Below are 140,462 nucleotides of genomic sequence, written 5' to 3'. Positions count from 1 at the left end.
CCCTGGGTCGGGAAGATCCTCTGGAGAAGGAATTGGCAACCCACTCCAGTATTCTTGTCTGGGAAATGCCATGGACAGAGGAGCTTGGTGGGCTACAGTCCATGGGATTGCACAGAGTCAGACATGACTGAAGCAACTTAGCCCGCATGGACATGCAAAAATCTAAAATACAGAGCCATGTGTTGTCAGATATGACTACCTGGAATCAGTTCAGTTCAGTTGCTCAGTTGTGTCCGACTCTTTTGTGACCCCATGGACTACATGACTACCTGGAACAGGTAACATTCACCCAACTGCAGCTTGAAATCCATGCCTTTGTATTGGTGGGTGAAAACAAGTAAGCGGCCACCTTGAAGAATTATGCTCTCAGAAGTCTTGCTTCTGTCGCGCGCACCATGAGTTATGCTGGCTCAGTGCTGGCACACAGTGGCACCTTAGGAACATTCACTGAACAGAATTGTAGAAAAATTCACATTTGTGATATTGACCAGGAGCCCTCTTGGCTGCAGTTTCTGGCTTCTAATATCTGACCACCAGGGGGCACACCTCTGTCCTTGGTGCACCCTCTTTCTCCCGAAGCCATTTCCCTGGGGAAGAAAGCAGTCTGCAGGAAAACCCTGAATTTTGAAAAAAGATACAAGAGAATTGGGTTTTTCCAGGTGTGATCCAAGTACCACCAAATCATAATCACCTACCGTGTGTGGCTAAAATGCAGGCTCCTTCTTGTTCACATGAGACCTATGGAATCAGACTTTCCAGGGGTGGAATCTAAGAATTGTACCTTAAGCAAGATCATCAGGTAATTTTTTTTTTTTTTATGCCCATGGCTCTGTATTCAGACTGCTGCTGCTGCTGCTGCTAAGTCGCTTCAGTCATGTCCAACTCTGTGCGACCCCATAGACGGCAGCCCACCAGGCTCCTCCATCCCTGGGATTTCTCTGGGCAAGAATACTGCAGTGGGTTGCCTTTTCCTTCTCCAGTATTCAGACTACCCGTGTTCAAATATTGACTTTTTCACATGTTAACTGGTGACTTTGAGCAAGTCAATTAACCTGAGACTTGATATTATCATAAAAGAAGATCTTAAAAACAGACTTAACTCTTTTTTTTTTTTTTCCAGACTTAATTCTTAAGAGATGCTGTGAGTAATAAATGAGACAGTCCATGTGGAGAGCTCAGCATGGTGCTGGGCAGTATGTTCGCATTTATAAAGCTCAGGATATCATTATTATTGACTGATCTTAGGAAGGAGTGCGATGAAGGGGCAAGAGCACAGTGGATGTGACCCTAAGAAGTCCAGGACATTCCAGTGTAGGCTCTGCTACTCTCACCAGCTGTGTGTCCTTGGGCAGGTCACTTGACTTCCCTGGGACTCAGTTTCTGCACAAATAAAATGAGAGAGTGGAACTAATTGGTCTGGGAGATCCTTTCCAGTGCTAATGTTTCATGAACTCTTCACACAGTTTGAGGATTATCATAAACACACAACACGTACACACACACGCATACCACCTCTACAGCCCCTGTGTGGTTCCTATGTGGTTCCTATTAACCCTTGTGTGATTGTATCACATCAGATTACATTGCTAATTCTCTTCTCTGCTTTTTGTGAGAAGAGCAGGGCCCATGTCTTCTTCATTCCAGGGACTCAGAGCCTGGCACATTGCCTGCCACATAACTACTGTGCCACAAATATCACGTATACTGAGAAAGTAGAAATACACAGAGTGACACGAATGTGAAGAATTAGGATAACTGTTGTTCTTGTTGGTCTTAAGAAAACACCTGTTGGGGTAGAGAAGAGGGTGAGGCCAAGAACAGCTGAAGGAGTCTGGAGGCTAAGGTGGGACTCAGGTGTGACTATTGGGTAGACAGAGAACTGGGTGCAGGGACTGGAAAAAAGGAAAAACAGGAGGGATGCAGGGAGTTACAGTGGGTTATCTACCAGCCTCCTTCTGAAGGTGACTTTCTTTTTGTTGTTGTTGTCCGTCTGGTTTTTGTGAGGAGCAGGAATAGGGTCAGTGTCTAGCGTGATAACCTTCAAGTCATAGACCTTCAAATATTTCACTAAGAATCATGGCACAGAAGGGCTGGAAGGAAGAGAAAAGTCAGAGGTGATCCTCTCATTTTTACAACAAAGCAGAAAACTATGTGCCAGGAAGAAAGAACCCCTTGCTCAAGACGACACATCACAGGTTGTAGTGGAGACGGGCATACGGGTCTGCCAACTTCCATCCCAGGGCTCTGCCCTGGACCCGGCTTCCTCCGACACTTTTAATGAACAATGAATGGACGCAAGTGGGAACGTTTTGGAATGTGTGCACATATCTTTACCGGTCTTCGAGTCTGTCCAACTGTGTGTCTAGCTGCCTCCTGCATCACTCCACCTGGGTGGCCCCCAGGTATTTAAAATGCAGATAGCCCAAACCGAGCTCATGACCTTCTTCCCAAGTCTTCTACTTCCCTTTTCTGTTTTCTTTCTCAACAAATGATGCCACTGTTTATTATTCTGTTACTCAGATAAGAAACCTGGGTACCACTCTTTTTTTCAGCTGCACTGTGCAACTTGTCGGATCTCATTTCCGCAACCAGGAATTGAACCCAGGCCCTCAGTAGTGAAAGGCTGGAATTCTACCCACTAGGTAGTTAGGATTCCTGTAGGTACACTCTTGACTCTTGCTTCTCCCTCACCCATCATCACCAAGGCCTGGCAGTCCCACCTTCTACTCTCTTCATTTCATCCCCCTGAAGCTGCTGGGGGCTTTTTCAGGGACCCTGCAGAGTCCTAACCAGCGTCACTTCTCTCCACTCAATCTCCAGATCCCAGCAGTCTGAAGCATCTGTTGCTGTCTGGTTGTAAAATATGAACCTGTGAAAATATTTATTGAGGTTCTGTGCTAGGTGATAAGTGAATGATGATGAACAAGACAGGGATGGTCCGTGAGATAAGCAGAACGAGGATGATATGGACAAGTAAATGGGTAATTACAGTGGATCATGGTAAGTGTTTAATGGGGGAAGTATGGAGTATGGAAGTATAAGAGCTTTGTGGAGAGACAGCTACTGAGCTTGGTTTGTTGAATGAGTAAACGAGAGTAAATGAATAGTTCTAATCCTGTGAGATTTCACTATCTGCTCACCCTCCCCAACCCCCATGTCTTGTGGGCTGTATGTGCACTGCATTTTGTGAATATGTCTGGTTTAAACAAGATAGAATTTTCTTTGTTCTCTGACTTCAAGTCCAGACTTAGTGGGCCAGGGCTGGTATGCTTTTAAAATAAGGTTGCAAATTCTTTGACACTGCTCCCATTGAGAAGTATAGGTTTGTGACCCTTCTCCTCAACTCCAGGTGAGCTTGTGACTGCTTTAACCAATAGCATAAGTGGAAATGATGTCAGGTGATTTCCAAGGCTCAGTTGTAAAAGGCCATGGAGTGTCTGTCTGGATCCTTGGAAGCCTTGCTCTTGGAGCCCTGAGCTGCCATGTAAGAAGTCCAGCTCTCCCGAGGTTATCATGCCGGTCACACAGGGGTGCTCTAAAAGACTGTACCACAGGAACCTTCCCCTAAAAGCTGCCCCTGCCAAGATGCTAGACATGTGAGTGATGCTGACTTGGACATTCCAAGCCAACTCGTGCACCAACTGAACACCCCCAGGTGACCTCAGTCAGTAGTACAAAACCACCTAACTGAGCTCTACCTGGAAGTTGCACTTGCACTTAATGTACACCCATTGACCAGAATATAGTCATATGGCCACCCTCTCTGAAAAGAAGACTGGAAAACGAGGTCTTTATTCTGGGTAGATATTGCCTAGCTATTAATAAAAAATTCTATCACTATAGAAGAAAAGGAATCTCATATTAGGAGATTAGCAATCTCTGTCACTCTGTGTGTGTGTGTGTGTGTGTGTGTGTGTGTGTGTGTGTGTGTGTGTGTATGTGTATGCCCAGGAAGCAGCTGGACCTGGAATGTGCAGCTTTGGTTGAGGTTGACCCCTCACTTCCCAGGACCAGACTGCTCACACTTGCTTCATCTGACACCACTTTCTGGTACCCACATTCCAGATGGATGAAGAGATTCTGAATTAGGGCAGTGATTTCCCAGCGTTCTGCAGAAGAGAGAGAAGACAGGCTGGTGTTGGGTCCAGCCTGGAATCCCAGCAATGCTTCTGAGTCAGGCCTGGGGACTCCAATGTCAGGTGGGCCAAGGACCTACAGTCTGGTCTTTCAGTCCTTGGGAGTAACCTCTCTCCTAGCCAACTTCCTGCTTCTGCAGGTGAAACCAGTTCTCATCAACATTCCATTACATCCTCGCCTGGGAAGGTGCCTGACTTGCTCGTATACAATATTTCTTGATGCTGGTGAGTGAGCAGCCTGAATGATACTGGTCAGCTAACTCCCGAGGCTTTATGGTGCCTCTGGACAGTGTGGCCCAGTGGTTGCTGCACAACCTCTGGAGTCAGAAAACTGAGAGCCAGACTCCTCACATACATGTTGTGAGATCTAGGGGCACAGCTCTCAGTCTCCTCTTGTGTAAAATGGAGATAATAACAACTGTCTCATAGGATTTTTATGAGGATTAAATGAAATAATACAAATATGGCACTTATCATAGTGCACCTCAACATATATTAAGCCATTGTTATTATTCCTGCTACTGCTAGTACTAAGCCCTGCAAGGCTATCTCTTCCTCTAAGGAAAAGAGAATTGGAAGAAGAATAGTAAGTTTGTATAAGATTGTTGATGTAATTTTTTTTTAGATCTTACACATTTTTGCCCTTACTGTTGATATTTTTGACAGCTCATCCCCACCACTGCCCCCTTTTCAAGGAGCTGGGTAATTATCTTGTGCTCATTGCCTCAGAGGATGATGCCTCAGATATAAAGTTGCTTTTTGGCCTTGATGGCTCAGACAGTAAAGAATCTGCCTGAAACAGGGGACGCAGTTTAGATCCCTGGGTGGGGAAGATCCCCTGGAGAAGGAAATGGCAACCTACTCTAGGATTGCCTAGAAAATTCCATAGACAGAGGAGCCTGGTGGGTCCCAGTCCGTGGGGTCACACAGAGTCAGACATGACTGAGTGACTAACACTCCAGAAACCTAGTCTTCACCAGAATAGAGAGGCCTCTGAGTAGAGACTGAATATTTGAGGGCAACATCATAAGTGAAAGCCAGATGAGGTGTTTGAGGGCAGTGGGGCTCCCTTCAGAAACTGGAGAGGCTTCCTCCAGGCTGAGAGGCAAAGAGACGGAGGGGAAGGGATGACTCTGTAGGTGGTTATGAGTCCTAGTAAGAGGGATCCTGTGGTGTATTGGGTCTGAGAAAAGAGAATGGCAGAGGTGGGGCAGATGGGAACTTGGCTCCCAAGAACCCTGGACCATCAAGCCTGGCATGGACATTAACAAAGAAAGCCAGCAGACAAGAAATAAAGGACATCTCCACAGTAACCCACTGCTGGACCACGAGTGGCCCAGTTCCACCAATCACCTGGCACAGAGGCGGATGACATGGAGGGCTGGATATCTGCACACTTGCCTTGGGACACTTTGACACAGTCCTGATGCAGAGGGAGAGGGGATCCTCAAATGGCCTGGGGTTAAACTAAAACGTGTAGCCAGTAAAAAATCTGCCTGCAATGCAGGAGGCTTGGGTTCGATCCCTAGGTTGGGAAGATCCCCTGGAAAAGGAAGTGGCAACCCACTCCAGTATTCTTGCCTGGGAAGTCCCATGGACAGAGGAGCCTGGCGGGCTGCCGTCCATGGGGTCGCAAGAGCCAGACGTGACTTAGTGACTAAACCACCCCCACCACAATACAGATATAAATTTCACATCTATTTGCTATATACTCTGTAGTAGAGGACAGAGTTATTCCTGCTATGCTGTGTCAAGTACTATAATTTTTAGAATATATTTAAAAACACTTATTTATTTATTTGGCTGTACCAGGTCTTAGTTGTGGCATGTGAAGTCTTTTAGCTGCAGCATCTGGGATCTAGTTCCTTGGCCAGGGATCAAACCCACACTCCTGCACTGGCAGCATGGAGTCAGCCAGTGGAAAACAAGGAAAGTCCTTCAAGTACTTTATAGTTATAAAGGGAATCTGTGGAGTTGGAGTCGCCTAGACCTGGGTTGAATTTCAGATGAGTGATCCCAGCTAAGTTACTTAACCTCTCTGGTCTTCTGTCCATCTTGCTACAATGTAGGGATACTAATACCAACCCCATGGGGTTGCAGAGAGGATATGAAAGAGTCAAGGAATGTACAGTTCCAGCATCTGGCCCTGGGAAGCCATACAGTATTTGCTTTGCTTCTATTACATAAATGAGTATCAGAGAGGTGGCGTGTGTGTGCCCCACGCCACACTGGAAGTGATAGAGCCTGATTTCAGAATCAGATGCTGGAGACATCAGGACTGCCAGACACACTGGGAAGTCTTTCTGAAGAAGAGGGCTTTCTCCCAGGGAGACACTTCTAAACGTCATCCCCAAACTTCCCCAGGCCCCTCTACCAAGCAGGGAGAAAGGATTTTCACCAGTAAGAACTTCCACTTTGGGGATGGAACAGCCCCAGCTCCTGACTCATTCCTGGTCTTGGCGGCCAAGCTCTTCTGGGGGCCAGGTGGTTTCCAAGCCAGGCCTCACTGATGCCTCGGTGTGGGAAACTTGTCAGGGTGTCTGTACCTGGAAATTGCTCGAAGGGAATTTCCCAAACCTGGAAGGCCCTGGCCACAGCTTGGTCCAGAACATGGAGGGTGGGAGTATACTTGTAGTTTCTGTTGGGATGAGTGTGTAGGGTTCTAAACATGAAGAATGCCCGTTGTGTGTCTCAGCTTTTTTTTTTTTAATCTTCATTTTATTTATTTGTCTGAACTGGGTCTTCGTTGCAGTGCTTGGGCTTCTCTTGTTTCCGTTCATGGGCTCTAGAGTGTGTGGGCTCAGTAGTTGTGCTGCTTGGGCTTAGTTGCCCTGTGGTATGTGGGATCTTTGTTCCCCCACCAGGGATTGAACCCATGTCCTCTGCACTGGAAATCAGACTCTTAACCGCTGGACCACCAGGGAAGTCCTGTCTCAGTTTTGGCTCCACTCTTTTCTGAGTTTCCCTCCTTCAGGGCCCCCCCAACCTTGGGGATAAAGAGTCCCTGTTCTTCATGTTACCAGTTCTGCAGCATCCCAGAGCAGGCAGCAGATTTATTTCAGCCTCCAGTTCTCAGCGACAACTACTCCCTGTTAGGGAGGAAAGTGGTAGGCCTGACTCTGGGGGTCTCCAGAATCCTGAGCCAACATAAAAAGTATTTAGAATAGGCTGAAAGATTACCTTGCTGATGGGAAGGAGGAGAAGGAAGGCTCCAGAGCAGTCCTTGTCTATGGCTCAGGTTCAATGACATTTTTTCAAAACTGGGATCAGAGAGATGTCTAGGTATTTCTCCCGTACCCTATGGGTATCATGTTTGTCTCTTGCTTGGGAGGCTGCGTCATAGAAAGAGCACAAGCTTTGGAGGCAGCAGACCTAGACTTAAATCCTGGCTCTGCTACTCAGTTTTCTCATCTGTGAAGTGGGGATAATCATGTCCATCTCAACTAGCTGTTGGGAAAACTTCAAATAGTGCACATGTGAATAGCCTGGCATGAGGTAGGTGGTTTCTGCAAAGAAAGCGAATTCAGAGACATTTTCTGTTGGCCAAGGGGCTCCAGTGTTGCCCACCTGGGGTCATGTGAAACAAGGAATTGGGAAGAAAATGAAAGAGCAAGAAACCATCTTCTTAACCAAGAAACTTTGGAGTAAGAGTGGCAAAGAGATGCCAACGTGGGTGTGCTGGTAAATGTTTAAAAATTGGCTCCCTGGAAAGATGTGTACAAACACATAGGTTATTAAAATGTTTTATTTGTATAAAGAATGTGTAGCACACAATTTAGAAATAATAACAAATATACCACACTCTTGTCAATTCCATTTGGCCAATTCATTCCCACAAAATGCTTTCATTGATTTTTGACAGCCGCTTGTATCAGTAATCAACCTTAAGTTATACATGATAAATAGGTGTTTTTGTTTTTAATTTTCTTGGTTGCAATGCATGGCATGTGGGATCTTAGTTCCCCAACCAGGAGTCTAACCCACTCCCCTTGCATTGGAAGTGTTGAGTTTCAACCACTGAACCGCCAGGGAAGTCCCAAATAGGTGTAGTTTTGACATGAATGTTGGTTGATATTTTTGTTTAAGACATAAGATGAAAGTGCGACAGTCATGATTTTTTTCTTGTCTGAACTTGACTTGTTGGTTAACAACTGAGTAACTTCCTTGCTGAATTGCATAGTAGTTTTCAAATACTGGAAGGCTAGTTCCTCAAATTTTTGTGCTATTCACAATACAATGGCTATAGATGTGACGCACTAAGTTTACTCTACATTATTAATATTTCTCCACCAATACCTTAAGTCTAGGGAATTTCCTGGTGGTCCAGTGGTTAGAACTCAGTGATTTCACAGTTGGTGATCTGGGGTTTGATCCCTAGTCCAGGACTAAGATCTGCAAGTCACATGGCACAGCCAAAAAAAAAAAAAAAGCCCCAAAAATAGCAACTCAAGCCTAGACAATCAGCTACACAATGAACAAGCCCTGTTTTGTGGTGTTTGCCAATTTCCATGTTGTAACTACTCCTACTGCGGCCAGTTTCATGCCCCCAACGTGACAAAACTGAACACAGTGTTGGGAAGAGATGCAGTAATACACCAATATATGATATTTCCACCATACAGGAGTAATAGGTATAAATAACCTCAAGAGCATAGATAATAGTAAAATGGTAAAATAATATAGTAAAAACTTGGAAGGACTGATGCTGAAGCTGAAGCTCCAATACTCTGACCATTTGAGAAGAGCCAACTCCTTGGAAAAGACCCTGATACTGGGAAACGTTAAAGGCAGGAGGAGAAGGAGGTAACAGAGGATGAGACGGTTAGATGGCATCACCAACTCAATGGACATGAGTTTGAGCAAAATCTGGGAGATAGTGATGGACAGGGAAGCCTGGCGTCCTGAAGTCCATGGGGTCGGAAAGAGTTGGACACGACTGAGCGACTGAACAGCAATAGTAAAATAGTAGAAGTAGTAATTAGGAAGTTGAATTTTGTTTTCAATTTAATGTACTTAATTGTAAGTTTATATAATTTAATTTAAAAACTGATTTTATTGAAGTATAATTGATTTGCAGTGTTGTGCCATGTAGATTTCTTAATATTTATTTATTTTTATTTATTTATTTGGCTGTGCCAGGTCTTAGTTGCTGCACGAGGGATTTTTAGTTGAGGCATGTGAATTTTTAGCTGTGGCACATGGGATCTATTTCCCTGACCAGGGATCAAACCCAGGCCCCTTGCATTGGGAGCAGGAAGTCTTAGCCACGGGCCACCAGGGAGCTCCCCTAATTTAATTTTTTTATGATGAGTGTGCTCAACAACTGACTCTAGAAATTTGACTGTTGACTCTATTAAGCAGTTATAAACCAGCTCTGGCACAGAAAATCAGATGGGTCTTATAAGTGAGATAAGCTGGGGGAGTGTGTCTGAGGGAAGTTGGACAGCGCCTCCTACCTTAAGATTCCCTGGTAGCTTAGCTGGTAAAGAATCCGCCTGCAATACAGGAGACCCCAGTTCAATTCCTGGGTCAGGAAGATCTGTTGGAAAAGAGATAGGTTACCCAACCCACACCAGTATTCTCGGGCTTCCCTGGTGGCTCAGCTGGTAAAGAATCCACCTTCAATGTGGGAGACCTGGGTTTGATCCCTGAGTTGGAAAGAGCCCCTGGAGAAGGGAGAGGCTACCCACTCCAGTATTCTGGCCTGGAGAATTACATGGACTGAATAGTCCATGGAGTTGTGAAGAGTCGGACACGACCTAGTGACTTTCACTTTCACTTTTTTCCTACCCTAAGCCAAAAACCACTAACCAGGTCCTGTCAGCCACTGTCTATGGTATGTAGTGTATCTAGATCACCCAACATTTCAAAAGAAGCCAGAAATGTGGATTTTTATGTGATTTTCTTGACTTTAAAAAGATTGGCAACAAATCAAGACATTTTTGAAAACACAGTGCTAGCCAGTCAAAACACATTTATGTGCAGAATTCAGCCCACGGGTTTCCATTTGTGACCTCAGCGTTCGCTTGTGCCTTTCAGACTGACCTGTTGGGGACCCAGTGAGCCGGGCTGGGGTGAGAGTGAGGTGAGGGAGGCAGTAGCCTCAGGCACAAAATTGAAGGAATGCCAAAAACTCACTAATCAAGATAAAAAATATTTTATTGGAATATTTTCAAAAATTTAAATGAATGCAAAAAAAAAATTCATATTGAACACAATAATGTTCTCTATACAGACAGGATCAGTGACAGTATTGTGCCAGGCCACACTGGGGCCTGAGGCAAAAGGAAAAATTTGTACTACTGATCTGGAACTAGAGGAGCTTGAGAACATTTCCAAGCACTGCCACTCTCTGGCCCTGTGTCCTAGGGTTTGGGGGAAGGGCAGTCATCCTCTAAGACATGGCCTGGAAGTCTTCCCAGGCCTCGGGTCTTCTTATAAGCTTCTATGATCATGGCTCCAAGGAAAGCCCAGAGAAGTCTGTCCAGCAGCCTCCCCCAACCCCGGAAGGTCTGAGTTCAGAGGAGGCATTGGACCCACAGAGGTGAGACTGAGAACCTAGGGACTCACTGCTCCTGACTGCAGGGTTCTTGCTATGTGCCCTTGGCCAGTTGATTGGAGATTCACAGTTTTTCTGTGATGTGGGGTTTTGCTCTGCTCCCTGACTTCTAGCCAGTCACAGCATCTTGATTACCTCCCTTGCAGTTTTTCATTTTGGATCTTAGAATCTGCAGGTCAGCTCTATCATCCCCTGCTCCAAGCAGGAAAACAGTTTGCTTAGCCTAGACCAGTGGTTCTCAGTTTTGTTCCCCAGAGGCTATTTGGCAATGAAGGTTTCAAATATATGTATTTATTTATTTGTCTGTGTCAGGTCTTAGTTGCAGGATTCAAACTCTTAGTTGTGGCGTGCAGGATCTAGTTCCCTGACCAGGGATCGAACCCGGGCCCCACACATTAGGAGTATGGAGTCTTAGCTACTGAACCACCAGGGAAATCCCAGCGGGAACACTTGATTGCCACGACTGGATGGCTGCTGCTGCTGCTGCTGCTGCTGCTAAGTCGCATCAGTCGTGTCCAACTCTGTGCGACCCCATAGAAGGCAGCCCATCAGGCTCCCCCGTCCCCGGGATTCTCAAGGCAAGAACAGTGCAGTGGGTTGCCATTTCCTTTTCCAATGTATGGAAATGAAAAGTGAAAGTGAAGTTGGTCAGTTGTGTCCAACTCCTCGCAACCCCTGGACTGCAGCCCGCCAGGCTCCTCGGTCCATGGGATTCTCCAGGCAAGAGTACCAGAGTGGGTTGCCATTGCCTTCTCCGACTGGAGATGGAGTCAGGTGCTATTGGCATCTAGTGAATAGAGGCCAGAGACGCTGCTAAACCTCCTCCAATGCAGAAGCCAGTCCCCTATAAAGGAGAATTATCAGGTCCAAAATGTCAATGTGCTGAGGTTGAAGCTGGGGTTGAGAAACCCGGGCTGGGCACAGATAGATCTCTGCCCCATTTTCAAAGTTCTCCTGAGAGATTGTGTTCTCATCCATTGTCTAAAAGCCCTGGTAACCAGAAACATCAACACTTGTTCACTCATGTTGAAAACTTGACTTCTTGAAAGTTAAGGAGAAGGACTTCCCTGATGGCCCAGAAGCTAAGACTCCACGTTCCCAATGTGGGGGGCTGGAGTTTGAACTAGATCACGCATGCTGCAACTAGGAGTTTACATGTCAAACCTAGAAGATCTAGAGTGCCGCAACTAAGATCTGGCACAATCAAATAAATAAATAAAAATAAATAAATATTTTTTTAAAGAAAGAAAGTTAAGGGGGATAGAAAGGTCCTAGGGACAGCTCCAGGATCCTGTTTAGGAGACAAGGGGAGGGAGGGCAATGAAGTCAGTGGTGAAGGCTGAAGTCCTATCTAGCCCCTGAGTTTGCACAATAAGCCAAGCTGCTGGTCTATTTAGATTGTGCATTTGGGAGCCTGAAAGATGGAGTTGATGGTCATAACGGGTGTCAATGTTGTTATGTTTAGTCACTAAGTCATGTTGACTCTTGCAACTTCGTGGACTGTAACCCACCAGGCTCCTCTGTCCATGGGATTTCCCAGGAATGAATACTGGATTGGGTTGCAGTTTTTTTCTCCAGGGAAATCTTCCTGACCCAGGGACTGCCCCTGCGTCTCCTGCATTGGCAGGCAGTTTCTTTACCACTGAGCCACCAGGGAAGCCAAGGGATGTCATTGCCCACCCCCCAAACTATTCTTGGAAATATTTTCAGTACTTCCCAGGATGAGAAGCTACAGACATGTAAAGTCAGATAAGATTTTTACAATGTGAGGCCTTAAAGAGGGTCCACCTGGCAAGAATGGGGGCTGTCAGACCTGTCTCTTCCAAATCCTGCCATGGGGACTAAAGTTATATATGACCCTGGAACCTGAGGAAAAACCATCTAAGTTGTGAATAGTCTGCTGTGGCCTCTTGGGAAAAACATGCCTGGTGCTATGTAAGTCTGAAAAAAAAGTGCCCAGGACAGCTGGAAGGTTCAAAATCTCATCAGTCAGGAGCATTTCTGCGGAAGCCTAATTGTAGCATTTAAGCATGTAGACTGTCTTGGTTAATTCGGGGTTGTGTTGGGGAGAAACTTGGAGAGTTGCTGCGTCCATCCTTTCCTCCTCAGTGTCCTTTTCTCTGCCAGTTTGTTCTTCTTGTCCTTGTCAGGCAGCAAGTGGCTCGCCTGGGCGTCAGGCACAGATGGAACTGGAGCTCTTGCTGCGGGCCAGAAATAGTTATGCAAATATCTGGCTGCTGGGGCTTTATATTCTCCCCGCTCCCTTCCTTTTCCTTCCCCTTACATCAATTCTTTCCTTAAAGCTTGCGATTTCAGGGACCCAGACTGGAGCTCCTGGGGTCTTCTCACTTCCTAGAGGCACAGCTTCTGGTGGGAGAGAGAATTCTCCCCCAGTGCCTGGAGGCTGCAGCCCAGGACCCCAACCTAAGATCACACAGGCCCTTGGCCATCTACCTCACCCACCTGGTGCTGGGGGCCTTTATGGGGTTGGTCCTCCTGCCGGGACAATACCCTCTGTCTGGGGTGGATGTTCCATGCTTGTTTCACGGCCGCTCCTACCCCACCCCCTTGTACTAAAAAAGATGATCCTCCTGAATTGGGGGTGAGGGTGGGCTGCTTCCTCCTGAACCTGGTGGAGCTGTAGTTCTTCCCCTGCCAGCACCTCCTTGCAGCCTGCATCAGGTGCTCCTACTTCTGGGCCAGCCTGCTCATCCTCCCCTGCTCCCTTCTAACAAGACAGCCCTGGGTTCCAGGAGCCCTCCTGCATGGAGGTGTAGCTGGGGAAGTGCAAACCCCCGCACAGTGTGCCTCAGGCTCACTGCCTGATGGTGAGAAGCAACCAGCTCAACGAAGCAGCGGAGACCTGAGGTCTGACTGGGCAAGAAACCCTGCGCTGGCCACCACTCTCCTGCCTGATCCTTGAGGTTGGGGAATGTGGTGTGGGAGTGGGGAACCCTGCTTCCTCCCAAAAGCATTACCTTAAGAGATGTAAGATAGCAAAATGATTAAGAGCAAAGTTTCTGGGTCCAGACAGCCTGAGTTCAAATCCCAGCTCTGCCAGGTACCAGCTGGATAGCTTTGGGCAAGTTGCTTAACCTCTCTGTGCCTCAGTTCTTTCACCTGAAAAAAAAGGGAAATGGGGATAAAAATGAACCCTACCTCCTAAGAACACTGTGAAGATGAGTTTATAAATGTAAAGTACTTGCCAATAGTAGCTGATTGCAATAAACATTAGCCACTGTATTTTTTTTTTCTTTTAATATTTATTTGTTTATTTAGCTGCACTGGGTTTTAGTTGCAGCTTGCAGGATCTTTGATTTTCACTGGGGCATGTGAGATCTCGTTCCCTGACCAGGGATTGAACCTGGGCCCGCTGTTTTGGGAGCTCGGAGTGTTAGCCACTGGACCAGCAGGGAAGTCCCTAGCCATTGTGTTAACCTTAGCTCTCTGGAGAATTGCTTTTGCCTTGCTGTCTGATGCACCCAGAACTGTGAAATCAATTACTAATTCCTCCCTCACTTGCTCCTATGGCTATTGTTAGCCAAGTCCGCACACAGATCCTCCTTTCCAGTCTCTCCTATGCTGTCCCCCTCCTTCCAGTCCCCCATCACCTCCGTGGCTCAGACCTGCCTTCACTGCCATTGCTGAACCTGCCCAGCACCTTCCTGCCTGGACAGTCCCCTCCCTCCCTTCCAACCAGCACTTGCCTCCTGGTCAGCGCTCCAGCTGAATTAACCACTTGAAGCTCCTCAACCTGGCATCCAGCGTCTTCTATGAGTCAGCCCCAACCTCACTCGCTATCCACTCTTTCCCATTCCAGCCACGCTAGGGGCCGTGCCTGGATTTTCTTCCCACCCTTTGCTCCAGTCCCTCCTGGGGGAGCTCTGCCCTGGTCAGCTTCAGGACCGAACTAACTAGGTTCCAGCCCTGCTTTGCCACTCACTGGCTGTGTGATCTAGGACAAGCAGCTAGGGCTTTGGGGACTCAGTTTCCATCTGTATAAAAAGAGACTAACAGGGACTTCCCCAGTGGTCCGGAGGTTAAGGCTTCACCTTCCAATGCAGGGGGTGTGGGTTTGATCCCTGGTCGGGGAGCTAAGATCCTACATGCCTCTTGGCCAAAAAAACAAAGCATAGAACAGAAACAATAGTGTAACAAATTCAATAAAGACTTTAAAAAGAGGTCCACATCACACACACAAAAAAATCTTAAAAGAAAGAGAGACTAATAATACCCACTTCACAGGGTTGTTGTGAGGATTAAACAAGATAATGTAAATAAAGTGCCAGGTGCACAATGTTCCTTAGCAGTACTCTTACCATCTAAATTCTACTATTACAGGCTCAGATCCTAGCCTCTGTCTGTGAGGCCTTCCTTGACTCCTCCTCTGCTCTGTTCCTCCTCTGAACCTCCATGACGATTCCGCTTGCCAATTAGTTACACACTGCTGTGACTCCCCTTGACCGTGGCCTTCAGTGGTTATTTCCATCCATCCTGCTGTGTGACTTGGCTCGTATCTCTGATGTCTTTGCATCTCAGTCGCAGGAGGGGGAGAGGTGCTGTGCTTTGTGGAAAGAGGACACACAGTCCTGCTCTTAACAGGGCTTTGCATGGAATAGCAGCTTGATGCATCTATCCTGATATCGTTAGGCCAGAATTAGGAGTGGCCAATCAGGGCTTCGTCTGAAGCATGTCAGAAAACCATAGGAGATGGTATTTCTCTGTCTCCTTCCACAACTTGGGGCAATTTTTAACAATCATTTAACAGCTAAGAAAATTCTTCCCAAGGTCTCATTAGAGTCCTGCTTGCTGCAGTGGAAGCTATTCTCCTTGGGCCTAGGCAGTTGGTGTCTAGGTCTGAGTAGCAGTGAGCTAGCGCTTTTTGTTGTTCAGTTGCTCAGTTGTGTCTGACTCTTTGTGACCCCATGGACTGCAGCATGCCAGGCTTCCCTGTCCTTCACTATCTTCTGGAGTTTGCTCAAACTCATGTCCGTTGAGTTGATGATGCCATCCAACCATCTCATCCTCTGTTGCCCCCTTCTCCTCCTGCCTTCAATCTTTCCCAGCATCAGGGTATTTTCCAATGAGTCAGTTCTTTGCATCAGGTAGCAAAATATTGGAGCTTCAGCTTCAGCATCAGTCCTTCCAGTGAATATTCAGGATTGATTTCCTTTTGGATTTACTGATTTGATCTCCTTGCTGACCAAGGGATTCTCAAGAGTATTCTCCAGTACCAAAATTCAAAAGCATCAATTTTTTGGCGCTCAGCCTTCTTCATGGTCCAACTCTCATATCCGCACATGACTGCTGGAAAAACCGTAGCTTTGACTAGATGGATCTTTGTTGGCAAAGTGAGGTCTCTGATTTTTGGACCGCCATGAACAATGTGAAAAGGCAAAAAGTGCCTTTGGGTTATGTTAATAAGCTTGGACACTATTCTTTAGGCCATGGGTTAGCAAACTGTAGTCCTTGGGCCAAATCTGGTGCACATCTGTTTTTTTTGGCTGTGCTGGATCTTCACTGCTGTACTCGGGTTTTCTCTAGTTGTGGCAAGCAGGGGCTGCTCTCTAGTTGTGGTGCACAGGCTTCACATTGCAGTGGCTTCTCTTGTTGCAGAGCATGGGGTCTAGGGCACGCAGACTTCAGTAGCTGCGGCTCACAGGCTCTAAAGTTTGGGCTCAATAGTTGTGGTACAAGGACTTAGTTGCCCACGGCATGTGGAATTTTCCCAGACCAGGGATCGAACCAATGTCCCCTGCATTAGCAGAAGGATTCGTAACCATTGGACCACCACGGAAGTCCCCACCATCTGTTTTTATAAATAAACTGTTTTTGGGACACAGCCATGATCATTGGTTTCTATATTGTCTACAGCTGCTTCTGTGCTGCAGTCATAGAAATGACTAGTTGAGACATGTGAAAAGCCTAAAATATTTACTATCAGACACTTTACAAAAAAGTTTGCTGATCCCTGTTCTAGGCCATCTGAAGCCTTTGAAGAATTCCAAGCCAGGGAGTGACATGATCGAGTTGGTATTTTAGGAACATCACTGGAAGATGTGTCAGAGGGGATGAGAAGGGAGCAGGTGACTGTGAGGAGATTGTTGCAACTGTTTGGTCAAGAACTGATGAGGCCTGAACTGAGGTAGTGCGGTGGGGAAGGATAAACAATGCAGGCTGGAGAGATATTTAAGGAGAAGAACCAATAGGACATGAGGTCTGAGAAGGAGGGGTTGGAGGGAGAGGGACGAGGCAGGGAGAGTGGATTTCTGGCTTTACTGGCCGAGGGTTAGAGTCATCAGCCGAAAGGAAGAAGTCAGCGAGGAAGGCTTGCACACTTAGCTTTGGAGACAGTTTACCTGGGGTATTTGCAAGAGATGGGGAAAGTACATAGCCCTCTAGTGTGATGTCTGCCATGGAGATTTGCAAGTTATCCATGGCTTGGGAGGTATTTGGGGGTCCTGGGAATGAACAAGATCTCCTAAGGAGGGGGTGCAAGATTGAAAGAACAGAACACAAGGAAGAAATCCTAGGAAGCACCAACACTGAAAGGCAAACAGAAGTGTGTCCAGCAAAGAGATTCAGAAGAAGAGATTCTAGAGGCCAAGTTGAGAAGAAAAGGCAGGTCAAATAGGCAGTAGTGAGTAAGCCTGAGAGGCAGTCCCTAGATTAGCAATTGGTAGGTCATGGTTTGGGTGACTAACTTGTCCCATTTTGCCTGGAAGTTTCTGTTTTGACACTGAAAAATCTCATATCTCCAGGGAACCCTCAGTGTTGGCATTAACAATTTGTTGCTCTACTACTGACATTACCAAGAATGATGTCAAGAAAAGTTTAGCTTGCAAAGTACCCCACCAGGACTTCCTTAGTGGTTCAGTGGTTAAGACTCCACACTCCCAATGTAGGTGGTCTGGGTTCGATCCCTGGTCAGGGAACTAGATCCCACATGTTGAAACTAAAAGGTCCCACATGCTACAGTGAAGATCTAAGATCCAACATGCTGCAGATAACACCTGGTGCAGCCAAATGAATAAATTTTTAAAATATTTTTAAAAAGTAACTAACTTCCGGAGACATTATTTTCCCATTGAGCTGATAAACCTATATCCTAGTTGGATCCTCTTTGAGTCACTGATAGCATAATAACAACATGAAGCCCTCTCTTGGTATAGCACTTGACCATTACACAACTTTATTCCATCCTTACAACAACCCTGTGAGGTAGGAGTTCATAGCCCTAATTTTATTGGAATGGAAGCTGAAAAGTTAAGCTCTCATGCAAAATAGGCTCAATTTCAAGCCTCATAATTCCAGAAGCCCATGTCCTGGCTGCCTCCACGGCTCTGCTTGTAGACATCTATAATCTAGGATGCTGGGCTGGAGGCTGGTGGGACTGTGGATCCCCTGCTTGTTGCAGAGTTAGGCAAAGGCCACGAAATTCTTGGGAGCAGGGAATGAACCCTATAACTATATGCAGATCAATACAGAAGGAGTAAGGCTACAGGTTCAAACAAAAGTAGGCATATAAACTGAGGCCATCAAAGTTGTGTAAGAAGGCCCATATTCTATTCAATAGCTGGGTTACTTTTTCTTTTTTTTTACTGTGATTGAATGGCTTGTAGGGTCTTAGTTCAACCACCAGGGTTTGAACCCAGGCCCCAGCAGTGAAAGCTCCAAGTCCTAACCATTGTACTGCCCAGGGAACTCCCAATAGCTTGGCTCTTTTAAATATTGTTTTATTGCAGTAAAATATGCATAATAGGGCTTTTCTGATAGCTTAGTTGGTAAAGAATCCACCTGCAATGTGGGAGACCTGGGTTCAATCCCTGGGTTGGGACGATCCGCTGGAGAAGGGATAGGCTACCCACTCCAGTATTCTTCAGCTCCCCTTGTGGCTCAGCTGGTAAAGAATCCACCTGCAAGGTGGAAGACCTGGATTTGAGCCCTGGGTTGGGAAGATCCCCTGGAGAAGGGAAAGGCTACCCACTCCAGTATTCTGGCATGGAGGATTCCATGGACTGTATAGTCCATGGGGTCACAAAGAGTTGGACTTGACTTTCACTCGCTCATGCATAACATAACATTTACCATTTTTACCATGAGTGTATAATTTAGCATCATTATTTTCACAATGTTGTACAACCATCACTGCTATTCATTTCCATTACTTATTCATCAGCCCCAACAGAAACTCTGTACCCATTAAACAATGACTCGCCATTTCCTCCTCCCCTAGACTCTAGTAACCTCTATTCTACTTTCTGCCTCTATGAATTTGCATATGCTAGGCACCTCATGTAAGTGGACTCACATAGCGTTTGTACTTCTGTATACGGCTTCTTTCATTTAGCATAATGTCCTTAAGGCTCAATAATGTTGCAGCCTGTGTCAGAATTTTTCCTTCTTTTTTATGGCTGAGGGATAGTCCATTGTATAAATGCCACATTTTGTTTATACATACATCTGTTGAGGGTTGAGCTCTTTTCATATTCTTATACTTCTAATAAAGTTAATAAAATATTTCTAATGTTTTTAAGTGTCATTTGAGAGACAAGCATACTATATGTCTCCTAAAAAAAGAAGACCATGCCACCTATGAAGTATTTGTCCCCTCAAAATAAAACTCAAATCTGTTCAAGCCTCTAGATTTGCCAATGTACAGGAAATACAGAGGCCTGAGTATCATATTAAACTACACTATGGGGATGCCATCAACAAAATCCAGACAGGAAAATCTGTAGGATAAATGACCTAGTTTCTTCTACAGATAATTTGCAAGGGGAAAAAAATATAGAGATAGAAGAGATAAAAAAGATATAAAAGATACTTAACAGTCTTGTCCTGTGAATATTCTTGCTCTTCTAATTTTGTAATAATTAGGGCAGACTAAACATTTGCTACACTGAGACCATGTTTGTGTCTCCAGACCTAGTTCTTTCCTTAGTTCTGGTTGTATAAATGCTGGTAGTAAATCAAGACTGACTTACATAATGCATCTTATGTGGGAAATGTCTGTGACTCCAGGTATCTGACCAAACGTGAGAAATTACAGCATAACTAGTATAATAATGGGCTTTCCAGGTGGCTTAGTAGTAAAGAATCCGCCGGCCAGTGCAGAAGATGCAGGAGATGTGGGTTCAATCCTTGGGTTGGAAGATCCCCTGGAGGAGGAAAGGGCAATCCATTTCAGTATTCTTGCGGAAATCATCCCATGGACAGAAAAGCCTGGTTGCAAAGAGTCAGACACGACTGAGCGGCTGAGCACACACACAGCATTAACACTTGAAGATAACCATTGCTGATTTGATGACTAACTGTTGTCATTAAATGAATTGGGCTTCCCTGGTGCCTCAGACAGTAAAGAATCTGCCTGCAACGTGGGAGATCTGGGTTCAATCCCTGGATTGGGAAGATCCCCTGGAGGAGGGCACGGCAACCCACTCCAGCATTCTTGCCTGGAGAATCCCATGCTAAGAGTAACCTGGCAGGCTACAGCCCATGGGGTAGCAAAGAGTCAGACACGACTGAGAGCCACTAACACTTTCTTCACTTTCATTAAGTGAATTATATATTTTTTTTAAAAAGTCAATTAACTGCAACATGTGAATCTTGATTGAATCAAACAAGTAGTTTTTAAAAAAAATGTTATGGAGATAATCAGAAATTTGAACATTGATTATCTGATGATATTAGCGAATTATTGTTAAAAAATTTTAAGTGTGACAATAGTATGTGGTTTTGTTTTTTTAAAAAAAGTCCTTATCTTTTAGACACATACACTAAAATGTTTTCAGATGAAGTGATAATGACACCTGGAATTTGTTTTAAGGTTATGGGAGAGAGTAGAGTTGAAATAAGATTTCCATGAGTTCATAACTATTGAAACTTTGTGATGGATAATCAGGGGTTTGTTGTCTTATCTTGTTTGCTTTTGTCTGTGTTTGAACTTTCTCAAAATAAAACTTTTTTTTTCCTTTTCTCTACACAGGCTCTTCATTGCAGTGCACGGGCTTCCCTAGTTGTGGGGCACAGGCTTAGTTGTCCCTGGGAATGTGGGATCTTAGTTCCCCAACAGGGACTGAACCCCCATCCCCTGCATTGGAAGGTGGATTCTTAACCAGTGGAGCACCAGGGAAGTCCTCCCAAATAAAACTTTTTAGTGTCATTTCAGAGATACACTCCTTTATTTTGGGCTGACCTTCGGCAGGTGCTCTCTTCCAAGAATTTAGCTTCAAGTTCCCTAAAGAGCATTCTCCACCCACATTCCAAGTGTCTATGCAAAATAATAAAGGATCTTATGCTAATAAATACATTTTAAGGAACAGTATTCAATATGCGTTATTGTCATCTGAACGTTACTTGTTATCAGGCAGCTATGCGATTCTGTGGGCTTGAAATAGGAGCTTGCCTAGGGATTTTCCTGGTGGTCCAGGGGTTAAGACTTCCCCTTCCAGTGCTGAGGGTATAGGTTCAATCCCTGGTAGGGGATCTAAGACCCCACATGTCTCACAGCCAAAACATAAAACAGAAGCAATATTATAACAAATTCAGTAAAGACTTTTTAAAAATATGGTCCACATTAAGTATATATATATGTATATATATTTTTAAAAATGACTTCCCTACCCGCAGTCCTCTCTGGAGGGTCATGTTGTGGTAGCTTACTACGTGACAGTATCATCTACATGCTCTACATTTGCTATTTCTCCTAAGCCTCACAGTACCTCTATGACTTACACGTTATTACCAGCCTCCACTTTACAGATGGGGAGAGTCAGAGAGATTAACAAGGGTGGACATCTGTTAACCATTTATGATCTGTCAAGTACTGGGCTAATTGCTTTAAATGAATTTGCTTGTTTTATCCTTACACGCTTATGAGGTAGGCACTATAATTATCCCCATTTTATAGATGAGGCAATTGAGGCTTAGAGAGGCCAAGGAACTTGCCAACAGCTGCTAGACCAAGTGTTCCATTCTGCCCTGGACACAGACAGCCAGTCGCATGATTCAGAGCAAGCATTCTGGGCTCCGCTATTTATTAGCTGGGTGGCCTTGGGTAAATTATTTCATCTTCCTCAGCCTGGTTTCTAATGTGCAAAATGGGGATAAGAACATCACCTCCCTGGTGGGATGGTGGGGTAGGGTGTGTAGGGGGTGATGGGAGGGAGGCTTAAGAGGAAGGGAATATAAGTAGGCATACAGCTGATTCACGTGGTTGTATGGCAGAAACTATCACAACACTGTAAAGCAATTATACTCCAGTGAAAAAAATAATTTAAAAAAATATAAAAAAGAACATCACCTCTGTAATAGGGTGAGATTGAGCACTACATGAGACAACTCCAGCCTGGTTAGCATGATGTTGACCTACAGTGAGGGTTCAATTGTTGTAATCAATTTTTATTATCACCGGGCTTCTTGCTCAGGGCGCTTTTCCACTCAAGTCAGATTGCTTCCGGAGCTTAGGAATTTTCTGGAAAAACCGGCCCTTCTGTGGTCATCTGAGCTATTTTATGTGGACACTGCTGTGCCGTTTTTCTGTGAGGGGTGGACGGGGCTCCACTTTTACTTAGAGCCGGGGCAGGGGTTATTCTGATTTTTGAGAAGTGAAAGGTTAAAAACAAGTGAGCTTGAGGCAAAGTCATTGTGGGTGTTGCCCTGGTGTTTCGTTCTTGCCGGGTCTCTGAAATCAGTTCCTGATTCAAGCTAGAGGAGCTCTTAGGAACATCATGTACTGCTCCAAGTGCCCTGATGTGGACACACATAAATAAAACAGATGTTAATATCTCCGTTTATTCACTGCCATGATATAGGGGAAAAAACATGGGCTTTGAGCCTTGGGAACCTCAATCCGAATCCCGACGCTGCCACTTGTAGGCTATTTCCTTAGCTGAGAGTTGGGAAGTTTATGACAATAAAGCTAAATGTTACAGAATGCTTCCTATATGCTGGGCCCTTTTTACTCATTAACTCACTGAATTATTTAAAAAGTTGGTAAACTTTATTTTTTAAAGCCATTTTACTTTTTATTTTTTTGACTGTGCCACATACCATGTAGGATCTTAGTTCCCCTACCAGGATCGAACCTATGTTCCCTGCAATGGAAGTGTGGTGTCCTAACCACTAGACTGCCAGGGAATTCCCTTTAAAGCAATAGCGAAACTGAGCTCAAAGTACAGTGTTCCCATAATACCCTCTTCACCTCACCACACACAGCCTCCCCACTGTCAACACCCTGCACCAGAGTGGGACAGTTGTTAAATCTGATAAACCTACACAGCACATCATCATCACTTAGTCTATAGTCTACTTTAGGGTCCACTCCCGGTATTGTACATTCTGTGGGTTTGGATAAATGTATCAGGACATGCATCCATCATTGTAGTATCAAATAGAGTAGTTTCACTGCCCTAAAAATCCTCTGTGCCCTGCCTATTCATCCCTCCGTTATCACAACCCTGACAACACCTGATCTTTTATTTATTGTCTCCACAGTTTTACCACAGAGTTGGAATCATATAGCCTTGTCACATTGATTTCTCTTGCTTAATAATATGCATGTTCCACCATGTCTTTTCATGGCTTAATAGTTTATTTCTGAATAAGAATACATTATCTGGATGTATCTCTGTTTAACCATTCAGCTACTGAAGGATATCTCGGCTGCTTGTTCAGTGTTGGCAATTATATATAAAGCTGTTGTAAACATCCGTGTGCAAGTGTCTGTATGGATACGTTCTCAAGTCCATTAGGTAAAGAACAAGGAGGACAATTGCTGGGTCATATGGAAAGAGTGTGTTTAGCTTTATAAGAAACTGCCAAACTGTCTTCCAAAGAGGCTGTACCATTTTGCATTCCCATCAGCAATGAATGAGAGTTCCTGTTGCCCCACATTCCCTCTAGCATTGGGCGTTGTCTGTGTTCCAGTTATTGGCCTTTCTAACAGATGTGTAATGGTATCTTGTTGTTTTAATTTGCAATCCTCTATGACACGAGTACCTTGGACAGCAAGGAGATCAAACCAGACAATCCTAAAGGAAATCAACCCTGAGTATTCATTGAAAGGACTGATGCAGAAGCCGAAGCTCCAACACTTTGGGCACCTGATGCGAAAAGCCAACTCACTGGGAAAGTGCTTGATGCTGCGAAAGATTGAGAGCAGGTGGAGAAGGGGGTGACAGAGGATGAGGTAGTTAGATTCCATCACCGACTCAATGGACATGAGTTTGAGCAAACTCCTAGAGATAGTTAAGGACAGGGAAGCCTAGCGTGCTGCAGTCCATGGGGTTGCAAAGAATCAGACTTAGTGACTGAACAACAACATGACGTGTGATGAAGAACATATTTTCAAATGCTTACTTGCCATCTGTATATCTTCTTTGGTGAAGTGTATATTCAGGTTTTGGGTACATTTTTAAATCGGATCATTTGTTTTCTTATTGAATTTTAAGAGTTCTTTGTATATTTTGGATAACAGTTCTTTATCAGATGACTTTTGCAAGTATTTTCTCTCAGTCTGTGGTTTATCTTCTCATTCTCTTGACATTGTCTTTTATGAAGCAGAAGTTTTTAATTTTAATTTTAATGAAGTCTAGCTTCTTATTAATTCTTTCTTCTTCTCATCAATTCTTTGTTTCATAAATTGTGCCTTTGGTACTGTATATGAAAAATCATCACCATATTCAAAATCAGCTAGGTTTCCTCCTATGCTACTTTTTACAGTGTTGTGGATATGTTTAGGTCTATGACTCATTTTAATTTTTGTGAAGGGTGTAAGGTATGGGTCTAGACTCTTTTTTTTTTTTTTTTTGCTTGTGGAGGATGTCCAGTTGTTTTAGCACCATTTGTTGAGAAGACTAAATTCATTTGATTTTCAAACTAAACTTTGAGGTAGGCATTTTTAGCCCGTTTTTTCAGATAAAAAAATTGAGGCACAGAGAGGTTTTTGTAAGTCAGAGTAATACAGGTAGACATGACAGAGCTGACATTTGATCCCAGGCAACCTGACTCTTGAGTCCATGCATTCAATCCCTATCTATAAAAATAATGTCTTCTTAATATGTTTGTTGTGAGGAACAGAGATAGTGTTTAGCACATAGTACGTGCTCAGAAAACAAGTGTGATAGTCATTGTGCTACCTAGCTTCCCAGGTTTCATTGAAGTGTCATGTCCTCAGAGGGGCTTCCTTTCATTCCTTCAGCCAAACGAGCCATCCATCATAGCATCATCTCATCATCCAAGGGATGACAGTGTGGTGAATCCTGTGTGCATGCTAAGTCGCTTTAGTCATGTCTGACTCTTTGCTACCCATGGACGGAGCCTGCCAGTCTCCTCTGTCTTTGGGATTCTCCAGGCAAGAATACTGAAGTGGGTTGCCACACCCTCCTCCATGGGATCTTCCTGACCAAGGGATCTTTCTGACCCAGGGATCGAACCCATGTTCCCTGCATTGGCAGGCAGGTTCTTTACCACTAGGGCCACCTGGGAAGCCCGTGGTGAATCCAACTGCAGTCAAAGTTCACCCCTCAGCCTCACCATGTGAGTTGCCTAGCGAGAGGGTCCAAATCTGATATCTCTGTGTTCCTCAGAGTGCCTGGTGCTGCCCTCGGCACTTAGCAGGGTCTCAGCAAAAGTGTGTTGAATTAAGTTTGGATTACGTGCTATTCCCTTATTCAAGATGCACATTCTGGGTGTGGTCTCTTCCTCAGGATTTCCCAGCTAATACTCACCTCTTAGCTCCTGAATCCCCTCGCTTGAACCTTCCCTGGTCTGTCAGGTTGGGCCACCTCTGCCTGGAGAATTCCGGGTTGGGCTGTTTACGGAGGCAGCTGCCCTTGTCTGCTGCACCCTTTTTCCTGCACCACCCGGCTGTTTCTTCCACATTCTGGGGTACCTCCCTTCAGCGTGGACACGGCCTGTAGAAGCGCCCACCTCTCTCTCTCAGCTCAAGACATAAGCCCTTTCTTGGAAACCTGGTCTCTAAGTGCTTCTGGCCTCTTCAGGAGAGTCTAACGTTCCTTCTCAAGGGGTAGAGCAGCTCACCTGATATTGACGGGACATGAGGACCCAGGGGCAGACCTCATTCCTAAGAGCTTCTGAAGCTGTTAATCTTGGTATTGTTGGGCTCCTTTAGGGAGTGCGTGCCACTTGTGGTTATCACCGCTGGGTCTTGGTTCACTCCCATAGACAACTCCACCTGAAGCATGCCTCTCTCAAACCAGCCCACCAGGAAGCTGGGGGGTACATCCTGCCAGTGCCCCCTTGGCAGCCCCTGCTTTGGACTGGGCCATACCGCATCCTCCAGCATCATCCTGTGTCTGCCTCTGCAGAGCTGCTCTGGGGAGATGTGACCCGCAAGACTCAACTGGACAGCACTGCCCCGGGAAGGCACCCTCTTGAACACCGTCAGCAGAGTCCACCGGCACCCGCCTGGGACAGGGCCTATTTTATACACTCAGCGTGACCCCATTGCCTGCCCTGGGCGCGCCCAGCAGCCTCGGATGCCCGGTGCAGAGCAACCTCCAGGCAGGGCCTCTGGGACCCTCACAGAGGTCTCCAGGGCAGCGCCCGGTGCCCGCCTGGCCCGCTCTGGAGGCGCGCCCAGGCGCTGCCAGGAAGGTCGGCCGTTTATCCCCGGAGCCGCCAGCAGGGAGCTCCCTTTCGGTTCGGCTCGCGCGGCCGCGGGGGGCGGTGCTGTGCTGCGCCGCGCTGCGCTCCTGCCCGGACCGGGCCGGGGCCGCTGGATGCCGTGTCTCCGCTCCTGCTCTCTGCCGGGCGGGCTCCGGCGGCCGGTGAGTGCTGGGCGGCGGGGGCGACCGCTCGGTGACCGGCCGGGCCCGGGGTGGGGGTGGAGGGGCGGCGGGGCGGGCTCGGGCCGGGAAGGCGGGCGGGCGGCGGGGCCCGCCGGCTCCTCCTCCTCCTCTCCTGTCCCCTGGAAGCGGCGGCCCGGACTCCCGGCTCCGGTCCCTGGCCGCGCCGCGCAGCTCGGCGCCGGGGACGCGGGGCCGACTGGGAAGGGGGGCGGGAGGGCGAGCTCCGGCCCCTTTGCCTGCTTGAGCGGCGCGGGGAGGCCGGGCAGGGTGGCCTTCAGTTTGGGAGGGTTCGGGACTGGGGGGAGCCCAGGTGGCCCCGAGCTGCGGGGTGCAGGCTGCAGCCTAGGGGTGTAAGGGGGATTCTTGAGGCCAGGCCCAGGCCCCCCACCCTCGACAGACCGATGGACCGAGGTTCGGAGGAAGAGCCCTTTATCCCTCCCAGCGGCCTTCAACCCTTTCATTGCCAGGCCGACACCGGGCTCGTCTCAAAGGAGCAGCTGCCAGACAGCTGGCAAAACAATGGAGACCCTGCTTGCCTGGGCCCCCTCTCCTTGGGACAGAACATGGGGGTGGGGGGTGAACCGTAGGCTGCGGGGATTAGGGCGTGCAGGCTGCCCCCTGCAACTGGCTGCTCACCTCGCCTCTCCCTGCCAAGGGGTGGGGTGCGTGTGGGAAGGTCGGCCCGCCTGCCCCAGGCCTCTGGGAGAGACTGACCCGACGCCCCGCCCTGCGAACCTGTCATGCCAGTTGCTTCACCAATGGGAAGGGGAGGTGGTAAGGTTCGCAACCCCCCCCCCCCTACACACCCCCATCCCCACCCTACCCCGCACCGCCCTGTTGGGGGTGCTACTGGTACCCAGCCTAGTAAAGAGTGGGTGCTGTTCCTGGCTGAGATAAGGCCTGCAGGGACAAGGCCTGCAGGGACACACTGCATATTGGGGCTTTGTTGGGGGTGGGGTGGAGTGGGGGGTGGGGGTGTCACCCTGTTGCAAGGCACGTGTGTCCTGCTGATTAGTCGGAGAGGCTGCCAGTAGGGAGGGGGAGGATGCGGGAGGCTGCCAGCTGGGTTTCGAAGTGGTGCTCCTTTTGCCTGGTCACTTGGCCAATGGGGCAAGTGTTTGGCAGTGTCCTCGCGGTTTGTGTTTGTGCAGGGAGGCCTGGGAGGATGCTTCCTGGGAGAGCTCTCCTGCCTAAGGTCTTCCTGCCCTCAGATGGTCCCCCCCAACTTATGGAATTGCATTTGCTCCCCGCTTCACCATGGCAATGATTGATGTGGGTTCATTTTGTCTTTTGGAGTGCCTGGTGGCTGAGGAGGCCTGGTAAAACCCCCATATAAAGAGTTAAATGAGCTGAGCGCGTGTGCACTGCAGTCAGGCTGGTCAGGATGGAAGGTCGTCCAGGTGATTAAGAGCAAGATCACCTTAGCAAGACATTGAATCTAGATGGTCAAGCTGCCTTTCCAGGTGCTTGCCAGGTCTGGAGCCCTTTTCTTGGGCAGGTTGGTATCCTGTTGTCATGGCAATGGGCTCCACCTTGCCTCCTGTTCTCCACCCTCTTAGCTCAGAAGTTGCTTTCTATTTGGGGATATTGAAAGTTACTCTCCTGAGGTCTCTGGCTTCCGGACAGACCTCACTGGCTCTTTGTCAGTGGCCTGCCACCTCCTCAGCTTCCCCTCTGTCCTTTTGTGATGAAGACTTTCCAGGAAATATCCTCCTGGTTGCTGGACATGACTGGTTATATATAGCCTCGGGTGGAGGTGTGCTTGTGCATTTGGGGTTAGGAACATTGAAGCTGGGGCTCAATTCCAGGAAGATGGTGGGGGAAACTATTGTGTTGGGGGGTTAAGGGAATGAGAAGGGTCACAGGTGAGAGTGCAGGGTGGGTGAGGGAGGGGGGAATGTTGATTGTCACTTCCTGTGGGAGCTTTGAGCTTTGAACAATTGATGACCTGGCTCCTGGCAGCTCTGAATATCTGGTTTGTTTATAGTCTCTTGGCCTGGCTCAGGTGCCAGGGTGTGTGCCCGAGGGTTTCCTCTCATGCTCCAGGCTGTCTTCAGAAGACTTCAGGTGGATATGCACTTCCTGAATCCTGCCTGCTCCCTCAAGCTCCAGCCTGTTGCCTGGAGCCCCCTTCATTGGTTGAGTTTGCAGCGGCTGCTCATTGAGGGGTGCCTGTGTCTTCAGAAAGCTGAATCTGAAAACTCCAGGGTCCCCCAGAGGCAGGCACCTGAAGGTGGACTGGGAGGGTGCGGCTTGTGTGAAAGGGAGAATCCACCCTGCTTGGGTGGAGCAGAGAGCTGCTGGAACTCAGGAAGCCTTGATCCAGGCTTGCTGTGTCACACACAGGTCTCCAGGGCAGCAGGGCTTTGCTGACTCTTTCTCAGTCAGAGGTCAGCCCTCTGCCATACCTCCCTCACCTGGAGTGGACACCACAGACTGGAGCCAGAGCATCGAGTGAGCAGGGTCCCGTGGGTGGCCCTGGGGCCCAGGCCTTGTCCTAGATCTCTCCTGGATGTGGCGGGTAAAGCCAAGGGGCTCTGGCCCCATGTAGTTTAAACATTTGAGGGGATGGGGGAGGGCCCAGCCCACGCTGTGCTATGATTAACAGGCTTCCCCGGACTTGGGTTGGGGGCTTGATGGAGCTTTTAAGTTCTGCTTTGCATCAGGCCCTGGGGTTCTTTAAGGTCTGCTCACTGCACCTCCTCACCCCACCCCACCCCCCTTCACCATTTTTTGAGGCAGCCTAAATTAGAGGGTGAGGTGGTGCAGTGGTGGGAGCTGGATTGGGAAGGGTGGGGAGCAGACCTGAAAACCCCACCCCACCCCCACTTTCCTGTCTTTTCTCTTGAGGTAGGAATTGTGTGGCTTGTAAATTATACACATTCCCTTGACATTTCAAATAGTTTACAGTCAGGCAGCAGTTTAAATTGTGGACTGACGATTTTATAGGGCCCAGGGCCCTTTCTCTCAGCCAAGTACTTTAGAGTCACTCACAAGGAATTGTTTTTGTTATTCTCTAGTATTCAGAGATGTCGGATAACTGGGCTGTCGGTCACACAGCCAGTCAGCGGGAGAGCGGGATTCGAACCTGCTGTGTGGTTCGAATTGAACGAATTGAACGGAATACCTCTTCGGCAAAGGCCACGTCTGAAGTCTCAGGCCCCTGGAGATTTTGGAGTTGGACTAGCTGAGGTCTAGAGAGAGGACGGGACTGGTTCAAGGTCACCCGGAGGTGGGGTGTGGGGATGTCAGCTGAGGTTGGTGCCCTGCGGGCTGCGGCAGGCCCCGCATGGGGCCGAGGAGGCGTTCCTGGAAGAGCCGCGGGGGACCTGGCGGGGCTGCTGGCATCGTTTCTCCCGGGACCCGCGGGATGGTTGCGTTCCAGGGGAGACGGTATCGCTGCGGAGGCGTCGCGGGGCCGCGGCTGCCCCGGACCGGGCCGCCTGGAGGTGCCAGGGTCGAGGTTCCCCGCGCGGCGGCGGGCTGGGCGGGGAGCGGGCGGGCGGGCCCGGCTGATGTCATGTGAGAAGCGTGCAGACGGAGTGAGCGAGCACACCTGGAGCCAGATAAGCTCCGTGTGACCCGGCCGTGAGTCACGGGGCGCAGCGGGGCTCAGCAGCACCGCCCGGAAGAAGCTCCGCGGCGGCGACAGGCGTCACCCTGCACTGTCCCGGGGGCCCCGCCAGGTGCCGGGGGAGCCCCCCACCCTGGGCCACTCGTGCGATTGCTCGGTGCGGGCGGGTGAGCCGGTCAGCGCCCCCATCGAGGCCTCGGGGCCGTAGGAAACGGCCGCTCAGGGAGGTCAGAGGCCCAGCGAGAGAGGCCGGCTCTCTTGGGAAAGTATTTCCTTTGTATTTATTTATGAGTGCAGTCGGGGGGTGAAAATGGGGGGACTGACCGTTTTAAGTATCCACCCACAGGAGCCAAGTCTGGGCGCCCTGTCTTGGGATTCTAACGTTATAGTTTCCATTTCCTGGGGTTTCTGCTTTGCCAGCTGCAGGGTGACCCATTTAAATCTGTCCCCGACTTAAAGCCACAAGACACCAATGAGATCTATTTTAACCAAGTCCCTCAAGTCACTTTTTTCAAAGCATGAGAAAGCAAGCTTTGAACTTGCCCTTGCAAACCCGTTTACAGCGGTAACGCTAAATGGATTGCTTACTACTTTGTCAAACCTTCCTTTTTTCTCTTTTGAACTTTAAAATCACAAAAGTAACACGCTAAAAAAAGGTTTGATCTGTAGCAAGTCTACAAGTGTTACCCCTCTTTGCCACTACTCCACAGAGAAAATCACGGATATATTTGTATAATGGATCTTTCCAGGCTATTTTTTTTTAAACCTTGTCATGAATATTTTATATATTATGTATTTATAGTTTAATACTCATATTTTATATAAACGGAATTTTATATAAATTTTCTTTCTGTGGGAAATAAAGGGCATGAAGAAGAAAAATTATACATAATCCCACTATCTAAAGGCCCTAGGCTTAAGTGAACACATGCAGGCACACACACACGTACCCCTACCAGCTAAATATTCTCACTGTCAATAATTAAAACAATATGGACAAAACACAGAAGTCGCCTTTGATTCTTTCAAAATCTTTGTCTCTTTCCTAGAGTATACATTTTTCTATACATGTGGAAATACTATACATAATACACATGTATATACATGTACCCATATACATAGCTTAAAAGTTCTTAGTAAAAATTATATACTATCTGGAAGCTTTCTTTTTTCATTAAACAATAGAGTATAGAATCTTTCCAGGTCAGTAGATACAAATCTACCTCATTTTTTTTTTTTTCATTCTTTTAAATAACTGTCTAGTTCTATAATTATAGCTATTACCCTAGTGATGGATATTTAGAGAGATAGAATTTTGCTATTACAAACAATGCTGCAAAGATTAACCCCATTTATTGTGTGAATATATCTATAGATGTCCTATAAATGGAATTGCCCTGTCAAAGAATATATATCTTCAAATATTTTCATAGATACCACAAACCTGCCCTTCTTATATCAATTTATATTCTCATCAACATGTATGAGACACCCTGCTCATCCTCTGATTGATGTTATTAATCTTGGTACTTTTTACTAAATTGCTAAGTGAACACAGTATATCTCTGTTTTATTTCACACATCTGTGATTATTATTGAGGCTGAATACGTGTTCGTGTTTGTTGGCCATTTATATTTCTGCAACTATGAATTGTTTGTCCTTATCTTGGCAATAGTTTTATGGGGCCTCTGGACTTGAGCCAGTGTGATCCAGCTTGGCCCTGTTCTCACTGGATTTCCCTCACTTCTTTGGGCTTTACTTTCCATACACAAAGGTCCTGTCCAGCATTAAGATTGTTTGTCTAGGGACTTCCCTGGCATTTTTGTGGTCAAGACTCTGAGCTTCCAAAGCAGGGGGCACAGGTTCGATCCCTGGTCGGAGAACTATGATCCTGTGTGCCTCACAGCACAGTCAAATAAAAAAAAGATTCTGTGTCTAGACTTACTTTGTTGTACTTGTGCTGACAGTCTTTTGCATACTTTATCACCCTCTCTACCATCCCATTTAGATGGCAAGGCTCTGCCCTGCTACTGTTGGGTACCATTTTTGAGGGCTTTGTCTGGGCTAGGCGTTTTATGAAAGGTATATATATGTATTTCATTTAATTCCCATGCCTTAAATGGCAGGTACTGTTATCTCCATTAAAAAAAAAAATGACTTAAGTCATTGCCTTAAGTGACTTGCCCAAGATTGCATCGATATTAACTCAAATTTGTTCTCAGCTTTGTTACCTGATACCTGAAGCCTAAACTCTATCATGAATTTTATTTATATTCCCTGCATTTGGTAAGGTGCTTGATAAATATATATATTTCCCCAACATTTTATCACAAAGCTCTGCAAGCATTTTAAAAAGTTAGAGTTTTACAGTACCTTCTAGATTCTACAATGAACATTTTGTCTGTGTGTGTGCTCAGTCATGTCTGACTCTTTGCAACCCCATGGACTGTAGCCCGCCAGGCTCCTCTGTTCATGGGATTCTCCAGGCAAGAATAGTGGAGTGGGTTGCCATGCCTCCTTCAGGGGATCTTCCTGACCCAGGGACTGAACCCGAGTCTCCTTTGTCTCCTGCATTGGCAGGTGGATTCTTTACCATGGAGCCACCTGGGAAACCACAATGAACACTTTACTATTCTGTTTACCACATCTTTATCCTTTGATACAACCCTAAGCCATCTTTTTTTTTTCTTTTTCCCCACACTGTATGGCTTGTGGGATCTTAGTTCCCTGACTAGGAATTGAACCTGGGTCATTGCAGTAAAAGTGCTGAGTCCTAGCTACTGGGTCACCAGGGAATTCCTCCATCTTACATTTTTTATGCATCTCAAAGTAAATAACAGACACTAAATATACCTTGCCCCCAAAACATTAGCATACATATCATAGAGTTCAGTATTTGTTTACAATTCTTTTTGCCTTTTGAGTGTTTCTTCCAATGAAGAAATAGCAGCACCAGTCTTCCTTGATAACTGTTACATCTGTTAACCCTAGTCCTTATCAAGATATGTAACATGAACATCACCCCAAAAAGTTCCCTCATGCCCTTTCTCAGGCAATTCCCACTCCCAACCCACCCCTGCTTCCCAGAGGTAACCACTGTTCTGATATTTTTTCACCATAGGTTACTTTGACTATACCAGAAGTTCATATAAGTAGTACCAAACCATTAGTTCAAGGCTTCTTTTACAGTCACTTAAGAGATGGAGAATCCCAGGGACAGAGGAGCCTGGTGGGCTGCTGTCCATGGGGTCGCACAGAGTCAGACACGACTGTAGTGACTTAGCAGCAGCAGCAGCAAGAGATGTTTTTGAGATTCATCCTTGTTGTGTATCAGTAGTTGTTTCCTTTTTATTGCTAAGTAGTATTCCATCACATGACCCTGTAAATTGAATTGATGCATATTTGTTTTTTAAGTTTTATTTATGCGTTTATTTTTGACTGTGTTGGGTCTTTGTTGGTGCACTTGGGCTTTCCCTAGTTGTGGCAAGCAGGGGCTACTCTCTAGCTGCGGTGCCCAGGCTTCTCATTGAGATGGCTTCTCTTGTTGTGGAGCATGGGCTTTAGGGTGCAGGGCTTCAGTAGTTGTGACTCTTGGGCTTTGGAGCACAGGCTCAATAGTTGTGGAGCACAGGCTTAGTTGCTCCATGGCATGTGGATCTTCGCAGATCAAATATCAAACTGGTGTCTCTTCCACTTCCAGGGGGATTCTTTACCACCGGACCACCAGGGAAGCCCGATACATGCATATTTGAATTGAATGGTCCTTGTCTTCAAAATGCTTTATGTCTTAATGTGATAAAGCAGCTGAGTTGATTGAGTCAATGGTATTTTGCTTAGATTTGGGGGATAGTAGGGTCAACATGGAGAACTTCCCAGATGGTACAGTGGTAAACAAGCTGCCTGCCAATGCAGGAGACATGGGTTTGATCCCTAGGCTGGGAAGATTCCCTGAGGAGGAAATGGCAACCCACTCCATTATTCTTGCCTGAGAAATCTCATGGACAGAGGAGCCTGGCGGGCTAAGTCCATGGGGTCACAAAGAGGCAGACATGGCTGAGCGACTGAGCACACACATACACACACAGGGTCAAGATGATTCAGGTACATATCCTAATTTTCATACATACCTTTCCTCCACTTAAAATTAGGAAAGACCTCCTGGAGTAGGGTGAGGGGTGAAAAGCAGAGAAGTGGATCAAAAAAAGTTATCTTCACTGGAGGGAGTGAGAGATGAAGGGGAAGTAGGTAGAAACTGCAGCCTGAAACGAGTGGGGAGGTAATGATATCATTGCAACTAGAGACTTTGAACTTGAGGACAGGAGTTATAGCGAAGTCCAAGGTCTATAGGAAGTTGACAGAACCCAGGTCTCTGGCAAACTAGGCTCTGAGACATAAAGGATTAGCTGCAGCTGTATTGCAGGTCTGACCCTGGAGGGGGACACTGCCAGGAGCTCTAAACGTGGGGCACAGGAGAGAACCCAGGCCACAGCCAGGCCTGGCGATTGGAGGGACAACAGTGGGGAGGGGGGATCTTGTGAGCTGTGCAGATAACAGTGGCAGGACAGGGGGTGATGAGAGAAGGGCTGAAATGAATCTAGTCTCCAGAGGCCCCAAGGATTGGGATGAGAGAGCGGTGACTTTGGCAGAAAGTTAATAAATAACCTGTGTCCACAGGAGACTTAGATATTTGGAATTTTAGAGCTAGAAGAGACCTAGATCATGTCGTCCAACCTTGAGCAAAGTGACAGGTTCAAGGTCCCCCAGTGATTTGTTGGCAGATCCAGGCCTAGATACCAGATCTTCTAACATTTCCTGCCAGCACTGTCCCCCTGTGCTGTGCTGTGACCGTCTGCGGTTTCTGCCGGTTGCAATGACAGTGAGGGACAAGCTTTTGCCGAGACAGCCCAGAGATTCTAGAATTCTGGGGGCTGTTTTCTGTTGATACTGCTCAGATACCTAGCCCCCAGTAAAGAGCCAGGATTGGGTAAGGACTGCAGAGTGAGAACTGGAGACCATAAAAGGTGTCTTGGTGGGACAGCATTGGAGGCAGCTGGGTTCTCTGTGGTTGAACTGGGGCTGAGATACTGGTTTGTTCCCTCCAAGTCCCCAAGGTGGGTTTCTTTCCCCATTTCCCCCGTACGTCCCTCTGGAACCATCTTCTAAGTTAGCCTTTTAAGAGCATGCAGGTAGTGATGGGTGAGAGGTAAGATGGGCAGTGATTAGCCAGAAATCCTTCATCCTAATATATGGTAGGTCTGTCCACACCCCCATCAGCATTCAGGAGGAGAGGGAGACTCGCTATGTTGAAATAGAGCCTTGAAGAGACAGTGCCTGATCCAGGCACTCCGCCACCCTATCTCAGTCCAGGTGCAGCTGCTGGCCAAGGCTGTTCCTGGGTTTGTACTTCTTGGGCCCTTAGATTTCCTGGCTTCCCACCCCCAGGTACTATGCATGGAGCAGTAAGAACTAAAGAAAGGGAACTTCATTTTGTCAGGTAGAAACTGAGGTCAGAGGGGGAGAAGGGTACCTGCTAGGTCCACAGGGAGCTGATGGCCAGATTTCCCACCTCTTTGGATATGCTGTACAACAGAAGAATTCTCTAGGCTTGTGCTGCCCAATCTGATAGCCACAAACCACACAGGGCTGTCAAATACAGTAAGTCCCTTACTTAAGAACCTTCACGTTGCAAACTTTCAAAGACACAAATGTATGTTCCAGCCCCTATGTGCCAGCTGATGGTTGTATTGTACTACTATACTTTTCAAGGTTCAGTACTGTAAGAGTAAACATGTTTTCTTTATTTTTTGTGTTTTTTTAATCTACATATTATTTATATGGAAAGTGTTATAAACCTATTACAATATAGTACTATATAGCCAATTGCGTTAGTTGGGTACCTAGGCTAACTTTGTTGGACTTGTGAACAAATTGGACTTACAAACAAATTGGACTTACAAACATGCTCTTGAAACAGAATTTGTTCACATGTAGGGTGACTTACTGTATTTGAAATGTGGTTTGTCTGAATTGAGACATGCTCTAAATGCTAAACACACACTGGATTTTGAAGACTTAATATGGAAAAGAGAATGTAAAATATCTCAATATTTTTATATAAATAACATGTTGAGATGTCAATATTTTGGATATATTTACAGTAAATAAAGTGCATTGTTAATTTTACCCATTTCCTTTTACCTTTTTTTTTTAATGTGGCTGCTAGAAAATTTACAACTCCATATATGACTTGAATTATATTTCTCATGGACAGTGCTGCTCTAGAAAAGATACGATGATCTCTCAGGAGCCACATGGGTCAGGGCGCTGGGTGGAGCAGAAACAGTCAACCAGCACCCCTGGGCCCTTGGGCATTCCTGGCCCTTGAAGCCTTCCTAGGCACTGTACCTGGGCTGGGAATCCTTCTCAGTAGAATGGGGAGCCCAGAAGGCCCTCTTGGTTGTGAGGATGGGGTACACTGAAGGGAAGGGCCTCTCCAGGGCTTGGCCAGAGCTCACTGCTACAGAGAGTAAGCTTGTAAGGTCTTGGGTCTAGAACTCAGAGCAGGAAGCTTTCACGGAGAGAGAAAAAATTACATTTAATTTCTAATTAGGTGGTATGGCCTACTTCTTGCTCTCTGCTGGTTAGAACAAGGAAAGCTCTCTCAACTCCACCCCCACCAGGTTTTTCTCTGGTCCTGTCCCCAGGTGGGTGTGCTTGGGGATGGGAGGAGGTTGGTACCATAAACACTACAGCTCTGGAGCTAGGTTTTTCTCTCCGGCTGCCGCAACTTACTTCCCAAGGCTATATTTAGGTGTCGGTCTGGGGAAAAGGATGTGAGTTTTTCAGGATCCTGTTTATCCAGCAGACCCCACCCCACCCCCACCTTGCAGCTGTCTGTCCTCTGTTCAGTCTGGAACTTCCCCCTTACTTCCCTCCCTGCTTCACTGTGGGCGCCCAGGCCCTAGAAAGAAAACAACATTTGCCATTGAATCCTGCAGTTGCCACCTACTAGCTGTGTGACAACTAACATACACTTAATTTTCGGAGCCCCGTTTTCTCATTTGCAAAGTAGAGATAATGATACCTGCCTTGCAGGGATGCTGTGAGGTTCAAATGAGATAGTGTAAAGGGCCTGGCATTATGCCTGGTGAGTGGCAGTCATTAAATAAGTGTTGGTTCTTTGAGATCTGTCCAGCAGTGGCTCCGGCTGCTGCTTCAGGGAGAGCAGGTTTAGGAACCAGCCCAGGAGCATGTGACGTCTGGTGCGTTAATGGACAGTGGCTGTGAGAGGTCACTTGCCTTGTTTCTTTGTATTTGAATCTTTTTTTTTTTTTTTTAATTTTTTTTTTTTTAAATTATTTTTTCCAGTGGGTTTTGTCATACATTGATATGAATCAGCCATGGATTTACATGTATTGCCAATCCCGATCCCCCCTCCCACCTCCCTCTCCACCCGATTCCTCTGGGTCTTCCCAGTGCACCAGGCCGGAGCACTTGTCTCATGCATCCCACCTGGGCTGGTGATCTGTTTCACCATAGATAGTATACATGCTGTTCTTTTGAAATATCCCACCCTCACATTCTCCCACAAAGTTCAAAAGTCTGTTCTGTATTTCTGTGTCTCTTTTTCTGTTTTGCATATAGGGTTATCGTTATCACCTTTCTAAATTCCATATATTTGTGTTAGTATGCTGTAATGTTCTTTATCTTTCTGGCTTACTTCACTCTGTATAATGGGCTCCAGCTTCATCCATCTCATTAGGACTGGTTCAAATGAATTCTTTTTAATGGCTGAGTAATATTCCATGGCGTATATGTACCACAGCTTCCTTATCCATTCATCTGCTGATGGGCATCTAGGTTGCTTCCATGTCCTGGCTATTATAAACAGTGCTGCGATGAACATTGGGGTGCACGTGTCTCTTTCAGATCTGGTTTCCTCAGTGTGTATGCCCAGAAGTGGGATTGCTGGGTCATATGGCAGTTCTATTTCCAGTTTTTTAAGAAATCTCCACACTGTTTTCCATAGCGGCTGTACTAGTTTGCATTCCCACCAACAGTGTAAGAGGGTTCCCTTTTCTCCACACCCTCTCCAGCATTTATTGCTTGTAGACTTTTGGATAGCAGCCATCCTGACTGGCGTGTAATGGTACCTCATTGTGGTTTTGATTTGCATTTCTCTAATAATGAGTGATGTTGAGCATCTTTTCATGTGTTTGTTAGCCATCTGTATGTCTTCTTTGGAGAAATGTCTGTTTAGTTCTTTGGCCCATTTTTTGATTGGGTCATTTATTTTTCTGGAATTGAGCTGCAGGAGTTGCTTGTATATTTTTTAGATTAATCCTTTGTCCGTTTCTTCATTTGCTATTATTTTCTCCCAATCTGAGGGCTGTCTTTTCACCTTACTTATAGTTTCCTTTGTAGTGCAAAAGCTTTTAAGTTTCATTAGGTCCCATTTGTTTAGTTTTGCTTTTATTGTATTTGAATCTTAAGTTAGGTCCCAGGTTGGCTTGATGGCATCCTTTTTTAAAAAAAATAATTTTATTTATTGACTCATTTTTTGCTATGCTGGGTCTTCATTGCTGCATGGGCTTTTATCTACTTGCGGCGAGTGGGGGCTTACTCTCTAGTTGTGGTGCTCAGGCTTCTCATTGTGGTGGCTTCTCTTGTTGGGGATCCGGGCTTTAGGGTGCGCCGGCTCTAGGGCCCCGGGGCTTCAGTAGTTGCAGAACATGGGCTCAGGAGCTGCAGTTCCCAGGGTCTATGGCACAGGCTCAACAGTTGTGGTGCATGGGCTAAGTTGCTCCACGTGGCATGTGGGATCTTCCTGGATCAGGGATTGAGCCTGTGTCTCCTACATTGGCAGGCAGATTCTTTACCACTGAGCCACCAGGGAAGCCCCAACAGCATCCTCTTAACCAGGAGGTTAGAGCTCCCAGATGCCACCGCTGTGTACACCTAAGCGTGGGTCTATCAGGGATTACAGGAAATGATAGACTTTGGAGTCTGGTCTTCTACAAACTTATCTCGTTTCCTTATTTGTAAAATGGGAGTAACGATAGACCTAGCCATGGCATCACCAACTCCATGGACATGAGTTGGAGCAAACTCAGAGAGATAGTGAAGGACACGGAAGCCTGGTGTGCTGCAGTCCATGGGATCGCAAAGAGTTGGGTATGACCTAGTGACTGAACAACAACAGCAAAAACACCCATAGCAGTGTTATGAGGGTCACCTCGAGACAGTATTGGGTGAGACAGCGCCTCTGGCACGTAGCTGGCCCTCAGTGAGGGGCAGTTGTGCTCACTGGTTGGCCACATCTGGGCTCTGCTGGAATAACCTCTCTCTGTTTCCGTCTGCAGCAGCAAGGGCGGGGCACAAAGGCCCTGTACTAAGCACCTGTAATCCTCTGGGGGTGCCACCCCTGGAAACAGCGCCCCCACCATGTTTAACCTCATGAAGAAAGACAAGGACAAAGATGGCGGGCGGAAGGAGAAGAAGGAAAAGAAGGAGAAGAAGGAGCGGATGTCGGCGGCGGAGCTGCGGAGCCTGGAAGAGATGAGCCTGCGTCGCGGCTTCTTCAACCTTAACCGCTCCTCCAAGCGCGACTCCAGGACGCGCCTGGAGATCTCCAACCCCATCCCCATCAAGGTGGCCAGCGGCTCGGACCTGCACCTGACAGACATCGATTCGGACAGCAACAGGGGCAGCGTCGTCCTGGACTCGGGCCACCTGAGCACAGCCAGCTCCAGCGACGACCTCAAGGGCGAGGAAGGCGGCGGGCGGGGTTCGGTGCTGCAGCGGGCGGCCAAGTTCGGCTCCCTGGCCAAGCAGAACTCGCAGATGATCGCCAAGCGCTTCTCCTTCTCCCAGCGCAGTCGGGACGAGAGCACGTCGGAAACCTCCACCCCCTCGGAGCACTCTGCCGCCCCATCTCCGCAGGTAGAGGTGAGGACCCTGGAGGGACAGCTGACGCAGCATCCCGGCCCTGGCATCCCTCGATCAGGACCTCGGTCCCGAGCCCCGGAGCTGGTGACCAAGAGGTTTCCGGCTGACCTGCGTTTGCCCCCGGTGCTGCCCCCGCCACCCCCTGCCCTCCGGGAACTAGAACTGCTGCGAAGGCCCACTGGGGACTTCGGCTTCTCCCTGCGGCGCACCACCATGCTTGATCGGGGGCCCGAAGGCCAGGTCTACCGGCGGGTGGTTCACTTTGCGGAGCCCGGTGCGGGCACCAAGGACCTGGCCCTGGGGCTGGTGCCCGGTGACCGCCTGGTGGAGATCAATGGACTCAAGGTGGAGAACAAGTCCAGGGATGAGATTGTGGAGATGATCCGGCAGTCTGGGGACAGCGTGCGGCTCAAGGTGCAGCCTATCCCAGAGCTCAGCGAACTCAGCCAGAGCTGGCTGCAGAGCGTGGAGGGACTCCGCAGGGAGCCGGCCCATGTGAGTGTTTGCCTGGGCAGCCAGGGGTGAGAGGGGACTGGGTGTGTTGGCCTCCCTGACATTTGTACCTGGGAGGGTGGTTGGGGTACCCGATAGCTATCATCAGAGCCTAGCAAGTGTGAGGGATGATGCGGTCCCTTCCTTGTGCTCCGGGACAACTTATCTGGCCTGTGGGGAGAAGTGACCCCAGCAGATGTGATATACTGCAATACAGACTGTATGATACCTGAGTGGGCTTGTATGTCCTGAGCCCTAAATTGAGGCATTGAGAAAGCTAACATGTGCCACTTCCAGCTATGAGAGACACTCTGGACTACTGCTAGTCCAGACTGGTATGTGGACTAAAATAAAGGATTTCCATTTTTTATGGAGTGGAGGTGAAAAAAAGATAAATTATTTTAAATCAGGTCTCACATGGGACGTCTGTAATGTGTGGCTGCTTTAGTAGTAGCTCTTGGGGAGGTGACTGCAGGCCTCCTTTTACCCCTGAGCAACTGAGGAGCTGAACACCAGGTAAGGTTGCAGAGATAAGCAGGGGCCAGATCTTGGAGGACCTTGTAAATAATGGTAGGAGTTTAGATTTTAGTCCAGTGAAATGGTACCATTGTAGGATTTTCAGCAGGGGAGTGACTGGATCTGATTTATAAAGATCACTTGGGCTCCAACAGTCTTTATTATCTCCTGGAAGAAGAAAAAGCACAGCCCTGGAAAGGCAACAGGGATCTAGCCTACAGAGATAGTATGACCTGACTGTCCCTGAGATCTCAACTCGTATCCAGCCCACACAAAACGGCCACAGAAGGGGTGACATAGGAGCAGAAGACACTGAGATTAGATGCGTGAGCAGGTCTCTAGCGGAATGGATATCTCTAACCCCAGGGGACTTATGATAGGGTGGCTACATATCAGTTTGGAATGTTCTGCCTAGAGACAATCCATGAGGGATAAGTTGGCTCTAGCCCTCCCTTTCTCCTGCCTTTGGGTTTTAGGATTGTCTGGATCTGGTCCCTGCAGCCTGACCACTGCATAGCCTGGCTGGGACCTTTCAGCACTAAGTGACTGGCCAGATGTGTCAAAGTCAAAAGTGGGAGGAAATGCTAAGGAAGCAGGCAGAGTCCCTGTCCTAGCTTTCTCCCAGGGAGGGGAAGTGGACGCTCCACTGGCTGTTCAGTCTGGCAGCACCTCGGGCCTGGAGGGCCTGAGAGCAGCAGGGTTAGGCTCTGGCAGGAAGCGCTGGGGTCAGGTCCCTGACCTTCCTCTACCCTGGGGCTGGTGGGGTCAGGATGCTCTGCTAGTCAGGAAAGGGTCGTGAGTTGGGAGGGAGCCTGTCATGGAATCCAGGGGAGGACTGGAACTCATTCCAGAAACACCCATCAAGCACCCACTATGTGTTAGCCAACAGACTAGACTGAACTCAGGGAACCACAGCCTAGAGGAAGTAGTCTTTATTTCAGAGCCAGAGATCATACCATGATCATACCATGGGTCTCTCTGCTTTCTACAAGGGTAACATTGCTTTTAACAGATGGAATTTTCTTCCTCTTTAAGAATGAATCCCCTCTGGGAGATTGTTGCCAGCTCCCTGCTGAACCACAGCACAGGCCTCTGAGGGGCCCTGGGCCTGGCATCCCAGATGCTGTTCAGTTTTGTCCTTATAGCACATGGATTGTCCTGGCATCTCACATTTCCCCGCCGCTCTCCCTTCCCAGCTAGCTGCTGCTGCCTCCTCCCTGGGGAATTGGGTGGCTCAGCTGTCGAGGCCCTGGGGGATCCTGCAGTACAGCAGGTACCCCTGAAAGGCCAGCTTGCTCTTGCCCCTGTGGGGCAAACCCAGCTGATGCCCAGAGGACGTCTCCCTCCACCTGGGGGATCGGGCAGGGGAGGTAGTAGAAAGCCCCATCGTCAGGAGTCGCCTAGAGCCTTCTGACAGGTTCAGAGAAACCCCTGTATCTTTTCCTACCTGGGTAGGTGGTGGGGACTCGGGCCACAGCAGAGAGGAGCAGAGTGAGCCCAGCATTCCAGTGTCCTGGGATGGTCCCCCGGGGCTGGTGGAGGAGTGTTGCAGCCTCTTCTGGGAGTCTCATCCTTTATCTCCTCCTCTTCCTCCCACTCCTACTCCTGCTCCTTTTCTTGGCAGCGATTCTAATCCCAGTTCCATGCCAAGAAAAGAGTCTTCCCGCCTCCTCCAGGCTCTTGGGCGGGGAACCCTGACAACTTCAGCCCCACAGGGACAGCTCCTGGCGGCCACCATGCCCATCAGGCTGTCCATCAACTGTGTCCACATGTCGCCTGTCCCCAGGGAGCTCTGAGGGAGCTGGCTAGCCATCTGTTCCTTCTCGGCACACAGATGGGGGCCATGGGGCCTTTTCTCCGCAACCTCTTCAGAGGGCCCCAGGGAGACACAGCCCCATGGGTTTCCTTCTCACACGGTGTGTGTCCAGAATGCTCGGTTCACACCTCCTTCGTGTATCCCTGTGGCTGCTCGACAGGGTTCCACTGGGAGCAGGGGTGAGCTTCAGCAGTAGGATAGACTTGGGACCTCATAGGAATCACTTAGCTGGCCCGGGAGAAGCAGCTCTTCTGTGTCTTTTCTTCCACTCACCTGCCTATGAAACAGACATTTGTTGAGCACTTCCTGTGTGCTGGAGTCCAGCACTGAATAGCATATAACCCCAGCCCCAAGGAACTCACAGTCTGGTGGGAGAGATGCTCAAGCAGCAGGCAAAGACAGTGCCATTTGAGAAGCCCAATGACGGAGGCCAGGACATGGTCCTGGGGAGCACAGAAGAGGGGCTTCTAGTGCAGCCTTGGGAAGGAATGAGGGAGAACCGATATCTGGGAGGGAGATGAGTGGAGGGGAGACAAGGGGAGGAAGAGGAAGGCCGTAAGACACATGTCAAGGTCTGGAGACTGGAGAGAATGACACATTTGGGGAATAAGGCTGGGGGATTGTGTGGGGACAGGATTGAGAGGAGCAGCAGGAGAGGCAAGCAGGAAGCAGGTCACCAAGGCCCTTGTGAGTCATCTAGGGAATGCGAACTTTAACCTAAAGGCAGTGAAGCGATTTAATTAGGGAGTATGGGAACAGGTTTTGAAAACCTCTCTGGCTGCTTATGGAGAATGCTTTCAGCTCTTGCAAGGATAGCTGTGGGGAGACTAGTGAGGGAGCTGTAGTATCTCAATAAGGTGGACGGAGGCCTGAATTCGGGTAGAAGCAGTGCAGATGGAGAGACATATCTGACAGGAGCAACTGAAGTAGGCTCTGTTGTCTTTTTTATTTATTTTTATTTAAAAAAAATTTTTTTTTAAATATATTTATTTATTTTATTTATTTATTTGGCTGTTCCCGGCCTTAGCTGCAGCATGTGGGATCAAGTTCCCTGACCAGGGATTGAACCCTGGCCCCCTGCATTGGGAGCACAGAGTCTTAGCCACTGGACTACCAGGGAAGTCCCTAAAAAATTTTTAAAAATTATAACTGATATACAATGTTGTGTTAATTTTTGGTGTTCAGCAAAGTGATTCAGTTATGTGTGTGTGTGTATATATATATTTTTTTCAGATTCTTTTCCACTATAGTTCATTACAGGACACTGAATATAGTTCCTTGTGCTATACAGTAGGACCTTATTGCTTATCTGTTTTATTTGTATTTATATTTGTTAATCCCAAGCTCCTAATGCGTCTGTTCCACCTCCCGCTTTCTCCTTTGGTAATTATGTTTGTTTTCTATGTCTGTGAGTCTGTTTCTCTTCTGTAAATAAGCTTACTTATATCAAATGTTTAGACTCCACATTTAAGTGATATCCTAGGATGATATTTGTCTTTCTCTGACTTACTTCCCTTGGTATGATAATTTCTATGTTTATCCATGTTGCTGCAAATGGCGTTATTTCATTCTTTTTTATAGCTGAGTAGTATTCCATTATGTGTGTGTATGTATGTGTGTATGAATGTAAATATATATATACATATATCACATTTTCTTTATCAATTCATCTGTCCATGGACATTTAGGTTGCTTCCTTGTCTTGGCTATTGTAAATAGTGCTGTTATGAACTTACGGGTGCCCTGTAGTCTTGTTGATTGGCTTGTGTGGGAGAAGGAAGAAAGGAGGGGTCAAGTGTGATGCCAGATTTAAGGGAAGAGGCTAAGTCCTTTCTTCAGCTCCTCAGGGAAAATGTTTTAGGACATCTGTTTGGGGATCAGTTACTCAAATTTTCTAAAGGCAAAGAGATCCTTGAGTTGGTGAAATTGGAGGAGGTATTGGTAATGATGAGGATCTTAAAAACCCTAGTTGGTTCAGAATTCCTTCCTGCAGGTCCGTGAGTCTGTGTGGGCAAGTCAATACTCTTTAAGAAGGGGCAGGAACCTGTTAGGGACTAGGACTTGAGAGAGGGGAGAGCCGGTCCTTTCTGTTTGTATTCTCACTGGGTCTTCATGGGGGGCAAATATGGTGTCTGAGAATGGAGGGTGTTTCTGCTGAGCTCAGAAAAGCCCACCTGGCTAAACCCTGGCCAATGTGTTTGTCCCCCTGCCACCAAGAGCCAGGGGAGCTGGCCTGCACGGGAGCCGTACCTAAAAGCACTGTTCCCCTGAGCTTTCAAGGATGTGGTAGGAGGGGAGAAGTGGGTGCTTAAAGGAAGGTGTATCGCTCCTTCCCGTCCAAGGCTGGTTTCCTGAACCCTCTCAAGCTGTCGGACATTTGCCTGAGATCTGTAGTCCAGTCTCTTCTGTTGGAACTTGGGGTTTGTACTCAAAGGCTGTAGGGCTGTAAGTTTCCTAAAGAGGTCATCGTGTCCATCTAAAACCCCCTCCACACTCAGGAGAATCTGGAAGATAGCATTTATAGTGTAAAGAGCATGGACTTTGTAGCCAGAAAGACCTGTATTTGCATTTTCCTAAAGTTACCAAGCTTTGGTGAGCTTTAGTTTACTTACTCCTTTAAGCTTTTTAAAAAAATTTGCTTGGCTCTGCTGGGTCTTAGTTGCAGCATGCAGGATCTAGACCACTGATCAATTGTGCCATGTGGGATCTGGTTCCCTGACCAAGGATGGAACCTAGGCCCCCTGAATTGGAAGGTGGAATCTTAACCACCTGACTGCCAGGGAAGTCCCTCCCTTAATCATTTAATGAATCTGCTTAGGGACTAGCACTGTACCAGGCATAGGAAGATTAAATAAATAAAATGCAATCTTTCCTTGAGGAAGCATAGACCTAAGTAAAGAAATGCAACCAAGTACCATAACTGCTATCACAGGTCTGAACAGCTCTGCAGTGGGATGAGGAGGAGGAAACAGCCGGTTCTGCCACAGGCGAAGGGATGGCAATTAGGAGAGGCCTCCCAGGCAAAGTGAGCCGTGACCACTCTAAACAGGCTCTATTCTTTCCTCCCAGAATTTGAGAAGACTAACTCAGAGAAGTATGCATGCCCAACTAACTACAGTTTTCTCTGAGAAGGAAAATAAGACTGGAGCTAAAGGGAGACTTGTTTTTTATTCTGCAAACCATGCTCTGTGGGCCTTTATTTAAGACAAACATGTTTGTGTATTAGATGATGTCACTTATTAGACTTTCAGTTCAGTTCAGTTCAGTCGCTCAGTTGTGTCCGACTCTGCGACCCCATGAACCGCAGCACGCCAGGCCTCTCTGTCCATCACCAGCTCCTGGAATCTACCCAAACCCATGTCCATTGAGTTGATGATGCCATCCAACCATCTCATCCTCTGTCGTCCGCTTCTCCTCCTGCCCTCAATCTTTTCCAGCATCAGGGTCTTCTCAAATGAGTCAGCTCTTCTCATCAGGTGGCCAAAGTATTGGAGTTTCAGCTTCAACATCAGTCCTTCCAATGAACTCCCAGGACCGATCTCCTTTAGGATGGACTGGTTGGATCTCCTTGCAGTCCAAGGGACTCTTAAGAGTCTTCTCCCAACACCACAGTTCAAAAGCATCAATTCTTCGGCTCTCATCTTTCTTTATAGTCCAACTCTCACATCCATACATGACTACTGGAAAAACCATAGCCTTGACTAGATGGACCTGTGTTGACAAACTAATGTCTCTGCTTTTTAACATGCTGTCTAGGTTGGTCATAACTTTGCTTCCAAGGAGTAAGCGTCTTTTAATTTCATGGCTGCCATCACCATCTGCAGTGATTCTGGAGCCCAAAAAAATAAAGTCAGCCACTGGTTCCCCATCTATCTGCCATGAAGTGATGGGACTGGATGCCATGATCTTAGTTTTCTGAATGTTGAGCTTTAAGCCAGCTTTTCACTTTCCTCTTTCACTTTCTTTTTTTTTTTTTTCCTCTTTCACTTTCATCAAGAGGCTCTTTAGCTCTTCTTCACTTTCTGCCATAAGGGTGGTGTCATCTGCATATCTGAGGTTATTGATATTTCTCCCAGCAGTCTTGATTCCAGCTTGTGCTGACTTTAGCAGTAGTAAACGTTCAAGGAGATTAGTTCCCTTCCCTCTGCCTAGTCTCTAATACCATCCATGGAAGGCAATTTTACAGCCTCTGTGTTAATGAGGGACTTCCCTAGTAGCTCAGCTGCTAAAGAATCTGCCTGCAATGCAGGAGACCCCAGTTCAATTCCTAGGTTGGGAAGTTCCCCTGGAGAAGGGATAGGCTACCCACTCCAGTATTCATGGGCTTCCCTGGTGGCTCAGATGGTAAAGAATCTGCCTGCAGTGTGAGAGACCTGGGTTCGATCCCTGGGTTGGGAAAGTGCCAACTGGAGGAGGGCATGGCAACCCACTCCAGTATTCTTGCCTGGAGAATCTCCATGGACAGAGGAGCCTGGCAGGCTACAGTCCATGGGGTCTCAAAGAGTCAGACATGACTGAGCCCACACACACATGCTACTTGTGTTAATCCATTCTAGTGCTCTCCCATTCTTGCTCCTGATAAGGTTTTCTTTCCAATAGGACTCCTAACACTTTTGTCCAAACTCTTTCTTTGAAGCTCTATTCTTAAAGACAGCCCACTGGTGGGAGAGATGGGACACTGGGTGCTCTCTTGCTTTTTCCAGCATTTTAGAGCCAGGCTTCTCAGACCTGCAGGCGTGGTCCTCAGTGGCCTTGCAGGGGACTGGCCAGGCAGGGTTGTCTGCATTTGGGAGAAGGCTATAATGGAGGCCCTGGGAAGAAACAGCGTAAGTCTCCTCATCCTAGTCCCAAGGACCCCTGGGTGCTATCAGCAGTGGGGCCCAAAAGATTCCAAGGGGAGACTTGAAACTGCTGCTTCCTGGTCTGCCAGGCCGGCTTCCGGGCAACAGTCTTTCCCAGGGGCTTCTGCTGGTGGTGGGGTGGTGGGGTACTGCCTGAGTTCAATGTTCTAGAATGGCCTGTTCCTACTGCTACTCCAGGACATTTTCACTTCATTTTATGCCAAAGTTCCTGGAATCAGAGTCTCACCATGGGAGAGCCTGGTTTGGGGGCTCAGGGTGGAACCGAAACTATGTCCTTTTGGTTATGTGAAAGGCAGGTGGGTAGGTTCAAGGATGCATGACCTGGTGAACAAAAGGTCTTTGGGAGCATTTTGGGGAGTTGTCTGTCCTGGATTAGTTGGGTGCCTGGGACCAGCAGAATAGTGTGGTGGACTAGGTCACTTCCATTCTGCTAGGTCTCCCTCCTGTCTTCAGAGGTCCGGTCTGCCTTTTCCCCAGGGAGATGCTAGATGAACGACAGCCCCAGAGTGCCCTGGCCACCCAGCCCGTGGGTGGTGGGCACAGGGCCCAGGCCGCATTGGCCTGGGTGTGGGGACATGTCATGGTCACTGGTTGTTTTCGCAGGCACAGCTTGGAGCCCTGATGCAGGGGCAGGGCCTTGATGGAGGTGGGCTGCTCCAGCCCCTTCCAGCCCTGGCCAGTGCCCCTCTGGCCCACCCTGATCCCCCAGACCACCTTGGCCTCCTCTCCCTTCTGATCTCTTTTATTTATATTGAAATGGTTCTGGAAAATACCAGATATGCAAACACCCAGACGGGGGGAGGTGGGTGAGGAGTGGGGTGAAGCGGGGGGGTGTGTGTGTGTGGCGGGTGGGAACACAAGTATTTTAAAAATGCTGCAAATCTCTACAGCCTTTCCCAGAAACCACAAGCACGCGTTCTGCCTGCCAGCAGGGCTCCCGCTGCCCCCCTACCCCGAGCTGCTGGATTCTCCTCACTGGAGCCTGGGGTGGGGAGCAGCGTTGTGGGGGTGGGGATTGGTGACCCGTTGGGGTGGGGGCTCCCCTGCTGCCTGGGCAGGTTGCCTGGCGCCTCCTCTGTCCGTCTGGGCAGCGGGTACGAATGTGCCCCAGGCCTCCGCAGCACCCTGGGCACCTACCGTGCCAGACAGGCACTGCCAAGGAGTGGAGTCATCATGGTCCCCCACCCCTTGCTGTGCTGTTTGGGGGGCCCCCAGCCAACCCTCGAGTCCCATGTGGTATTTGGCAGCAGCTTCTGTTCTGTTAAATACAGGGGACAGTGTTAGCAAAGCTTATTTTTTCAGTCATTGGCTCTAGTTGGGTTGGGAAACTATTTCCTTAGACCTGGGTCACTGCTCTGGCTCCCTTCACCTCCCACCATATGTTCCTCAGAATCAGGGCATGGCATTCTGCCCCGGCCTGGCTCACCCGGCCACTCTGCACAAACTCTGCGGCAGGAAAGAATGTTGGGGGTTCACCTGGCCTTCTGTGTGGCACCCAGTACAGTGTGTGGCTCTCACAGGCTCCCTGCTGCTGCTGCTGCTGCTAAGTCACTTCAGTCCTGTCCGACTCCATGCGACCCCATAGACGGCAGCCCACCAGGCTCCCCCATCCCTGCGATTCTCCAGGCAAGAATACTGGAGTGGGTTGCCATTTCCTTCTCCAGTGCATGAAAGTGAAAAATGAAAGTGAAGTCGCTCAGTCATGTCCGACTCTTAGTGACCCCATGGACTGCAGCCTACCAGGCTCCTCCGTCCATGGGATTTTCCAGGCAAGAGTACTGGAGTGGGGTTCCATTGCCTTCTCCGACAGGCTCCCTAGGTGGTATTTAATTGATTTGGTAAAGATTCAGTGTGAATAGAAATGCTTTGAGGGAAGGGCAGGAAAAAGAGTAGCGAGGTTGAAGATCATGGTTAGCGTTCACTCCGCTTCTATTAGAGGCTGTTCTAGATGTCTTCCACATATGAACTCAGTACATTTTCCCAGCAACCCTTTGAAGTAGGTAGTATAATGATCTCTGTTTTGCAGATGAGGAAATTGGATTACAGAGAGGTTCAGGTTAGGTAAGTTGCCTATGGATTCATGGCTACTAAGTGCCTGGTCAGGATTTGAACTCTGGGTACACCTCCTGGCCCTTCACTCCACATAGGAGAGCTGTGTATCCACAGGTGTATGTGTGTGTTAGTTGCTCAGTCATGTCTGACTCTCTGCGACCCTATGAACTGTATGTAGCCTGCCAGGCTCCTCTGTCCATGGAATTCTCCAGGCAAGAATACTGGAGTGGGTAGCCATTCCCTTCTCCAGGGGATCTTCCCAGGATGAAACCCCGGGTCTCCTGCATTGCAGGCAGATTCTTTACTGTCTGAGCCACGAGGGAAGCCCTGTGTATCCATATATCCATACATCTACATAAGGTAGAGGAAGGCAGTCTCTGGGTATCCTTATACATCCACTGCCCAGCCCAGGCCTGGGCCTTCTGGTTCCTGCTCCCGGGTCCCTAGAAGCCTCTTCTCCAGAAGGAGAGGGGGAGCCAGCGGGGTGACTGGCCACTCATGCTGTGTGGATGCTACAGAAGGGTGTGACTGTTGCTCTCAGACTCTCTGGAGGATCCACCTGAGGAAGCGAGCCCAAGGGGCAGCAGGCAGGATTCAATCTTTTTTTTTTTTTCTGATGTGGACCATTTTAAAAGTCTTTATTGAGTTTGCTACAATATTGCTTCTGTCTTATGTTTTGGTTTTTGGGTACTGACTGGTGTGGGATCTTAGCTTCCTGACCAGGGATCGAACCCATGCCCCCTGCATTGGAAGGTGAAGTCTTAACCACTGGACCACCGGGGAAGTCCTGGGATTTAACCTTGTGGGAGCTGGGATGGGTACTGGAAAGCCTGAGAGAAGCCATGGGAAGAGAAGTGTCTTGGCAGCCTTTGGGTTCGGTCCCCTGGAGTGGGGAGGAGTGTTCATTTGCCCCTTATACGTCTGCTGCTGCTAGATCCCGGAGGTCAGGCACATTGCCCCCTCACCTTTTTGGCTCTCGCTGACATGCTGGTACTGACCTCTATAGCCCTTAGGGTAGCAAGATCCTAGAATGTCGCCTCTGACCAGGAGCAGGTCCTCTTATTTTATACAGGAGTGAGCATGTTGTTTTCTAGCATGCCCTGTGGGACAAAGGTGAGGAGGACCGCGGCCCGGCACAGTGCCTGGCAGGTGGCGGGTGTGCAACTCAGCGTTCTCACTGGCTTCTACTGTCGAGTCCCTGCTGTTTCTTTTGTCTATAGTGCTTTTTCCCGTCCACCCCCGTATATTCATACATACACACGGGCCCTGGTTTGAATATCATTTCCCGAGGGAAACCTTCCCTGGTCCTCTCAGACCACATCAGGTCTACACTGCCCTCCTTCTCCTTCACAGCCTTCATCAGGCTTGTAATGAATTTGTTCTCATTTCTGCCATGCTGGAGCGCTTGAGAGGGGTGGATATTTCGTTGAAGGAAAGAAGATGGTTCTTGAGTCTTGAGAAACTGGTTTCCTTGTTCAGCGCAGTTTGGGTCTTCTAGAACCCTCCCTGCTGCCCGTCCCCGGCGACTCGTCTGCTCTGTGCTTGGATGCTCAGCATCCCTCGCAGGAGTGGAGGCGAGATGGGACTAGACAGCCAGGAGCAGGGGCCTGGGAGGGGGCTCTGGAAGGAGGGTCGCTGGGACAGCCTGCCCAAGGAGGCACTGAGCGTGGGTGAGAAGCAGATTTGGGGTCACATGGGGTCACACGGTGTCCGGCCCAGGGGACCTGGGAGGAATGTGCCTGTCTTAGTGGCTGCAGGTCTCTGAGGGGGTGGAGTGTGGCCTGGCCAGGGCACAGGGCGCCCTCTTCCCTTCTGCTTTCCCTGGGCTGCCTGAGTGCTGGAATGTTGGCAGGCTGGGAATGTTCACAGCAAGGATTTTTCCCAGTCAGGGCGACAGATTCCAGCTGGAGCCTGGGGACAGCTCCCCCGTGGGCAGGGGCTACCGGAGAGACTGGTTGGGGGGGGAGTGCAGGCAGAGGTGGGACAGCCCCAACTGCTCTGCGCTTGGGGCCCGGACTTGGTTCCCATCCTCTCTGGGAGATGCAAGGGGGGCCCAGCGAGGGGACAGCCGGGCTCCTGGAGAAGCGGTGGGAGGCCTTGGGGACCAGAGACCTCACCTCAGCAAGGCAAGAACATGGCTGGTCTTATCCTCCAAGCCCTCACTTCCTCCAGTCGGCGCATGCATCAGGAAGAGGTGCCGCCTCGAATTCCATCCTCAGGTGGGGCTGCATCTGCTCAGACCCAGGTTCTCTGGCCTCTAGGGACCACCAGCCTTTGCATGAGGTAGCATTGCTGAGTTTGTCACCTGTATCTCTCCTCCACCTCGCAGGGGCCCCATAGCTACATCCAGGGCCTGGTTCCCTTTCTTAGTGACCTTTCCAGCCCCTCTGCCCTCTGATCTCAGTTTTGCTGGCTCCTCCCTCCCACTCCCATTTCTTCAAGGAGCTGACTCACTTCCTTCCTTCCCCACCAGCTTCTCTCACTGACAGGCCCTAGGGCAAGCGGGTACCCACAGGGAGCAGGGGTCTCTCCCAGGCACTTCCTGGGCTCCCTTCTCTGTCAGCAGGACTATGAGGCTGCCCCTGGCTCTGGGCAGAGGAGGGCTGGAGGCAAGGTGGACCGGGGATGGGCCTGGCTCTGGGCTATAGGGAAGACCGGGTACCAGCGCCCGGAGTCCTGGGACAGTCAGGGTGGGACATCGGGAAACCTTGAGGAGCACCTGAGCCCCGTTACCCTGGGGGGCGCTTGGTTCTGGGGAGAAGAAAGGCTGATGACATCATCCCTGGGATCAGGAAGCCAGTGCTTTCTCTAGAACAGAAGACATCTGCGAAAAGATAGATCTCAGCCCGGAGTGGCGCGGGCCGGAGGCCAAGCAGTGACAGCACTCGTCAGGCGGCACAAGACGGTCATGGCTGTCTGTGACACCCGCTTTCACGCCCAGCCCCATCCCATCAAGGGAAAGTGTCCGGAGAGTCCCGAGGAGGCTTCCAGGGACAAAGCAATGGGAGGGGTCTGATACAATGCCCTCGTTAGTTCCTCCTGCCGGTGGCCGTGTCCTCCCCACCCCACCCCCAGCTCCCTCCTCTGTGTGCTGGTTTGGTTGTGGAGCTGCCTGCAGAGGCACCGGCTTTGGGGCAGTGAGAGATTTCCTCTCCGGGTGGGCTGGCATCTTCTCTCTCCCCTGGAGCCTGTGTGCCTGGCACTGCGGGCACAGGGGACCCAGCCTGCACTGGGCCTGCCGCAGCCTTGCCTCCTCCTCTGCAGGCGGCCTAGGTTACCTAAAGGACATGGGCACAGGGTGAGGTCAAGGCCCCACTCACTTGGCGGTGCGTCAAGATCAATAGAGGCGAGAGGCAAACTGGGCGCCCGGCCTGAAGAGCCTGGGGGGCGGGGGCGGCTGTGGGCTGTCTTCCTGGAATCCAGTGGCCAGCAAACATCCTTATTCCCCTTTGTGCTTGGCCTTGCCTGGCGGAGCCCCCACTTTCTCTGGCAGTCCCCGGTGAGCCTGATTCTGGCTTCAGGATTTCTGGACAGTGACAGGAGGTTCTTATCTAGGTGAGGTTGGGGGTGGCAGGCAGGAATGAGGCTAGGTTTGGAGAAGGTGAGGGGTACTAGCCTGAACACCTCGCTTGGGAAAATGCCCTCAGCCTGCATTGTGGGAGGTAAACCACGCTGCCCAGGTCCACGGATGCCTGCCCGCATGCCTCTCAGGCAGGCATCTGTGTGCCTGGGCAGGGCGGTTCCCTTCCCCGCACCCATCATTACTTGGCCCTGACTTGGGGAGAAGAATCAGGTTTTGTGACGGGATACCCAGCTTGGAAATGGCTTGTACACATACACACACACACACATACACACACACACACACACACACACACACACACACACACACACACACACACACACACACACACACACACATACACACACACACACACACACACACACACACACACACACACATACACACACTCACAGCAGAATTTAGTCTGGGTTGTCCTTTTTACCCAGACCCTTCCAAAGCATTTTTGCCATGAGTCCTTCTAACCAGCCGTCACCTTCTCTGTGCAGAGGCAGGCTGGCCTCAAACCAGAGGACTTGGTTTCTGGGGCAGAAGGCGGCACAGTTTTCCTGTTTTTTAATCAGGGCCCTAGGTTCCCCACCCAACCCCTGTGTCTTCCTTAGACTACTGGTTTTGAGGTCTCTTTCTATGCCTCTGAAAGGAGGAGCCCCTGCTGTAAAGAGTCTCCTATCCTCCCTCCCCACCCGTTCTCTTCAAAATCTCCAAACTGCAGCTCTTACGGTTCTGTAGGAACAGATGCTTGGCAGATCTGAAGTTGGTTGGGAGGGCTGGTTTTGGCTGTAAGAACTGCTTTCAGCTCATTTGGGGGAGGGCGGCGTGGGCAGAAGGGCCCACACATAGAGAGTTGTATGTGATTGTGTGTATTGTTAACACATTGGTACCGGGCACAGTACGGACTCTGGAGCCGACTGCCTGGGTTTGAATCCTGGCCCTGCTGCTTACTAGGTGTACGTGCTCAGTCCTGTCTGACTCTTCGTGACCTCATGGACTGTAGCCCACCAGGCTTCTCTGTCCATGGGATTTCCCAAGCAAGAGTACTGGAGTGGGTTGCCATTTCCTCCTCTAGGGAATCTTCCCAACCCAGGGACTGAACCTGCATCTCCTGCATTGCAGGTGGATTGTTTACTGTTGAGCCATCAGGGAAGCCTCACTGGGAAACCCTGGGCAAATTAATTTCTCTGTGCCTCATTTCCTCATCTGTGAAATAAGAATAATAGTACTCTCCTCATAAGGCTGTTTTGAGGATGAATGAATTAATACAAGTCGCTCAGAACAGTGTCACGTCATTATCCTCTGTCTCTGACGGCTGAGAAGCTCTTGATACCTGGGAGCTCGATGGGCCATCTGCCCACAGGGATGCCACAGTCTGTTAACAGCTCAGCTCGGCTCATGGCAGGTCGGGGGAGGGGTTTGCGCTTCTCAGGATGATGCTTTTGCCCCTGAGGGCTTCCAGGTGGTTGGTGTTCAGTTGCTCAGTCGTGTCCAACTCTTTGCAACCCCGTGAACTGCAGCATGCCGGGCTTCCCTGTCCTTTACAATCTCCCAGAGCTTGCTCAAACTCATGTCCATCAAGTGGGTGATGCCATCCAACCATCTCACCCTCTGTCTTCCCTTTCTCCTCCTGCTGTCAGTCTTTCCCAACATCAGGGTCTCTTCCAATGAGTCAGCTCTTCCAGGCGGAGATAGGGAAATAAGGTCCAGGCGGGACCCCACGCTTACTCGGGGCCACAGAGTAGCCTCAGAGTGGGATTGCTTTGCCCTGAGCATCCACTGTCGTCTGTAGTTTGCTGCCAGCTTTTGAAGCTCTGATCCTTTTCCTGTGACTTCTTCCAGTCAAATTCTTGGCTGATACCAGTACCTTTCCAAGGCCAGGCTTCTTTCTACCTATTTGTTTTTCAGTTGAACAAATAAACTCTACTTTTTTGTGGTCTCTTTACAACTCAATGTATTTCTTTACACCTGCCTTGCCTCTGACAGCCCATGTGGATTAGGGCTAACAGGAATTGAGGCATATGGGACTTCTCAGGTGGTCCGGTGGCGAAGGCTATGTGCGTCCTTCACCACTGGACAAGGGGGCCCGGGTTCGATCCCTCGTCAGGGAACGAGATCCCACATGCCACAACTAACGATCCTGCATGCCACAGTGTGGCAATGACGATATCATGTGCTCCAACTAAGACCAGGCACAGCCAAATAAATACATATTTAAAAAAAAAAAAAAAAGAGTATTGTGGCACAGAACAGAGAGGCAGCCCTGACCCACCAGTTCCTGGGTCTGCTCTCTGCTCCTTCCTACACACATAGGAGTCTGCCCACACACTCACACCTTGAATTTTCTAGCTACTGTTGCAAAACTTTTCAAGTGAAGTGCCTGTGATAGAATGTGGTAGCAGTAGATCCATGCCTTGTTGCCTTGTTCCTCCCGAGGGAGCTTGTTGGAGCCTCTCTAGCATGATGAGCGTGCCCCAGAGTCCTCTCTCCACTCTGTCCTCCTCCCGCCCCTCCTCATTAGCTTTATCCAGATGGCATTGCAGGGAGGTGTCCAGCCATGGTCCCCACTACTCCAGGGCAGACCTCCTGGCTTTCTGCTCAGTACAAGACTTCATTGCCTTATTTGCCTTCAAGAGTTCAGGGTTCTGCTGGCAATTCTCCTTCTGGGAGCACTAACATCAGACGAGTCCAGCAGCCGGTGATGTGGGGAAGCCCTCAGGCCACTACATTCCAGATGTCTTACCCGTGCATGGTCCAGAGACTCTGCAGAAACAAGGAACGATTGTGTGGCACTGAGGGGCTTTCTCCCAGGCCTGGGATGCCTTGGGGTGGGGGCTGGCTTCCATTCAGCCTTTCCTTTTCAGCCCCTTGGCATCTGGCTTCTGCTTCCAGGCTGGGGGTTCAATTGTGGCTACCATCCCTTCCTCCACTTCTCTCTGAAGCCTGGAGGTCAAGGCAAAGCACATGGGGACAGGAGTCTAAGCTGACTCTGGGTCAGGGGTGGGAGAGAACAGCAGGGGGTCAGGGACAATGCCTGAAGGAGTCTTTGTCAGGGACGACAAAGACTTTGTCAAGGACAAGCTGAACAGGGATCCTCTGGACCAGACCTCCCCAGTAGAAAGTTCTGCAGAGTGATAACTGTTCTATCGTCTTTGCTTTCCAGCTTGGTAGCCATTAGCCACACGTGGTTATTGCCTACTTGAAATGTGGCCAGTGTGACTAAGAACTGAATTTTAAACTTTATTTGATTTTTAATTTAATCAGAAGCATTCCTTTGTTTCAGTTTAAATAGCCACACTTAACTAATGGCTGCCATGTTGAATAGGGCATCTCTAGATAGCTCATTCAGGAAGAGATGGTAGAGTGGTCTGGAAGCTTGTCTCCTCTTGCAGCCCCTGTGGTGAGTCTGGGCGGGGGTTGTTTTCCCTTCCTCCCAGGAAGGAGGGCTTGTCCTCTTGGGCAATTTCTACACTTCACCAGCTCAGGAATCCTGATGCCCCAGGGCCAACAGGTCCTGGCCGTGTGCCACCACAACTGTGGTAGCGCTTCCCCAGCTCACCAAGCATGTTTTCTGCCCAGCCTGGTAACACACAGGCACTCACACGCCCCAGTGGATTTGGCCAGGGCTCTTAACGTGGAGGTGGTAGGTTGGTAGGAAAAGTAGAAGCTTTTGCATCTTCCTTCCTGCTTCTATGGAGTTTGGATCTGTGCTTTATTTTGACTTCAAAGGGTTCTAGCAACAGGCCCAATAGAGGTCCCCAAAGGTGAACACATAGATCCTCAAACATTTATTGAATGTCCAGTGTTTGGAAGACACTGAGGTTTAGCTGAAAGAACGGCTCTGACTTTGAGAATAAATAGCGCAGGCTTCCAGCTCACACCCCAGGAGACCTCACTGATATTTTATTTAAACTGGTGTGTCTGACCCTTAAACTGGGTTTCCTTTTTTTATTCCTGTGCACATAGAGAAGAGTTGTTGATTATGTGAAAAAGAGAACAGTTCTTCATTATGCTTATCAGCTCCTGTCTCTCAGAGGGGGCGGGGATGGGAATATTGTGTTATGCATTTACTAGTGCCCCAAGTCTTGGTGGAATTTGGGGCAGGAGTGTGGAGGATGTTGGGAAATCATCCTCAAGGCTGGCCCTTGGCTTTGGACCTTGTGGGAGCTTGGCAAACAGAGCCAGTTTGGAAATCCCCAGGGGCCATGAGGAAATCCCCAGCAGCTGAGAGTCCTCAGGGAGCAGCAGGCCGAATGGAGCCACCAGTCAGGTGGTCCCTGCCGGCAGCCAGGACCTGACTTCGAGGAAATGGACTCCTGGTCTTGTCAGAGAGGACAAGCCCAGACTTCCCTGCCTGGGCTCTGTGCCCGTGAGATGGTACGGGGTCCACAGGCTCTGAGCAAACCTTTGGGTATGCAGAGGCCGGGACTTGGGGAGCCCTAAGCCTTAGTGGGATTCCCTGGTGGCTCAGCCGGTAAAGAGTCTGCCTGCAGTTGTGGTAGACCCAAGTTCGATCCCTGGGTCGGGAAGATCCCCTGGAGAAGGAAATGGCAACCCACTCCAGTATTCTTGCCTGGAAAAAATCCATGGACAGAGGAGCCTGGGGGGCTACAGTCCATGGGGCCGCAAAGAGTTGGGACACAACTGAGCGACTTCACAAGCCTCAGTGACCACCTCTGGGGCAAGCCCACTGACCCTTCTGGATTGCTTGTCCCAGAACTGTCCCCACCACACAGGCTCAAGGCGTCCTTGGAGTCTTCTGTTTATTCATGAAGTCACCCATTCATCCGTTTTATTCCATCAGTAAGCGTTTGAATGCCTACTATCCATGAGGACTGTTTTGGGCTAGGGATGGAGCAGTGACGAGCGCAAAGTCTGCGCGGAGCTCGTCCTAGCCTCTTCTCGAAGTACCCATGGGGTGAAGGGAGAGGCCATCTTGACATTTCAGCCTCCTCTCCAGGGGGCGCCTCTTGGGGGCGGGGCCGGGAGGGCGACCCCAGGAGGTGATATCCCACTGCCTGGGCCCTGGCGGACTCTTGAGAAGGAGGCGGCCGCCCTCTGCCGGGCTCTAGCAGCAACACAGGGCGGATGCACCGCGGGATTCCAGGCGCATGTGCCGACCTGGCCCCGCCCCCCCATCCTGCCCTTGCGCTGGCGGCGAGCGGGCGGGGCCAGGAAGCGTAGGCCTCAGGAGTTGGGGGCGGGGCCAAGGCTGACTGGGCCCCTAGCCACCTCCTAGGCAGGATTATCTGCCCAGCCCTGGGTGTGCACCCTGGGTCTCAGCAGGTTTCCTCTAGCCCTCCTCCCGTCCGGCTGCCATCCCTAGGCTTCTTCAAGGAGGTCTGTTGCGCTCCACTGGTTATCGATGTCCAACAAAATTAAAAAAATACAACAAAAAACCCTTAGTATCTCAAAGGGTACCAGTCACTACTAACACCCTTACACTGTTTTTTAATAGGCAAGAAGATGTTTGTTATACACACACACACAGGTAATAAAGGATAATCCTTCCCAACAGAGGAAAGTCACAAGTACTGAGAAACCTTTGAACTGATCACCCTGGAGAATGCATTTGTCTGTTGGTGAGGCGTCTCCTACCCCAGGGAGCAGAAATGTTCCAGGCCCTCCCCAGCCAACAGAGCTGAGTGCTGGAAACGGGACTTGCCCCAACTTCCCTAAATAAAGAGTTCTATTGCATGCTTCCCTCATAACTCAGTTGGTAAAGAATCTGCCTGCAATACAGGAGACCCTGGCTCAATTCCTTGGTAGAAAGATCCCCTGAGAAGGGATAGGCTACCCACTCCAGTATTCTTGGGCTTCCCTGGTGGCTCAGTGGATCAAGAATCCACCTGCAACATGGTCAACCTTGGTTCGATCCCTGGGTCGGGAAGATCCCCTGGAGAAGGGAAAGGCTACCCACTCCAGTATTCTGGCCTAGAGAATTCCATGGACTATACAGTCCATGTATAGAGACTTTCACTTTCACATTGCATGCTAGGTCACTTCAGTCGTGTCCGACTCTTTGAGACCCTATGGACTGTAGCCCACAGTGGGCTACATGCAAGAATACTGGAGTGGGTTGCCATACCCTCCTTCAGGGGATCTTCCTGACCCAGGGATCAAACCCACCTCTCTTACATCTCTTGCATTGGCAGGTGTGTTCTTTACCACTAGTGCCAGGTGGCAGGCCAAGAGTCCTATTAGTGACATTTTATAACTTGCAATTAGTAATAATACAATGGATACAACACAGTTAGTATCCATTTATGGAGACAGTGCTTATAGCCTTTTTCTTTTTTTGAGTTCTGATTAAAAGGGGATGACAAAGACAAATGGGGTCAGAGCAGTATTCTTTCATTAATACGTTAATTAGAAACTCAGTCTCAATGTTTTACAAACTATCTCCCTCTAAACCAGCCTCAAGAAATTCACAGTCTAGTGCTTAGAGGATGAAACAAACAAAAAAACAAAAAACCCAAAACAGGCATTGTGCTTCCCCACAGTGTTCACCTTGAGGTATTACATGTCAATACTAGTTTCACAAGTAAACCACTTACTCCTCAGAGCCTCCTGCCTAGCCTGCCCCAGCTCTGCTCCGCCGCTTTGTCTGGCCCAGTGCCCAAAACAGAGTCAAGGACCGTTCACTCATCCAACGCTACCAATGTGGGAGAGCAGGGTAGTTGAACTTGTTACTCTGTCTAGAAATTCCTTTGGTCCTCATTCTTTTTTCCACAGCTAATGGCACATTTAGGCTTTCCTGGTGGCTCAGTAGTAAGGAATCCTCCTGCCAATGCAGGAGATGCAGGTTCAATCTCCGGTCTGGGAATATCCCCTGGAGAAGGAAAAGGCAACCCACTCCAGTATTCTTGCCTGGGAAATCCCACGGACAGAGGATCCTGGCGGGCTATAGTCCATAAGGTTGCAAAAGAGTTAGGAACGACTTAGCAACTAAACAACAAGTTGCACAATTACCTTTCAGATCAGTTGGTTCAGTTGGTTAAATCCAGTGGGTATTTACTGAACACCTACTATGTGCCTAGTTCTAGAGGGTGGGATGGTCTCTAAAGGAAGTAGGAAATGTTCTTGTTCTCCAGGGAGAGAAGAATGCTTAAACATATGACACAAATGTATTACCATCAAAATATCAGTTTGGTCATGGCATATATTCACTCATTAAAATTCAATAAATTCAAATACAGCTCACCAGCACCCCACCACACACACACACCAGTGCAAAAAGTAGAGCTTTCCTATGAAACCTTTTGGAAGATGAAGTGGTGTAAAGTGAAGAAGCAATTACCTTAGGGCACATTTTGCTAATGGATGCATTACAAAATCATAAAGCACAGATACAGATTCAGTTCAAAGCTATGGTGATTTGATGCTGAGAGGCTGAGTGTGGTTCCTGGGGAAGGAGCTTGGCAGGGTTGCCCAGGGTGTGTGCTACCTCTAAAACGCTTGCCGCAAAACGAACGCTGGACACAGCTTTTGCTTTTATAGCATTTTTTTTCTGTAAAAGCGAACATCCTCTTCAGATTTCTTTTGCTTGTCGGAAGCGGAGACTAATGTAGGTCTTCTGTAAAGCTAAGTGGTATAAAGCAAACTTTCAAAAAGCAGAGGATACCTGTATGTGGTTGTGTAGGAAACTGTATTACTTGTAGTCTGAAATTATAAACATTGTATTTTGTCTACTTCACTGTGTATATAATGCTTTCACATATAAGGATGGTATATACAAAAGCATGTGTACTGTATTTTGTGAGCAAGTTAAGGGATTTTTAAGAGTAATTTTGACTATATTCTATTTTTGTCTTACATGTTGACTTTAGAGAATCTAACCCCACGTGATGTGTGACTCCCAAGTATGTGACAAGCACCGTGCTGAGTATATTCAAGAATCACCATGCATGAGCGGTGATATTAATATTTATGTATAGACAGTGAACGCTGTAGTTTTTAGTAATAATTTAATCACTATCGACCATTTGCCAGACCTAATTTGCCAGACCTAGGTGCTTTCCACGTACTATTTTTTTCAATTCTCACAGCAACCCAATAAGATAAGTATACTATAAGGCAAAAAAGTGGGAAGTTGAAGAAGGAACTTCCCCTTAGGTCAGACTGCAAAAAAAAAAAAAGAGGCTGAGCTAAGATTCGGTTTGTGCACTACTGCACCGTGCAGGCCTTGGGTTTTAGGAACGGCTTCGTGAAGGAGGTGGGACTCGAGATGGACTTGGAGAAATGGGGAGGGTTGGGAAGGTGGAGAGGCTGGTGGAGAGGCTTTCAGAAGTAGAGGCTCTGAGGTTGATGAGGGCCTGCGGTCTTGTCTGAGAGAGTGAGAGCCTGGCGTGCCGTCCTTGGAGGTCTGGCTAGCTGTGGGAGTGATTGCGTGGCCCCCCAGAGCCGTAGGGCAGGTGTAAGGACCAGGCCCCGTAACAGCGCTGAGCGTTGAGCCGCAGAGGGACCAGCCGTGGTTATGTGTGAAGCTGAGCAGGTTACCAGGGCCCCAGCCTCCCCCTCAGAATGAAGAGGTCGTCCTTCTCACGAAGGGAAGTGAAACTGCTCCGAGAGGGTCCCCGTCCCTAACACCAAGCATCGCAGAGACAGAATAGACAGGACCTAGTCATGAGCAGAACCTCGGAGTGGATGGGCCTCTGTGGTTACCAGGAAGTCAGAAGAAGACTGTGCAGATCAAGTGACCCTCAGTCACCCAGAAGCTTCCAGGACCCTGCTGAAGGGGAGGGGAGCCCCGAAGGTTCTCACGCCGCCAAAATAGAGAACACCCAGTCTGTGTGTGAAAGCCCAAGCCCTTCACTCCCAGCAGAGGCTGCAGGCTCGCCGACATCCCGCTGGTTCTGCTCTGGCCTCTTCTGTCAGGCTTGGTTATCAGGTTTTACAGCCTTTGGCAGAAACAGCATGTCAGAAGGAGGTGAGACTGCTGGAGACGGGCACGCTGACAGGCGGAGTTGACAGCAGAGGTAGGGGACAAGGAACCGAACGAACAGCAGATACACAGACAGACACAAAGGGCGTCGGAAGCCACGGGGCTAGAGCGAGGCTTCACGCTGGCTGCAGTGCCGAGACGGGCCTGGTGCCCTCGGAGAGTGGTTTGGGGCATCGATGAGGCTGAAGCCAGGTTGTAAGTCAGGAGCTTACAGAGTTTAAGGTGTTTGCGATGACTTCTGTGCCTCAGACAGTAAAGAATCTTCCTCCAGTGCAGGAGACCCGGGTACCATCTCTGGAGAAGGGAAGATTCCCTGGAAAAGGGAATGACAGCCCACTCCAGTGTTCTTGCCTGGAGAATCCCATGGACATAGGAGACTGGTGGGCTACAGTCCATAGGGCCACAAAGAGTTGGACGCAACTGAGGGACTAACACTTTCCCTTCCAGAGTATTTTAACTAAAGAAATTTTGAGAGTCTATAAAAAGTCTCTTATTTTTATGATTTTTAAGTAGTCACAGAATTGAGAAAACTACTTAAAATAGAAACTATTTTGTCCCTTAAAGGGGGTAGACTTCAGTTACCTGGAAATTTTGCTTGTGATGTCCCTTTTCTCCCCCTAATGATCACAGATAGATAATAATTGTTAAAACTTACTGAAAACATATGGGCTTTGCAAGTCCCACTTCATTTAATCCCTGCAATAACCCTATGTGGTAGGCACTGTTTTTCTCCCCATTTTACAGGTGAAGAAATGGAAGCACAGAGTTAAGTTGTGTAGTTTACTGCATGGAGGAGCCAAGATTGAACCAGACAGTCTGACTCTGGAGGTCTCACTGAGTTAAGCACAGTACACTGTGAATAATTCCTTTAAAGCAGTGATTCTCAGAATCACTTGGAGGGCTGGTAAAACCATAGATGCTGGGTCGCCTATCCAGAGTTTCTGATTCAGTAGGCCTGGGGTGCAACTCTCAAATTTACATTTCTAACAAGTTCCTAGGTGATGTTGATCCTGCCAGGCTGGGGACCACATTTTGAAAACCAAAGCCATTTCACCAACTGAGGTTTCAGCCTAATCCTCGTTTCGCAGATGATGGAAATTTAAGTCACCTGCCTATGGTTGCACAGCTAAATCATTTAGTCCTTTATTCACCTACTCTCTCATTGATTTAACAAACAGGCACCTCTGCCCTAGGCCTTATGTTGACCCTCCAATCAAGCAACTCTCAGCTGTGGCTGCGTATAGGAATCACCTGGAGAGCTTTTAAAAATCCCAGTGTCCGGGCTGCCCTCCCAGACCAATCAAATCAGAAACTGGGAGGAAGTGGTGGGATACAGGTGTCGGCATCTTTAAAGTCCCACAGGGGTTTTCGGCGTGCTGCCGAGGTTGGCATCATTGTGTCAAGAAAGCCCTGGAGGTGCAGAGACCTGTGACATGGCATGTGTCCCTGAGGGGCCAGATCATCTTCCCAGGAGGACATACCATTCCCTAGGAAGCAGTGGTGGTTTAGTTGCTCAGTCGTGTCCGACTCTGGGACCCCATGGACTGTAGCCCGCCAGGCTCCTCTGTCCATGGGATTTCCCAGGCAAGAATACTGGAGTAAGTTGCCATTTCCTTCTCCAAGGGATCTTCCTGACCCAGGGATCAAATCTGGATCTCCTGCATCGGCAGGCAGGTTCTTTACCACTGAGCCACCTGGGAAGCCCCCTCCCTAGAAAGCAGAGCTTGAGTGCTAAAGCGCTTCAGTCATGTCCGGCTCTTTTCAACCCAATGGACTGTAGTCTGCCAGGTTCCTCCGTCCGTGGAATTCTCCAGCCAAGAATACTGGAGTAGGTTGCCCTGCCTCCTCCAGGGGATCTTCCCGACCCAGGGATCGAACTCACATCTCTTACATCTCCTGCATTGGCAGGCGGGTTCTTTACCACTAGCACCACCTGGGGAGCCCGGTCCTGACGGCTGGTACAGTGAGTGGCAGGTAGGAGGTGGAGCTGGGCTTTGGTCTTCTTGGGCAGTGCTTAGCAGCCTCTTCACAGGGCCTACTGGGCTCACTGGAGCAGCCAGGATGACAGGCCAGGGTCTCCAGACCCACTGCTGGGCCCTGGTTAGGTGACAGCTCTGTTCAGGCTTCTTCGCACCCCCACGCTCACCCCACCCTTGCTCTTCCTGGAGAGGAAGAGGGAGGCGACAACTGTTTCCTTTATTCTGCAGAGCTGACAGCGTCTGAGAAAGCTTCAGAAGAGCTGTCTCTTGGCTCCTTCCCACCTGCTCCCAGCCCCCATTTCGGCCTCCTGGGTGTCCCCAGCCCTGGTCTGGGCACCCTGGAATACTAACTCTCTTCATGTGGAGCACTGGCCTCTCACTGCAGCCCTTGCTCATCAGCCAGACACCCACAGTTTCCTCTGCCTGCAGGGCCAAGGCCCACCCACCCCGCCCCACCAGCCCCACCCTCCTCAGTCGCTGGCGGTATGGGGGAGAGGGATGTCTACACAGATCGTGCAGTCAATTCCATGCACGTCCCCGGTGTATTTATAACAGGGAGGCGGCCACAGTGGGCCTCAGACGGATCGTGCGGGTCTCTGCTCCTGCTGGACTTTACAGGATGGCTGTGCGGCTGCTGTCTGGGCGCAGCGTGCAGCGGGCCCTGTGTGTGTCTGCTGCTGTTGTATCGGAGGTGACGTTAGTGGTTGTCTTGGCCTCTGCCGCAGTCATTAGATGGCTGGGGTGAGCCTGTGATTACGCGTTCTCAAGAACACTGTGTTGTGATCGAGTGTTCATGCTTGCTGGGGTGTGTGTGTGTGTGTGTGTGTACGTATGTACACGAACACGCATGTGCTCATCTTGATCCTGGCCTGGGGGGCTGGGGGGCTGCAGGTCTCAAATTCCTCTGCTATTTTTAGGGGCCATATCAGCTCAGCTGTCGGGAGCCTGGGTGTGTGTCAGTCGGAAAGTCTCCCCCTCCCTGTCCCTTGCCCCTAGCCCTCCAACACCTCTGCCCCCCCCCCCCACGTCCTTCCCCTGAGAGCCTCCTCCTCTTCCTCCAGGCACGCCGTATCCCCCCTCTGCCTCCCAGCATACCTGGTTCCCGCAGTCCTCCCGGCCAGGCCACTCAATCTCTCCCTCTCCCCGACTGGCTCTGGCCGGGGTTGGGCAGCTCCGGCCGGGAGGGGCCTGGGGAGAGGGAGGGGAACAGGGGCGGGGCCGCTGCCAGCGCTATTTTGAGCCGCTAACGGAGCAGCATCGGAGAGGAGACTCCTTGCTCTGGGCTGCTCCAGGCCAGGCCATGCGGGTGAGTGTCCCTCTGACCCCCCACCCCGGAAACGTCCCAGACTCCTCACGCTGTTTCCTCATTTAGGAAAGGAGGGGCCTTTTTGTCGTTTCCCTCGATGTGGCTAAAGTAGGTGGGGAGGGAGGGGTCAGGCTCCTCTCTTGGCCTCTTGGTGGGGAGGGAATCCTTCATCCCCGAAGCCTCTGCCTCTCAAAGGCGAGGGGCAGGGACTCCTGGGCCTGACTCATGACTTCGGGAGTTTGGGAGGGGGCACCATCCTCTAAACCTCAGGGTCCAGGGACTGTATCAGTCACCCCACCTGCTGGGACACGCCTTCCCCACAAACCGTGAGTGCTCCAGGCTTTCATTCCTGGGAATGCTATTTCCTCCCAAAGCCCAGAACCCCAGCATCTCCCAGGCCTTTGGAAGTCCTATCCCTGGTTTGCGTTGCCAGCAGAGCCCTCCACCTACCCCCCACCCATCTTTCCTCCTGGTGAACGAGAGGGGCTTGAGAGGGCTGGTTTGGGGACTTGTCAGGGCTCCCTCCTCAGAGCCCCCGAGGGTGGGCTCAGCGTCGCCTCCTCCATTTCTGTGAACTGGACTCTCAAACGGGGCACAGATGGCATCTCGGGGATGCCCTGACCCCTCTACAGGTCTCTTTTTTAGCAGAGATTACTTCAGAAGAGTAAGTTCCTTAAAAAAGCAAGTGAGGAGAGACATAGCTGCCTCCAGTGTGTTCTGCTCCCCCCACGCCGCTCCTCCTGGCCACCAAGGATAAGGTTTTCAGTTGTGTCAGCAGTTGGCCGAGTCTAGGAGCTGGCCTGGCGGAGGTGGATCAGGAGCCTGAGATGTGCCCAAGAACATTTGTGTCCCCCTGTACCCAGAGCCTGCCCCGCCCCAGCCTCAACACTGGCAGCAGCGCTGAGGTGTGTGGGCGGCCGGGGGTGGGGCCCGAGAGACTTCACACCCTGGGAGTGGGTGCTTCCTGCTTAACACCCCACCCACCGCACCCCTGCCCACCTTGGGCATCCAGGTCTCTGGCACCAGGTCACAGACTTGGGGCCATGCACGATGATGGCCAGGCAGTTGGCAAAGTGCCCTGTAGGTAGGCAGTGAGGATCCCCAGAGGAGGGGGGCCCCCAGCAGGTCTGACCGTTGGAAGAGGAAGCCTGGGCCTTCTGCAACTGCAGTGCTGACAGGAAGCCATCCCAGCGCACCTGCTTCCTCCAGGCTGGCCCGGCCGGCGGTGGCCTCGCACTCGGCGGCTTTCTGTTCCGCCCTGGGCCGGAGGAGGGCTCTTGCTGGAGGCTGGACCGAAGGAGCCAGGCTGTCCCTGCCAAACTCTTCTCCCCTTTCTCCTCTGGCAGCCTGGCCTTGAGGGCATTCCTGGCAGCGCTCCCCCCATTCCTCCCAGGCAGCTCAGTATAAAGCTTATGGCAGTCACGGGCAGGTGGAGGGGTAAGGCCATCTCTGGAAAACCCCTGCTTTCTACCCAAACTGTTGCTCTGGCAGGAGGTGTCATGGGAGGTCAGTGACGCAGGTGAACCAAGGAAGGGAGGGGGCAGGGCTACCTTCTGGCCCCTAACATGAGCCTCCGAGGTTCCTGCTGGAGGACAGACCTGGGTATACGTCCCAGTCAGCCGCTTGCTTGCTCCCATGAGACCTTTGTTGTTGTTCAGTCGCTAAGTCGTGTCTGACTATGTGAACCCATGAGACCTTGGACAGGTCAGTTCTGAGCTTCCTTTTGCTCATCGGTAAAGTAGGAATCATACTAGTATCTGCTTCAGGGGGTGTTGTGAGGATTAACTGAGATAATGCATGTCAAGGGTTCAGCACAGTACCTGGCACTCAGTACATGCTCAGTAAAGGCTAACTGTTCTTACTGGTTTTCTTCCCTACACCACCACCCTCCTCTCCCATCCTTAGATAAGTTGGTGCTAGGTTAGGACTAGCAGAGAGAGGGTCACCTGGGAGTGACCCTCTGCATTCAAATGGGACCGTGTTGGTAGAGGGGAGAGCTGCCAGGCTCCTTGGTCACAAGTGGCGGATCTTCTCTTCCTTTAGGCACTCAGTCTTGGGGTGTCCACTGCCCTTGGGGGCTTGCATTGGGGTGGATGTCTTGCATGGACACTTGGGCCTCAGTGCATTTGTCCAGGCTGAGCACTCCATGCCTGGAGGGTGCCTGGTGATTGGACTGATTCTCCTAGAGGCATTTGTGTACCTGTTCCCTCCTGCAAGGGACCCAGAGGATCATAAGTAAAGGGCGGATGGTCCTGCTCGTGATGCAGAGGGTGAGACCCAGCCTGCCCTAGCCTTGGAAGCCTTCAGGGCAGAGGGTAGTTGGGTCTCTTCACACATTTCTTGGATTTCTCCCCCTTGAGAACAAATGTTTTTGGCTGTTATCTCCTCCGCTTTTTCTTTTTTATGGACTGTTTTGCCATCTTTATAATAGAAATAAATAGTAAGTAACAAATACATAACACAATAAATACCAAGTGTTTCTATTGCGTCTAATTTGCACAATTTACAAGATTGTTATGATCACTGTTTGCTTACTATTTAGGTTCTAGTGTTTTTGATTGATGTTATTTTAGGAGGAGTTTTCCATATGGCTACATTGTCCACATATTTGTTAGTTTAAATGGCAACATAACAATGGATTGTACTGATTTAGCACAGTTTACCTGACCCCCTTCCCACTCTAGGCAGTTAATTCTTTCCAATTTAGGGCTATTATAGAGGGTGCCTCTTTGCATAGGTTTGTATGTGTGTGTGTGTTGGGGTGGGGGTGGGGGTGGGGGTGGTTTCTCTTAAGTCAGCTCATTGCTTATGCATTCCTGAAGACGGGATGGCTACTGTTGGCTCGCAAAGAGCTACTAAGCAATTTCAGAGTGTCCTGCCCTCCCCTCATCCCCATGGCAATTGGGTTTACTATCTACTTATTGTTGCTAAATTTAGAGATTATACCTCCCTTGTTTTTCCCTACATCCCTGGGAATCAGGATGGACAAGCTTTATCCTCGATAATTTACAGCTGGCACAAGAGACCAGATGGGAATAAGAGGTTTGTGCAGAGGACCCCCACTGCAGGACCGCCAGGCAGCAAACATCTATTAAGTGTCCACAGTATGATGAGTAAAAACAGAGTCCTGCCCATGAGGAAATCACAGTTTGGAGAGTGATCTAGACAGCACAAGCGGCTCCCCAGATCCATCCTGGCTGTGAATCGCAGTGCTCCCACCCGCCAGCTGGGGAGCCCTCAGCACGTGACTCGCCTTCTCCATTTCCTTACCTAGAAAGTGGGGTTTTGTGAGGATTAGGTGAGGAGGGAGCATGAAGCACCTACCACTGTGCTGAGTACCACAGTGAGGATTTGGTGAGCCTTGGTTTCTCTCCCTTTCCCGGAAGAGAAGAGACCAGGAGTGCCAGAGAGGCAGGTGGCGGCCAGAGCCTGAGAGTGGTGGGGTCGTGGTCCCTTCGCAAGTCCAGAAACTCAGTTTGGGCACGTTGAGTGCTGGTAAGCTCCGCCCTCTTAATCTCTGCTTTGGCTGGACCCAGGCCTCCCGAAGCTCGATGCTGACGCAGATCTTAACCAGAGTTGGCCACTAAGGATGACTCAGCCCCCCGACCCTGCCTGACACAGCAGAAAAGATGGGCCTCCAAGGGAGCCGCACAGGCTTGCAGCTGGAGCCACTGGGGTTGAAACCCCAGCTCCACCACTTACCAGCTTTGTGACTTCATCTCTGAGTCTTCTTCCTCGTCAGTAAAATGGGAATAATAGTGGTTCTCCTATCCTAAGGCTATAAGATTTATATATAAAAATACATATAAAACACCTTTACAGGGCTCTTCTCATTGCAGGTGTTCCATGTTCAGTAATGAATGTTGTTGTTGGAAATGTCTGAATTCACCAGAGACAGGTGAAAGGACAGGTCAGAGAAGAGAGGCTGTTGCTCCCAGGCACCCTTGCTCCACAGAACCATCAGATCTCAGTTCTGCTAGAGGAGCAGAGAGAGATGCAGGTGACTATAGCAGAGATGCTGCCACCATCTTTGGGACTGCATTCCTTACCTGTTCTTTGTGGGACAAAGACAGGTGTTTCTTGATTCTAATTTTAGTTAAAATCTAGTGATAAGGAAGAGAGGAGAAGATCTGGGCACTTGAGCACAGAAGCCACAGAAGGAATTTCCTCCAGCGAAAAGCCTACATCTGTGGTCGGAAGGATGCTCCTGAGGACCGAGCGGCTGACAAGGAGGCAGCCCGGTGTCCTCAGAGCCTGAAGCTGACGGGCTCCTCTCTGGACACACAGGAGAGCCGGAGCAGGGCATCAGAGGATGAGTCAGTGAATTAAACAAGCCAACTTAAAGTCTAGAATATGACCTGACAGTAGGGTAGAAACTTCCCTGATGGCTCAGTGGTCAAGAATCTGCCTGCCAATGCAGGAGATGACGGTTTGATCCCTGGGTGGGGAAGATCCCCTGGAGAGGGAAATGGCAACCCACTCCAGTATTCTTGCCTGGAGAATCCCATGGACAGAGGAGCCTGGTGGGCTACAGTCCACGGGGTCGAAAGAGTCGGACATGACTTAGTGACTAAACAACAACAAGAATAAGAATGAACCAGTTTAAACTCTGCTGACTTGAACAGATTCTTGAGATGAGACCTCTCCCTGGGCTGAGGCAGATTCCACCTGTTGAGTTTCGAGAGGACCCGCTCTGGTTTCTAACGCCCCGACGGGGCAGCTGTGTTGTTGTTCCCCAGGCCTCCTACCCTTGGCAGGTGCTGGTGAGTTGCAGGTAAAAGGCAAAGCCCCAGGAGTCCTAGTCCTTCCTTAATCCCCTCCTGGTTCCCAGGCCTGCAGGTTCACTGAATTAAGGGCTTGCATGAAAATCCCATGGACTGAGGAGCCTGGCGGGTTATAATCCGTGAGATTGCAAAGAGCTGGACACGACAGAGCATGCACGCATGTGCCTGTCCTCACCCCAACTCCTAGGGTACCAGACCTAGAAAAGACTTTAGACACTGTCTGGACTAGCCCATCCCCTAATTCCACGGAGAGGCCCAGAGAGGTGAAGCGGCTTTTTCAAGGACACACAGCTGCCCAGGGCAGGAAGGTCAAGGTCCCGTACCTCACTTTGTCTTCTCTTTCCTCTAATCTTTTATTCCTTACTCCGTCTCTGACCTTTGGAACTTCGTAATCCTTCCCCCTCCACTCCACTCTTCCTTTCCCCTGTGGCCCATGGTCTTTGTCCCGGCAGGTCCTGGTCTTTAGGAAGACTCCGAGCCCCTGAGAGAGCCTGCCCTCATTTCTTCTCTGACCCAGGGTGTGGGCTGCTTTCGGCACCATGGCCTTTTCATCAAGGTTTGCCTTCTGGGAGCAAAAGGAAAGTTATATTTCAAAATCTTTGTGCTTTTTTTCCTCTGTGCTTGGCATGGTGTGTGCAGGCAGGAGACTGGCTGGTGGGAGAGGGAGCTTTGGGACCTGGCGATGGACTGGGGCATGTGTATTGGGGGGTTGGGTAGAAGGACCAGGGGGCGGGGGTGGGGCGTGAACTCCCTCTTCCTGCCTGGATGGGCTCCTCTGCTGGGTCATGCTCCTCCCCTGAGCTCCACCTCTGGTAAGCCGAGCTGCCTTTTGTCCCACGGGTGCCCCTCCAAGTTAACCCCTCACGCCCTCTGCACCCCGCCGCTGCTCTGACTCACCCCTGGGCACTTGAGCTGCTGTGAAGGGGCCGCTGGGAATGGCTTTGGCTCTTTGGCTTCTGAGGCTTTGGCCTCAGGACTGGGTCTCCCCGAGTCTGGGGTCTGTGATGGGGAGGGTGAGAAAGAGCCAGGAGTGGGGAGCTGGGCCAGTTGGCTGCCTGGGGCCAGAGGGTGATTCAGGCCGCAGACCTGCGCGTGCCTTTGTGCTATGCACAGGCCCCAGCTGGGCAATGACCTCCAGCAGACTCAACCCTTCGGTGGGGGAGGGGCGGTGAGTCAGCCTCAGGCTAAATCCAGACCTGAGCTCAGAGCTGCGTCTGGTGTCCCAGCCATCTCAGGGGGCTGCCATGCCTCACCACTTGGGAAAGACCCTCGGGGCCCCAAGCTTGAGCCACACAGAAGGAGGACAGACTTGGAGCTGACGAAGGGCACGGAGTGGACTTGGGAGTCTGGGCCATCGCTGGGCCCGAGCTGACAGCACTGCGTGCCGTGATGAGTGTGTCTGGGTGGTGTGTGAACACTTGCTGACCCTCTAACCCGTGTGCCCTGGAACTAATGCACGGTGTGATGGGAGATGGGTAGCATGGGCCTTTGTGGGGGCGTCAGGTGCAGACCTAGACTCTCCTTCCTTTCCTCTCCACTAGCTCCTCTCTGCCTGTTCTCTGCTCCAGTCCCAAATTTCTAAAGTCGTGGAGTCCGCTCTGATGAATAATGGCCTTTTTCCCTCTGTCCGTGGCAGTGTGAGCTAACTTTGAAGCTTGGGCCCACTGAAAATAGCTCTGTGGGCTATTAGCTTTAAAACTGCAGCAGCCATCATGCTGGTCAGTGCCCCCAGGCATTGCTAATTAGAGCTCAGAATTAGCCTTGGACCCTGATTACACACGGAGAGTCCCCCTGGGTGGATAATTAAAATGATTCTGGATGCATTTCTAAGATCTTTTCCTTTAGGAATAAAGGACTCCTTCCCATTCTCCTGTCCCTGCTGACAGATCTGTCTTTTTCCTCTAGTCCTAAGTGACTGGGGGAAAAAGAGAAATGAAAGCCACTGGGACTGCCTGAGCTTTTGAAGGGAGGGATGCTAGTGAGGGGGAGAGGAGAATGCTCACCCAGACCGGAGGCCTGGCCCTCTGGGTCTGATCTGGGCCAGGCTCTGAGCTGAAAGAACCATCAGAGCGGCCATAGTGTCTGTTCTTTTCCCAGATACGTAACGGTCGCTGCTGTCTGCCCCTGACTCTGCTCTTCCTCTCTAACTCAGGCCAGCCAGCTCCCAGGCTGGGCACAGACCCCAGAGCCCAGGCATCTTTCCTCCTTTCCTCCCCCCCACCCCCCAACCTTGGGGTTGCCTCCCTCAACTGCATGGTTGGCAGAGTTCTGTGGGTCTGAGGTTGGGAAGATATCTGGTCTCCTGCATTCCTGCCTCTGCCCGACTTCCTGTCTCCAGCCAGAGCTCCGCTGGCTGGTGGGGAAGGCACACAGACTGTGCTGGGGAAATCGTACCGACCTGGAGGCCAGCCTGATTGGGTTGCCTGTTCACCCCACACTGAGCTCTGCCGACCCCATACACTGGGGTCCTTCCCCCACCTCAGTCCTGGGGTCAGGGGGCTCTTGTTCAGACCACCTCCTGTTTGAGCTGGGAATGGCTCTTGTAGTTTAGCCTGAGTTGAACTCGCTGGATCCTTCCTATAAGCAAGGCCATGATGTCACTCTCATGGGTGGATTTCTGTAGGCAACCTACGTGGGCCACATGGCCGGTCACTGAAGGCAAAGGATCCGTGGTTTTAATCCCCCACAGAGATGCTTCATCCTTGAAGTTGTCCCTGGACAATCTTGACCCCAGGGTAGGATAACTTGCCCAGGTCCGGAGCCCCAGGACTCCTAAGCACTCAGGAGCTCTGCCTCTCAGAGGGAGCAACAGCTTGGATGTTTTCCTCCTGTGTCTCCCCACCCTGACCTCTGACCTGCCAGTGACCTCTTCTGTCTGCTCCCTCAGGTTAAAGAGGAGGATAAAGCTCTCCCGAAGCCTGGCCCTCCTGCCAAAGAGGAAGGGGCTGTAAGTGGTTCTCCCAGACCTGTGTGTGTGTGTGAAAGAGAGAGAAAGTGAGTGAGTTGTGTGTCCAGGCAGGCTGTGTCTGGGAGGCAGTTCCATGGAGCCAGCAGGCCCGCTGGAGCCTTCCCACACCCTTCCCGTGTGGGGTGGCTAGAGGGAAGGCCACTAAAGTGATGGGAAGAACGGCAAATGTGATGCCAACCCAGGGTGTGTGAAGGAGCTGGCAGTGCCAGGCATGTTGGGGACCTCTCCCTAACCCCCCTCTCCTTCATTCCTTCCTATGGTCCTGGTTTCCCGAACTCTCTGGGGCCGGAGAGGCATGGGTGGGATCGCTCTGAGGTGGGCGAGTGTCACATGAGAGCTCAGCTGTTGGGCCTCTGCGTCCTGCTCTGGTGGCACAAGACGAGGTGGGGAGGGATCTCACTGCAGCTGCTGCCTTCTCTTCCCAAGACCCCGTCAGCTGCTCGGTGCGGGCGACCCGGAGGTAGGCGCCAGCCACCCGGTGCCGTAACCCCCACCAGTCATTCTGCTTCAGGACAGTGGCAGAATAAAGGGACAGAGACCCTGAATAAAGCTGGACACCTTTAAGGCAAGAGGGGAGAGAGATGTGCAGTTAGATGAGGGCTGCTGTTGGCCCAGCGGGCAGGAGCGCCCAGGGCTCCGGGACTGCTGGGTCACGGAATAGATCCTAACTTCGTTACCCCAGAAGGTGCCTGCCCTCCCCCTGCCCCCCTTCCTTGGGTGGAGATTTGATTAGCCAGGTGTTAATGGCTTCTACCTGATTTGTAAGCAGTCCTGTGAGGCCAGGGTGATTTCAAAGGGATATGTTTGAGATCTGTGAGGGAGGGGCCTTAGAGCATGCCAGCTCTGGAGGGAGAATTAGATGTCAAGTGCTTAAAAGACTGCCTGGCACATAATAAGCTCCATATGATGTTAGCAGTTACTAGCATCATCACTGTGATCATCAGCTTCAGTTAGAGGGCATGGGAGGAAAACCAGAAGGGAGTGGGGCATGGGACCCAGCAGTGGGGGTCACATCAGCTCTGCAGGGCCCTACATCCCACTGAACACTCTCAACCCAAGAGCTTGAGGAGGGGGCCTCCTCAAGGCCTCCCTTTCCCACCCCTGCAGCAGAGGCTAGGCCTGAGGTCATTTGGCTCAGCTCTGCTCAGGACGTGGGTCTCAATCCACACGGCAGCCAGAGGTCTGTCCACTGCTCTGAGCGCCTTCCTGCATTTCATCAGAGTGGCTGCCAGCCCCTCTCAGAGCCTGGCACCCAGGGATACCCTAGAACCAAGGTCACTGTTTGGGAGAATGAGGACTCGAGCACATCTCATGAATGGCAGCGGCTTACCTGACCAGCAAGGGGCCCCTAGGTTGACCTGGCTGCCCCAGGCAGGGTGGCCATCTTTGCAGGAAACTGCCCTGCCATACTAGCCAGCCTGGTCTGCCCTGCCCCAGTGGTGATCCCTGGGGACCGCAGACTGTCCCCACCAGGCAGAATGTCGCAGCGTCTCCAGGGGACTCCTGGGTGCCCAGAAGTGGGCTGAGTGCTTAGCCCTTTGAGTGCCGCAGCTGCCCTCTCTTATTCCCCATGCACACTCTGGGAGCCAGGAGGTCTCCAGCCCTTGAGAGGTTTGCACAAGGAAAACAGCAGGGAGAGTGGCAGAAAGCAGGCTGAGGTGGAAGCTTCCTGGGCCAGCACTGGTTTTCCGCAGCCCTGGAGAGCGCGGGTGAGGAGCGGATGGTGGCCACAGACCAGAGGAATCTGGAGGGAAGAGACTTGGCATGTCCAAGGCCCGAGAATTCCTTCCTGGCTGTGGTTTTCATTGGGATGGGCAGGCTCTGGCGCTGACTGCTGAGCAAGCCGGGTCAGAGGAGGACCACAGAGGCAGGAAGGCCCAGAGTTAGGCGCAGGATTTAATGGTGCGAATGAGTGTTTGGCCTCACTGTGCTGCATCTCTGCTGTGTTTGGGCTGTGAGGGGGTGGGCTTCCCTGGATCCGAGCTTGACTGCTATCCTGACGTAAGCCCGTAACGCTGGGGTGCCTCCTGGGCCTTTGGATATCCTGTGCCAGCCTCTCAAAGCTCAGCCTGGAGATAGACAGCAGGTGACCTGCCCGTGCTTTATGGGAGAGAGAAGCCAAACTCTTTGATGCAATTGTTCTATCTGGAGGATAGAACGTGGGTCTCCTGGGGGCGGCCTCTGGGAGCTTGTGTTGTCTGTTGAATGAATGGAAGGTCTCCTCCGTGACCAGGCGTGAGGGTATGCCTCTTACTTCCTCTGGGGAGGGTGGGCAGGGACACAGGGCCTGCTGCTAATGTCTCCCTGTATTTGTGTGACCGTAGCCAGAGGGCAGCTCAAAGGGCAGCAGTGGCCCATCTAAGAGTCCTCAGCCTTCCACCAGCCCTGTGCCCTCCGAGCCTCCCCAGAGAGCCAAGAGCCCCGCGTCCACCCCGGCCATGAACGGCCCGGCGGCTCCCTCAGCGGACGGCCCCAGTGAGGAGGCCCAGGGCCTGTCCCGGAAGAGGGTGGCGAATGCAGTGAGGAAGGTGGTGAGCAGGGTGCTGCCTGGCGAGGAGCCTGGGAGCGCCAAGGAGCCTCCGGCCAGAGGGGTCCGATCCCCTGAGCACCCGGCTCGAGGCAAGAAGGGAGAAAAGGCAGCCCCTGGCCCCAAGCCGCCACCCCCTCCTGTCCCCCCTGCTCCGCCTAAGCCCGAAGCCAAGAAGGAGGCGCCCAAAGACGAGCTCTCCGTGGGCCTGCGGAGCCTGATGTCCCGGGGCCGGGGCAAGGACCACAAGCCGCGTGGCAGGCAGTCTCCTGGGAAGGCGGAGAAGCCCTCCAACCAGGAGCCAGGCTCCTCGGGGAAACCAGGCTCCCCGGCCCCACCGGAAGAGCGGGCGGACCCAGGCTCGGCTGGCCCGAATCTCAAGTCGAACCTCACTGGATTGCAGCCGAACAAGTCAGCAGTCCCCGACGCGCAGCAGGAGGTACCCGAGTGTGTCACTAACTGCCCAGTCCCCGCACTGCCCTCGACGGAGGGCTGGCAGTCAGCTTCCCCAGGCTCTTTTGCACAAGCCCCGCATGACTGCAAAGAAGCTGGGCCCGGGCCACGTGCCGACGGCAGGGCTGCATGGCTTGCGTTTACTGAATGCCAGAACCCAGGAGCCCTGGTGACCGCCTGGAGCTGCTCTTTTCTCACTCTTGCATGGGAGGCCGGGCCTGGCCCTGAGCCCCGCACCGTGTCAGTAGGAGGCGCCACGTCCCAAGCCACCCCTCAGAGTCTTAGCAGATCGCTGCGAGGGTAGAAAGAATTTCTGAGGTCAGGTGGCCTGTGCTCACACCTTGCCCCCAGCCCCTCACTCCTGTGGGCCCTCAGCATCTCTGAGCCTTCCGCTGTTGCATGGGGTTCACCTCAGTCTACCATCTCTCCTCTGAAGCCCTTGGGGCCACAGGTGTTTTGGAAATGGGTGATTTTTGTATTTGGGAGTGTCATACAATGTACATAATGAGCAGCAACCCGTGATCAAACACATTATTTCCACGAGAAAATGATCACCCGGCTCAGTGTTAAAGAACCCACCTGCCAGGGCAGGAGATGCAGGTTCGATCCCTGAGTTGGGAAGAGCCCCTGGAGAAGGAAATGGCAACCCACTCCAGTATTCTGGCCTGGGAAATCCCATGGACAGGGGAGCCTGGCGGGCCACAGTCCACAGGGGTCGCAGAGAGTTGGCCACGACTGAGCGACTGAGCACATAGTGGTGTTGATAACAGTGCTTGTTGATGCCATCCCCGCTGTCACGGCTTCTTCAGGCCTGGACAACTGTCCCCTGCTGTCCCCTCTGGCAGCAGGACTCTTGAGGAACTCTAGGCCTGAGTGGCAAAGAGCACAGTGGGCCCCGTTTGGATCTGGGGTCCCCATCTGTCCACAGAGTGCCCTGTGGGTGGGACAGGAAGCTGAGGGGCGCAGGGGAGGACTGAGGACGATCCATCCGGCCATCCCTGGAAGATGCCTGCTTGGCTGGTCCTTGGGTTGGGGGGCATTTCTCTTCAAGTTTTGCCATTTTGTGAGCCTTCTGGGGCCTCATGGGGTTGCGCAGGGGAGTGGGGTACATGCCAAGTTTCACTACCGCTTCTCTCTGCTCCTTCTGGCTGGAAGGGGACAGTCGGGGACGTGGGGGCAGGGCACTTCCCAAAGGCCTGTCCTGTCCCCTAGGCCCTGGAGGCCTGCCTCTCTGACTGCTACCCACTAGGATTCCTGAGGTCCCAGACCCGCCTTGCTCCCCACTCCATTCTTCCTGGGCTTTGCAGAGCTGAGAGGGGAACAGCCGCAGCTCCCCCATCCCTCCTGGCCCATTCTGCCTCAGGGAAGTGACGACCTGGCACTCAGGAGTTGGCAGGGACATTTTGGCCAGACAGGCTGGTCGTGAGGTGAACTGCTAGCCCCTAAGGAGAACCTCCAAGGAGCCAGAGAGGGTCATGTGCCTGGTCCTGGGCCGGCTGCCCTCCCTCTGGCTCTCTGGCCTCCTGCCTCTCTCTAGGGTGGAGTTGGGGCTGGGGCCCTGACCTGGAGTTCAGCCATGTGTTTCCTGGGCCTGGGGCCTGAGCCAGAGGATGCATGGGAGAACGGGTCATCTAGGAGCTGAAAGGGTTAAGGTGGTGGAAAGAATTAACCCTGGAGCTCCGGGCACCTTTTTTTTATTCTCATGCGTGCATGCTAAAGTTGCCTTATTCATGTCCAACTCTTTGTGACCCCATGGACTGTAGCCCACCACGCTCCTCTGTCCATGGGATTCTCCAGGCAAAAATACTGGAGTGGGTTGCCACACCCTCCTCCAGGGGATCTTCCCAACCCAGGGATCGAATCTCTGCCTCCTACGACTCCTGCATTGCAGGCAGATTCTTTACCTCTGAGACCACAGGGAAGCCCTTTTATTTTCATCTGATAGCTTAAAAGCTTAAAGTGGTGCCTTGCTTGCCTCGCTGACCATATTCCACTTACCCACGGGGGTCCCAGTGGCTTCCTGAGCTAGAAGCTTGGTGTGCTGTGCCCCTAACGTTCCCTGGGGCCAGGACTAATGGTGGTTTGACCTTTAGGCTGGAGCTGCCCCTGAGGTCTGGCTGACCCCGCCAGAGGAGGCCCACCGGCGGCTCGAGAGGATCTTCACAGCTCCAGTAATGCTGCCTCTCACCTGTGGTTCCCAGTCCCTGGTCCCTTTATGGGGGCTGCCGGCCAGACTGTGTGTGTTCGTGTGTGTAGGAGCACCCGGCCATGGAAAGGGGTCTCCCTGGGGGCCTGGAGGCCCTCATGTGGGCTTCCCATGTGAAGAAATGAGAGAAGGGCAGGGCGGGGGGTCTGAGCAGAGTGAGGCCTGTTCCTCCAGGGAACCCACGGGAGGGGCCCCTCTTGGCTGGAGATCCAGCCGGCTCCTCTGGCCCCAGTCTCTTGCCCCGGAGGGCCTGTCTCAGTGCCAGGACCTGGTGGGTGTGAGGCAGGGAGCAGTCACTCTCCTTTTTGGATCAAGCCCTGATTCTCTAGACCCAGGTGGGCTTCTGAACTCCTTGCCCATTTCTCACAGGCAAGGTCCAAGGCCAGCTGCCTCCCCTTCGTCTCTAGAAAAGCCTTGGAGTAACCAGACCGAGATGGGGAGGTGGGGGCTGGCCCAGGCTCTGTCCAGTCTGTGGTCCTTGGGCAGCTAGCTGGCAGGTGCACCTGGCTAGGTGCAGCCTCTGCGTGCCGTGGGGCGGGGGTCCCGCGGGGCGGGAGTGGTGCGGGGATGCTGTGGGGTGTGAGCGGTGCGGGGGTCCCATGGGGTGGGAGCGGTGCGGGGGTCCCGTGGGGCGGGAGTGGTGCGGGGATGCTGTGGGGTGTGAGCGGTGCAGGGGTCCCATGGGGCGGGAGCGGTGCGGGGGTCCCGTGGGGCGGGAGTGGTGCGGGGATGCTGTGGGGTGGGAGTGGTGCGGGGATGCTGTGGGGTGGGAATGCTATGGGGTGGGAATGGTGCAGGGTGCCATGGGAGTTTGAAAAGGGGGTCCTAGACATCCAGCTGCTGGTGGTCTTGTTTGATGAGCTACGCAGGGATAACAGGCGGTCTGAAAGACCGCCCTTGGCATGGGGAGTGGCACCCTCGGGTGGGTGTTTGGAGGCCAGGGACAACCGTGCTGGGGTCTGGTGGCTACAGGGGAGCTAGGCTGGGCAGTTCCCGGGACATCAGACCACAGGCTTCCAGGGGTCTCGGCCCTGAGGGTGGTGAGGTGGCCTGACCAAGCAACACAGAAGAGGAGGCTGTTGCAGAGTGGACTAGATACCAGGAGAGACTGCGGCCAGAGGCAGGGAGGCTGCCACCTGCCGCAGGGAACATCTGCACTATCAGACGTGCATCTGCACTAAGAGTCTGATGGTGACAAGTGTTTCTTCACCACCCAGGGCCCCTCCTTACCTGGGTGCAATGCACCTGCCCCAGCCAGCCCCCTCACCTATTGGCGCTGCATCCCTCTTCCCCCCTACTTGGCCAGGGTGCTTGCTGAAGGGGACACGTGGACATCCTGCTTGTCTTCACCCCTCTTCTCTCTCTCTCTTTCTCCTTTGCCTGCCGCTGGTAGCTGGACCCTGAGGCCGCCTCTCCTGCCCACAGCCAGGTAGGGCACTCCTGCCCCCCTCAGGAGCCCTCCGGTGACCACCCGCCACCCCCGGCCTTTACCTGGGCTGGCGTCTGTGCTCGGGCCTCGTGTTGGAGTGTAAGGCCTCTTTCCCCTTCTGGTTCCCAGCCGGTATCTGGGGGGACCCCCCGGGGGAGGCGATGCCAGGAGCTGGACTTAGGGCCGCTGCTCTGTGTCCAGCCCTGGAGGAATGTCTAGGCCTCTGTGGTGTGAGGTTCTCATCCACTGAAGCCCAAGGGCCTGGCCAGAGTGTTGGTTCCTAGCTGTTTCAGTTTCTGCTGTCTCTGGGTGTGTGTCTTTGCTCAGTCGTGTCCGACTCTGTGTGACCCTGTGGACTGTAGCCCTCTAGGTTCCTCTGTCCATGGGATTCTCCAGGCAAGAAAAGAATACTGGAGTGGGTTGCCATGCCTTCCTCCGGGGGATCTTCCCAGCCCAGGGAAGAGTCTGGAACCCGAGTCTCCTGTGGCTCCAGCTCTGGGTAGAGACAGCTGAAAAGGCCTAATCTCTACCCGGCGCCCCCACCCCCCACACCTCTGCCCCCACCCCCACTCTGGAGCCTGAAGAAGTGCCTCCTCTGTCTCCCCCTGCTGGCCAGTGTGGGAACCTCTCTTCGGATTAGCCCTAAAGGACTTCGTTGAGTTAGTTAGAGGCCCTTATCCTTTGATGTCATCAGTTGCCAAACATCTGACCCCTACAACGTGCCCATTCAAGACAAATGTTTCACCTGTCTCATGATTTTTTTTAGAAAGTAATTTTGTTTTATAAAGCCAATCTTTTTCAAATATAAATATCTAGCCCTTTTTAAAAGATGTCTTATTAAAATGCTGGCAGCCCCATGGTGGTGATCCTCCTGTTTGAGGGGTAATTTCACCAGTCCACAATGTGCAGAGTCTAGAGACCACTGTGTTAGCCAGCCTTCTGACTCTATAGCCTGGGAGGGCTGAAGCAAGGGAAAGGGAGTGATCTGAAGCTGGAGTCTACCCTGGGAGTAGGACACAGATCTTTTTCTTTCAGCTCCAAGAAATGTAATAGAGAAAATACTTATTGTTATTATTTGCCCTTGTCCTTTCTGATCCCTCACCCAGAAGATCAGTATCACAGAGCAGTGTCAATATGTTGGCCAGAGGCCTCGTGAGGGTAGGGGACTCTAAGAGACTAATTATACCTCTGAGCTGGGGACCCCCAGAGAGCTGGGGGTTAGGGCTAGTTTGAGGACTCCTCATGCCATGGGGGGCGGTGACCATCTCCCCACGAGGCCACTGGATGAATCCTGCTGCCCTTTTGCCCACAAGACAAAAGGACCCTGATGGGCCGTGGGAGCTGAGCACCTCTCCCGTTTGCCCAGCTCCCCCAGGCACCATTTCTGCCCAGCTCAGGTCATCTTAGGGGATGCCAGGTTTGGCAGCCCCATGCCCTGACAGTGCCTGTGAATGCTTCTTTCTGACTGGTGACCACCTGGGCCTCCAGGGGCTCCCAGCCCCTTTATACCCATGTCCATGTCCATTCGTGTGGCATGCATGTTTCTTCCTATATTTGACAGAGCAGTGCTGCCCCCGCCCCCGCCTCATGTCCCCAGCCACGCTGCTTCATGCCCTTGTATGGCCTCAGCACATCCATATGGGTCTGGGCCCCTTCTGAGGAGGCATGGAGGGGGCACAGTATGCTGGCGTGTGCATCTGAACACAGCCCCTGCCAGGAGAGCATCCTCTGGGGGGAGGCCAGGGACGAGGGTGGGACTCCAGACCGTCCCATCAGTTTGCACTGAGTCCCCGGGAGACATTCTCAGATCTTGAGCACATGCCTTTTCCCCGCTTGGTGAAGGAGGGCCTGTCAGGTGATGATGGAGAAGCTGGGCCTGTGAGGTCACAGCAGCTGCAGCCCAGGGTGAGGGCTGGGGGCACAGAATACTGATGGTCCAGGCTTCGCGGGGAGGGGGCAGGAGGGCAGCTGGTGATTTGCTCTCCTGGGATCTGCTGTCTCCTGGGCACACCCACCACGTGTCCCTGTCTTTCCAGACTCTCAGGGATGGCAGGGTCCCTAGTCCTGTGTCCTTGTCCTCAGGGCTCCTCAGGACCACCCACCACCAGCTCCTGACTCCCCCGCCTTCTTCTCTGACATCTCTGATGTCTCTTATCCCCTTCACCCAGTGGCTCGTCCAGAAGCCCCTCCTGTCACGCATCTCCTCTCCCGCTGTCCCTGCCTGCTTTCCAGAACAGGCTCTGACTCTCTGTCCTTCCCCTCCCTCTGGCAGGTGAAGACAGAAGAGCAGATTGCAGCTGAGGAGGCCTGGTATGAGACAGAGAAGGTGTGGCTCGTCCATAAGGATGGCTTCTCGCTGGGTGAGTCTGGGGAGGCCCAGGGGGCAGGTGCCTGGGCCTCTCTGGTTTCAGGACTGGGCGGCTGGTGGGCCTCTGGGTCTGGCCAGGGCTGGATGGTGCGCGGGGAGAGGCTGGTAGCACAGCCAGGAGAAGGCAGGACCATGAAGGGTCCAGAGAGGACTGCCACGGCTTCCCAGGCCCATGTCTGTCTGTCTGTCCCTGCTCTCCAGCCACTCAGCTCAAATCCAAGGAGCTCAGCCTGCCCGAGGGGAAGCTGCGTGTGAAGCTTGACCACGACGGGGCTGTCCTGGACGTGGATGAGGATGACGTGGAGAAGGTTCGCCGGAGGCTGGTGGAGGGCACCAGAGGGGGGCCGTGCTGGGCTGGGCAGGCTGTCTGCTGGTGCGGCCGACCAGATCTGCTGCTTCGTCGGTGCCCACCTGTCTGTCCCATCCTGCAGGCCAACGCTCCCTCCTGCGACCGTCTGGAGGATCTGGCCTCGCTGGTGTACCTCAACGAGTCTAGTGTCCTGCACACGCTGCGCCAGCGCCACGGGGCCAGCCTGCTGCACACGTACGCCGGCCCCAGCCTGCTGGTCCTCAGTCCCCGAGGGGCCCCGGCCGTGTACTCGGAGAAGGTGCGCCCCACTGACCCACCACCCTCCACCTCCCCACCTTGCCCACCTTCCCCGGCTCTGCCTCTCTCACTTGGCATCCCACAGGGCTCCTGTCCACACTCACAGTGACCTTGGGGACAGGAGTCATTTCCAGAGATGGGGACAGAAGCCACCCCCCTCCCCCCAACCTCACACAGAGGCCAGGACTTGACTGGTATCTGCATTTCCATGCATGACCTTAGCCTCCGAACCTTCTGGCTCCTTTGGAGTGAAAAGCCCAGAAAGTTGTGGGTCTTGGGGGTGAGGGCTGTCCACATGGGCCAGCTAAGAGCGCCCACCCCTTCTTTCCATCCCTCTCACACCCAAGGTGATGCACATGTTCAAGGGATGTCGGCGGGAGGACATGGGCCCCCACATCTACGCAGTAGCCCAGACCGCCTACAGGGCGATGCTCATGAGCCGTCAGGACCAGTCTATCATCCTCCTGGGCAGCAGTGGCAGTGGCAAGACCACCAGCTGCCAGCATCTGGTGCAATATTTGGCCACCATCGCAGGCACCAGCGGGAACAAGGTGTTCTCTGGTGAGGCAGAGGCAACCGGGGAAACAGAATCGGCTGGAGGGGGCGGGGTGCTGGAGAGGGGGCGGGGCCGGAGGGAGAGGGGCGGGGCCTGGAGAGGGGGCGGGGGCTGGAGAGGGGGTGGGGATGGAGGCCCTGCCAAGATACCAGCTCTTTTCCGCCCGGGCCTCTCTGTCCTCAAAACCCCTCTGTCCCCAGCAGTCCTGATGTGAGTAACAGCCTTTGGGTACTAGGGGAGGAGCTACGGGCTGGGCTTCCCATTCTGCCTGGGCCTCTGGGGGCGTGGCTGGGGGCGAGCAGTGCCTGGCCCTCTGAGAGCCTCGGGGCCTGTCTTCTGCAGTGGACAAGTGGCAGGCTCTGTCCACCCTCCTGGAAGCCTTTGGGAATAGCCCCACCGTCATGAACGGCAACGCCACCCGCTTCTCCCAGATCCTCTCCCTGGACTTTGACCAGGCCGGCCAGGTGGCCTCCGCCTCTATTCAGGTGAGGGACATGCAGGGTAGTAAGAGACTGGCTGTCCGATTTCATGCCTAGAAACCAGACTCTCCTGCACCTCGTTTTCCCCCCAACGAAATGGACCCCGGCCCCTGCAGGGGCCTGCTTTGCCCGGAGCCTCCATATTCTGCCCACCTGCCATGTCTCCTGCCCTGGGTGGGGCATGGCTTGGCTTCCTGCCTATCCTGGGGTGGCCCACACCTTAGTTGCTCAGGGCCTTCTCTCAGCCTGATTGACCCATGCAGGACTGGCCTGTCAGTAAAGTAAGGCCCCCCCTCTGAGGCTGGTTCCCTTCCATGCTTGTGAAATAGCTTACACCGAGTGCCTGGTTCCCCTGGTGGCTGGATGGGGTGGCAGGGCCTGTGATCTTCCCCAGCTCTGGGGTCTGCGCCACTCTTGCCTATGAGGTGATCTGGCCTCTGGTTGAGCTCCTGGAGAATAAGATGCAGCCGCTTGTTGCCACGGGCCTGGTCGGGGAAGCCTGACCTGGGCCTGCCCTCTGGCCCACACACCCTCTATGCTGTGCTGCAGACCATGCTTCTCGAAAAGCTGCGTGTGGCCCGACGTCCAGCCGGTGAGGCCACGTTCAATGTCTTCTACTACCTGCTGGCCTGTGGGGATGGTACCCTCAGGTGAGTGGTTCAGAGGGCACTGGGAGGATGCTCTGGGCTCCCACCCACTGACAGCTCCTGGGCTTTGCCCCCTGATTGCATCCCATGCCGGTTGTTTATTTCATGGCCGCTATGTATTGGGCTCTGAGCTAGGCCCTGGAGGTGATGAGCTGAATGAGCCATAGACCTTGCGTGACTGGAGCTCCCTGGCCTTGGACCCCGGGGGCCTGGCTGTAGGTGAGGGGCACCATTGACCCTTCAGCATCCCCAGGGCCTGGCCAGGATCTCTGCTCCCCGTGATGCCAGATCTGGAGCGGAAAGCACCCCGAGGGGCAGGTGGTCAGGGACTTGCCCGCAGCCCCACGGCCAGTGTGGGGCTGAGCTGGTGTTGGAGCCCACGTGGGGGCCGAAGGCCGAGCCTTTTCTCCATTGCCCTCCATGCTGGCCCCCTTGCCTCGATGTTGGCTCCTCTGCCAGGCTCTTCCCTTTAGACGTTTGGGCTTGCTGTCTGTGTTCACTGAAAAAAGGATAAATGATAAGGCTGAGCAAGCAGCCCAGCCTTGCATCCGGGCCAGTGCTAGCCTTGCATCCGGGCCAGTTAGGAAAGGTGCCTGACGGGAGGGCATGGTGGAGAGACAGAACTGAGTCTGGAGGCAGAGTCTTTGCCTCCAGCCTGGTGGGGAGATGGACTTGGTGTGGGGACCCAGCCCTGCGCTGATACCTCGTATGTACCCCTAGGACAGAGCTCCACTTGAACCACTTGGCAGAGAACAATGTGTTTGGGATTGTGCCGCTGGCCAAGGTGAGGGGCCTGTGAGGAGGGGTTGGCAGCCCGGGGCCTTGGAGTAGGAGAAGCTTCAAGTGGCCTGAAGTGCCTCAGGGGAATAGCAGGAGCCCAGCTCTGGGTGGGTGGCAGTACCCCAGCCTGGGCCGCCCTGAGGGCCCAGCAACATGGGGATGGCCAGAAGGACAGCCCGTCTGAGATCCGTTGCCCGTGTGCCCGTCCATCCCTGCAGCCTGAGGAGAAGCAGAAGGCGGCTCAGCAGTTCAGTAAGCTCCAGACGGCCATGAAGGTGCTGGGCGTCTCCCCAGACGAACAGAAAGTCTGCTGGCTCATCCTGGCTGCCATCTACCACCTGGGGGCTGCAGGCGCCACCAAAGGTAACCCACCGTGGAGCCCAGCAGGCTGGCTGGTCACCTGGGAGAGCTGGTGGGCGCCCGGCCCACCCCCAGTTTGTCCTTGCCCCGCACAGACTTGCCTGTTATCAGAAACCCTTCTCTGGCTTGTCCCTTTTCCCAGTCCCCTTCATCAGAGCAGAAGCCTGTAAACACCCAGAGAGCGTCTCTGCCAGTGATGGCCAGAGGCCTGGCCTGAGGTGACAGTGGCCGGAAGTGCTGTGAACAGCAGGGGGCTTGGGGGTTCGGAGGCTGGGAGGGTACAAACTCAGAGTAGCCTGCCCCAGCCCCCCAGAATAACTCTCCTTCTGTTCCCTTCCTGACAGAGGCCCCCGAGGAGCAAGCGGGTAACTGACCTTGACCCCGATCAGGGGTGTTGGGGCCACCGTGCCCTGTCTTGGTGCTTGCCCTGGGCTCTCTCTGGGGGCTGGGCTAATTCTATCAGAGCAGAGGGCACTGGCCTGGGAGAAGCCCCAGGTTTGAGGGTGGAGAGGGTGCCTGCGGGCGGTGGGGCTTCTCAGAGCCCCAGGAACAGCTGCTTCTACGTGTTTTGCGTACAGGTCCTGGAACCTCTCAGGATGCCCTCCTTGGGGCATAGGTGGGGAAGGGTGTGTTGCTTCCTGGGGCTTCCCAAGGCCAGTTTCCCCTCAATCTTCCCTAGTCTTCACTGGTTTGGTATTCGAGTTCCTCTTCCTCTTGCATGTCAGGGTGGAGACCACTAGGGGGCAGCAGGCGCCGTGGTTATTAAGGGCCTTTTCCTCTTGCATGTCAGGGTGGCGGCCACTAGGGGGCAGCAGGCGCCGTGGTATCGAATGGGCTGCAGCTTCGGCATTAGTGCTTGGGTGTCTCACGAATGGCTGGAGTTTGGTCTGGCTTGGTCTGCCTTCCTCGAGATGATATGGATGGCCCGGCGCTCTAAGAGCCTCTTCGCCTCTTTCTCCTCCAGTGTGGAGAAAGGGCTGCTGCTTCTGAACGGCACCTGGGGCACTGGCTTCATCTTCCTCTGGGATATGAAGGGCCCCAGGCTGTCAGCAGGAGTGAGGAAGCACTGGTGGGTGGGAGGGAGGGTGGGAGCACGCAGGAGCAGGCATCATGAGGTAGGTACCTTATGATCCCAGCAGGTGGCATCCCTGCCCAAGAGGAAGCAGGCTCAGAGTTAAAGTTGTCTCCACACTTGTGGATGGGCAGGTGGATGGGTGTATGGTTGTGTGTTGAGGGCGTCTTTCACTCTGAGGAGGTGAAAGCCCAGGTTTCCTGTAGCCCTACTCAGTGCTGAGTGCATGTGGAGAGTTCTGAGTGCGTCAGCACGTGGACCGTGTTCAGCAGAGTCTGTTACCTCTTCAGAGCTTCCAGGATTTTCCAGGGTGTGTGGGTGTGTGTGTGTGTGTGCACATGTGTGTATGTGTGGTAGAAAGTATTTGTGGGTCTCTTTCTGTGTGTGTCAGTGTGATTATATCTATACAAATACTATGAGGCTGTGAATGTGTGCACATGAGTGTGTGTGTTTGTGTTTCTGAGTTTCTGAATGTGGGTTGTGTTCTCTGTCCGGCTCATCTTCACAAACCCCCACCCCCTACAGGCCCTTCCCTGGGCCTGGCAGGCTCAGCTGATGACTGTTTGCTAACACGCTGTTTTTCTTTGCATGCTGCATGCTGGTCCTTTGCCTTACAGAAGCTGCCGAAGGTAAAACCTTGTTTCTTGTTAGCGTTCCCTAATTGCCGCGATTAGACACGTGTTGGCTGAGGCGCGTCGTCCCAGTCCCCTGCAGCTCTTTTTTGCCTCCCTACTGTTGGGCCACAGTGGATATTTGAGATCTCCCCTGGTGGATGCCTGGGGAGAAGGGGAAGGGTCCTGGTGTGTCCATGGAAGTGGGGGGGCTCCAGTACTCTTCTGATACACGCTGCCCGCCCCCCACCACCACCAGGCACAGCTGGTCCTGTGCTTTTCACAGGTGGGCCGGCTCATCCTCGGTCCTTCCCCACCACTGGCACCTGGAGCCAAGCCCTCTAAAGGGGCTTTCCCAGCTGTTGGGGAGCCCTCTGGTGGCCGCAGCCTGGAGTTACCTCCTCTTTTTGGATCTGCTCATTCTCTCCAAGGGGCTTCCCTAGTGGCTCAGACAGTAAAGAATCTGCCTGCAATGCAGGAGGCTGGGGTTCAATCCCTAGGTGGGGAAGGTCCCCCTGGAGAAGGAAATGGCAACCCACTCCAGTGTTCTTGCCTGGAGACTTCTACGGGCAGAGGAGCCTGGAGGGGAGGGAGTCCATGGGGTCACAAACAGTCCGAAACGCCACCCCTGAGAGACACTGGCAGCTGCTGGTTGTCCCTGTTATGCCTGAAGCTCTTGCTGATGTCATCAGGGCTGTTTTTTCCTTCTGGAGGGTGCCTGTTCCCTATCGCTACGGGAGCAAGGGAGCCGAAGGGCACAGTGGTCATCTAGCAGCCTGAGGAAGCAGAGCCAAGAGGCTAGATTCTTTTTTCTACTTCATAGCTGGGCGCAGGCAGTTTGCCCGCCACGAGTGGGCCCAGAAGGCTGCGTACCTGCTGGGCTGCAGCCTGGAAGAGCTCTCCTCGGCCATCTTCAAGCACCACCACCAGGGTGGCACCCTGCAGCGCTCCACGTCCTTCCGCCAGGGCCCCGAGGAGAGCAGCCTGGGCGAGGGCACAGGTACCCCAGTCCCATGCAATCGGAGGCCTCTTCCGGGGTGCGCTGCCATCTCTGGGTGGGCAGACTGCTGGGCGAACAGATGCTCCGTGCTGCCTGGGCCTGGGTGGGGGGGGGGGGGTGGGCACGCCCAGGTATGGAGTCCCAGGGAGCAGGAGATAGAGCTGACCCTCTTGCCCACAGGCCCCAAACTGAGTGCGCTGGAGTGCTTGGAGGGCATGGCGTCCGGCCTCTACAGCGAGCTCTTCACGCTTCTCATCTCCCTGGCGAACAGGTGGGTGCCAGGCACTCTCGGCTTCCTGGCCTGACACAGGTAGGGTTGATGCCTTTTGCCTGTGGGGTCGCTGAGGCAGAGCCAGCCTCCACCAGCTGAGTCCTCCCCACAGGTCCTGGGCTCCTGGGCAGGGATGGGGATCAGGCTCAGGGCAGGGTGGGCTGCCTGGCCACCGGGGCGCCGCGCTGGGAGGCTCTGACCTGGCTCTCCCTGGGCAGGGCTCTCAAGTCCAGCCAGCACTCCCTCTGCTCTGTGATGATTGTGGACACCCCAGGCTTCCAGAACCCTGAGCAGGGTGGGTCGGCCCGCGGGGCCTCCTTTGAGGAGCTGTGCCACAACTACGCCCAAGACCGGCTGCAGAGGCTCTTCCATGAGCGGACCTTCGTTCAGGAGTTGGAAAGATACAAGGAGGTAGTGCTTGACCTTGCCCCTGCCGCCTCGCACCCCCAGGCTCGCCTGGCCCTGGCACACTCGGAGTCGGGGGGTATCTGTGGATGCAGCGGATTTCCCGCCGGCTGCTCCCTACCCGGCTCTTTACTCTGACGTTTCTGTCCCCTGTGCTCTCTGGAGCAGGAGGCTTTTCCTGCCGAGGCCGCATCCTTTCTTTGTGGAGTTTGCTCTCCAACACGCCAAAGATGCATGCAGAGTCCCTCCCTGGGAGTCCCTCTTTGCCTGCATTCAAGGTTATCTGCCTTGGCCCCATGAACCATCACTGGGCAATTCCTGTCTCCATGTGTATCTGGCCTGGCCTTCCCTGTCTCCTGGTGTGTTAGGATGAAGACTAATTATTAAGCGCCACCCCCCCCCACTTCCATAAAAGGGTATCCGAGATGGGATCTGAGAATCCTACCTCACTTGGAGCTGAGTTGAATGAGCTGGGGGGTATGGGGGGGGTGATATTTATCTTGGATGAGAGAAGATTCATGAGGAAAATGACAGTTGTTCAAGTATTTCGAGGATGAGTATGTGAAATCGAGAGTGGGCTAACTCCAGGTGGCCAGATCAGCGGGTATGAGTAACAGGAATGTGTACAAGACTTTAGCTCACCGTGAAGGCGGTGAGGAGAAGGTTAACTGTCCAGAGACACAGTGCGGGGACTTGGGAGGGGGTGAGCGTCCATCAGTCAGGCTGCTGGAGTGTCCCTCCCGCTCTGATGGGACGTTGGACTTGTTGACCCCAGCATCCCCAGCCTGGCCTGCTTGTAGGGCTGCACACGGCCCCGTGCTCACTACCACCCCGCCTTCCTTCCTAGGAGAACATCGAGCTGGCGTTTGATGACTTGGAGCCGGCCACGGATGACTCTGTAGCCGCCGTGGACCAGGCATCCCATCAGTCCCTGGTAGGAATCCCAGGGAGGGCCTGGGCTGGCCTTTTATCACCCTTCCCATTCTTCTCCCTCGGTAGAGTCCTCCCCTTATGAGCTGCTGCCTGCCAGTCGGAGGGGGCACTGTGGGCGGGGGGTGGGGTGGGGGCGTGCAGCAGTCAGGCCCAGATACCAAGCACTTTGAAGTCATGTGCCCTGCCCTCAGCTGTCAGCTGGTCTGGCCAGGAAGCAGATACTGTGACCTCCAGCCCTGGTGCGGTAGGGAGCTTCGCCCCGGGTGTCTGAGCGTAGGCCCTGTCTCAGCTGTGCTTCAGGTGTGTCTGCCGGGAGCCCTCGTGCCACCTCCTCGCGGGTGAGGGCCTGGCTAGACCCAGAGGACGCAGTCATCCCCGCCCCTTGTCCCCAAGTACAGGAACAACAGGGTGAGGAGGTGGCATTCTGCCTGAATATAGGTACAGTGTGCAGATACCACACCGAGGGGCTGTGTGGGTGTGAGCCCTTGCCCCTCATTCTGGGGATGGGCTTCGTCACTCGCTGGGCAAGCGTCTTGGGCACGTTGCTGCCTGGGGGACGGGCTGGCCTGATGGGCACTTGGCGTTTGGCAGTCGTCTTCAGTTAGGGAAGCTTCATAAGGTGCTTGATTGAAGAACCGGCAATGTTACCAGGTTGCCGATCTCCCTCCTCTGCTTGGATCCTACCTCCTTTCCCTTCCTCACCGTGGGAAGGCTCTGGCCCAGGGGTGGGGCCCTGGGAGAACGAGTATCCATCCCCCTGGGACAAGTGCTTAATGTGCCCGAGTCCCCCACCTCCCCGGGGGAAGTTGGCTTTTCTTCCTGATACCTGGGCCCCCACCGAGGCCTCCCTTGAGAGTCTTTGCCCTTCCCAGGAGGTGGGCCAGTTGGCCCAGGAGGCTTACATGCAGCAGTGGGTCAGGTGGTGTGTTTGGATAGCGCTTAGCTGTCCCTTTGTTCCTCTGACCCCCCTCGCCTGATGGGCCTTGGCATCGGCAGCTGCACCTCTGGGCAAAGAAGCCCTTCGTGCCCCGCCCACCACTCACCCCTCCCTCCAGTAGCTTCCTGCTCATTCCTACCACACAGCTCCAGCTAGCCTGTTGCCTGCCGGTCCGTAGCCACCTTCTGCTTCCTCCTGGTCAGCACACAGTCTCCCTTGGGCAGCTGGGGTCAAAGAAGGCACTTCTCTACTTCTCTTGTCCTCAGTCCCTAGAGGCCAGGCCAGAGTCCTTCTTGCCCAAGGAAGACCTGGGAACTGCATAGAAAAGGCGCCCTCACACCTAGTTGTTTGGTCTATGTGGGGAATTAGAAACGGAGTTCAGTATTTCTGCATTCTCTCGAAAAACTGGGGGATTTACCTACACTCTCAGGGCCGAGTTCTTCCAGGACGGCAGGTGGCTACTGCTGAGTGGGAGCTGGTAGATGCAGACACTGCTCCCCGGACACCCCAGCTCTGCCCATTTTACCTGCCACATGCATTAAGTCAACCGTCTTAGGCTTTCGGCACTCAAGTTTATGACCCTGCAGTGACCCCACCCGCAGAGCTCCAGGCCCTCTCTGGGTTCTCCCCTCTTGGGGGGACCAGGGGTCACCCCACAGCCGGCTCTTTCCTCTTACTGACAGCCTCCTTTGGGCCATCCTTTGTACTCAGGGCCTTACAGACCTGCTCTTTAATGTGCCTAGAAGGTGATACCCAGAGAGTGCAGGCAACATGGGTCTTGCCCAAGCCCCCCCTGACCTCCCCGGGGCTGAAGGTGGAGGAGAGCCTCTGGATGTGGGCTTGGCGTTCATAAGAAGCCTTCAGTCTTTGGGGACTCTGGACACAGGTCCTAGGAATCATGTTGTGCTGTGGGCTCCTCTCTCTGCCCCACTTGCTGCTTGCTGCCCACCTGCTCCACAGGATGGCAGCCGTGAGCGGCAGGAGCTGGAGGGGGTGTGTGTGTATCTGTGTGGCATGTTCAGAGTGTGTGGCTGGGAACCAGCGGTCCTGGCCCCCTCTCCACAGCTCCGTGTGACCCCGTGGGACTTCTTTCCGCCTTCACAGGTCCGCTCGCTGGCCCGCACAGATGAGGCGAGGGGCCTGCTGTGGCTGCTGGAAGAGGAGGCACTGGTCCCAGGGGCCACGGAGGACACCCTCCTGCAGCGCCTGTTTTCCTACTATGGCCCGCAGGAAGGTGACAAGAAAGGTGGGTGGCCCTGGAGGGCCGCTCCCCACTTCCTCTCCTGAGAACCTGGTTATGTATATACGGGTCCAACTGGCCTTGCCCGGGATGGGGCTCACTGAGTCCATAGGCTTTGGGGTGGAGTGGGGGGCCTGGGCCCTGATGATCTGAACCTTGCTTCTCCCCCTGACCCAAACCAGGCCAGAGCCCCCTCCTCCACAGCAGCAAATCGCACCATTTCCTCCTGGGCCACAGCCACGGCACCAACTGGGTGGAGTACAACACAGCGGGCTGGCTGAGCTACACCAAGCAGAACCCGGCCGCCCAGAACGCCCCCCGGCTCCTACAGGACTCCCAGAAGTAAGAGCGCCACTGGCTCTATGCGCCCCGATTTTCTCTTCTCGCTGTTTGAGGGCTTCTTCTGCAGTGTCTCTGTCGGATGAGGGAGGGGCGGGGGAGGGGGAGGGGGAGGGGGAGGGGAGGGGGAGGGCCCTCCATCCGCCCCCACACACCCAGATAACCTAGACCCCTGGCCACAGTCATGTGGGGGTGGTGGGGCGTCCTAGGAGCTGCCAGAAGGGGCAGCCGGCCTCTACGGGCTCCATGAGTGAGACCTTTCCCTTCCTTGGCCTCCTCTCCCCGGGCAGAAAAATTATCAGCAACCTGTTTCTGGGCCGGGCGGGCGGCGCCACGGTGCTCTCAGGCTCCATCGCAGGCCTGGAGGGCGGCTCGCAGCTGGCGCTGCGCCGGGCCACCAGCATGCGGAAGACCTTCACCACCGGGATGGCGGCGGTCAAGAAGAAGTCCCTGTGCATCCAGATTAAGCTGCAGGTGGTGAGTGTGCCCGCGGGGGCCCCGGGGCACTTCCAGAACACTGGCAGGCGGCCGGGGGCCTCCTGGGCACACAGGTCACCCGTGCCCGCTCAGCACCCCACTTGCCTCCGTCGCGGCTCACGGGGGTGGGGTGGGGCGCGCAGTCCTTGCTCAATGTTGCCGCCTGTGAGCAGTCTCCGGGGCCTGGTAGAGGCAGGCTTGTCCTGGCCGGGGGAGGGAGGGGGCCCCCTGCCATCCTGCCCAGGGTGGAGATGCTGGCGCCCGGGTCCCCGCCTCCTGGCTCGCGCTGTCGGCGCCCACTGAGGGCAGATCCTTCCGCTTCGGCAGGACGCCCTTATTGACACCGTGAAGAAGTCCAAACTGCATTTCGTGCACTGCTTCCTGCCCGTAGCGGAGGGCTGGGCCGGGGAGCCCCGCTCCGCCGCCTCCCGCAGAGTCAGCAGCAGCAGCGAGCTGGACCTGCCCCCGGGAGAGCACTGCGAGGCCGGCGGCCTCCTGCCGCTGGACGTGCCGCTGCTGCGGGCCCAGCTCCGGGGCTCCCGCCTGCTCGACGCCATGCGCATGTACCGCCAAGGTGGGGCCCTCCCTCCCAGAGCAGCCCCTGCCCTCCCCACCGCTCCAACAGGGACCCCCACCGCGGGGTCTGGAGGGGAGCTGCTCCTCTCCCGTCTCCCACCAACCCTGGACCTCGCTCTTCTCTGTCACTGCCTCCTCTGGCGTCTCTCCTTGCAGCTCTCCAGCCTGCTGATCTCCTTTCTCTTCCACAGTCCAGCCCTCTTCATCCCCGCCCCACCACATGCCCTGTCCCCACAGCTGTCTCCTTCCCCTCCCCTGGTCTGGGCAGGTCAACTCTGCCCACAGCTGACCCAGTGTCCTACTGGAGCAGCTGCCTGTAAGAAGGGGCCAGTGAGAAATGAGGTGCTAACTCTTTCTGCAGAACTTGAAATTCCCAAGAAAGGTCAGATAGACCCTTTCTATGGACAAATCTAGAAGAGGGGGCCAGAGAAGATGATAATAATAGTAGTTAACATCCTTAGTGCTTTTATAGTATACCAGATGCTATGCTAAACATACCACACAGATTAACTCATGTAATCCTCACAACAACCTCAGGAGATGTAGGTACGAGTATCATCCCCAGATGAGGCAGCTGAGGCTCAGAGAGGGTAAGTAGCTTTCCCTAGGTCACACAGCTCATGAATGGCAGAGAAGATCTGACCTAAGCAGACCAGCTTCCACATAGCGTTTCGTTTGCCCGAGACGTTATGAGTTGCCAGGTTTCTGCCCTTTTCCCCCTTAGCTGGAGGAGCAGGCAGGCTCCCACCCACCAACAGCCAGGTCTCCTGGAAGCACCCCAGGGGCACCGTCATTTTTTCTTAGCAGCCAGAGCCAGGAAACGGGCTCCCTGCCCTGCTGAAAATAAATCATCGATCTGTCCCCACGTCTTGATATGGAGTTGGTGTTTATTATTTCAAAACCAGATTGTTACCGCTCTGAACCAAAATCAATGTGCTTTACTCAAACAAGCAGGTCGATGCGGCCAGCAGCGGCAGGGCCCCCCTCCCCCCCCCCAGCCCCCAGCCCCCATCGATAGCACTGATGATTAATTAAGATGCCAGGCGTCCAGACCTGCTATCCCAGCCCATCAATTTAATTGCAATTCAGATACAATCAATAGCTCACTTTGTCTTGGCCCCTCGGCGGCCCCCGCCTCCTGTTTCAATTATCAGGCACATGCATCAGCCCTTCTCTCAGTTGGAGGGTTTCCCAGAGCAGCTCCGGCTGCCATGGCAGAGCCAGCCCCAGAAGGGCTGCTGGGAGCCCTGGTTTGGAATCCAGGGCTGCCCTCAGCTGCTCCTTGGGACCTTGAGCAAGCCTGTCCCTCCACCTCGCGGGCCTCAGTTTCCACGTCTGGAGGATGAGTTCTTTCCAGCTCTAAGACTTCTTTGGTTTGAGATTCTGCTGGAGTAGGTCTCTTGGTCCTCTGCTGTGGGCTCTGGGGTCCTCTGGGTGACTTGGGGTTACCTCTCACTGGCCTACATCCTGACCTTGCTCTAGCCTTTAAGTCCAGGCGGTAGCGGATCTCTGCTAGAGCCGACACTCTTTAGGGAAAGGGAGGCTTTCTGGTCACCTGGCCGGGGGCCCACAGTCAGGATAGGGGCAGGAGGGGTGCCCTTTCTGATACCTGCCTCAGGGAACTGAGGAAAGGAAGAGAACGTTTTACTGAACGTTCAACAAGTGAGCCAAGCTTGTTTCTCCATGTTTTCTCCTGTAAGCACTGTGACTGCAGGATAAGTGGGAGGGCTCACCATTTAAAGATGAGGAAACCGAGGCTCAGAGAGGTTGAGTGACTCATCGAAGGTCACGTGATAGGAAGAGCCAGGGCAGGATTCCAGCCCCAAGCACTTGCACTTTTCCTCTCTGCTACTCCCTGATGCCCTCATTTTATGAAGTCCTCAAGACATCATTCCCTGGGAGCAGACGAGGCTGACGGGCCTGGCTCCGGGCTCCTGTCTCCCCAGGTTACCCTGACCACATGGTGTTTTCCGAGTTCCGCCGCCGCTTTGATGTCCTGGCCCCGCACCTGACCAAGAAGCACGGGCGCAACTACATCGTGGTGGACGAAAGGCGGGTAGGTCTGGGCCCCCACGGCCCCACCGGACCCTCCTCCCACTGCTCAGACCCCTCTGAGCCAGCTGCCCTCCCTTGCCAAGAGACGACCAGGCTGGCCCTTGCTCAGGTGCCTGGTTTGTGCCAACCAAGGCTGGGGTGGGCACTTGGCAACGGGCTTGGCCAGTGGAGGGAAGGCAGCCCGGGACATGGACTGCAGGAATCACAGAAGAGCCACCTGCTCTCAAGGCCCGAGGTGAGGGTGTCTGCTCTCTGCTGAGCCAGACAGTCACCCAAGAGCCTCCTGGGGGGGCAGATTAGAACTAGCGTTTTGGATGCCCCACCGGTAGCACCTGGGCCCCTCAGCCTTGACCTCTATGTCAGGGACCATTCCCTCCAACAGGAAGCTGCCCAGGGGTGAGGCAGGCATCCCACCCAGGAGAAAGTTGACGTGGCAGCACCTCCCTGGTGCAGGGTGAGCCTCGGGCTCCCGGGGCGGGCCCTTGTCAGTCAGGTTGGTGACTTCCTGCCACACAAAGGGATGTCTTCCTGCCATTCTTGGCTGTCACGCTGACCCCCAGAGGCAGCTCCTCGGAGAGGCAAAGGGCTCTTTGAGCAGAGGAATCCTCCTGTGCTGTGCCCTGGCCTCAGGCACAGCCTGACTCGAAAGGCATCTTAGGCCTTAGGTTGGCTTTCCTACAAGGGAGCCTACTATGGCAGATGGGGCAGGACCCCCACACCTCCTGCTAGCCCCCTGAGTCACAGACCCACACTGATGGAGCCTCAGAGACCCTCTCTCCACCCTGTCCATCTGGGACCTGCCAGTGTCCAGGGTGACCTTGGCGTGGATGTGGGTGACCTTGGCATGGATGTAGATGACCCGAGCCACGCCCCCTTCTCTCTGACCCTTGACCTCCATTCCCACCTCCCCCTCAGGACTACACCCAGCACCTCATCATCTCTGGAAGTGCTCTGCTTCTGAAATCTCTGACCACAGCCTCCTGTCTGTGCGGCTCATCACCTCTCCCTCTTGGGACACCCGCTCTGTGACTCCATCGAGACTTCTCATTTCTCAGCCCCACTCCATTTTCTCTGCTCTGTCCATCCCTTCCTGACTTCCCTTCCTCTTCCTCTCAGTCTGGATGCCGTGGTCCAGTTGGTTTTCACCACCCTCAGCTCCTCAGTCTCCCAGAGCACCTGCCCTGCCCAACCCTCTCCCTGAAGGGCCACCTTTGGGCATTAAGCCCTCCTTGGATTGGAGCTCCCAAAGGGCTGTGGGAGAAAATGACACAACTGTGGGGGCTGGAATTCCTCTAGGTCCGTGATCTCTGGTTTTCCATGTGCTCCATCCTTACCTGGCTTCTATTCCGAGCTCCTCTGCTATTCCATTCTCCGTCTTTCCCCTCGAACCCTCCCCTACTGCACCTTCCCAGCAATTGACCTTGCCTCCAAACCCTAATACAGATCGGGGTTCCAACCTCCTCTGGGCCCTGTGCAGTCCTCTCCGGGTGTCCCCTCCTCCCCCGCCCTCCTGTCTGTGTGCGGGAAGGGCACATCTCATCCAGTCCCTTCCTCCTGGGCTTTAGAACCCATTCCCTCTGGTCTCTCTGGAGAGCTGCTCCATCAGCACGATGTCTTCCTGTCTCCTGTCCCTTCCACCTCTCCTTCCCCGCCGGCTCTTTTCTCTGAGTGAAGTAGTCCACAGATGTTACGTTCAGAAGGGAACCTCCATCAACCCTCCCTGGTGCCCTGGGCCGTCAACATTGACTTCCCTCCTGCCGTTCATCCTTCCCCCCGGTTCCCACCCCGAGGACACCCGGGACGGGCTTATCCTCCCAAGCCCTCCATGTTGCCAGAGCTCAGGGCACATTTCAGTGCTTCTCGCCAGCACGTGCCAGCCCTGCTCCTTTTGAGGCATTCTCCGCCCAGTTTCTTTGCTGCCACTCCTGGTTCTGCCCTCGCCTCCCTCTCCTCTCTTTCTCAGTCCCTCTGAGCTTCCCTTCGTCCACATGCCCCTGAAGTAAAGGTCCCTCTCTTCTTTAAGACTCTGTCCTTGACCGTGTCTGTTTTCTATGCAACACCCTCTTCCTAGGCAACCTCATTCACACCCATCACTTCAATTACTGCATATATATCGATGACTCCCAGATCAATACCTCTAGCCCAGGCTTCTCTCCCGCTCCAGACATGCGTTTCTGTTTAGCTGCTTTCTAACTCTTCTACCTGGATGCCTTGTTGCATCCCAAACTCACCATGCTCAGACCAAACTGGTTATGTGCTAAGTCGTGTCTGACTCTCTGCGACCCCATGGCTGTAGCCCGCCAGGCTCCTGTGTCTCAGGAATTCTCCAGGCAAGTGGGTTGCTATTCCCTTCTCCAGGGGATCTTCTCAACCCATGGATCAAACTGGGGTCTCCTGCGTTGCAGGCAGATTCTTTACCACTGAGCCGCCAGGGAGACCACTAGAGATTGAGAATGGTACCATTATTTATTTACTATGCGAGTCAGAAGCCTCTGTGTGTCCCTAGCTTCCTCTCTCTCATCTACCTCTCCCCCACATTGAGCAAGGCTCTGTCCTTTTTTTTTTTTTTTTTTTGGGCCACACCCCGTGGCATGTGAGATCTTAGTTCCTGGACCCAGGATTGAATCCTGCATTGGAAGTGTGGAGTCTTAACCACTGGACAACCAGGGGTCTCTAAGCTCCATCTTCTTAACATCTCTTGCATCTCCCCCTCCTCTTCTCCCTTTGGGTCAGGCTCTAGTCTTCTCTCCTACGTATTCCTGCCTAAGGGGTCCATGCATCCTCCCTTATGGGCCAGTGGGATTTCTGTAAAGAGCAAACCTGACCACGCCCTTCCCAGGGAGAGAACCTCCAGGGGCTCAGAGCACACAGTCTCACGTCCTTTAGCCCCTGCCCTCCTCTCCACCTGCCCCTTAACTGCTGCCCACCCCTCTCCAGTTATTCTGAACCACCTGGAGTTTCCTCAGTGCTTCCCACTGACTGTCTTATGTTTCCAGGCCTTCGCGCCTGCTTGTCCCTCTGCCTGAAATGCCCTCGCCCCTACTGTCTGGCTAATCCTTACTTGTAGCTAAAGACAGCGCAAGCAACACCTCCTCCGGGTGCCTTCCACAGCCCCCTTCTCTGGCTTAGATGCCTCCTCCTCTGTGCATTTCATCAGTTTTCCTGTCTGGCTCCCCAACAAGATAGCTTTGTTCCTCTTGCAGTCATCTTTATATCCCCAGAATCCAACAAAGCCTGGTGCTGCAGAAACCACTGAAAGTGCTTGTTGAACACATAGTAGACTGAGCTGAGAATGAGAAGGGCTGAGTGACTGGGTGAAGCCCTGCATGGAGGCGGGGAGTCTCCGGGTGGGCTTCCTGACAGAGGCGTCTCTTTGCAGGCGGTGGAGGAGCTGCTAGAGTCCTTGGACCTGGAGAAGAGCAGCTGCTGCATGGGCCTGAGCCGGGTGAGTTGACCCTGCAGGAAGGCAGCCGGGCCCACACTCTCTGGTCACCCTTGTCCGAGTGGCTGGTCCTCCCCTCCTGCCCTCCCTGCTCAGTCCAACTTCTGGAGTCTCCTGGGGCCCCTGCTGGGTCTTGCCTCCCAGCCCCTCACCCCAGCTGCTTTGGGGCTGTGCTTCCTCTCAAATGGGCTTCCCTGGTGACTCAGATGATAAAGAACACACCTGCAATGCAGGAGACCCAGGGTTGATCTCTGGGTTGGGAAGATCCCCTGGAAAAGGGAATAGCAACTCACTCCAGTATTCTTGCCTGGAGAATCCCGTGGACAGAGGAGCCTGGGGGGCTACAGTCCATGGGGTCGCAAAGAGTCAGACACGACTGATTGACTGACACTATTGCTACAACTGCTTCTTTTCAAGCTGCCCCCTTCAGGGCCGGGGGCCGGGAAGTTAGATGCTCCAGCTGCAGCAAACCTGACTCTGCTTTCCTGTCAGTAAATGGCTTGCTCAGTGCTAGGAATACCTCTGTGATGTCAGGAGGGAGTGGGTCGGAAGGTGGTCCTGAGTCGGCCTGAGTCCTGGCGTGGGGAATGGGGAAGACAGAAGGGAGAGCTGGGAGAGGCGGAAAGCGTGTCTTTGTTGCTGAGCTGTCCAGGGTCGCAGAGAGGAAGCAGGGCTCTGTGAGTCTGTGCCGCCGCCGCCTGCCCACAGGCCGGGTTCCTCACCTGATTGGAACGCACATAAAAGGCAGGCGTGCCCGGCCCTGAGTGCCAGTCTGCTGCATCACTCCACCCCAGAGGGCCAGCCGGGTGTCCCTCCCTCGGGGCCGGGAGCCTGCGTGTCCCCCTACCGAGATTGGGAGGCTGACAGACAGCATCCACGGACGTGCTCCAAGGGCCGAGGTGGGCAGAGAGCAGTGGGGAGCCCCTGGGAGGGTTCTGGACTGTCCATCTGTCCGCAGAGAGGGAGGGAACTCATGGGGAGAATGAGGTGGAAGGGGATGCTTGCAGAAAAGGCTCGCGCTCTGCTTCTCGGCTCTGTTCTCCCTGTTCTGTGTTCTGAGTCATGGTTTTGATTCCTACCGCCCCCTCCCTCCTTCCCTCTTTCGCTGGGAATCCCTTTCCTGTCCTCCTGTCTTTGGCTCTGCTGTCCCTGGTTTTTCCTTTTTCTCTGGGTCCTGGCTGTCCCTGCTGGTCTGTGTTCCTTGGTTTTGGGCTCTGCTATTTCCTGCTTCTTTGCTGGTTCTCTCTGCCTCCTGTGGGCCCGCCCTCTTCCGTGTTGTCTCTCTGATTTTGTTCTCTGCTGTGTCTGGCTCCTTCCTCTCCTCCTCCCCACCTCTCTGTAAGCTCTTCTTCCCTGGGAAGCCTGAAGTCAGGTTTTTTTCACTGCAGCCTCTTGGTCTTTCTCTGGGTGGGGTCCCGTCCCTCTGGCAGGCTGAGCTGCTGGCTAGCCTTGGGGGGATGGCACCGTCTCCAAGGCATGTCTTGGGTAGAAGAGGGCCTGTCCAGGCTGGTCCTCTTCCCAGCTGCCGTCTCTGTCTCTCGGCATCGTCCCAGGCGCCTGCTGAAGCCGGTGAGCCCCACAGCCCATTCACCCTCAGAGCAGAATTAGGGGCAAAGTCAGATGTTTGCTGACATCTGGTTTGAAAGAGAAATTTCCGGGTTTCTAGGCTGCAGTTGGGCTTCCCTAGTGGCTCAGCCGTGAAAGATCCCCCTGCAGTGCAGGAGCCACAGGAGATCCAGGTTAGATCCCTGGGTCAGGAAGATCCCCTGGAGGAGGGCATGGCAACCCACTCCAGTATTCTTGCCTGGAGAATCCCATGGACAGAGGAGCCTGGCGGGTACAGTCCATGGGGTCGCAAAGAGTTGGAGACGGCTGAGCGACTTAGCACGCACGCACACAGGCTGTGGTGGTGAACAAGGATCCACTGTGTGTTTGTCACATTGTTTCAGAGGAAATGGGGTCTCCATCTGAGCCCACAGGTGGCTGGGAGTGGAGCTCAGGCAAGGAAGTTTGGGGGTCTGAGAGCCTCCCTGACTTTGTTTGTAAAATATGAATGGGTGGGTATGTCTGGGGGAGGAGATGGCCCTGAGATTTCGCCTAATACCCAAAGAGACTCAACTGCGTAAATGGACAGCTGTTAAGAGAGGCTCACTGCTCTCGACTCTACACCAACCTTTCTCGTCTCCAAGTGTTTCTGGGCCATTCTCCACCCCCCTCCCTGGCACCTCGCTGCTGCTGCTGCCTGCTCAGACAGCTGCGCGCTGACCACTAGCACGTTGGCCTTCTCCCTCTAGGGACCTGGGTCTTCCCCAGCCACTGTGGAATCTCAGGCTCCCGCACTGTGGGACACGGAGGCTCAGGGAGGGCTGAGACCCACGGGAGATGCCCGGCGCTCAGCCCCATGTGTGTAGAGGACTGAGCGGCTTTCTCCCAGGCCAGCCCCACGGGACTCAGTTCCTGCCAGGAGGCAAAACGTTCCCAGCAGAAAGTGCGGTCGTCTCCCCGCTCCTTCCTTGGAGGGAAGCCTGGGGACGCCATACCTATCGGTGCTGTTTCCTATGGAGTTCACGTCTTCTCTGTGCCCTTCGAAAGCAAATATTCTGTCTTCTGGGCACGGTGGTGATGGCCTGTACTTCCACGGCCTTTGTCCTCTCTGAGGATACCAGAGTCCTGTTTTTTTCACCTGACCATTTCCCCCTCTTCTTCTTCTCTTAGCACAGAGAATTTTACCCAGGCCCAGCTCAGGGCAGAGAAGAGTGAGAGGAAAGGCCAGGTGTAGGGGCGCCCAGCTGGTTCCTCTCACATCTGCCCTCCTGCCCCCAAACCTGTATGACAGGTCCCTCGCCAGGGCCAACCCCTGCCCACCCCACCGGTTTTTTCACGAGGTGAAACGTGGGCGTGGGGGTGGGTGTTGGCACATGAAAGAGGAGACGGTCTGAAATGAAAGTGAGTGGGGAGGGTGCCGAGAAGGGGCCCCCTCCCCACCCTCCCCCTTCTCTGCACCCCACTGCCTGCTCTTTTCCCTCTTCCTCACGTACACCGTTCCTTGATCCCAGGCGGCTGGAGCCTGTGGTTGGGCCTGTGGTGGCCGTGGGCACAGGGGCGTGGGTGGCCCTGGGGACAAAGCCACCAGAGGTGTTGTGGGGCATCCACGGCGCGTCCTTCTTGTCCAAGATGACTTCTCTCTGGCCTCCGTCTCCTTCCTCTCTTTCCCACATTACTCCTCCCTCCCAGGCCTCCCCAGCCGCCAGCCCTCCTCCGCCTTAGACAGGAGGGTTTTAGGCTCTCCCCAGGCCAAAGGCCACGCCCTGGGTCCACTGGTTTTCTGTGCCAGCTGCTCATTTCTCCGCCCAGCTGCCCCCCACCTCTCTCCTTCCCCACCTTCACCTGGCCCGTGTCTCCACAGGTGTTTTTCCGGGCGGGCACCTTGGCACGGTTGGAGGAGCAGCGAGATGAACAAACCAGCCGGAACCTAACCCTGTTCCAAGCGGCCTGCAGGGGCTACCTGGCCCGCCAGCACTTCAAGAAGAAGAAGGTGCTGCTCCAGGGACAGCCTGATCCCCTTCCCCAGCCTATCTGGGCAGAGCTGAGCTCCGGGGGTAGGGGTGGGACTGGGAGGGGCATTCCCGTGAGGCAAGAGGCCGGTCATGGGGTTGTGAGTTATCTTTATCTGGGGGAGAAGAGGCAGGACCTCCCAGGGGCACTCTGGGCCAGGGCAGGGGATGGGCAGCCCCCCTGTGCCAGCAAGAGTGCTCATGTGCCTGGTGATGAGATCGTGTGGCCTGGTCCGAGGCTGGGTGGTGGGGAGCAGGGCCCAGGCAAAGGTGGGCTAGGGATCGCAGGCTGCTCCATGAAGATTAAGGAGCTGTGTCAGCGACTCCTTTTCTTATTAGCAAGTCCATAAAACAGCCAGCACCGCCGCCTCTTGTGTTTCAGCAAGATTAGGTTTTATAGCACATCTAGGCCGGCGTGCTGGAAATAATCAGGCAGCAAATAAAGCAGACGAAATTATTCCTAATGACGGCGGATCGGTTAGTGCCCAGCGCGGTGCTCCCGGGGCCGCGCTCTCTGCCGCCCACTCTCCGAGGGTCGGAGGGAGGCTGGGGGCAAGGGGTGGCCCAGGGAGTGTTTGACTCGGGGTGGGTCTGGTGGCCAGAGGGGCAGCCCCAGAGGCTGGGGCTGGTGGCGGGGACCATCCTGGCTGGACTTGGGACTGACAGCCTGCTGCGCGCCACTCCCACCCCAACTTAGATCCAGGACCTGGCCATTCGCTGCGTGCAGAAGAACATCAAGAAGAACAAAGGGGTGAAGGACTGGCCCTGGTGGAAGCTCTTCACCACCGTGAGACCCCTCATCGAGGTCCAGCTGTCGGAAGAGCAGATCCGGAACAAAGACGTACGGAACGGCCCGGGGAGGGGAGGGCTGAACTTCATCCACGTGGGCCAGAGTTTTGCCAACTTGTCCTTGGCTCCCCAGTGCTCCTTTGTTTAGTCCACAGAGCGGGTGTCCTTGAGCCATGCACAGCAAACAGAAGGCGTCCCTCTAGGGTGCTGGCTGAGCCCCCGGGTATCCTCTTAGGATAAAACCTCAGGCGTCCACAGCCCATGGGAAAAGGTCTAGGGAGGGAGCCCCAGGCAGGCGGTGGCTTCCAGTTCCCTCATGTCTCGGCCTGAGCTTCACCAGCTTGGTTCACCCCAGGGGTGCAGATCCCACCCCAGCGTCTCCCAGGGGCTCTGGCTCACTTTGCCCTCCTTCCCGCGCCCTAGGAGGAGATCCAGCAGCTGAAGAGCAAGCTAGAGAAAGTGGAGAAGGAGCGGAACGAGCTGCGGCTTAGCAGTGACCGGCTGGAGACCCGGGTGAGTGAGTGATTCCCGGCACCAGACAGACCGACCCTCTCTGCAGGGTGCCTAGCCCAGGAGGGCCCCCCCCACCACCACCAGTGTTCCAGCTGAGTGAGGCAGTCGGTTCAACGGGTGGTGACTCCCTCCCCCAACCCCAGATCTCAGAGCTGACATCGGAGCTGACGGATGAACGTAACACAGGAGAGTCCGCCTCCCAGCTGCTGGACGCAGAGACCGCAGAGAGGCTCCGGGCTGAGAAGGAGATGAAGGAGCTGCAGGTGAGGGCAGGGCCAAGCTAGCAGCTGCCATACACGCTAGTGCCTGTCCACTCCCCCTAGGACAGGTGGCATCTTTGCCACCAGCCCAGCACCCCTGTCTGCCCTGGGTAAGCTTGTGACTGTGGTCTGTGTGGTTCAGGGGCGTGGGCGGTACTGAGTGAGGGGGTGGGGCAGCATAGCACATAACCGCCTCTTTGCAGACCCAGTACGATGCACTGAAGAAGAAAATGGAGGTGATGGAAATGGAGGTGATGGAGGCCCGTCTCATCCGGGCAGCTGAGATCAACGGGGAAGTGGCTGATGGTGACACAGGTGGGTCAGAGGCCGGAGGACTCGGCAGTGGCCTGAGTGGCGAGTTCTGAGGCCCAGCCCTGGATAACCACACCCCTTGTCTCCTGTCTGTAGAGCTGTTATAAGGCTGCGTGAAATAAATTGATGAGAAAGTAGAGGTGCCAATAAGTGCAGGGGATTATCATGGAGGGAGGTAACAATGGCAACCCACTCCAATATTCTTGCCTGGAGAATCCCATGGACAGAGGAGCCTGGCAGGCCACAGTCCATGGGGTCGCATGAGTCAGACATGACATAGCTACTAAACCACCACAGCAACCATGATAATGAAAATGTTTGAGGACCACGTTCTGGCGGTCCTTGGGAGAAGACAGCACATGTGGCCATGTCACTCTCTCTAGGCTGGCTAGTGGTTCCTTCTGCCTTGGAAGGAAGTCACCAATCCAGGGACCTTTCTGAGTCCCTCTGGCTGACTCCACCTGCTCTCCCAGCCTTCGTCCCCCTCCACCCTTTCTCGGGGACTCTCAGCATCTCATTCATCCCCTGTCTGCCCCCACTTCACAGGCGGCGAGTGGCGTCTGAAGTATGAGCGAGCCGTGCGGGAGGTGGACTTCACCAAGAAACGGCTCCAGCAGGAGTTTGAGGACAAGCTGGAGGTGGAGCAGCAGAGCAAGAGGCAGCTGGAGAGGCGGGTGAGGCTGGTGCAGGGAGTGGAGGCCCGTGCCTGGGAGGGGCGGGGAGGGGCTTGGCACCACGTGTTGGCGTGGGGAATGGCCGGTGAGCCAGGCAGGCCCTGGGAGCACTAGGGAAGTGCTGACATTGGATGTGAGGGACGACCAAGGGCAGACTGTTGTCAGAGTGTCTTAGATTCCCCGGACAACCCTGACTTCATCCTTGGTCCCCAGACCTCCCTCTCCTTCACGCACCGCCCTCTCCTCACCTCCTCCACCAGCACCTCCAGGCCTCTCGATGGCCGCTGACCCTGCACCCCCATCTCACCCACTAGCTCGGGGACCTGCAGGCAGATAGTGATGAGAGCCAGCGGACCCTGCAGCAGCTCAAGAAGAAGTGCCAGCGGCTGACGGCCGAGCTTCAGGACACCAGGCTGCACCTGGAGGGCCAGCAGGTCCGCAACCACGAGCTGGAGAAGAAGCAGCGGAGGTGGGTGGGCCCCTGGCCGGGATTAGAGGACCTCCTTGAGCAGCTCCCTGCCTCCCTCCAGGGAGGAGAGGCGAGAGGGCCTGAATTTGCAGGGGCTTCACCTGCCTGGTCCCTCGCCCTGGAATCGGAGTCAGGGTCTGACTTCTGACCTCCGAGGCGCGTGTTCCTGACAGCCTTCTCTGGGCTCTGCTCTTAGATGTTGCCTCCCCCACCCCTGAGTATGTGCTGTTACCCAGCCTGGGATCTGGAAGGATGGGCATCACCCAGGACCCATGCAGGAACCACTCCAGGGAGGTCCTGCCCCTTGCACCCCCCAACACCCGGCTCCCCATTCCCGTGCCCCACCCCCGCCCCTGTTGCCTCAGCTACACAAATACAGACTCCTGGCTAATGTCATTAAACTACCTGCCACTTCCATCTCATTATGATAATGACCCGAAGTGGCAGGGTGCGGGGGACAGCCCTCACAGGAGAAAAGCCAATCTAAATTAATTTCCCAGGCCGGGATGGGAGTGGGACGCCTTTATTAGGAACAGGGAGGCACCCCCACATTCTGGGAACAGCAGGATGCTCCAGGGAGTGGGGTGGGCACCCAGTTCCCCTCTGCAGAGATTGGGTTCTCAGCAGAGGCACCGGTTGCTTTTGTGAAGGGACAGCCCCACAGCCCTGGGGGTGAGGAGGGCAAGGCTGGGTCCCTCCAGGGACCTGGGGTTACCCTCAGCCTCCTGGGCTCATTGCCAAGTTTTGAGGGGCACTAGGAAAGCCTTATATTCCTCCCTCCCAGCTCTCTGACTCTCTGCTCTCCTGGTTCTTATCTGTACCCGCACCCTCCCTTTTACCTAGAGGCAGGCACCCTTAGGGGCCCCCCTCGGAGCACCCCATGACAGTGCCAGCTCGACCTAGTTACTATCTTGCTGCACTCCCCGCTGGGCAACTTATTAAGTTTCAGCAGGCCTGGAGTTTTCTTACTTTTTTTTTTCTTGACGTGGGGTTGGGATGGGAGTGAGCTCGTCAGTTTTCAACAGGGACAGGAACCCAATTAGCTATTCCAGGAAGGTGTTAAGAGGAATTTCAGCAATTTGCTCCTTGTTTGGAGTCACTGGGCAGAAGATGGAAGGCTGGGAAGTGGAGGAACAAAGGAGGAGCCCCCGACCCCAGCCATGGCCCATGCTCCCCCTTGAAGCATGCTGCTAACTGGGCACAGGGGGATGGGGCCTCCAGCCCAGGGTGGGGTGTCCTCGGGTGATGGGGTGCTGCTGGGACAGGTAGGCCTGGGTAGAAGCTGGGGCCCAGAGGTGGGGCAGCAGCCAGTTGCTCTGTCTAGAGCTGTAGAAAGTGAGTGAGATGAGGCAGGATGTTCATTTCCACCCCTTCTGACACCCCTTCTGCCTTCACCCTGGTCCCTCTTCCTATTCTTTGATCTGTTGAAGGAAAAAAGGCTGAGACCTAACGCCAGAGGAGAGTCTGTCCACTTCTTCCCTGGAAGCAGTCTGTGGGTCCCTCTTAGGCCCTCTCGATGAAATGCTCCCCCACCCCTCAATCCCAGACCAGGTTGCTCAGCAGGGCCCTGGTGGCTTGACCTGTAACCTCTCTGCGCGGGCCCCAAGTTCAGGCAGCATGAGCCCTCCCGTCTTGCACCCTGTCCGGGTCTGTGGCACCGCTTCCTGGCAGCCTCCGGGTGCTGGAGGCCCGGACTCTTCCTTTATCTGATGGAGCCGCCATGGCCACGCTCCCTGGCAGGTTCGACAGCGAACTCTCACAGGCACACGAGGAGGCTCAGCGAGAGAAGCTGCAGCGGGAGAAACTACAGCGGGAGAAGGACATGCTCCTCGCCGAGGCCTTTAGCTTGAAGCAGCAAATGGAGGTGCGTGGGGCTGCCCGCCATCCGCACCTTCCCCCCGCTCCAGGCTCAGGCCCACCCAGGACCAGCCTCATCTTCTCCTTCTGTCCAGGAAAAAGACATGGACATCGCAGGATTCACCCAGAAGGTTGTGTCACTGGAGGCCGAGCTCCAGGACATTTCTTCCCAAGAGTCCAAGGATGAAGCCTCTCTGGCCAAGGTCAAGAAGCAGCTCCGAGACCTGGAGGCCAAGGTCAAGGATCAGGAGGAGGAGCTGGACGAGCAGGCGGGGACCATCCAGATGCTGGAGCAGGTGCTAAGGGCTGGGCCAAGGGAGGCAGCACCGTCCTCTCTGCAGCCCCGGGGTGTGGGCCAGAGGAGGACAAGATCCCGAATCCAATCCGTAGTCACTTCTCTTATTCACAAAGTACTGAGGGGGCATCTGATCTGTGCCAGCCACAGTGTGAAGATAATTAAGCGTTTTCACGGCACTTTCCACGAGAACAGATCTTAATTGAGCTCCACTGGTGAGGGGCTCAGGAGGCAGGGCAGCTGGAAGGCCGTGAGCCCGCCCAGCCTGCCACTGAGCCACCGCGTCAGTCCAGGCAGCTAGAGCCCGGAGGCCAAGTGGAAAAGCGGCAGGGTTGCCCCCACGCCCAGCAGCCTTCCCTGGGCCTGTGCCAGGCCTCTAGTAAAGGAGTTCAGTTTCTCTGGAGAAGCCAGCTGCCACCAGAGCAAGGTGGGAGCACAGGGAACTGCTGGCAGAGATGTTCCCTGCTCCCGAGCCCGGGGAGAGCGGCCGATCGAGGTGCGGTGGGGAGGGGCCGGGGTACTGCTGGGGAAGAAACCCAGCCCTTACTCCCACCCACCTGCAGGCCAAGCTGCGACTCGAGATGGAGATGGAGCGGATGAGGCAGACCCATTCCAAGGAGATGGAGAGTCGGGATGAGGAGGTGGAGGAGGCCCGGCAGTCGTGTCAGAAGAAGGTAAACCAGTTGGCTCTGACCCGTCCGGTAGAAACACTGCTTCCCCCATCCATGCGTTACAGTAAGAACTTTTTTAGATGTAAACTATTATATATAGGATGAGTAAACACTGAGATCTTACCATATAGTGCAGGGAGCTATATTCAATATCCTGTGATAAATCATAATGGAGAGGGACATTTTTTTAAAAAGAATGTCTGTATGTATATAACAAAATCACTTTGCCGTACAGCAGAGATTGGCCCAACATTGCAGATTAACTATATTTCAGTTAAAAAACAAATCTAAAGTAAACACTTTTCTGTTTTCTTTATCTCTGTTGTCATTCAGTCGCTCAGTTGTGTCTGACTCTTTGCGACCCCATGGACTGCAGCACACCAGGCTTCCCCGTCCTTCACGATATTCCATTGCTATTCAGGACTGGGAAGCTCTGCTTGGGATCCTGGCGTTGGCCAGGATGTGTGCTGCTCTGAGGGTCCGTAGAGAGGCCCAGGCCCTTGGGGAGCTAACACCCCTCGCTTTCTGTGCCAAGCTGCAGGCAGAAAGGCTCTGGAACAAGGGCTTCCACCTGGGCCTGTGCCGCTGCTCGTGGCCTGCCATCCCTCCCCTTCCTCCCAGGCAGCTCTGAAACACTGGGAACTTTGAGTTCAGGGTCTGCCCCTCCAGGTCATCCATCCTCAGCCCCTGCCTCACTCTTCTCCCAGGGGCGCAGGGGGGTCCAGCAGGGAAGGGGCTGCCTGGCACCTGACTCTGAAGGGACCCATGGGCCCCTGTTTGCAGTTAAAGCAAATGGAAGTACAGCTTGAGGAAGAGTACGAGGACAAGCAGAAGGTGCTGCGGGAGAAGCGGGAGCTGGAGAGCAAGCTGGCCACACTCAGCGACCAGGTGAGCAGAGACCGCTGGCTACGGCGGGGAAAGCCGGGAGCAGGAGGGTGCTGGGAGATCCGTAGGGCCCTGCCATCACCTGCAGGAGGGTGATCACCACCCAGGGCACACCGGGCTTTCTCACTTCAGCCGGTATAATCCCAGCACTGCCACTGTCATTGCTCATTAAGGCATCTCAGAGTGAGGGCAGGGAGAGGAGGGGGCTCGGGCAAGACAAGAGGAGGCCCCATGGCAGAGCCCAGAGCCCCAGCTCCTGGTGTCTACCCAGGTGAACCAGCGGGACTTCGAGTCAGAGAAACGGCTCCGAAAAGACCTGAAGCGCACCAAGGCCCTGCTGGCAGACGCCCAGATCATGCTGGATCACCTGAAGAACAACGCACCCAGCAAGAGAGAGATCGCCCAGCTGAAGAACCAGGTATCCGCAGACAGAACGTCATCAGTTCCCTCTCCTTGCCCCTGCCAGTGGTTCTTGAGTCCTTGGGAAGGAAGGTGACAGGGAAGTGGGGAGAAGCTGGACTCCTGAGGGTCAGTGTGTGCTGCAGGCATGACTGTCAAGCCCAGGGTGGTGAGGATGGCCCCGCACCTGCCACCCCATCATAGGCAGAGACCTCAGTGCACTCATAACACATCACAGCCCTGGGGTCTGAAGCGAACAGAGGAGGAGGAGAGCGCCGGGGTTCCCTCTCCCCCAGGAGCCCCCTGCACAGCCTTCCTTTCCCCGGGGAGTGGCTGACATCTCTCCCTGGGGCGGGGGCGGGGGTTGGCTCTATGTTCAGTTGGAGGAGTCAGAGTTCACTTGTGCAGCGGCCGTGAAAGCGCGGAAAGCGATGGAGGTGGAGATCGAAGACCTGCACTTGCAGATCGACGACATCGCCAAGGCCAAGACAGCGGTAAGGACACAGGGTGTGCAGGGCCAGACTCGGGGGGCTGAGGGACGATGGAGCCATGACAGTGGCTCCTTTTACCCCAACCAAGGCTCCTTCCCCAGCCCAGGACTTTCTGCAGGGAGAATAGGCCTCCACTCCTCTGCCTCTCCCCACTTAGAGGCCTGGGAGGGGGCGGCAAGATGGAAGAAGAAGCCAGCGAGGGCCCATCTCCCTATTTAACCACCTGCCTGTGGGAGCTTGGCCACAGGCCCTAACACCATAAATAAAGCAGCTAATGTGGCTGAGGGATGTAAACAGGTACCTAGAGATTAGCAGAAGCACCGATAAGAGGACGGGATGACTCCGTTTCCCTCCCCTGCCCCCGGCCAGCCCCACTGACAAGCCCAAGCGGCAGCTAATTAGAGCGCTTATTTAATGCCTCCCTTTTAATTCCCCACCTCTCCCACGGCCCATCCATCGGCCGAGAGCTCATTACTGGGATGCGGCCACTGGTATACCTCCTCAGGCAGGGAACGGGGCAGGGGAGGAGGCTGGGCTTGGCTCTGGGCTCCCCAGCCCCCCAGCTAGTCTCCCAGCTGCAGAGAGATGCCAGTCTCCTGGGCTTGATTTATCCCTGTGACATTTGTGCTCCTCAGCAGTTTTCAGGTGAGTAATTCAAATTCCTTAATTGTGTTAAAAAAGGCTGTTATAAAATTACCATTTTATTTAAATCCAAGTTAATAAATTTCTTGGCGGAGGCATCCCCAGCTCCCCGCAGCCCGGTAACAAGATGGATGGGGGCAGAGAAGGAGCCAACGCAGTCATTTTGGTTTGGAATTACTGGCTAATAGATTCATTCATTTCCTGAAGCTGCTGTTGGCTGTCTCTTCACCTCCCTACAGGAGTGGACTGGCCGTGGGGACTGGATGGGCGGGGAGCAGGCAGTCCCAGGCGGGGAACAAGAGTCCAGGCCAGGAGAGCCTCACAGATTTGAGGGGTCCTTCCCTGGGGCCTGGAGAGGGCAGTGTGCGCAGAGGTTAAGGCCTAGCTGCTAGTGTTGGACGATGGGTCATTGTTTGGTTCTGCGTAGACCTTTTCTGCCTTCTCATTAGCCTCCAAAGAGCTGTGGGGAAGCAGCTGTCATTTAGCCCAGGGTTTGCTTGAGCTGGGCTTCCCAGGTGGCGCTATTGGTAAAGAACCTGCCTGCTAATCCTGGAGATATGAGAGACATGGGTTCCATCCCTAGGTTGGGAATATCCCCCAGAGGAGGGCATGGCAGCCTGCTCCAGCATTCTTGCCTGGAGAATCCCATGGACAGAGGAGCCTGATGGACTACAGTCCACAGACTTGCAAAGAGTTGGACACGACTGAAGTGATTTAGCACACACACACACACACACACACACACACACACACACACACACACACACACACACACACACACACACACACACACACACACACACACACACACACACACACACACACACACACACTGCCTAAGCTGCAAAGACAGTCCTTCCACTCAGCTCCCAGGCCCAGAGCAGGGCAGGACAGGCAGCTCCCTGAACATCACTGGTCCTGGCACCCTCTCCCACGGGTCCGCCTGGCCCCATCATTAGCTCCTCCCACTGGTGGTGGCAAAGGGAGGTTCAGTCTTCCAACCCAGGGCCCTCAGTCACGCCAGGCCTGATGCTCTCCGTCTGTCTTTGCCTCTGTCCAGCTGGAGGAGCAGCTGAGCCGCCTTCAGCGTGAGAAGAATGAGATCCAGAACCGGCTGGAGGAGGATCAGGAGGACATGAACGAGCTGATGAAGAAGCACAAGGCAGCCGTGGCTCAGGTACCCCGCCCAGGAGTGCCCCGCCACCCCCTGCACGGGCACCGTCCCCTGGTCCTCCTTGTAGGTCCCCGTCACAGTGCCTGTGTGCCCGGGCCCTCCGAGTGGGGCAGAGCGGCTGGAATTTGGTGCTCATGGGAAGTCCTGCTTCGGCACTCTCTCCTTTTCCAGGCCTCCCGGGACCTGGCTCAGATGAATGATCTCCAAGCTCAGCTAGAAGAAGCCAACAAAGAGAAGCAAGAGCTGCAGGAGAAGGTGGGGACCAGGATTTCCCTTGGTAGAAAGAGGGTGCCAGGGTCCCTGTTCGTGGGGACCAGCTCCCAAGCTCACAGGTTCACACGCGCTTCTTTCTGCCATCAGTCAGCATCAGTGAGTGCAAAGGCCTCGGCTTGGAGCCATGTCACCATAGCAGATGTTTTTGGCTTCAACCGCCTCATTTTGCATTTCTATTCCCTCTCTGGTCCTTAGTTCTCTCCTTTCTCTCCAAAGGGCAAAATCTTTGCCAGCATGGGGTCAGGTGGGGGCTGCCCCTGTCTCAGGGACCCATCCTTCCAGCTCTCTGTGCATCCCTCCCTCCCCCAGCTTCTGGTCACCATGGTGATCCTGCCGGCAGGGAAGGGGGTACAGAGCCTGCCCCTTCCCTTACCAGGCTCAGTTCTTTCTTCCTTTCCTGCCCCCCGCCCCCCAGCTACAAGCCCTCCAGAGCCAAGTGGAGTTCCTGGAGCAGTCCATGGTGGACAAGTCCCTGGTGAGCAGGCAGGAAGCTAAGATCCGGGAGCTGGAGACACGCCTGGAGTTTGAAAGGACCCAAGTGAAGCGGCTGGAGGTGGGCACACACTTCCCCCATCCCTTCCGCAGTGGGGAAGGGCTGAGTGGCCCCGGCTGGAGCCACGCATGCTCAGCAGGGCCAGGCAGGCCTGAGGCCGCTCCTCCGAGGCCCCTACCAAGCTGCCAGGCCAGCTGACAGGGCGGGTGTCTTCTCCCCCGCCCGCCCGGCCTGCTCTCTGGGCACCGCGGAGCCTGCCTGCTTTACATTCTGTTTCCGTGCGTGCTTTCTGCCAAGGGACCACAGCAGCTTAGCTTTTCGTCTTCATATTTTCCTCCACCGTGCGCTCCCCCCGTCGGTCCCCTCTCTGCTCTCCGGCAGGGTCATAAATATGCAGCGGATGGCGCCACTTCTTCAAGGGCTGGAGTCTGTCCTCTCATCTCACCGCTTGCTCTTTCTCTTTCCCTTTCTTATTCCCGTTTTCCATCAATTTTCCCCACGCCTGCTGTCTCTGCTTTTCTCCTTCCCTCTTCATTTTCCTCCATTTTTGCCCCATTTTTTTTCCCTCTCCCTCTGAGTCTGTTTTCTCCCCAATCTCATTCCCTTCCTTATCCTGAGCTATTTCTTCCTTTCTCCCCATCCCTTTTGTCCTCTCCCTCTACTTTTCATTCTCTTCCCTCTAACCCTTCTCCTTTTTCTGTTCACCCCCATCTTCTCCTTCCATCCCTCCTGCCTCCTAACTATAATCTCCATCCTCCACATTTAATCCTTTCGGTTCCACTCTCCCGAAGCCCGCATGCTCCAGCACCTTTCTTTCCAGCAGAGCAGGTAGGAAGAAAGAGGCCGGCAAAATGATCTCTCTGGGTTTACAGCCTCTCTCCCTATTTCCTTTCCTCCATCTCGAGCATGTAAACATCATCTGAGCACTGACTGGCCTCCATGAGAAGTGTGTTCATGGTGTGGGTGCTGAGCATCCCTGCCTCCTTCCCCCTTCCACCTGAGTCAGTGGAGCAGGAAAGAGGATGGGGATGGAACCAGGTGACCATAGGGCTGGCAATGGGCCTCAGAGAGCATTAGTACCCTTGACCTAGGAAGAAAACATGGCTGAACCTCCTAAGACAAGGTCACAGTTCTCCAGAGAGCTAGAGAGAATTAGAGGAGGCTTAATAATAGTCCGTGCTCTGCCTTGGTAATATTCTGGTCCACAGTGTACACAGAGAAAGGGTTAAGTAGGTTGCCTCAGGCCCCAAAGCTATTACAGGGCAGAGGAGGCCGGTGGGCTGGTGGACGCAGAACAGATTGCAGCACTTGCCTCCTTTCCTCGAGGGTCCCAGTCCCTTTCCTCAGCTCTGTCTCTCATTTTGCCTTCAGCTCAGACAGGCAGTATTGTGGTTTAGATGCACAGAATGTTAAACACCTATGGCCCTTAAAGATGTAGCCTAGCACTCTAATTATTTTCAAGACATAGAGGCTAGGGGCTGAGAGCGGAGCCCCCATGACCGGTCCAAGATTAGGATCAGAGGCAGGGTGCTTCCCTCACACTGCCCCCATCTCCAGGTTGTTTTCTGCTTGGCATCCTATGGCCTTGGAGAGGAAATGTGTTCAAGTTTCTGGGGAAAGAGAGATTCATCAGGTTTAGAGGGATGGCTTTGTGTTCGGCACGTGATGACTGTTTAGTCTCTTCCTAATCCAGAATTCTCCGTAAAGTCATTTGCCTCTGAGCACAGGTTCTCGCTTTTAGAGCTTCTGGGGTTAGGGTCTCTGGGGGAAGCCCTGCTGCCTGTGGAGGCCCCACACATGGTGTCAGTGTGGACTCTAGACAGAGCCCTCTTCCGACCTAGGTGATGGTGGTGATAATGATGTAGCACCTTTCATCTTCCCAATGTGCTGTCACCTCCCTTGCCATATTTGGTCCTTAAAAGACCCCTGGGGAATAGGTGTTATTCTCCCCCTTATACAGAAAAGCACAGGGAGCCACCCCCCGGGGCTTTAGTGCCTGCCCACCTGAGGCCGGAGCTCTGCCACACCCTGCTCTCTGCCCAGCTGATGGATCTCTCTTCCCACCACCCTGTCCAGAGCCTGGCCAGCCGGCTCAAGGAAAACATGGAGAAGCTGACTGAGGAACGGGATCAGCGCGTGGCGGCTGAGAACCGGGAGAAGGAGCAAAACAAGAGGCTGCAGCGGCAGCTCCGGGACACCAAGGAAGAGATGGGCGAGCTCGCCAGGAAGGAGGCCGAGGCGAGCCGCAAGAAGCATGAGCTGGTAATGCCCCCACCTGCGAGGCCGCAGGCCGGCAGCCCTCCGAGAAGCTGCTAGACACACACCTCCCCACCCTGGGCTTGTGGAGGTGGGCTGCAAAGAAACCGTGGTTTAGAGAACTAGAGGGATGAGAACGTGCCAAGAGGACAGACGGTCCATGAAGCCTGAGGGCAGGCCAGGGGCTGAGGGTGGTACCAGTCTCTGCCTCAGGCGAGGCCGGGCCCCCACAGCCCAGCCACACCAGGGCAGAGAAAGTTCTGCAGGTTCTCTGCAGCACCCACAGAGCAGCTGCTGGCCCGGAAAGATGTGAAGCCAGCCTTTTCTGGGGCAGCTGGATGAGACGCCAGCCCTCCTGTAGACTGGACTGTCCCCTCTCCCTCCTAGGAAATGGATCTGGAGAGTCTGGAAGCTGCTAACCAGAGCCTGCAGGCTGATCTGAAACTAGCGTTCAAGCGCATCGGGGACCTGCAGGCTGCCATTGAGGATGAGATGGAGAGCGACGAGAATGAGGACCTCATCAACAGGTGAGGGGCCTCTGTGGCAACTGCAGCTGGTTCGGAGGCCCTCGTGACCACCTCCAGACCAGGTAGAGCAGCTGCGACCTAGGTCTCCCCACCACTGAGCTGCCTGCCCACCCTCCCCTCACTGCCAAACCCCAGCACGGACCCCCATCTGGTGGTGGCTGAGGGCTGGACAGGTGGGGCTTGCGTGAAATGCCCTCCCCATGTCCTCCCCGTACCCCTCCCCGGGCCTCCCAGGACCTGGCTCTCCAGCTCTGCCTGTTCAAGATGAGTTATTCCCCCGTTTAGCTGCATTTCTGATGGCGCCTGCCCCACTCTGGGGAGAGCAGAGATTTAAGGGCCGTGGTGCCTTGTTACCGTGCCAGAGATTTTCTCTCATAAAACCCACCCGGGGAAAGGTTTAGGAGAGAGATTTGTGGTCTTAGGCTGAGGAGGCAGTCACGAGGCAGGCAGACCAGTAGTAGAGGTGAGTCAGGCCCTGGAGAAGCTCCTAAGGCTGCCCTGGGCAGACCCCCCTGCCCTGGGATTTGCCCCCATCCCGCGTGAAGGCTGGGACTCCATCCTGCTCCTGGGCTGTCCAGGGAGCCTGCTTCTTTGGGGCAGGGAGATGGTACCCTAGGCAACCTCCCTCTGAGTACAGCACTGTCCCACCTCCTGGTCTCAGCCAGCCAGAGCCTTGTCTTGCCGAAGAAGGAGTGGGTCCTCGGCTGAAGGGTCCACCCTGGTTTGCCCGTTGACTTTTGTGTTCTTTTGGCCCCCTCGCCCACCCTTTTCTTTCTGTTTCCAGTTTGCAGGACATGGTGACAAAGTATCAGAAAAGAAAGAATAAACCGTGAGGACTGGAGCGCACGCGCTCTCTGCCTCTCCTCGCGTGGTGTCTAACCACCCCTAACCCCGGGCTCCCGCTGTGCTGCATGTCGCATGTGGACACACAGTGACCTCCACTCCTCGAGCTAGTCTCTCACGCTAACCGGGCTGACTCTCTCCTGGGGGAGGCAGGGCGACAGGCCGTGAGGGTGCTCCGCCTGGGAGGCTCCTGGCCCCCACATCCTCGGTGGGCAGTATGGGGGCTCCATCAGAAATGAGAGCTGTGCCTCAGTGGGTGGTCCCCACGGTCTGCCTTCCTGGGTTTCGGCCTCACCTCCTTCAGAAACCAAGGGTAGCCACTTTCTGGCCTCTTTCTCTTGGGGGAAGATCTGGGTTGGATTTCTCCCCATCCGTGGGCTCCTTTGGAGCCTGACCTGCCTGAAAGAAGTGGGTGTGTTTCATTTTGAAAGGTCTGCCCCCTACTTTTGGAAGACGGGGTAGAAGGAGAGGGGCATCTAACAGTTACTTGTTGGGGGAAAGCAAGCAGCTGTGGATGATGGCGTGGCAGGGGGAGGGAACACAGCCAGCTGTGTTTACTGTACCCCGCCCTCCCCCCCCCACCGTGGGCTCCCCTGGCAAGGAGGCCCCAGGCATTGGTGCTGGAGCTGTCAGTCAGGTGAGGGGAGCCCAATAGCCCCACCCCCTTTCCGTTTCCTTCTTTCTGGGTGGGAGCCGAACAGCAGGTGCAGATGCTTGTGCCTTCAGGAGGATTAGATGGAAGTGATCCTCCGTCAGATTCAACAGGGCTGGTCTTTGGAGGTTGTTATTCCAGGGCGGCCTTGGGTTTCCACCCCTCCCCTCTCTCTTGCTGGCAGACCTCCTCCTCTGGCCAGGATGGGCTGGCGGCAGCGCAAAGGACTCCGTGAGAGCTAATGATAAATGTAATAGTGTGTAACAGTGATAGAGGGCCGCTGGAGCCCGGTTGTCACACACAATTAATATCCCCTGCCGTTCTGTCTCCGTTTGTTTGTTCCCCTGCGATTCGGCTCCCAGTTAACTAATAGCACATGAGCCTGGACATAAATTGTATTTGACGCGAGGTTTAATTCCGACCATTTAAAATTTCAACTGCCCCCTGAGCCAGCCTGGCCCTGGAGTTTGTTTACGGGCCTGATTATTTAAGGAAAAGAAGCCAAACATCCTCTATAGGCTTGAAACTAAAGAGAAGGCAAGGGCAGGCAGGCCAGCTTCTCAACTCATTCGCTGCTCTGAATGTAAGGAGGCAAATTCGTATTCTGGGCCCGTGACTGTCTGTCCCCTGTGTGTTCCAGCCCTGCAATCCTTGGGCTGTTGGAGCTTCGAGGCCTGATAAAATGCGCATTTCAGATCACATTCTAAACTCCCGCACACATGCGCATGCACACACACCACTCAGGCAGGCACACGGGGGTCTGCAGTCCTAGCCCAGTTCCTGCTGATGGTAGAGGGGTGGTGTGGGTCTTTCCCTCGGCAGCTCTGGGCCCAAGCTCCAAGTTATTGAGCGTGCGTGCTAAGGCGGGCGAAAAATAATGTTTCGATTTACTTAGAGATACAGTTGTTATTGCCATAACCTTAATGAAAGCAGTAAACAGCACAGTATTAAGGGAGATTTATACAGAAACGCTTTTAACATGTAGACATAGATTTTGCGATGCATACAGCACCTCCTTTCTAAAGGCAATCAATATGGTTATGAACGGCGGTGATAAATTACAGGCTCTGAAGCTGGAGAAGGAGGTTTTTTGCACGGGTGTATAAATCAGGAGGTATTGGCGTTCCACGGGGCCCGTGCACCACAGTAAATCTGCCGGGCTCAGACGGGGCACAGGGCTTGCATTAACGGTTTCAGGGTTGTCACTAAAGTCCTGTTTACCCGGGGCATCAGCCAGCCTCGTCTCTGTTATAATTCTGTATTTGACGGAAGCCCATAAAATACGCCTCTTTATTCCCCTCCCCACGAGTCCTGCTGTCTCACAGTCCCCAGAACAGTGTCTGGTGGTGTGGTTTCTTCTCTGTGCATGTGTGCGTGTGTGTGTGTGTGTGTGTACATGCCTGTGTGACTATTTATTCAAGAACATAATTCAGGAACGGGGCTGCTCCTGTTGACATAAATGACAGGAAATTTATATCAAGGAGAAATCCTAGCATATCCCTAGCAGGGAACATGGTGAGCAGACATTTTGCAGAATTCTAGAAGCATTCTCACTCAGAAGCTGTCTCCAAGCCCTTGCTGCTTTGTGAAGAAATCTCCATGATTTCAGCATCAGAATTTGACTCCTGTGGGCTATCGAGAGGGCTCAGGTCAGCTTGGCCAATAAAAGCCTTTGGGGAGCAAGAGCCACAGGCTTCCTGAGGGAGGAAGAGGAGCTAGGAGAGACAGAGACTTTGCCTGGGACTTCTGGGTGCCCCCGCACCCTGATCTCCAGGTTCAGCTTGAATCTTGAAGCTGTGACCAGCCCCTTGGAAAATGTTGCTGCCCCCACCCTGTCCTTTCTTTGTTTCTTAAAGGCCAAGGGGAGCTTCAGGATGGATCTGGGGTACGGTCTGTAGTGTCCAGGTTGGCATTGCCATCAGCCCAGGAGACTCCAGGTTCAAGTTCACTTAAGTCATAATAACCCTTCTCTTCTCCGTCCCATCGCCACTAACCCCTCTCTTGCAGTGAAGTCTTGGAAAGTGGGAGCAGCTGTAGCCACATTTGGGGGAACAGGCAGACAAGAACAGCAGAACAGGCCTCAGGGAGGAGGTGAAGGGCCCCGGACTCTGCTTTTTAACCAAGAGCCATTTAGCTATAATTGACGAATGGACGGTCTCCCTGTTGTTCTCGGTCGGCTGAACAGCAGCTCGTCCCAGAAGGTGGGGTGGAGGCTCCTCCATGCCCCCCAGGGTCTTCTTGGTGGCTGTCACACAGTGTGGCCTGCTGAGCGGGGCAGGGTCCTTGTGAAAGGTGTGCTCTAGTCTAACCCCTTGTTCTCTCTGACTCACTGATGCGCATGCCGCCCTGCATCCCACCCCCCGCTGAGGCAAACTGGCTGCCACTCAGTGCTCCCTCCTGGACCGTGGTCATCACCTCTTCCCAGCCTTGCCTACCTTTCTGCTCCTCATCCCACAGCGAGGGGGACTCAGACGTGGACTCGGAGCTGGAGGACCGGGTCGACGGTGTCAAGTCATGGCTGTCAAAAAACAAGGGGCCTTCCAAGGCGGCTTCTGAAGATGGCAGCTTGAAAAGTTCCAGGTAAGCATATGGCCTTGGCTGGGAGCAAAGACCACCTCGTGCCCCAGGGATGGATGAGCAATGCCTTGATCCCAGAGGGTGCGCCTCACGCCACTTGCGTCTCTTTCTTGCCTGGAGGCGCCTAGGCACATAGGCTATGCACAGGAGGCCAGGTTTCTTCTTACTCAGGGTCTGCATCACCATTATTTTGCCTAAGGAATGTTTTCCTTTACTAGGTTCAGGGCTTTGGTTTGGTGTAGGTTTAATTTCATCCCCACTCATTTATTCAACAAAGGTTAACCGAATTGCCTGATGGTTTGTGTCCTTGGAATCAAGACTGAAATAGGGCACAGGGGGACTCTGGATCCCACAACCCTGGACAGGGCCAGCTTTGGACCTCTGAGGTCTTGGTAGGAATAGTAGAAGAGGCCTCAGTTCCCCTTGACTCCCCATCACAGCTACAGACACACTTCATTCTCTGCCCGTTCTCTTCTTCCTCTGGCCTTTTCACTTGCCCTCCACTATGCTTTCTGCTAACACCCATCCACTGCAGAAACTGGCTCCCCTGTTGTCCATGCCAGTCACAGTCTTCTGATGGCACAGGCAGCTACCCTGGAAATCTGGGACTCCGATTCCCATCCCTCACCTCTTGGCCAGCATGGGTCCCCTCCTCCTACCCCTCCTGCCACCACTTCTCTGCTGACTCTCGCCTCCCAACTCAGAGCCATCCTGATCCCCCAGGACACACTGTTCCACCCCCTCCGAGAGACAGCTGGTGTGCTGGGTAGAAAGAGCAATCCCTCCCCTCCCTCAAGGGCTTCCCAGGTGGCTCAGTGGTAATGAATCCACCTTTCAATGCAGGAGACGTGGGTTCGATCCCTGGGTCGGGAAGATCCCCTGGAGAAGGAAATGGCAACCCACTCCAGTATTGTTACCTGGGAAATCCCATGGACAGAGAAGCCTGGCGGGCTACAGTCCAGGGGGTGGCAGAGCCCGGGGACATGACTTAGCAACTAAGCCACAACCACAATTCCTTCTCTAACGCCCCTGAAGCCCCTTGCCAAGCCCAGCCCCTCACCACAAGCACCCAGCCGGCCCCCCTCTAATTGGTTTAATGTATTTGGCCAAACAACATTTTGTTATTGCAGAAAATGCCGCCTTCCCCACCCCACTGCCGTTCACCGCAGCGTGGCACCAGGCTGCAGGTAGTTGACAATGAAATAAATTGAACTAAACGTTTTAGAGGGGGAAAAGTGATGAAATAGAACAATAGTCTAATTTACATGACATTCTCCGTGAAGCTATTTTCACTGACGCAAATTATTTTGCTTCATTTCCTCCGACGTGCTCACCGCCACTTTGCCAGAGCCGCTGCCGAGCTCTCCTCCTTCCTCCTCCTCCTCCTCCTCCCTCCCCCAGTGTCTTTATTCTCTGGGTTTAATGCCTGTCTCTCTCTCTCTCTCTCTCATTCTCTCCCCCCCACCCCGCGCTGCCCCCAAATCTATCCATGCCAGAACCGCCCTCAGCACCGCGGGGAAGGAGGGCAAGGGGGTGGAGGAGAGGCCGGCCTCGGTGCTCAGCTCGCTGAGCTACCGAAAGCGGCTCACCCTGAAGGACTCCATCGGGGGCACCGGGGACGAGGATTCGCTCTTCACCACCCTGAGTGAGCGGCCGGCCTCCCCGGAGAGGCCCCCCCGGAAGGCCCGCGGGGGCCCCAAGGAGGAGCCGGGCTCGGGCAGAAAGTCCGAGGAGCCAGACGAGGGCGGCTCGGTCCTCTCCGGCGGCATCCGGGGCCGCACGAGCCGGCTGGAGAAGCGCTGGGGCTCAGACTTGGACCGGGCCTCGGCCGTCTCGGCGCCGGTCAGCCGGGCCTCCTCGGCCACGCGGCGCGGCTCCGGCGGCGAGGACGGGGTGCGCTCCTCTTTGAGCTTCTCGCTGTCGGGCTCCCCCAGTTCCCGCCGCAGCACCTCCCGGCTCGACAGCCTGTCGATGACCCTCAGCCCTTCCTTGGGCCGGGCCTCGCTCCTCGGCCGGGAGAGCCCCGATTCCCGCCTGTCCCTGGGCCGCAGCTGCCTGGACGACTGGGACGATGGAGCCAGCGTGGCCTTGAGCGAGGCGCACTCGCAGTACAGCCACCCGTCGTCTCTGGCCCGCAGTCTGTCGGTGCCACCCCGGCCTCGCGCCTCCACCTCCTCCACCCCGGAGGAGCCTCTGGGCTCCAGTGTCCGCCCGGTCAGCCGCCGCTCCTACCTGGACCCAGACCTGGAGGCCGCCATCAACGAGGTCCTGAGCTACAAACCCGCCCCGTTCCACCGGAGCAGCCTGGAGCCGGACTCCGAGGAGGATGACCGGAAGAGCATCCAGAGCACCCGCAGCGCCCAGCTGGACCCTCCGGAGCGAGCCACCAGCATCCGCCGCTCCGCCTCCGCCGCAGACGTGTCTCGGTCCCGCGGCAGCCGGAAGAGCCGGAGCAAGAGGAGGAGTAGCTCCAGCTCCAGCTCCAGCTCCAGCTCCGAAGATTCCTCGGAGCACAGGCGGCGGAAGAAGGGGCGCTCTCGGAAGAGCAAGAAGAAGTCCAAGTCGAGAAGGAAGAGAACAGAGACAGAGTCGGAGTCGTCCTCCTCCTCGTCCAGCGGTTCTACCGTCTCGGGCCACAGCCGCTCGAGCGTGAAGAAGGGCCCGGCTGCGGAGGACGAGGAGGCCGGGCAGGGGCGCCGGCAATCCCGGAAGGAGGAGAAGAAGCGCAAGAAGGAGGTGGACAGCCTGATGATGCGGTACCTGTACCGGCCCGAGAGCGACTAGTGCAGTAGGTGGCGCCCAGCGCGGCGCGCAGAGCATGGCATGTGCCACTCGGTGTGAACTAACGTGCTCCCGGCCCACCCGCCACCCCTCGGCCCCTCTGCGTTCCTCTCCAGCGAGCTTGGCCTTGCAGAGCCTCCTGGCTTCCTCAGAGAGTGGAGGCTGGCTGAGCTGGTCAGTCGTTCTGAGCCCTGAGCCCAATCACCTGAGCTCGCTGGTGACCTCAAGTCACAGCTCCCACTTGGCAAGCCCTTACCCTGGGCCAGGGACCACCCCCCTAGACACTTGCCTTATTTTATTCACTTAATCCTCACACTAACCCCAAAACAAATATCTGATCACCAGCCCATTTTCTAGGAAAAGAAGGTGAGGTTCAGGCGGGTTAAGTCATTTGCCAAGGTTACAGAGCTGGAAAGTGATGTTGCCAGGATCTGAATGAAGTCTCTTCAACTCACCCTTAACCACTCCTTCATATGACCCAAGGCAGAGCACATGAGCGTAATATCTACTGTATGGGCCTAGCAGCACACACGCAGAACTTTTGCCCACAGCCCTGAAAGGCTGGGCCCGGGAAAGGGCTGGAACTGAGCCCCGGGTGTGAGTTGATGCATCAGTGGCCATCAGCAATCAAGGGGCCTTTTGCTCAGCTCTCCCTCTGCCTTGCAATGTCGTCTTCCCCTCTGGCATGGATCTCGAGGCTCAGAGTGCAAGGCTTACAGCACCCATAGCACCACACCCTGCAGCAGACCTGGAGGTGCCTGACTCTCTCCCCACCCCTCCCACCTGAAGCCCACACATGGGTGTCACCTCGTCTTAGCTCATCTTGTAAAGTTTTAATGAATAGAAATTAGCAGCTGTTGAGTGACAGCCCCCTCCTGGCTCTCCTGCCTCTCCCAGCCTTCTCCCTGTGGGAAGGAAGATCAAGCTGTTAGACCCTTTATGCCCACACTCCCACCTCGGAAAAAAGGCAAAGACTGACTCACTGGAATACCATTGTTGCCACTCTCCCCGGTGGGCGGTGACATTTGGATCACCCTGGTTATATGAAGCTGTTTTTGGCATTGTACCCTCCCAGGGCAAGCTTGCTGCTTCCCAGGAGGTATGACCCTAGAGCGCAGCCCCCCTGGGGCACGGGCAGTGTTTCCTTGATGCATGAACTAACACACACGTGTTGCATGCTTGTGGGCCTCTTATGCAGTGGAGCTGCTGAGCAAGAACACTGACTTGAGCTGGTTTCTGCTGAAAAGGACCAGTTTCATTTTAAGGAACGGAGTCTGTGAAAGCAAATGTTACTTGCAGCTGCTTGGAGATGGTGATGGGATGGGTTTGGGGAGACAGCAAGGGGGAGGTGGAACCTGAAGCCAGACCAGGCTCATGGCCAACTCAGATTCTGTGGGCCCTGAGTTGCTCCAGAACCAAGCCCTTGGACTTAGACCTGCTCTGTGGCTTCCCGCATGTTCAGATGGTTGCAGGATTCTCTGGGAGGAGCAGGAACCATCTCAGTTGTTCTAGGGAGCTGTTGTCAGCACCACAGTGGGAAAAGGCAGGGGTCATGATATTGTGACCTTCGCAGCTTTCCACTCAAGCGCCCTGCTGAATGCCCTACTGCCCCAGCACAGGAAGTCAGCTGATGGGCTATGAGGGGAGGTTTGGGAAGCAGAGGGGGCCAGGCCCTTCTGAGCACTGCACTAATACCTGGAGAGGGAGACACGGGCCTAGCCAGGCTATCCCACACTGCCCAGCAGCTGGTGGACTGCAGACCCCAGTGACTCAGTCCGTCATCACTGTTGACCCGGCAAGAACAAAAACACATACAACCTGTTTCTTCCCTCAGCCACCAGCACAGCCCTTTTTATCCACCAGGAACACAGGAGTCGTCCTGAAACCCTATACACCACCACCTCCAACAAGAATTGGATTCACTGTGGGGAAAGTGGGCACCGAGCCAGAAGCTAACCAACCAATACAGAGCTGGCAAGAGAAGGGCCGGGGGAGAGAGGACCTAGTTGGACTCAGGGTGAACTGGCTTTGGGCAAATAAACTGTGAAGAGTTGGGGCAGGGGCTGAGTGGCTTAGCTTCCCACCTGGTGATGGGGACCTTCGAGAATTCTGAACAGGAAAGTATCCACAGCAAAGGATGGGGGAGGGGACCGCCACCCTGGGCTCGCCCAGCAGGAATTAGCTTGTGCACCAAAACATGTGTGACAGCATGGAGCAGGAAACACTGGCTTGTGGGAAGGAAAGCATTTGAAAGCATTTGGTTAAAACGTTCAAATTGCAGCCCTGACTCTTGCCCTGGCGAAGGGGGCTAGCTACCTGCTGTTGGTCACAGCTGTGGCCTCAGAAGCCACAAAGGAAACTGGCTAAGGAGCATCCGAGGTGGGAGCAGGGGAGAGAGGGGCCTGGCATCCACCCCTCCCGGCTGCCTCCGCTGCTGCTTCCAGCATCTGGATGGAATGGTGTTAAAACCCAGCTGTCATTCATCCAGGTGTCTGCCTGGCAGGCACAGGAATATGGAAGTGGGGGCTGCGGCTCCACTCTGAGGAGAGGTGTGAGGAAGGAAAGGAGCACCCCACTTTCATCTGGGTCCCAGCCCTGGCATCTACCTCACCCCCTCCTTTGCCCTTAAAATAACCCTCCTGTCTTTCCACAAAGCCAGTTCCTTCCTTTGCCCAACAGCAGACCTTAGCATTGGGTGCCCAGAAGTTCTGTCTAAAAAAAAAAGGAAATCAGGCTCCCACTAATTCAGAATTCAAACAATCCAAAAACTAAAATGACCCCAATTTTTCCTATGTTGCACAGTGCTCGTTGAGCTTTATAATTTTGTCCCTGAGACACCCCAGAGTCCTTAAGTGCCTGTGGCCCATCCAAGTAAGGCTCATTTATGTTCAGTCTAGTTTGTATTAAATGTGTTTTGTGCTATTCTGATTCCTTTAAAAATGGTAATTCATTCATGAGACATACGATAACTATTAACCAGGCTGCCCCATTCCTGAACCATTTTGCATAATTGAACATGTATTCTATCAGGCTCTTCCTTCTCCCCAGGGGCAGAGAGAGAGAGAGAGACACGGACCTTTACACACCCGCCGGGCTCTCACCCAGGCCAGTGGGGAGAATGCAGGTTTCGTCTTGTCTTCTCCTCAGGTCACCTGTCTGGCGACAAGGTGGAGTCCTCGAGAGGCTCTGAGGCCTAAGGTCCCAGGTTCAGATTTACATACTGGCTGTGTGACCTTGGGCAAGCTGCTTCCTCTCTTTGAACCAGCTTCCTCATGACATTTTATGTGGTAAAGAATAAGCACATCCAGCCTGCCTGGGACAGTGTCTCACATACAGGAAATACTCAAGCGATCAAATCCTTTCCTCACCACAGTTGGAAAAGCTGAGAATGTGGTTCTTTCTTGGAGAACACTCTTTCCTCCTCTTTCGGTTTAGAGAAACAAGATCTCTGAAAGGGTTAGTAAACAAGGGCCTTCCTCAGATCCTTAAATCAGAAACATAGGCATTGAAATCACAGGATTCCTGTTTATCCTAGCAGAAGCTCTCTAGGATCTGGAAGCAGGGCTGTGTTCCTGGGAGCCCCGGGCAGGGGCCCACTGGACGCAGGGCATTGGTAGAGGTGGAGCCACCCTGGGCTGCATTTTCTCCAGCAGTGCTGAAATTACAGTGCAGAAGCGAAGGTGGGAGGGGCAGGGAAGGGGTGCTCTAAGGCTTTGGAAAAGATAAAAAAGAGAAGGTGACTAGAACTGGAAGTGAGATCCCTTCCATGCTGGACACCGTGAGTCTGCTCCATCCAGGGAGAAATGCTTCTTCATACCTTGGTCGGAGAGACAGTGCAAGGCTCCCAATAGCCTGATGAAAACTATGGGGTTGGATTGTGGTACCAAGACAGGAATGACTTTGCCACCTTGAAACATAGGTCTTGCCAGCTCCTACATCCTCTCAGTCTCCATTCCTTGTGAGTAGACGGTGGCATGGTCAAAGATAGAAATTCTCACTGCCCTTAGGAAAATCTGATTAGGAAGCAGGGTTATGATCTGAGAGTATTCAATGGGGGAAAGCCTCGCCTTAGAAGGAAACTTTACTAAGACAGGCTGTAGTCCTGTAATCACCAGATCTGCAGTCTCCAAGTCAATGCAGCCCATGCACTGCCTGTAGCAGAATCTTCCAGAGAGGGAGTTGAAAATGCAGAATTCCTGGGTTTCACCTATGAGCTAGCAAATGAGAACTTCTTGGGGAAAGAACACGGGGATCCGCAGCCAATTCTTACACATGTTCAAGTTCGAGACCCACCGCTCTTCAGCATCGCTTTCTTCGGAGTTGTAGAAAGTTCTCAGAATCAAAGAGATGGCCTTCCTCTTACTACTCCGCGTATCTTCTGGGGAAACCGGGGAAGGCTTCTATTTCTCAATTTGTGGCTTTGGGGGAATGCTGTGACAAGGTTGGGGGGGACCTCCTTTGGACCAAAGGCCTGGGTGCTGAAGGTAAAGAGTGCCCTTCCTCTGACCTCATTTCTCTCTCCCTGCAGCCCCACCAGCTACTGGAAGTCCCTTGCCCCTGACCGTTCAGACGATGAGCATGACCTTCTCGACGGCACCTCCAGGGCCCGATACTCCCACAACTATCTGAGTGACAGTGACACAGAGGCCAAGCAAACAGAAACCAACGCATAGCCCAGGAGAGTGGTGTGGACCCCTCCCACCCACCGCCGCCTGCTGCCACGGGCGCCTCTCTCGTGGGGCACGGGTCTCCCCCATCTGACTGCAGATCTGCACGGGACACCCCCGACCCTCCTCGGTCTGGGGGCTTCCCAGGCTGGGGGTATCTGACATCTCCACGTGGAAGAGTGGAGGGAAGAGCAATTCTGAAAAGAGAACTTTCTGCTCCTGCCTTGGGCCACCGTGGGTGGCAGGTGGCTTGGCACCACACGGAGCCAGCAGGTTGACCTCCATGTCAGCGCCCTGCTCAGGGACGGTGGACAGATTGCCTACTGGGACATTCTCGGGTTGCTGGGTCCATGGGGTGGAGTCTGGGGCAGGAAACAGCAATTCCTTCCCCCTTGGCTTGGGGCGAGGGCTTTCTCTTCTCAGTGCCTGCTGTCTATTTACTTTTTTTAATTTAAACACCCAACCTCTCCATCGCAGCTGTATCCCTGAGAGTGGGAGGGGGGCTGCCGCGGCAGCTGGCCCGCCTCCCCACACCGGGAATGACTAGAGGAATCTCAGCTTCATCTTCACTCTTCAGAGAGCAGGCCTTTCTCTGTGCAGCTGGAGAGACTGGTGAGCAGAGCTGGGTCCAGCTTCTTAAGAGTCCGAGTGGGGAGGGACTCTCAGGTGCTTCTGGGTTCAAGCTGAGCAAGCCTACACAGACAGGGGTGTGGATGTACCAGCAGGAACTTCCAGCCCCCACCCCTCTTTGTCTTATTCGTGTGTTACGTGCAATGACCTATTTAAGAGTAAACCCGCTCCACCTACGCCAATTCGGGGCTTATCCAAGCACTGCCTCCCTCCCCCTCAGTCCAAGTTGCCTGGATCACAAGCTCAACTTGAGAGGGAAGGCCTTGGGTGGAGGGCTTGTGTCTGGGGAAACTGAAGATGGAGGCTTTGGTCAGTACTAATATGTATCAGACACAAGTCCTCACCCTGAGACCTGAGCCTGAGTCATTTTTCTTCTAATCGCCCTGCCCACACACATTTATCCAAGACATGACAACATGGGGACTGACAGTCCCAGTCCCCCCCGCCCCCTGCAAAAGATCATCCCACCAATACCTCCAGACTTGGGGGCCCAAGGGCAGTGCCTGGTGCCGCTCCCATCTGCTGTCCCCCTCTTCTCTCCTGCAATTGGTTTGTACTCATTGGGCTGTGCTCTCCTCCCCGTTTACCTGATGTATGGAAATAAACGTCCTTTTTCTCCTGGCACTGCCAGTTTTCCTTCCTGTTCCTTCAGGCTCAGTAAAGTGCAGGGTCGGCACATGGGAGCAGAGCGAGGCTGCTGCTGAGGACCTGGGGGAGTCACCCTGGCCTCTGACCCGCTGCCGTGTCAGACCAGTGCCACTCAGAGAGCCTTGGCAGGTCATCTGGAGCAGGCAGAGGCAGTGGGTGAGAGAACTGGTCAAGAAACACATAAACCTCCCTTCTGCTTTAAAAGCCTGAGGGTTGTAATTCAGGCTGGCAGAGCCGTCTAGGTCTTGTCCTACCCTGGCCTCTACTTGGGTATGTTGAGGTTACTCTGATTGTTAAATCTTGCCAATTACAGAAATGCTGTCCTTTTTTAAGGATGCAAACGTTTATCAGGTTTTTTTTAAACTTTATTATTTTTGGCTGTGCTGGGTCTTCGTTGCTGTGCTCAGGTTTTCTCTAGTTGTGGCGAGTGGCGGCTAGCTACTCTCCAGTTGGGGTGCTCAGGCTTCTCATTGCAGTGGCTTCTGTTTCGGAGCATGGGTTCTAGAGCACACAGGCTTCAGTAGTTATGGCACACAGGCTTAGTTCCCCCACAGCATGTGGAATCTTTCCAGACCAGGGATTGAACTCTGTCCCCTGCATTGGCAGGCAGATTCTTAACCACTAGACCACCAGGGAAGTCCCAAAGATGACTTTCTGATCAATACTTGGCAGAACTCTCTCTGACCTCCAATCCCATGGGCCACAGGGCAGTTTGAATAGGCTGGGTATGCTGGCTTCACCCTGCTCAATCTCTGCCTTCATGTCCCAGTCCACACTTGGTCCCCTCCCTGACAGCTGAGAGGCAGCTCATGCAAAAGGGCAAGAAACAAATGACCCTCCTCCTCCTCTACCTCTTGTAATGACCAGTGATAATCCCTGCATGCATGAAGTATTTACAGCTGGTCAAACAGACTCCCCTGGTTTGGACAAGTAGGCAAGAAAGGGTATCAGACAGGCCTACTGCTGATGTCAGGCATCTAGAAAGGGGCGAGAAAGGGAAAGAGGGAGGGGGGTAGTCATCCCCAAAATGAATGGGAATGAAGTGTGATGTGGCTCTATCTTGAATGAAAGAAACTGCCCTGAAGGTTGAATACAGAAGGCAGTAGAAGTGAAGTTACCGGGTTGTTTTTTTAACTGCTGACTCTTCATGTTCAGTTCTGTCATTCACATCTTTTACTCCTGCTTTCAGCTAGTTTGGTGCATTTTTTCTTCCAAGGAACTAGTGTGACAAAAGTCGCTGCCACCTACAGGCAAGATCCCAACTCTGCTCACCCACACTGACTCGGGCCTCTGATTATTATTTTTTTTTTTCATTTATTTTTATTAGTTGGAGGGTAATTACTTTATAATATTGTAGTGGTTTTTGTCATACATTGACATGAATTAGCCATGGATTTACATGTATTCCCCATCCCGATCCCCCCTCCTACCTCCCTCTCTACCCGATCCCTCTGGGTCTTCTCAGTGGACCAGGTCCGAGCACTTGTCTCATGCATCCAACCTGGGCTGGTGATCTGTTTCACCCTAGATAATATACACGTTTCGATGCTGTTCTCTTGAAACATCCCACCCTCGCCTTCTCCCACAGAGTCCAAGAGTCTGTTCTGTACATCTGTGTCTCTTTTTCTGTTTTGCATATAGGGTTATCATTACCATCTTTCTAAATTCCATATATATGTGTTAGTATACTGTAATGGTCTTTATCTTTCTGGCTTACTTCACTCTGTATAATGGTCTCCAGTTTCATCCATCTCATTAGAACTGATTCAAATGAATTCTTTTTAATGGCTGAGTAATATTCCATGGTGTATATGTACCACAGCTTCCTTATCCATTCGTCTGCTGATGGGCATCTAGGTTGCTTCCATGTCCTGGCTATTATAAACAGTGCTGCGATGAACACTGGGGTGCACGTGTCGGACCTCTAATTATTGAGAGAAAGTCCCAGCATCAACCTCTGATAGCCTGGCCTGGGGCAGATGGATCTGTTCAAATCAGAAAATATGTATTATTCATCTGCTCATTCATTCAACAGTCAAATATTTCATCACTGTCTGGCTGTCGTATGGACACTGTTCTAAGTGCTGGGGTGAGATGAGGTCCTGCCTGCATGAAGTGGATATTCCAGTAGAGGAGTTAGGTACAGAAAATATGTACCACCCCTCCTAATATGTACAAGCTTTGGGTGAGTATGGTAAAGCGTCTGCCCACAATGTGGGAGACCCAGGTTTGATCCCTGGGTCAGGAAGATCCCCTGGAGAAGGAAATGGCAGCCCACTTCAGTACTCTTGCCTGGAAAATCCTATGGACGGAGAAGCCTGGTAGACTACAGTCCATGGGATCAAAAAGAGTTGGACACAAGTGAGTGACTTCACTTTCCTTTTCCTTTTGGGTGAGTAGAGAGGAGTAAAACATAGTGTTTGTCCTCCAGGGACTCATGGATTAGGGCTAGGGCAGACCCCTTTGGAAATAATCACATGAGACATAAAAGGACAAAGAATTTGCTTTGGGCATGTTATAAGAGGAGACACTGTCACTGAGAGAGGAGGGTCAGGAACGGGGAAGGCTTCTAAAAGGAGCTGGTATTTTTGAGCTGGTACTTGAATAAAGGATTATACTTCCCAGGTGGCACTAGTGGTAAAGAACCTGCCCACCAATGCAGGGGTTGTAAAAGATGCAGGTTCGATCCCTGGAGGAGGGCACAGCACCCCACTCCAGTATTCTTGCCTGGAGAATCCCATGGACACAGGAGCCTGGCAGGCTACAGTCCATAGGGTCGCCAAGAGTTAGGCACAACTAAAGCAACTTGGCTCACATGCGCTCACGCACTTCTACAGACAGATATTACTGCATAGGTGTGCTGGGAAAAAAGAACTTAAGCAAAGGCCCTGAGGCAGGGAATGCTAGGTATTGATGGAGAACTCCGCAGGGTGTCCAGAGAAGCTGGACATCACCTCACATGACCAGCACTTCTCCGAGATGCAGCAAAGCCTCTTGGCCAGCGTGCTGGGCTCCAGACTGGGAAGGGGGCAATTCCCTCTGCACCAAACTCCCCAGGGGAGACCCGGGACCTGCAAGGCTATCAAAGCCCATCTTCATTCAGGCTATGCCTTAGCTCTCTAAGCTCCTGCCCTCACCTGTACACTCATGGTTGCCTTGGTCCCTAAGATGTAAGTGATTCCCACAAAACAGGCAGCAAGTCTGTCCCTGTGCCAAGCTCAAAGCTGCCTCGCTAGATCCTCCTCTGTAATCTCAGACCACCGGGACCATTCTGACTCCTGGATAAGAGGCATGGGGGTGCCCAAAGCCCCGTGAGGCTTCCCATGGTGCCCAGTCTATGCCCAGAGACAAGAGCAGCACGTGGTGATTCCCCGAGCACCTCCTTTCATCCTGTGTCCTCTTGGCAGACATCCCAGTTGTCCTTCCCCCAGGCCCCGCCCCCATGCCTGGTGGCACAGACACTTAGCGATTTGCTCCTTAATTGTCCCCCAGCTAGGCTGCGCAGATGCCGCTCTTTAATCTCTCCTGATAAATGAATCGCGCTGCTCCTTTAATCATATGTTCATATCCAAGCCAATTTGAATCAATTTGGCAGGGAGTATGTTGCAAGAGATGCCATGACTGCTGCTTCCTCCCCCCACCCCACCCCCCAGGGCCCTGGAGCCTGCGTGTCTGCTGTCCTCCCCCTCAGCAAAGAGCCCGAGGCTCATCGGGGGAAGGACCTCCTTCCTGAGTGATGGGGACTTTTCAAAGTCAGTCATTCCTTCCTGTCCTCCAAGCAGGCCCACATGGGACAGGAGGAAGATGGATTCCCAGAGGCCTCAGAAATGGGAGAGACAGGGCGAGTCCACAGCCTTTGCTGGTCACTGAATAAAGCTCCCCATTATCACCCCTGGGAGAAAGTGCTGCCTTAAATCTAACCTTCATGCTTTCCGTTCCCCTTTCATTTCCTCCGAGCTGGTTCTCAGGGAAGTTGTAACATTTCATCACCTCTTATATAGCAACCTATTCCAGACCAGCCTATGATAATTTGTCTTTGCCTGCTCCTGCAACTGGCTGCCACCCCAATGCCTTTCATCTTTCCCCAGGAAGTCTTCTTTTCTACGTCCTCCGGGCTGGTGGGCAGTCCAGGACATGCTTGCTAATATACCAAATTCTGCCCCATTTGGAGTTACTGCTTTTTTTCACCTACAGAGTGGTGTCCACAGACCCTCATGAAAACAAAACCAGTGCTAAATTGATCGCTTCTGCTGCCAGCACTGAGACCTTGGAGAAAGGCCTTGACCTCTTGAGCTTCAGTTTCCCCATCTGTAAAACAAGGTGGAATTGCTGGCAAGAAACTTTTGGTTCCTAGGTTCTTACAGAACCCCTCAATGCTGCCAACAGAACCTCTAACTCCCACCTCTTCACCACCTGCAGTGAGGGGCCAGAGGAACCAACGGGTGGCGCTAGTGGGCCCCGAGACCCGCGGGCTGGGAGACAGATGTCTTACCCCAGCGCGAGGGCTGTCTGGGCCTGGTTCCGTCCAGCAGCCCGGATGCACCTCCTGCGTCCTCTTCAGTTCTTTACCTTTCTAATGGCGGGTTCTGCGCGTCCAGGCCGGCGCCCCTCCGGTTCACGGCGAACCTGGGCATATTAGCATATTCATATTTTATTTTCATGACCCCGGCCTCAGGAGCCTGGGACCTCTGGCTCCGCCCCCGTCTGAAGGTTCCCCCGCCCCTTTTCCGGAAGCCACGCCCTATAAAGGGCCGCTGACAGGACCGAGTCGTTGCCCTTGAAGGGTTCCAGAAGCCTAAGGAAGCGGTTCCCTCGATCGGCAACCTGATAGTACTGTTTCCCGCCCTTTTAAGGGCTCCTGGAAATCCTAGGGCTTCCCTGGTGGCTCAGAGGTTAAAGCGTCTGCCTGCAATGTGGGAGACCCGGGTTCGATCCCTGGGTCAGGAAAATCCCCTGGGGAAGGAAATGGCAACCCACTCCAGTATTCTTGCCTGGAGAATCCCATGGATGGAGGAGCCTGGTGGGCTACATTAGTCCATGGGGTCGCAAAGAGTCGGACACGACTGAGGGACTTCACTTTCACTTTAGAAATAAATCCTCGGCGGGAGCTGAGGCTGATGTAGACCAGCCTCGCCTGTTAGGAGTGTTGCGGAGGACGAGGAGGGCTCAACCAATATAACCATCGTGAGCGCTAACTATGTCCCCAGTGCTTAAGCACTTCATAATCGCACTTAACCTTTGTCACAGCTCCGTGAAGTGTCCTTCCCCTGAGGAAACAGGCTCAGGGAGGGTGATGTCTGTCCTAGCAGGGACCTCAGCTTGGCTCCAGCAACTGGCCAGGCGTTCCCGAGCTACTCTGGCCTTGTCAGAGGATGAAGGGAGGGGCGAGAAAGCCAAGAATTTTGCTGTCATGATCCTCCTCTCAAGTAGCTGTGTGCCTGGTATTCATCAAGGCCTGCCCAGAGGAAGGAAGCATTTTCTGACAATTTGGGGGGGTGGGGGTGGGGAAATGTCAACCTCACATTTGTGTTGCTCCTTACAGTTCTCAGAGCATCCCCCATGTGTGATCACATGTGTGCTTCAAGAACACAGTGCCAACGATGTTCCACATGGCCTGGAATGCATATTTGAATCTCTAGGCACCTCAATCTAATTTCATTGCAGTACAATGGAACAATCCAGACCATTCTCTGGGATTCCATCTGGGAGGAGTGATTTTCAGAGCAATAGCCATTTTGGAGTTAACAAGGATGCTAGGTTTATTTAGAAGGAATTTTACAGAGAAATGGAGTCTTCTGTAGCGTAAGCTCCAGTGATGGGTCATATACATGAGGGAGAGTCCAAAAAGGATGTGTGCTTTGCAATTGAAGTCAGTGACATAAATCTCCCAGAGGAATACTTAAATGTGCATATAGAATTTGCTTTAGATATCAAAAGTCAGCTATGACAGCTTTACGGAAAAAAAACGCAAAAAAGATATTAAGTTTTGACACTACCCAGGCAAATTATATTTGAGGTGGTTTAAGAGTCAAAGAGTTTCCACATTTTAATAAATTTTTATATGTTTTGTGCCACATCTATATGATCTGACTAGATTAGAAAAAGAAGCAAATGGATTTGGGGAAGAGAGGACACTAGGGAATTTGAAAGTGGAGAATTAAAAGCAAAAAAAAGCATCCTGGTATGGGAATACAGCCAGTAGCTTTAGAAATATTACCTCTTTGAAAGACAGGTCAACAGCTGATAACCAGGCAAATATAAAACTGTATGTGATGAAATAAGCCTCGTGACATATTTAATCCTGGGGACTGGCATCAGTTGCAGGTTAACATCCTTGCTTAAGGGCTGCTTTTGGCCTCCACAGGAATGCTGTCCTCTGGAGAGCAAGGGGGATTGACCCTAGTGAATGGCAGTACCCTGGAAGGTTGTACACTAGAAGCACGGGGCCATGACCTGCCTTTGCATGTCCAGCAGCTCATCTGCGGAGGCTGGTCCTCCCAGTGGACCATAGACTGAGCCACTGGGCAGGATTTAATAGCAGAAAAGGAGCTCCTGCTCCCTCAAACTGGCAAAATAAGCCTAGAAAACCAACTCAATAGTGAGGCAGTCTGAAGCTCTGTGAATGGGTTCCTAGGGGAACATGTCTGTATGACAAAAGTACATGTGAAAACAGATAAATATTAGATGAGACTTCTGAAAATTAGAAATAGCTTTATTTGGGCACGTGGGATTCTAGATGAAGTCTCTGTGCTTGAAATAAAAGTTTTCATACAATTTCTCTTTTAAGTCAGTACAGATGTGTATGTGTCAGAAACCAAAGAAGGCCCCCAATTAGTCATATTAGTGTGACTCTAAGAGGAGTGTCTTTCCCAGCACTGCATAGATAGAAATAGTAGCCGTGGAGGGTAAACCATGTGGCAAAGCTGCTTAGAAACTGCTTAGCTCCCTTGCTCAGGGAAAGCCATTCTTAAAGCAGCAGGCATCTCTTGGCATGGCTGTGAGTAGAAGCTGGAAGAGGAACAGATTGGAGGGTGGAACTTGAACAGGGTATTTAGGGAAGAGGAGCATCAGGGGAGGGGTGTGAAGAGCCTCCAGACATAGCCTTCCATGCTGCCTGAAGCCCTGCAGGTGACAGGTTTAGACGAGGAGACACATGTTGACGTAGGGACCAGTGATGGAGTGAGGTGAGGAGAAGCCGAGAATCAAAAAGGTCATTTAGGATATTTGTGTCACAGTTAAATACTTAGAAAAAAAAATCTGTAAGAGTGGACATGACTCAATGGCCAGACTGTGCCTGGTTAATGGATTCCTGCTCCTCTTACCTGACTCCATCGAAGAAGGTTTAGCCCCTTAAGGAAAAAGTATTTTCGCTATTTCAGAGTCAAGTGACCGGTGAGTTCTCTGAAGAAAATGAGAAGGTATTGGTTTTAGAAGGGGAGGACTGGGAGGTTCAGCCTCGCAGAAGGTCTGGGAGGAGTAAGTCTCCTGGGGCTCGGAGGTGATCTTCATCTCCCTCCCTGCCCCCACTCCTTGCTCCCCAGTAGAAATCAGCTACAAATCTCAGCTTGTTGGGAACAGATGGCCTTGGCTGACGAATAAGCCACCGCAGGCTGCTCCACCTGTTCTCGGGCTGGAATAATCAGCTCGAGACAAACATCGGCGCTGAAATAACTCATGGCAGCGGGTGATGCGCAGGCACAGATTCCAAAAATCTCTTAAATAGACCCCCTCCAACTCTCTCCCCTCCCCAGCCCCTAGAGGCCATCAGGGGAAGGTAATGGAGCGGAGAAGAGAGATAGAGCCCCAAGCTGAGCGCGATGGTGGAGCTGGTGGTTTCGCCGGTGGGGGTCGGGGCGGGGCGGGGGCGGGGGCGGGGCGAGGGCAGGGCAGGGGCGGGGCGGGGCGAGGGCCGGGGTCAGGGAAATACCTTGCTCCAAGCCAAGGTGAGTTATTTCCCAAGAGCATATGGAGAACGTGGGAATGGTTGGCCCCTGTTAGGGACAAGTGTGAGGAGAGCCAACCTGTCGGGGAAAGTAGAAAACTGAGAATCTGGAATTCTTGTGAATGTGTTCGTTGAAGAAGTGTTATGCAAATGAGATCAAGCTACCCACGAATCTCTCAGCAGCTCAGACAGCTCCGCCGGCAGCCGCTTGGGGGTGGCTGCCCGGATGCCCGTACTTCTGCGCACTGGTGTTCAACCTCCCCTGTATACAGCCTCCCCTCACGTCCTTGATGAAGTCTGCTGGGCTAATGTTCCCTGACGGAGGCAGATGAGCCCGTCGGGAGAGTGACAGCGCTGGGAAGCAATGGTGACCGGTGGTGGGGGTGGGGGAGGGCGGCGGGGTTGCTGGCTGAAACTGGGGTCTGGCTCCTGTGGAGTCAGTCAAGAGAGGGCAGGGATTGAGAGAGAAGAGTTGGGTTGATGGTTCGTTCTGGGTGCCTTAGGCACCCTTTGGCCTGATGCTCAGGCCTCCTGGCCTGATGCTCAGAGTTTAGAGGGGCTCTGAGTCTCCAGAGGCTGTGCTGGCCTGGGGAAAGAGCCAGAGCTCTTGGACACCCTAGTGCATCTCTAAGTGCCAGATATGGTTCCCCCCAAGTGGTCCCTGTGACTCTGCTTGAAGAATAGGGCTACGGAGGACACAGCTCTTACCTGTCATTTAGGGTCCCACAAACATGGTCTCCTTTAAAGCTGGTCATGCCGCTGAGGTGTCGCAGTGGCCCCCACCCTGCTGAGTGCCTGACTGTGGTTCTCACCTTGCTGTACGTTAGAAACGCTCACAGAACTGTTTTTATTTTGTATACAAATAGTAAAAAACATGTATAATGAGCTTTGTCTATCAAACAGCTTCAAAAGTTATCAACAAGGAATGGACCTTGCTTCATCTAAACCCTTGGATTATTTTATACCAGGTATTAGTTTATACCCCAGGTATATCATATGTTTCCCTGGTGGCTCAGATGGTAAAGAATCTGCTTGCAATGCAGGAGTCTCGGGTTCAATCCCTGGGTGGGGAAGATCCCCTGGAGAAAGGAATGGCTACCCGCTCCAATATTCTTGCCTGGAGAATTCCATGGACAGAGGAACCTGGAGGGCTACAGGCCATGGGATAGAAAAGAATCAGACACTACTGAGTGACTAACACTTTCACTTTCCAGATATATCACTTTGTGACTGAGCGCACAAACACACACATACACACACACACACTGATGGAAGATATTTGTTTAGTGTCTCTCTCTTAGAGAAAAATAAAATGACTCCTTAAAATGTAACCACAATACTCTTATCACACCATTAAAAAGTTTTCAGTAATTCCTTAGTACCAAATATCCAATCAATGTTTACATTTTCCTGATTGTACATATTACTAATTATATTAGTTTTATATGTTATTTATATGTATAATCAATTTATATATAATTATATGTATAAATATATATAAAGTTGTTGCTCACTCAGCTGTCTATCTGCGACCACATAAACTGCACCACACCAGCCTTCCCTGTCCTTCACTATCTCCCAGAGTTTGCTCAAACTCATGTCCATTGAGTCAGTGATGCCATCCAACCATCTCCTCCTCTGTCACCCCCTTCTCCTCCTGCCCTCAGTCTTTCCCATCACTAGGGTCTTTTCCAGTGCGTCAGTTCTAAGCATCAGGTGACCAAATTATTGAAGTTTCAGCTTCAGCATCAGTCCTTCCAATGAATATTCAGGGTTGATTTCCTTTAGGATTGACTGGTTTGATCTCCTTGCTGTCCAAGGGACTCTCAAGAGTCTTCTCTAGCACCACAGTTCAAAAGCATCAATTCTTCAGCACTCAGCCTTCTTTATGGTCCAAATCTCACATTCATATGTGACTACTGGAAAAATCAGGATTCAAACAGCATTGAGGAGCTTTTTAAGAACTAGTCCTGTGCCCAGGGCCTTCTCTCTCAGGGATTCTGATTTAATTGGCCTTGGGTGGGGCCCAAGCATCATATTTTTTAAAGCTCTCTTGATGGTTTTAATGTGCAGCCAGGGTTGAGAAATGCTTTACCTTTCCCCCTACCAGTTTCCTGCCAATTCCTCCTCATCCAGGCTATTAAATACTTCTCCCACTTCTAGCCAATAGACCAGAGCAGTTGGCATTCACATGCCTAAACTGGAGGTGTGTCTTTTCCAGACTTCTCCTTCCAGGTGGGTTCCAACTCTCAATGGACACGAGAATTCCTTTTCTCTACTGATTCACGTACCATGTAGGCCTGTTCCTACCGCTTTCTCTCCTAATATGCCTGGTGTCTGTTCTTGCCTTGCAAGCATAGCAGATTTTTGTGTGTGTGTGAAAATAGCAAAATTCCTGCCTCAGGAAAAAGAGAACTTCCCTGGGGGCAGTTCTCATTTGACTGCTCAAGTGGCTCTGTGCTGCATTGGAGCAGAGAGAGAAGCCTGCTGGGGGCTTGGCAGCAGATGTAAGGAAAACCGGGGACTGAGTGGGACTTGAACCCAGCACTTTTGGGGGAATCTAAGAAACCTTTCTCTCCTGAAGATGTTGGCCCTAGGAGCATTTTAGAGAATTATGCCCACGTCCCTACTCATAGTCCCCCGCCTGCCTCTGCTCACCGCCCCCCCCTCCTCCACTCTGCCCCACCTTTCAGATTTCTTCCTCCCTCCTGTGTCCCCCTGCTCCATGCCTCACTGACTGTTGGTGAAACAAACCTAGTCTAAAATAATGAGCAATCAACTACCCTGATGCTTGGGGAAGGCTGGGCAGGGGCAGGGGGGAAGGGGTAGGGAGCTGAATCATTTATAAAGCCTAATAAAGATGCAGATGAACACGCTGACTTGGAGCCCCAGAGCTGGGCTTATTCATTATTCAAAGTTATGTAAATGCCACTGGGTCCTGCATGTTAGAATCCTGCCCCTTGTCCCCGCTGCTTCTTCCTGCCTGACAGATCCAGCCCGCCTTCTGCCTCCCCTCGCCCCTCAGGAGCATACATTCATTTGCCCTACCCAGAATCCCGTTTCAGACTCTACCTGCTCTCTAGCCACAAGTCTTCCTGAAGCTTGTTGGCAGGTCTTGGCCGTCAGGCAAGATTGTGTGTGTGTGCTCAGTCACTCAGCCGTGTCTGACTCTTTGTGACTCCATGGATGATAGCCTGTCAGGCTCCTCTGTCCATGGAATTTTCCAGGCAAGAGTACTGGAGTATGTTGCCATTTTCTGCTCCAGGGGGTCTTCCCAACCCAGGGCTCGAACCCATGTCTCCTAAGTCTCCTGCATTGGCAGATGGGTTCTTCACCACGGAGGCCCTGGGAAGCCCATCAGGTAAGACTATATAGCCCAAATAGATGGACTTCTTATTTCTAAAGATTTCCGAGGAAAGAATACCCTAAGAGTGCTTATATATGTGTTTTAATATCTCAAAAATCTGTTTACTTAGTGATTGGGTGGATTTCCTGAGGTCTAACCTAAATCCCTCTTGCTGAAAGCAAGTGGAAGCCCATCACTGAAATAGAATATCCAATAACCAAATTCCCTTTACTCACCCTTTTAGAAAAAAAGAAATTGTTTAACTGCGCCGGGTCTTAGTTGGGACACAAGGGATCTTCAATCTTTGTTGTGGTATGCAAACTCTTAGTTTTGGCATGTGGGATCTAGTTCTCTGACCAGGGATTGAACCTGGGCCCCCTGCATTGGGAGAACAGAGTCTTAACCACTGGACCACCAGGGAGGTCTTTTAATCACTCTTTTGAGAAGTAAAATGCAAGCATCAAGTCACTCCAGCCTACTGTCTCTGGATTAACTCATCCTTGTTGCCTCCTCTTACCTGTCTATTTTTGTTTGTTGTTTAGTTGAGGCATCCTGCACAGGGTGTTACTGGTGGTTGGGTGATGCCAGATCTTGTATTCAAGTGGCTTTCTTTGTGTGAGTTCTCAGTATTTGATACTCCCTAGGGTTAGTTCTCTGGTAGTCTAGAGTCTTGGAGTCAGTGCTCCCACTCCAAAGGCTCAGGGCTTGATCTCGAGTTTTTCGTGGTTCTATATATTCCTTTTCAC

The 140,462-nt window shown here is 52.9% G+C and overlaps 2 protein-coding genes and 2 non-coding genes across 19 annotated transcripts; 3 read left to right on the top strand and 1 right to left on the bottom strand.

The window, feature by feature from the left end:
* The first annotated feature begins 19,536 nt into the window (after positions 1 to 19,536).
* LOC122695861 lies at positions 19,537 to 19,668 on the top strand. Its single transcript, XR_006341603.1, has one exon. It is a non-coding gene; the product is annotated as a small nucleolar RNA SNORA72 (small nucleolar RNA).
* A 6,683-nt stretch (positions 19,669 to 26,351) lies between these two features.
* MYO18A (myosin XVIIIA) lies at positions 26,352 to 128,404 on the top strand. Of its 16 annotated transcripts, XM_043903244.1 has the most exons (47): positions 65,469 to 65,574; positions 70,811 to 70,936; positions 73,246 to 73,305; positions 75,651 to 76,292; positions 78,400 to 78,477; positions 79,906 to 79,941; positions 82,214 to 82,301; positions 82,511 to 82,617; positions 82,741 to 82,917; positions 83,264 to 83,477; positions 83,815 to 83,957; positions 84,501 to 84,601; positions 85,319 to 85,382; positions 85,597 to 85,741; positions 86,083 to 86,103; positions 87,428 to 87,439; positions 88,245 to 88,421; positions 88,602 to 88,692; positions 88,911 to 89,103; positions 89,945 to 90,031; positions 92,072 to 92,213; positions 92,390 to 92,549; positions 92,837 to 93,023; positions 93,351 to 93,597; positions 95,546 to 95,655; positions 99,034 to 99,099; positions 102,503 to 102,631; positions 103,348 to 103,491; positions 103,863 to 103,952; positions 104,096 to 104,215; positions 104,416 to 104,527; positions 105,071 to 105,198; positions 105,513 to 105,667; positions 107,408 to 107,531; positions 107,620 to 107,820; positions 108,383 to 108,493; positions 109,274 to 109,378; positions 109,647 to 109,793; positions 110,155 to 110,268; positions 111,968 to 112,084; positions 112,253 to 112,336; positions 112,770 to 112,907; positions 114,924 to 115,109; positions 115,491 to 115,630; positions 116,415 to 116,459; positions 119,583 to 119,705; positions 121,199 to 122,490. In XM_043903244.1, exons 2-47 carry the CDS (start codon positions 70,898 to 70,900, stop codon positions 122,484 to 122,486), a joined length of 7,188 nt encoding a protein of 2,395 aa, XP_043759179.1. In that variant the 5' UTR covers positions 65,469 to 65,574; positions 70,811 to 70,897; the 3' UTR covers positions 122,487 to 122,490. The 16 variants fall into 16 exon arrangements, with proteins under 16 accessions (XP_043759173.1, XP_043759176.1, XP_043759174.1 ...); XM_043903245.1 differs by lacking the exon at positions 78,400 to 78,477; XM_043903247.1 differs by lacking the exon at positions 65,469 to 65,574 and having other exon boundaries at positions 70,811 to 71,751.
* TIAF1 (TGFB1-induced anti-apoptotic factor 1) lies at positions 127,690 to 128,404 on the top strand. Its single transcript, XM_043903255.1, is given in 3 exon segments — positions 127,690 to 127,792; positions 127,795 to 127,937; positions 127,939 to 128,404. Coding segments are annotated over 3 exon segments (408 nt in total). The 3' UTR covers positions 128,101 to 128,404.
* An 11,660-nt stretch (positions 128,405 to 140,064) lies between these two features.
* On the bottom strand, positions 140,065 to 140,137 carry TRNAG-CCC. Its single transcript has one exon. It is a non-coding gene; the product is annotated as a tRNA-Gly (tRNA).
* Between the last annotated feature and the right edge of the window lie 325 nt (positions 140,138 to 140,462).

The sequence above is a fragment of the Cervus elaphus genome, chromosome 5, assembly GCF_910594005.1.
Source record: "Cervus elaphus chromosome 5, mCerEla1.1, whole genome shotgun sequence".
NCBI classification, from domain to species: domain Eukaryota; kingdom Metazoa; phylum Chordata; class Mammalia; order Artiodactyla; family Cervidae; genus Cervus; species Cervus elaphus.
The sequence above is the reverse complement of the archived record's forward strand: the minus strand, read 5'-3'. Positions and strand labels throughout refer to the sequence as shown.

Coding starts and splice junctions, on each gene's coding strand:
- MYO18A (XM_043903238.1), top strand. CDS start 39,530: ATGTTTAACCTCATGAAGAAAGACAAGGACAAAGATGGCGGGCGGAAG. Junction 85,742..86,082: donor GGCTGCAGGCGCCACCAAAG/GTAACCCACCGT, acceptor CCTTCCTGACAG/AGGCCCCCGAGGAGCAAGCG. Junction 102,632..103,347: donor AGCACTTCAAGAAGAAGAAG/GTGCTGCTCCAG, acceptor ACCCCAACTTAG/ATCCAGGACCTGGCCATTCG.